Below are 144179 nucleotides of genomic sequence, written 5' to 3'. Positions count from 1 at the left end.
TCTCGGAAAGAGAGAGGTCATCGCTAACACTGCACCACAGTTAGCCCCCTCACTTGTATGGAGTACCCAAAATCCACAAGAAGGATGTTCCGCTCAAACCGATCATTAGCTCCAGAGATTCGGCGACTCAGAACTTGTCCAGATTTTTACTACCAATTATTGAACCACTGCAAAAAAACATAATCTTTTGTGAAAAATTCGAGGCATTTTGTTGAACTACTAGGGATAATCGAAGTCAAAGAGCGAAGATCAGTTTCAGATCAGTGGAGAGCCTCTACACTAACGTTCCTGTCGAAGAAACACTTTAAATCATACAGAGAAAGCTATATGAAGATGTAAACCTGAAAGATAGAACAAACTTATCGATATAAGTAATCATGGAATTACTAAGATGCTGTGTACGAAACTGCTACGTCCAACTGAAGGACGAATTCTTTACCCAAGATGAGGGACTGTCAATGGAATCGTCACTTTCACCGGTTATAGCCAACATATATATAGAGTGGTTTGGAACTCTGGCTCTAGCCATTGAAGAAGCCCACAAAAAGCCCCGAGTCTGGTTGACATATCTGGACAACACCTTCATAATATGGAACCATGGGAATGCAGAACTAGACACTTTTCCTGAAGCACATCAACAACGTAAGTCCTTCCATCACTTTCACAATGGAAACGGAAGTCCACAGCGAATGGTGAAGAGGACCGACACTAAATGGGAAACATCTGTATACCGAAAACATACTCACACGGGACAGTATCCGAACCAGGAATTCAACCACCATCTATCAACCAAGAGAGGAATCATCAAGACTCTAGTAGACCGTGCTTTGGGGCTCTGTAATACAAAGGAAGGTTTCGAAAAGGAACTAGGCATCATCAAAAATTATCTTCAACGGATGGTTAATCGAAAGTGATGATGGAACAGACTTTAGCTAGAAGACAGTGAGAGCCTCACAAGGAATAGAAGCCGTCACAACCAGTACTTGTACTTCCCTACATCAGAGGAGTATCGAAAATGATAAGAAGAATTGGGCCCAAGTATAATATCAGAACCTGCTTCAGATCTGGGAACACTATCTGTAGCAGCCTCACGAAAACCAGGCCACTAAACGCGGACTGTGATTCCAAGAATTGCATTTACCGGATACCCTGCGAGTGCGGAGAATCATACATCGGTGAAACTAAGCGGCCATTGAAACACAGCGAGGAAAGAAACCAGCAAATCAGGAATAGCAGAGCATGTTTAAACTATTCAAATAACATCAAGTGGGCTAAACCTGAATTCATCCATAAGGAGAAACACTGGTTTAGGAGAAAATTCAAAGAAGCCGCATTTATGTTGACCAACAACGCATTCAACTAAGGTAGCTTAGAGATACGCAACATATGGAAACCTTTAATTAAGCGGAACACGATCAACTCCCGCCAAACAGTCAGCAACCGCTAAAACCGATGAAGCGGAAAGAGGAAAGAAGGAATAGGTGAAAGCACTTGAATGAGCTACAAATAAGTCAGATCTCGGAGGAATGAGTTCAGAAGACAATTGTGAATACTAACAATCGAAACGTCGTGAAGTAACTTGGTATGAATATTTTAATTGATAATTCTCATTTCTTGTTGATAATTTTTAAGTATCATCTCGTGTTAACATTTCAACTTTTTGATTTCTTGTTTGTTGCTTGTATTTTATTTCATTCTAATTTATATCATATCAGACAATGGAAGTCCGAACTAATGAGATTATATAATTTGATTTTGATGTTGAACCCAAAAAAGTACCTCGTTTACAGCTCAAAATACACATATACTCAAAACAGTCTTTCATTTTTGCTGACAAATGTTTTCATGTTCATGTATACTAAACATTATTAATATTTTGAATGAAACTTCAAATCAAAACATCAAGACTGAATTGTTTCTTGAAATTATTACTGCAAATTTTCTCTTTACTTCGAAACAAATTTTACAACTGTACGCCCTCTGTTGGATACTTACTGCATCTCAGTATTACTATAGAATTTAAGACCTCAATCTTTATCATGTTGTTTGAGAGGAATTTAACATTCGTGCGCCGTCTGTTGAAGATTTATAATACAAGTGACTAGAACTTAAAAAAAAATATTTCTGACAATAAATCGGACTAAAAAGTGAAAAATAAATATAGTTAAAAAAACTAAAAAACACGCTTTTATAATATATGAAACTGAAAGGTAAAACATAAATATAGTTTTCAAAAACTGAAAAACGCGCTTTTAAAGAATATCAAACTAAAAAGTTAAAAATTTTTAAGTAAGCTTAAAAAAATAACGAAAGAAAAATATTAGTATTATTGTGAAAATAGCGTGGACGCTTTGTGCTATATTTTTTGTATATCAAGCAACCGTTGCTTTTTTCACAACGATACAAGTATTTTTCGTTCGTTATTGTTTTAAGCTTAATAAAAAAATAACTTTTTAGTTCGATGTTCTTTGAAAGCATGTTTTTTAGATTTTCAAAACTATATTTATTATAATAATTTTTCTTTGCTAACTTTATAATCTTTCGATATACTGAACTGTACTTATTGTAGTAATTATGGAAAAAATCTGCATTTGTATATTTTCTGATATAATGCAGATATCTCATATTTCTCGCAGAATTTCTCGATCCTTTTGTAAGCAAACGAAAGAAGCAATGCTTCTTTCGTTTGTTTTTGATCTTTCGAATGGGAAAAATGTCATTGAAAATTTCAAGGAGTTTATCGTGGAAGACTTGAAATCTTTCTTTTACTGTTGTAGTTGATTCCCAATTTGTTTGCTGACATTCAAATAGAACCTATTATAGTTGGAAGCAGTGAATAGCCTACCATATCTGAATTTCTCATTTTTACATTTTGAATCGATTATACCTAGTGTGACTAGTGTGACTTTTACATGTGACTTGCTCTTTATCTAAGTTACTGCATATATAATCTATAGCAGTACCACTGTTTCGTGATATTGTGGTATCCAATTTTACATGCACTGTCGAATCAAAAGCAGTCAAGAGATTAATTAGTGACTGTGTGATAATTTCTCTTTATCATTGAAATTGATATTAAAATCACCTGTTAATATTATTTTCCACAATATAATATTTATTCATATTCTAATTATAAATTAATAATTTCTTTAGTAATTGAAAAATTGATTTTTATGTCTCTTTATAATATATTTCAAATTAGGCCTATCAACACACATTTTTTGGACAGACAAATCCAAAATACTCATGGTATTCAGAAGATAGTAGATCATTAGATTCATTGGGTGTATTATTAGTTACTCTTATGAAAATAAAAATATTGTTTAGATGATACTCAATGATTTTTATATGATTTGTGTAGAACTTCACAGCTATAATTTTTGTCATTTGGATTGTTTGTTTTTTCTATACGTAAATACTGTATTACTACATTTTTTTGATATTGAATTTTCTATTTTTCAAATGTGCGATTTTTGATACAGACAGTCATGACTTATTATTATTGTAGCAGGGGACCCACGATGCAAAATGGGGATTTACTCGAGCGTCATTGAGACATATTAGGTTGCAAAGCTCAGATGATAAGAAGAAAAAAATGTTATATAATATATACATTTTTATCGGTGGTGGAAGCGGCTATGGAATTTTAAATATGTAAAGAAATACTGTTGCATGGACATACTCGAGCGCGTCAGATATTGATAGCATCGATGTCCTACGTATTTTCAATAATGTTGGTATGTTAATCTGATCGTTTGCATGATGTGGGTGGTTGTACGTAAGGGTTGAAAGTGAAAAGAAAAAAAATTAATCGAGCGCGTCAGATTTTCTATGGGGGTGTTAGGTGCAACAAAAAAAGCTTTCATTCAATAATTTGACGATTTCGATCTGACGCAATCTCGCGGCCATTATAATGTGCAAAAAAAATTCGCCATTTTGAAATAATCAAGCGCGTCAGATTAAGATATATATGGTTCATATTTATGTTTTAGACGTGCTGTCTCATAATCTGACGATTATCTAGAGGGATTTGCTTAATCTGACGAAAGCAATATTTTCGTTTCAATTCATTGAACTTAATTAATTGAAAAGCTCAGGAAATGACATGCAAATAAATAAGTGAATGTTTTTCAAGTAGAATACTTGTATATATAAGAAAATAATTTTTGAAAAATGCTCAAAAAAAAAATTTTTTATAATCAACTGATTAATTAAAGAAGAGAACTGAAACTTTCTATGTTTTTACCACTTTTATTTGTAACTAACGTTACTTCAGTTTCGTCCTATACATATAAGGACATTTTCAAACTTATATATTGTATAAGTTTGAAAATGTCCACATACGACGAAAGTGCAGTAACGTTAGTTACAAATGAAAGTGGTAAAAACATTGAAAGTTCAATTTCTCTTTTCTTCATTACGATTTTTTACCACGTAGTAACGGCTACATCCATCAATTAATTGAATAATCAATCATCATCTTCATCTTGAACGAGTTTCTGTGATTAGCTGTAACGGCGTCATGGCAACAGAATTCAGAGTGGGGACGGAGTGAGAGAGTAATAGATAGAGAAAAAGTGAATAGAGAATAGAGGAATAGAAACTCGGTGAGGGAAATAAAGGTATCACACAGCGGCACGCATTAAACTTTATCGACGAATTTTTGTTATTTCGTCTTGGGGAAATTGTCAGATTATATATTTTTCGTTATCCTTGAATTTTTTCCTTCAAAATAAAAAAAAAAATTAGCTACGCTCGAGAATGTTGAAATGACGTTATTTTTTTACAACTTTGCTGCCCTATCCTTTCTTTACGTCACTCTTAAATTGTCAGATTACTGGAATATACACTTTTTAGAAGGTGATTAACTCACCCTATCTTAATCTGACGCACTCGAAAATTTCTGATGATCAATTTTTTTTACTATTCTGATCCTATATCCCTCACAGGCGGCCTTATATATGGGGCTCATATTTGGTGGAGGTACTTAACCGGGTACAAGGTATCCCTCTTTATATTGATCTGCCACGCTTTAGTAAATCCCGAAATCTCCGCTTGAGCTCCCCTATCATTGGAAACCTTGGAAGACGTTGGAATAACAGGACTGGCAATCGAATTATTCATCAGCTTTTTCAGTGATAGAAAATAATGTGTGAGAATTAAAGAAAGGGACCAGTACCGAAGCTAAAATCACATATAGTATGCCACATGGTACCGTTTTGGGACAGCGGTTTCGCAGATGATACAGATGTGTTTCATGGGGAAGACAGTTGGACAGGAGTCGAACAAAAAAGATCGAGGCCTTTGTGGGAAATATCCTGAGATCGTTTCTGTTAGGGTATGATTTATAAAATTCTTGATAATTCTTGAAGTTATGTAACAGAAGGTTCAATTTCGAAATAACCTCTCCACTGTTCAGAAAATCGTCTAATTTATCACATACAAAAATACCAATTATTTTTTATGATACGGGGTCATCAATGAAGTCACGACCAATTGATTTGAGATAAGAATGTTACATTTATATAGTATATTTTTTAGACTCGAAAACTTGATGAAGCTACTGTGATAGATAAACATGTGATATATTATATATATTTTGTGAAAATGAAGTTTGTGAAAAATTGAATCGTAAGGTGTAGTTTATGAAATTACTATGGATCTTCATCAAGTCATGGCCAAATCAATAAAAAATGTGAATTATTATATTTCTACTGCATTGAATGAATAATAAATAAAATTTAAGGCGATATCCAGAAAATAAAGTTTATTATTGAACGGTCAGTAGAGTTTTCAAACATTTTGAATAGGCGGAATCATAATTACAATCAAGAGTGTACAAAAACTGTATACATAGAAGAAATCTATACTGTATACTAGAAGTGAGTTATAAAAAATCCTAAAAGAGCTACACATCAGCTGTGACAAAAACTTCTTTGGAGCGCATTTGTCCGTTTCAAGCCAGAGACAATGATTCAAAATACGATTTTTCTATGTAAATTTAAAGTGGAATGGAAGAAACGCACGATTTCAATCGACATATACTGTTTTTATGATAAATCCACTTTCACAGAAAATTATGCAGTATTTTTTTTTAGACAAAACAAAAGCAACTACAGGAAAATCCTTAGGAGCTCTCAGAGCGGTGCCTGTGCGGAAGTAGCGATTCACATTGGATTTGAATCACTGGAGATTAAATCCATTTGGAAAAACATTCTCCGGAAGTTTATTCCACATAAACGCAGTTCTCCAGATGAAAGCGTTCTCAAACACTGAAGTTCGAGGTGTACTGAGTTGAACCTCAAAACGATGAGCAGCCACAGTCCGTCGCGTATTTCTGATATGAACCGCTCTTGGTGGAATCAAATAGGCCAAGTCACTTGAACACTTCCCGTGAAAGTATCTAACCTTTCTTTGATGTTCCAGGCTATCAAGGTTGCACGTGATGTTCGCATCTCCAGTCAGGCGGATGGCTTTTTTCTGGATGGAATCCAGCAACTTCAGGGTATGTTTGGGGCAGAGCTCCATTCATGAAAACAATACTCCAATGAATGTCTGATCTGAGCTTTATAAAGCTTCAAAAGTTGCTAAGGTGTGTACAGTTTTCTGATTCGGAACAGTATTCCAAGCCTTTGAGAAGCAGCCTTTGCAATTCCAGCGACATGATTGTGCCAAGACATATTGGTGTCTAATTTAACTCCCAACAAACTTATCGAAGCAGAAAGCGGAATGGTCTGACCTGACATTATATCCGATTCGTAGCCATTTATCTTCTTGGAGAAAACCGATGCTTGGGTTTTTGTCGCATTTAATTGAACCTGGTTAGTTTCAGTCCAATTCAAAATCTATCGATACTAATATAATATGATAATAATAATAACGATACAAATACAAATACAATAAAAATATATGCATGAATAATGAAATGCTATGAAGTGCTAGTGCCTCTGCCTAAACTATAATGGCTTGTGCCGCAGTATTACCAACACTCTCATCCCATTAATAATAGTGTGAACATAGATATGTAATTTTTTGTTGTTGTTGATGAATTTGTGCGGGGGAGAAATAGAATCATACAGTGTTAGTTAAAAAAAAGTACTTTGAAGATGGCTATGTTGAAGAATATATGCTTTTGAGTCTGCTTTACATTTTTGAAGATTTTTACATTCTTTCAGTTAGTTTGGGAGGCTGTCGTATATTTTTGGGCCAAAATAAAGGATATTTCTTTGAGCGCGAGTTTTGCTGAATATAGGAACTTTAAGTATGAGACCAGTGGTATATCTTGTGGCTCTAGATTGGTGAGCATATTGTTGAGGTTTTTGTTTAAATGTCCAGATCAAGGTTTGTAGGATATATAAATTTAAAAGGTTTGTTAGTTGATACAATTCTGATGTGGAGAGTCGTCTATCTTTCTTGTATATGATTTTGAGAATGGTGTTTTGAATAATCTGAGTTTTGTTTATAACGCTACTAAATGCACCCCTCCATGCTGTGATGCAGTATTGCAATACTGATTCTATCAATGAATTGTAAACTACAAGCATAACTTTTCTACTTAAAATGTCTCTGAGAGTGTAGAATTTGTGAATAAGTTTTCTCACTCTGCTGACAAGGTAGTTAATGTGATCATTCCACCTCATGTGCTGGTCCAGTATTACTCCTAGATATTTGATTTTTGAGAAGTTCGCTATTTTTGGACATTCCTTTCTGAGCAGCGTCGATGGTCATCGTCGTTTTAATCAGGCTGGAGCCTTGCTCCCTTATCCTTTGGGCTGGTTTTTGTCAGAGGGACAAATGGGTCATAACTGATTTTTGATGGTGGCATGGAAGTCCTCAGACATCCATACCGCCCTTTGCGGTGTACCCCTACCTGGCTGGGGTGAGATGGATGAAGATATTATTCATCTGTTACCGGAGGACATAGATGCCTCATTCGACAGAGTGTCGGTGCCTTCTATATCGAGAGGGGTCGTCTACAGCGTAATCTATAGCTTCCCTGACTAACGGATTGTCGTGAGTTTCAGCGTAATCTAAAACTCGTCGATTCCTCGACTGGATGGACTGCTGAATGGAAGGCAGCTTCAAATCTCTGCGGATGGCTTCATTCCGCACGAACCACGGAGCATTCCCAATCATCCGTAGAATTTTATTTTGTAAGGTCTCCAAGATGGAGATGTTAGTCGGAGCGCTTGTTCCCAAACGCCTGAAGCGTACATGATGACAGACTTGAACATCGTGTTATAGATCGTGATTTTATTCTTTAGGCTTAACTTGGATTTTCTATTGATCAAAGGGTACAGGCTTGCCACCCGACCCTGGATCTTTGCCTTCACGCTTAACAGGTGCGGGTTCCAGGTGAGCCTACGGTCTATAAGAAGACCTAGGTACTCGACCCGCGTTTGCCAGTTAATCTCTCTTCCAGAGATTCTTACTTTCATGGCCGGAGAAGCTATCGTTCTTCCCATGGTTATTGCCTGAGTTTTTTCCGGGTTCACTCGGATCTTCCACTCGAGGTACCAGCGCTCGAGGTCGCCCAATGCACGTTGCATATAGACGATCCCGAGCTCCCGACCCATGGGAGATGAGAGGAGAGCCGTGTTGTCGGCGTAGAGAGATACCTTCACATGCTCGGACCTCGGAAGGTCGCTGGTGTAAAGGGAGTAGAGCGTGGGAGAGAGCACGGCCCCCTGTGGCACTCCAGCAAGGATCTCTCTGTTGTCAGACAGAGAGCCCTCTACTCTAACCGAAATGTTCTGTCTTTCAGGAAAGACCCAATCCACCGGATCAGGCCCCGAGGCAGGTCGAACGCGATTAATTTGTGTAGAAGGCCTTTATGCCAAACGCGGTCGAAGGCCTTCGAAATGTCTAATAAGACTTAGTGAACTTTTTTGTTCCTGTTTAGTTCCGCGATGGTATTTTCGACCAGTCTCAGAGCCTGCAACTCAGAGAATTTCTGAGCAGCATTCATTATGCAAGAATAAATAATCAAGTCTGGGTTGATCCGGTTCTGTAAGTGAAAAAGTAACAAATTTAGTTTCATCAATATTTAATATCAGTAAGTTCGTGTTTAGCCATTTTTGTATTTTAATGAATTCATATGCAGCAGTGCGATACAACTCTGACCACTCATCGTGTGTGAAGATAATGGCGGTGTCATCTGCGTATGATATTATTTTCTATTGGAGATTTTTTATTTTGCAAATGTCGTTATTATAAATGAGAAAAAGTAATGGACCCAGTACTGTACCCTGAGGAACACCTGTGGTAACTATTGAGGGTTTGCTTAATACATTTTCTATTTTTACTCTTTGAGTCCTTCCATTCAGGTAACTGGTAAATGAATCTAGCACTGGAACTCTTATTCCGTTGTCTGATAACTTGTTAAGCAGTATATGGTGCGAAACAGTGCCGGAAGCTTTGGCTAAATACCTCACTTCTAGATCCTCATTAAGATATGCAAGTTCCTGCTGCTGGTGAAGATGTGCCTCCGTAGCCGATGTCCTGGAATCTAAATGAAATAACGCGACAAGTGTGCTATCGTCAGCAAAGCAATATATTGGATTCTTGGTTCATTCTAATAAGTCACTGATATACAATAAAAAGAGGGTTGGCGACAATATGGATCTCTGTGGAACACCAGCGTTGATGGCTTAAGTATTCGGGAGATATCCATCGACGGCCACTTGCAGAGAACGTTTTTTCAGGAAGCTGAAAAGCCATACACAAAAATGATCCGATAAGCCATAGTATCGAAGTGTAGCCAGCAAAACCTTCATGCCACACACGGTCAAAGACCTTAGAGATATCAGCGCAACAGCTCTTATTTCTCCATGTTACGTTATTCCAAATATGGGTGACATACGATAGAAGGTCTCCTGTTGATCTTCGTTTCTGAAAGCCATATTGATAATCGCTCAAGATGTTGAAGCCTTCTGAATATTTGAGGATGTTGTGGTTTACGACTTCCTCCATGCTTTTTGATTTCATTGAAAGCAAAGCAACTGGTGTATAGTTATTTGGAAGATTTTTCTTGCCATTTTAGTAATAGGCTAAACGCGAGAAATCTTCCAACAAGAAGGAAAAACCCTTTTCTTGAAGACAAGTTGAAAAGTATGCAAAATACTGGTGCGAGTTTATTTGCGCACTTTTTAAGTACGACGACGGGCACTTCATCAAGGCCAGACGCCTTGTTGAGAGAGAGAATATACTTTATTGTCATAAGATTGATCTTGTGGACAAAGTTTCACTTAATCTATAATGCAATTATACACTGTGTCCGTAAAGTATGGAACAAATTCATTTTTAGCTAAACAGGTCATTTTAAGAAATAATCCTGAAACACGTCAATTTTTAATGTTAATTTACCGTATTTTAAAATAATAATCTAATATACAGGGTGAATTACGTTCGAGTAATTTCGTCACCGTCATTTTTTTCAAATGGAACACCACCATTTTGTCTCAATTTTCAAATTACTCTAGCTGAGCTGATTCCAAAAATGTATCACATGTTGATTCCAATTGGTACAGGGTGGCCAAAAATACTGTAGTTGTGTGTGTGCTAATAAAGTAACGCGTAACATTCTTACTTAGGTAAATTAACAATATTATCAAAAATACTTATTGTCTAGCGGCAATTGGTTTGAATGTAACACCCCGTAGTTTGCTACATGTTTAGAGTAATAAAAATGAGCTGTTTCCAAATATGTTTGGTACTTGTGGTCTAGCAGACAGAATATGAAAGAAATGATTTCTTATCTACATTTATAAAAAACATAGTCGTCTAGTTTTTTGTGAAATATCATTATTTGTTTAGTAATTTATTGATGTTCAGTGACAGTTTAGTACTACAATATTTTTGGTATTCGTGAATATTCGAATGATTGCTTAGATTTAATTGGAAGTAGAAATGGAGTTGAGTGTAAAACAAAGAATCGAAATACTTATGATGATTTGGTATGGAGACAGATCGCGAACTCAGATGGAAGTGTGCAATTTGTTCAATGATAAATATCCAGAAAGACCTATAACGCGTTCAACAGTCAGTAAGCTGGAAACGAAATTTCGAGAAACTGGTACGGTTGCAAATGTACGCAAATCAGGTCGTCCCCCTGCAAATGCTGATACAGCATTAGATGTTTTACTGAGTTTTGAAGAAGATGAGCACACTTCTGTTCGTAAAGTTAGTCGCGAAATCGGTGTTGGCAAAACAACGGAACACAAACTATTGAAGCTTGAAAAATGGCATCCTTATAAAATCAAACTTGTGCGAGAATTAAACGAAGATGATCCCGATAGACGACTCCAATTTTGCGAAGAAATGATGGATAAATGTCACCAAGACCCTCTCTTGATACAAAACATTATTTTTTCTGATGAGTCCACTTTCACATTAAATGGTGAGGTTAACCGTCAGAATTGTAGATACTGGGCAAAAGAAAACCCCCACTGGATGCGTGAGCATCATACACAATATCCTCAAAAGGTAAATGTATGGGCTGGAATTGTACGAAATCGAATCATTGGACCCTACTTTATCGAAGGTAATTTAAACGGGGCAAAGTACCTTGAGTTTTTAAGAGGGTATCTCGTACCTACTTTACGTAATTTATTTCCCAGCAGACGTAATCCTGGAGGTTTTGATGAAAGTTTATGGTTTCAACAGGATGGTGCACCTCCACATTATGCTGTAGATGTTAGAAGGTACGTAGCTGAAATTTTTCCGAACAGGTGGATTGGTAGACGTGGACCTACTGAATGGCCAGCGAGGTCACCAGATTTAAATCCTTTGGAGTATTTTCTGTGAGGCCATCTGAAGAATGTTATTTATAACACGAAACCAGCAAATATTGAAAATGTACAAGGGAAAATTCGAACAGAAATGGACAATACTACGCAAGAAACCATACACAAGGTTCAACAAGAATTTGTACATCGTTTGGGTTACTGTCAAATACAGCAAGGGCTGCAGTTCGAACATTTAATATAAAGTCATGTATTCCAGCATATTCTGTCCGCTAGACAATAAGTATTTTTGATAATATTGTTAATTTACCTAATAAAGAATGTTACGCGTTACTTTATTAGCACACACACAACTACTGTATTTTTGTCCACCCTGTACCAATTGGAATCAACATGTGATACATTTTTGGAATCAGCTCAGCTAGAGTAATTTGAAAGTTGAGACAAAATGGGGGTGTTCTATTTAAAAAAAATGACGGTGACGTCATTACTCGAACGTAATTCACCCTGTATATTAGATTATTATTTTAAAATACGGTAAATTAACATAAAAAATCGACGTGTTTCAGGATTATTTCTTAAAATGACCTGTTTAGCTAAAAATTAATTTGTTCCATACTTTACGGACACAGTGTGTGAAACAACAAAGTGCATTTATTTTCACTCATACATAAAATCAGTTTGTATATATATACCTATATATATATATATATATATATATATATATATATATATATATATATATATATATATATATATATAAAATATTTTTTTTTTAATTATCATTATAAAATTCTTGTACATTATAGTATGGTCTGTCACTTAAAAAAATTTTCACAGCTTTCCTGAAGCATTGTAAAGATTTTATTTCTGTTATATTCTTTGGCAAATGGTTGAATATTTTGCAACCATTATAGATAATGGAATCTCTTATGAGTGATGTACTAGGTATTGGCAACTTGATGTTGTTGGATTGCCTTGTCACATAATGGGTTGGTGAAGATTGAAATGTGTTCGAATATTTTTTAATTAAACAAACTGTTTCCATTATAAAGATAGAAATCACTGTTGGAATTCCATGAGTGTTGAAGAGTAATCTACAAGAGTCTGTACGTTTTGATTTGCACATATATCTCAGAGCTCGTTTTTGCAAAACTAAAATATTTTGAAGTAGATAACCACTACATACTCCCCAAAATGGAATTCCATATCTCAAGTGAGATTCCACCAAAGAAAAATAAACAGTCTCAGCTGCTGTTAAACCAAGTTCATTTGCGACTACTCTGACTGCATAACATCCAGAGGACATTTTGTTACACAAGGCATAAATATGTTCTTCAAATTTTAGTTTACTATCGATATGCACTCCTAAAAATTTTAGGCTACTTTTGTTCTCAATGATGTTACTCCCAGTGGGTATATTGTCAAGTTCGCATCTAAAAGTTACTATATTAGTTTTCGAAATATTTAGAGAAAGACGATTTGAATCACACCAATTTTTCACTGTCATCATATCGTTGAATATGATTTTAGTTAAATCGTTTGCATTGTCCGATTGTCAAAAAATTGTAGTATCGTCTGCAAATAGTGTGAATTTTCCTGAAATATATATACTTGTCAAATCGTTGACGTAGATGAGGAACAATGTTGGCCCTAGTATTGAACCCTGAGGTACACCCTTATGTATTTTTCCAATTTCTGAGCGGTGGTTTGTATCCACCATCTGGCTACGATCTGACAAATATGAGCTGAACCAGCTCAGTATCACTCCTCTGAAACCGTAATAAGGAAGTTTCCTCCGTAGTATTTCGTGATCCACACAGTCGAAAGCCTTCGAGAAATCGCAAAATACTGCAGCAGCAACCTCGCCACTATTGATTCCAGTATAAACTTTTTCCATGAGTGAGAAAATTGCATCATTATTGCCTTTACCACTTTGAAAGCCAAACTGTTCTTCATTGATGATTTTATGTTTTGACAGAAACACAGTTATCATCACCTTGACTAGTTTTTCTATAAGTTTTCCTAATGTGGGAATTAGGGAAATAGGCCGATAATGCGAGGTGTCGTCCTGATTTCCTCCTTTATATAGTGGTAATACCAATGATACCTTCAGGAAGTCAGGAAATTTTCCTGATTGAAATGATGCAATAATAATATTGGTCAAGAGTTGTAATGTGTTATCTGGAAGATTTTTCAAAATGTTTGCTGTAATGTCGTCGTAACCAGATGACGACTTTTTTCCAATGGAAACAATCACCTGCTTCAGCTCATGAATATCACTGTTATAGAGAATGCACGTTTCAGAAATGAAGGGGTTTTTGAATTGTTCCATTGGGTCGTTCTGAGTAGTCAATCTTTCAGTCAGTTTTTCTGCAATAGAGCAGTAATATTCATTGAGAACGTTTGGTGAAAGTAAAACTTCATGTAGGGGAAGGGTGGGCATAGTGGCCACTTGAAGTTTTCTTCCCTGTATAGTGCTGCAGCCTCGCGGCAATAGTTTCAACTACTCGCCCGGCAGCCGTTGTTATTGTGTTGTAGTTTAGTGGCGCTCAGACGTAAGCTCACCGAGATATCGCAAATTTTCCACTTTTTCGACCCTCTGATGTTAGGTAAGTGCATCACATGTTTCGCTTTAGTTTATTATAGGCCTAGGTGAAGTAAATTGTACATCAATCGTGCAAAACAACATGTTTCTAGCTTTGAATTCATATGTCTCAACAGTAGATACTACAACGGGTTGTACGTGAAATATTGTATTTAAAAAATGGCGTGATAGAGGGCAAAGTGGCCACAGCTGTGCCCGCAATGTATGTTGCATAAAACTTGATTTTTGAAACTGCATTCATCACAAACAAAACTAAGTAGGCCTATAATATCAAGAGCAAGATTACGGCAAACTTCAGTTATTCTAATTCCGTTTTTTTTTTGCAGAAGACGAACAGCATGGTGTCCAAGTATAGAAGGAAACCCGCTCAGCAGTCCTGGAACTCTGAAGCTATGCAAAAGGCCATTGATGCAGTGAAGAAAAATGGGTTGCCTTGGCAAACCGCAGCTAGAAAGTTCTAGGTACCTCGAAATAGGTATTTTAAAACGGCGTGCACTCGACAAAAATGTTCATGCAGTAAACACAAAGAAGGTTCTTGCTCACTTTCGGCCCATATTTACTGAGGAGCAGGAAAATGAAATAGTTAACCATCTTTTGGACATGGAAGTCCGTTTCTTTGGTGTAACAGTCGCTGATCTACAGGCTCTTGCCCACAAACTCGCTGTTAAAAATTGCATACCTCATAACTTTACTCATGAAAAAAAAGCTGCTGGAACAGATTGGGTACAGGTATTTAGAAAACGCCACCCTATGATTCCATTACGGAAGCCTGAGGCGACTTCAGCTGCACGGGCTCAAGCGTTCAACAAAACTATTGTATCAAAGTTTTTTGACATTTTGGAAGGCATTCAGAAAGATCACGTATTCCCACCTCGTAGCGGAAGAAAGGAACATCAACAGTTCTAACATCCAGTCCATGTAAGGCCACTCTCATGGCAATTAAGAAAGAAAAAGAGAATGCGAAACAACGTAGACTAGAAGCAAAAAGAGAAAGGGAAGTCGAAAAGAAACAGCAGGCTCCTAAGAAAAGGGTGGTTTAAATTGAAAATAAAGGAAAACGCGCATTGTTTAAGAAAAAGAATGACGATCTCTATAATGATGATGATGAAGGCAACGTCAGCGACGTTGATTGTTTATTCTGTGGTGATTGTTACTCGAAATTCAAGGACAACGAAGGCTGGATTTAGATGTTCTGGTTGCCTCAAATGGGCTCACGATGCCTGCACAGGAGCCGAAGAGGAGGATGATGAGTTAATTTGTGATTTATGTAAATACCAGTGATTTCATAGTTTCACATACTTTCAGTAATGCCTATTTTTGTTTAAAACCCTAATAGAATCGTTTTGAGTTCTGAAACTAAATGCGTTTTATTTTTTCCATACTATCTAAATCAATTTAGGCAGTGGCCACTTTGCCCTACCTAATGGCCTGAAGTGGCCACTTTGGCAACTTTTGGTAAAGTCAAAATCTTGTACAAATAAGTTTAAAAATCTAGTTGTTTTTGGATCAGGCCTAAGTAACCATACTAAATGTTGAAGGGATTTATAAAATGTTTCAAAAAAGTTTAGGGGTGGAAAAAAATAGATGTTCTCTACTTTATTAGATTTACCTCTTAGGTCATTAATTACTTGCCAAGTTTCTTTCGATTTGTTATCAGCTTGTTCGAATCTATTTTTATAGTAACTTTCTTTTGCTTGTCTGACAACCTGCCTATAGATGCTGCGGTATCTACTGAAATATCTTTCAAATAAAATATTATCACTGAACTTCCGAATATAGTGCAGCGATCGCATATTTTTTGCTGAAATTTTTATGCCACGAGTAATCCAACGTTTTCTGTTCTTGATTTTCAATTTCTGAATCGGAAATGAACTATTGAAAATATTCACCAAATGATTGTGAATGAGAATGAATCCTGGTCATTGTTCATAATATCCCAATTGATATTCAGGCATGTATTATAAAATCTTTTTTAGTTTTTTTTACTATATAATCTGCTAAATCTGTATTTATTCCGGTTCATTATAAAACTCACTTTACAGCAGCATAATTGGGCTGTGTCGAAATTCGCCTGACTAGACTCTGTCGAAAAGTGTATTCCAGCATTGTGGATCCTAGTGTGGGAACAGTGGGTGGTGCCTCTCCCAGAAAATCCACTGTGGCGTGGTACGCAAATTGTTCAGCTAGTTTCTCAACAATGATCTCATCCAGTATCTTGTTTTTTCAGCTTGGCTCCTTTCGCTCAAAAAATTTGAATATGGAAAAACCTCTGATCATTATAAAAACTTCGTCTAGAAAAGTTACGATGAAAATTGTTCGTGTAGTGGAAACGATAGAAAGCATATCACAACTGAAACAAGTTTTTTGTTTCTGTTTTCGAAAACAAAACTAGCCGCAAGCGTTTGGTGGAAATCCGCCTTTATTCATTTTCAACTCGAATGCTATCTGTATCTGTAGAGTAGGGAGGGTGAGTGTAAGCTCACGCACTTAAGCCACATGTGACCCATTGTACATCCTCCCGAGGAGTTGTCCTCCTAGGTCGTCGTCCATCTTGTCCTTTCCAGGAAGGTGGACAGGTCGCTGGGAGACATCTCCTTGGCCTACACCTGCTGGGAGGCAGGTGTAGGCCAAGACTCGCCGAACACACACTCTCTTATTGACGATAACTCCGGGCACTCGCACAGGACATGCCTGACAGTCTCATCTTCCTGTTCACACATCCTGCATAGAGGTGTGTCCACTAGCCCCATATTATGTAGGTGTTTCCTTAGCTGACAGTAGCCAGTCAGAAATCCTACTGTAAGGCGTAGATTTTTCCTGGTCATCGCCAGATATTTCTTCGGCGCCAGCTTCCCAGGGTCGCCCAAGGTGATCCTGGCAAGATTACATCCTTTGATTTCATCCCATCTCTTTAAAGATTGAGCATGGGCGTAACATTTGACTAGTTCCGCAATTGTCGAAGTCATCAGGGCGTGGGTGCCACTTGGTCCTAAAATTCTTAGTCCAGCCGCTTCCTTGGCTAAAGAGTCGGCAATGCGATTACCTTCACTCCTGTCGTGCCCTCTAACCCACCTCAGGATAATGTTATTATCTACCGAGGCTTTGGCTAAATCTTGGTGGCACTCTAGTGCTAGCCCTGAAGTAACACGGTGTCTGTTCAAGGTTAATAGTGCTTGTCTGCTATCAATGCAGATTGTTATGTTTTTGCCAGAAATTCTTTTCTTGGTTATTTCTTTTGTGGCGATTGAGATACCAGCCAGTTCTGTTTGGACCACGCTGGTATTTCTTCCCATTCCCCACTTAATCCTTAGGCTTAGTGATCTGGAGTACACTCCACATCCTGAGCCTTCTTTGGTTTTTGAGCCATCTGTATGAATCCGTATTGCATTTGTAGCATCTGACTCTGTGTTCTGCTTAATTTGTATTTTGTAGGGTTTATTAAACACAAACCTGGGTTCAATTGCATCACTTATTGCCTGCAGCAGAGGTTGCGCAGTAAGCGCTTCCCGCCGTAGGCCCAGCCTCAATCGACCCATTCCTACTTCTAGGTTTACACCAGCCGTGTGCAATCGTACCATGGCCATTAACGCAACCTCCTTAACGTACAGATCCAGAGGGGTCAGACACGTGAGTAATTCCATTGCCGCGGTTGGTGTTGTTCTCATGGCTCCTGTGATGTTTAAACAAGCCAGTCGCTGTATTTGATATAATTTTTGGATGGCCGTTGCTTGTAGAACTTTCGGTCCCCATGTAATGGCTCCAAACGTTAACATAGGTCTTATTATTGCAGTGTAGATCCAGGCGACTACACGGGGTGAAAGACCCCATGCGCGTCCCACTGTCCTCCGACATTGCTCATGAGCCACGTATGCTCTTTTTGGTCTACTCTGTAGATGAGAGTTCCACGTTAGCTTCTTGTCGAGGATAATATCAAGGTATTTCACCTCTTCAGAGAAGTTTAGTAACTCGAATGCTAATTTCTCGTGGTAAACTTTTCAGTTTGCCTATCTGTGCACTCAAGCTGATTAATTTATTTTTCAGATTGTCGAAGATTGAAAATCAAAAGAAATCAGTGTATATCAACTTCTACTCAATAAACATTTTTCAAAGAATAGCGACCTTGGGATTGGAATGTTTCAAATATTTTATACATCCTTGTAACTTCGAAAAATTATTATATTCAATCTAAAATTTGCTATGAACATGAATTTTTGATGTCATTTATGCTTGTTGAAAACAAAATGAACGATGGTCACTGACATTTGGTAACTTTTTATGTATTTGAGGTTTATTTATCGGTCATTAACTTTATTGATGATAACTCACTTGAAAACAGATATTTATAATCTCAGAATGTTACAGTTAGACTTTGGAATATTTCAAATAAACATGGAATAACGTGAACTGTACTCAACTGAATCCTATTATTTTTGATTTGTGCCTTTTATAGTAACTTAAGCATACAGACAAGGTTAAAATGATCTGAGAAAATGTAAAACTAAATAAACTGAAAACCAGTATGAAAAAACATACATTCTGGTAGTGAACCAATATCTAAAAATTGTGAGTAATATACTAAATGAGAAACACCAACAATCGTTATTTTATCTGATTTTTCTGAACTGAAGAGAAAACCAAAACTATTTATACCATACCAACTGGATCTTATTCATAATATAACAGGTACTCATTTTGTATCACTCATTTAATACCACGATAGTGGTATTAAATGATCAACAAATTATATTTCACACTGTTAGTTTTGTTCATCAGTATGGAAATACTCTAGAATGAGAAAGAGCAAAAACGAAAGGTTGAACAATGAAATAAAAACCTTTCTTGCCAAACCTGGCAGAGAATAATTATTTATCTGAGGGTAAACCAGTACTATTTGCTGGAAAATAGCAAATGGTTTATTCATATCTATATCTATACTAATATCATAAATGTGAAAGTTTGTGAGGATGGATAAATGCATGTATGTATGTACCAAGTTTTTAAACACAACAGGTGTGAAGTCAACTGGGAAAGATATAAAAGTCTAAGAAACTATGTAGTTAATTTACTGAAAACTAAAAAGCAAGAATATTATTTGAATAAAATTGATTCAAGCTCTAAGAACCATTAAATCTCTAATTAATACTAAGTCTAATACAGTTGACACAAACAATATTGAATTTGAAGGAGAAGGACAAGTAAAAATCCTTAGAGATGAAGCTGAGAATAGCAGAAACTTTCAACAAATATTTTGAATCCAGCTTAGAAGAAATTGTTAAATCAATTAAGACTACTACTTCATGGAAAGGTGAAATTACAGCGGTCTCTAGTTTCGAAAGTTTTAATCAACTTGAATTGAAAGATCTTACAGGAATTAGTAATAGATTGAAAAATAAATCTGGAACAGAAATCTTAGATATCAAGTTTATTAAAGCTACTTTTGGAGTCATTGGTCATGTTTTGTTACATTTTATAAATATCTCTCTACAATATGGGCAATTTTATGAGCAACTGAAAACTAGCATAATAGTACCTGTTCTCAAAGTCAAAAATACTAATAAAGCTGGAGAATTCCGTCCAGTAAACACCTTACCAGGAATGGAGAAACTACTAGAAATGGCTGTATACGATCTTAAGTTATGTTGGGGCCAATAATATTCTCATAAGTAATCAATCTGGTTTTAGGAAAACTCATTCTTGAGAAACGGCTTTACAACTCACGATTAGTAAATGGACTCAATCTATTGACAAGGGAGATTATGTTGTAACAGTATTCTTAGACTTAAGAAGAGCTTTTGAGACAATTGACCGTAATATATTAATGAAAAAATTGGAAGCTATAGGTCTTAAAGGAACAGTGCTAGGATTGTTTAAGGATTACTTAAGCGATCGAAGACAAATCACTAAAGTGGGTAATGTTCACTCATCTCCTATTAACGCAAAATTTGGGGTACTTCAAGGAAGTGTCTTGGGCCCTTTACAATTTCTTATATATATTAATGACATCAGTTTATGTCAAAATTGTGACTTTATGAATTTATTTGCTGATGATACAATGTTAACAACATCTCATAAAGATTTAGAGATAGCTTTGACAAAAATGAATATCTGCTTGAAGGAGATTCATAAATACTTGAACGTCAACAAATTAAAACTAAACGTGTCTAAAAAAAAAGCCATGATTCTGACCACAGCATATAAATATAAATATATAAACATAAATTACTATTCTTTGGAAATTAATGAAGAAAAAATAGAATTTGTAACCGAAATTAAATACATATCAAATAAACTTTACTTTTTTACTCGAATCTCTTATCATTTGTCAGTTTCTTTCAAGGTCACTATATATAACACGATCATTCAGCCTCATTTCGAATATTGTACTACATTACTATATGGGTGTGATCAAAATAAAATTTCGACTTTACAAAAACTACAAAATCGTGGAATGAGAGTCATATTAAAATGTAATCATTATACAAGCATAAAGTTTATGCTCGACGCATTACAATGGTTATCAATACAAGAAAGGTTCTATAGATCAGCAGTGATATTTATTTTTAAGACTGTCAATAATATGTTACCATCTTATTTTGATGAATTCATTACTTATCGCGATAGTACTCATAACTACGAGACAAGACAAAGTTATCTTTTTCACTTGCCAAGATGCAGATTAACCAGCTCAATGAAAATATTGTTTTATGAAGGTTTAAATCATTTTAATAAGCTGCTATGAGACATAAAACAAAGCGGAAGTATTTATATATTTAAATCTAAACTAAACAACTATATTAAAACAAACACAATTTTGTAGGAAAAGACTCAATGTTTGAAGGTGATTGACAATGTTTCGTGATGAATTTCACTAGTTCGGACTTCCATTGTCATCACCAGAAGACGATTGTAGATACCAACAATCGAAACGTCGTGAACTAACGTGACTTGGAATCTCTACACTTTTTTATTTTTTTATTTTTTATTATTTTCTTTTTGCATTCCTTTAATTTTTATTTATTCAATTATTATATTTTTACTTGTAGGTTATTTCACTATCATTTCATTTCAGGTTTATTGTTGCTTAATATAATTGTTATTTTCAACTATTCTCTTTTTAATTATTCTTTTTTACTTGTTTCAGGGATTTCAAATCATTTTATATAATAGACAATGGAAGTCCGAACTAGTGAAAAGACTCAATGATGCAGAACATCAGTAGTCTTAAACCTTAACATTTATTATCATGTATCAGTATGTTTTAAATTGTTACTATAGTCTTATCTAAGTTAGTTAACTTTGAATTTTATTTCCTTTTCTATTTTATTTCTCAACATTGTTAAGTTACAGTCATATGTATGACTCTAGTTATTAGTTATTATTATTGTTGTTTAAGGACATATTATTATTGTTTACAGAGTTATTATTATTGTATATTATTATTATTATTATTATTGTATGTATATTAGGATTTCCTGAATAAACGTATTCATTCAAATTCATTCAACACAGACTTTTTTCTGTGTAGTGATTTCAATAGCGATGGTGAACAATGCCAAAAAGAGATACCAGTGAATAAGATTTGGATGCATAAGAATATTGAAGCACAGAGAGTATGTTTCAATGTATATAAGAATCTACATATCAAGTTTGGTTTCGAGGGTAACAAACTATTGCAAGCAACATCAGATTTGACCGAAATTCCTTTCTTAACTGTATCTAAAATAGTCAAAAACAAACCTTATGAACGCAAGACGCGATGTGATACAGGATTATCAAAACCTGTAGATGTTCATTTAATAAAATAATTGAAAAAAAACAACACAGGACTGTTACAAAAAGCAATGAGATTCCTACAACTGAAATCATAAGGAAGAAATTGAATACTTCCGGTCATAAAGTGAGCTGCTGTGACAAAACTCTTCAGAATTGGATAAAGAAACTAGGAATTAGAATATTAAACAAACGTCAAGCAGTTATGGAAAGCAGAAGAATAGTGGAATTGCGTAACAAATACTTAGAACAAATTTTTTATCTGGACGAAACTTGGTATGACACTCACGATACAGTCAATTTCAATTCTTTATTTATCCATTCGAGCAAATACAGCTATAGGACAAGTCAAAAAACATATAGACATACAACAAAGTACAGTGAGTAAAATGATAAAATAAAGTAAATTATGTACATGCATAACAAGGATTGCAGACAAAATACAATTAACATAGGATAGTGAAATAATACATGTTTACAGGTTGTTCTTTAAAAAATTAATTCATAATAATCTTCTAGGGAGTAGGGACACAGATCAATTAGTATCTTTTTCACTTCAATAAGAAATTTCCGGTTTGAAAAGGATCTTTGTGGAAGTCGATTATAGAGTCTTAAGCCAAGTACAGTAGGTGAATTTAAGCTAATATTTAAGCGACTGAAGGGAACGCAATATTCGCCTTTCTGTCTAGTATCATAATTGTGTAGTTCATCTACACGCATATGGTCGTCACGAGCTTTGTGTATATTCTTCAAAAGTTCTAAAATGAAAATACCACTAACTGTTAAAATCCTCATGTTTTTGAAAAGGTCACGACAACTATGGTTAAATGAGACTCTAGCAATACATCTAATAATGCGCTTTTGAGCCAGAAAAACATTTTGTGCATATGCTGATCCACCCCAGACTGCAATACCATAGTTAATTCTTGATTGAACTTCTGCAAAATAGAATGAACGGAGATGATTCAAATTCAATGTATATCTAAGATTTCTGATTTGGTAACATTTTGAGTTTAGTGTCTTAGAAAGCTGTAGACAGTGAGTTCGAAATGATAAGTCTTCGTCCAAAAAAATTCCAAGAAATTTAACACTTTCAGTACTATAAATGCATGTGTTATTAATGTTGATATTCAATGGCGGTACGTTTTTGTTTTGATGAGTATGAAAAGTTACACAATTTTTTGGGAAAGAAAGTTTTTGGCTTTCTACTACTCCATCTGATACAAAAAAAAGGGATGAGAGAATCTTCCAAAGAAAGGAAGGAAGTAATCAATTTGAAACTCTATACATGAATGTGTAGATCATGCAAAGAAGTAACTTTCAGACACAAACTGAAAGAAAGTCCTCCTGAAACAGCTACTTTCATATAAACATTGAATTACACGAAAGAAAATAATTCTTTCGAAACAAATACTTCTATATGAACACTGAATTATACAGAAGATACATTTCTCTACTCAGTTTGTATTTCAAACATTTGTTGTGGAATAAGAATCAGATATCATTCATATGAGTTCTACTTTGAATGAATGGTAATAAATTGTACTCACATAGAACACTGTCACCCTCACTGGTATACACCGATGTTTCGCCTTAAGACACTTGCCCTAAGGCTCTTCAGTACCAAATTGGATAACATTATAGAAAATACACACAATTTGTTTTGTTTGTCTTAAAAAGAAGAGACATATCAGAAGACCAGACTGAAAAGTTGAGCATTGTGGTGTTAATTTTTGTTTTCAGAATTTCAGAGTTTTCTCCTGTAAAAAGTAGCGTTGAGTCATCTGCATACAATGTAGTGAATGCATCAGTTAAGATCAGAGGTAGCTCATTAATATATAAGACGAATAGTATTGGCCCCAGAATGGAGCCTTGAGGTACCCCAATGTCATTTCTTTGAGGAGATGACCGAGATGTTTTACCACAATGAGAGATTTTTACAATTTGTTCCCGTCCTTTCAGATACGAGCTAAACCAGTCATGAATTTTACCTCTCATACCAAATTTATATAACTTATCAAGCAGAGTTTCGTGTTGAACAGTTACGAAAGGGTGGATTGATGGTTCGAGAATGTGTACGCTTAACATGCCTACAAACAAAGGATTGCGACTAATCATTGTGTATTGCGGAGGAAGTAAAGAATGGGTTTCGAATTCTGTGAAATAATGTGGAAAAAAATTTGAGGACTGCAATGTTGTCTATCATATGAACATGGATGCTAATATTTTTGAGGAATGGTTTGAAAACACATTGATCCCAAATTTGGAAGCGAATAGTGTAATAGTTCTTGACAACGCTTCCTATCATTCGCGACAGCTCATCAAAGTATCGAATAAAAATTCGAGGAAAGATGAAATACAAGGTTTTTAATGGATAACAAGTTGTATTTCGAAGATAACTGTATCAAAAACCAACTACCTGAAGTTTTACAGACAAAAACATTTGAAAAATTGTATGCCCTTGAGAGTATCACTGAAAAGTATGGACTCATCATACTGAGACTTCCCCCCTATTTTTGTTTTGTGTTTTCAATCCCATCGAGTTGATTTGGGGAAAATTTAAACAAAGCATCAGGCGTAAAAATAATTTTCCAAAATTTGATAAGAAGGTAATAGAGCTAGTTAAAGAAGAAGTATCTAATATTACCGAAGAAGACTGGCAGAAAAGGATTAAAAAAGTAATTGTAGTTGAGAAAGACTATATGAAGATTGGACACTTCCATATTAATGGTGGAAATATATTCATTATTGATTTAAATGACGACAGTAATAGTGAAACAGATAATATGGAAGAGGAATTATCAGAAGCTTTCGAACAATATTAGTGAAGTGTTTTTGAAGGGATCGATTGTATATATATGTGAGTAAGTAGTATTCAGAAGTATTTTCAATTATCACTCTGTTATTTGAATCCTCACTCTCCCACGCATCTATATTAGTTAGCTCCCTAACTATATTATTAAAGGGGAACTGTTGGAAGATAGGTTGTACTATATCTTTTACTTGAACTATACATGAATATAAATGTATAATATTTATCTGAAATCTGGAGAAACACAAAGTGGCAAACAGTTTTTTACACGAGAATTTTATTTTCGAGTTTAAATTCAAGTGATATTGAAATTATTCAGTTTTCAGATATTCAACCGGTATATGTATCGCATATTCCACTCAAACTCTACTCCACAGAAATTTGACTAAAATTAGGGTACCTAGTGATAATTCACAGAAAAATGTCAGTATTTTACTTCATTCTCCTGCACATACGGTTTGGTATTTCAATAAAAAAAGTAATTTACCAGCAGTTATAAATCCTTTCGCCATAGCTTGTGCCATTTTTCCACCGCCTATGAATCCAATCTTCAACAGTTTTCCGGCCATTGCTGATCAAATGAAGACTACGTAACTTCTGCACCCTGCAGCATCAAAATATCGCAACACCGCACTGCACTTTGAATTATCAATTTTGATGACCCCAGAAAGGACTTGCTGGTCAGTGTTTCAATCTATGAAAACAGATGATGTGTTATGTTTTCGATGATAATATATTTGTCGAACTATGGCTTACTTATCTCAGTAGTTTACATGAACGTTTATCCCGTATTGTATAGAGTGAGCCAAATTAGACACTTCTGAAGGAAAACTCCTGTTTTAAAACTAGATGGATGAAAACTGATGATTGTGTCCGGGGGTCAAATTTTATAACAAACTTAATGGTGAAAACCGCATGTCGATGTCTATCATCGTTTCTGTAACAGCATCTTTTTTGAAAATGTGCATTTTCGAAAAATTGCTGTAACTTTTTTCCTGTCCAAAACTTATTGTTTCCATAAAAACATTTCCAGATACTTTTTTACGTAAGATTCAATGGTGTAAAAACACTTTTTTTTAAAAATGAGTTATCAATAGTTATTGATTGAAAACCTTTTTTTAATGAGACCCTTATATTCCTGCATATTTCAATGGCACCTGAAATCACTTTTCCAAAAATGTAGCACACTTGATGTTTTGCTAGAGTCATCTTTGGAATATAGAGCTTTTAGGTTTTTTTAAAAACTACATCTCATGATTTGATCTCCACAAACTTTATCTGAAAAATATATCACATGTTTCGCTATCACAGTAGCTTTTTCAAGTGGTTTATACACACATCGGAAAAGTCTAGGGATATTTTTGAAAATGGCAATAATTTTTTTTTAGATCACTTTAGGGGAAAAAAAGTTGACGGGTGATTATTAAACGAATGTAACTTACAACAAAATTTATTAAATGGTCAAAAATACTGAGTGCGCATATAAGCAAAACTAAAAAAAATATGGCTCTTCTTTGTCACCCCGAAAAAAATCATAATACAAAAAAAATTGGAATCAGTACAAAGTATGGCCTCCACGCTGGTTTATTACGGCCCTACATCTATCGTGCATCGACAAAATGAGATTGTCAATGTCTTGTTGAGGTACATTTGCCCATTCAGCGATTAAAAGCTCTCTCAATTGAAACGTTGTGTGAATGTTCCCCGTGTACGGAGTAATTCTTCGTTGAAGCATGTCCCACACATGCTCGATGGGATTCAGGTCCGGTGATTGTGCTGGCCATGGCAATACATCAACTCCTTCGTTGGTGAGCCAGTCAGTCACTAGACGAGCGGCATGTGGACGAGCATTATCGTGCATTAGGTGGAAGTTTTCACCAACAGCACCAGCAAACGGACGGACGATAGGTAGAAGAATGGTGTCGGGGTACTGTCGAGCTGTGAGGGAGCGATTTGGAAAAACGAGATCGGTTCTGCCGCCGATCATGATTCCGCCCCATAGCATTACTGTACCACCTCTGTATGTGTGGACTTCCTGGACGTGTCTCAAACGTTCATTATTTCCAGGTCGTCTCCACAGTCTTACTCGACGAGAATCTGGATGAAATCCAAATCTGGATTCGTCTGTAAACAAAACTGTGGCCCAATCATTTATATTCATATGCCAAATTTTATGCAACTAGGATAAAGTTAACGTTTTGCTTATTTTTGACAGATTTACTGACAGATTTTAACAAACAAGTTCGGTTAATTGTCATCAATTCATGTATACATAACAAACATCATGAAGTTTAACTTTTCTGATAAATTTTTACTTATACGGACATTTTTAGAAAGAAATTAAAAATGTGCTATAAAAATTTTAACATGACTGGTGCAAAGTTCCAACCAATCACTTGGCTATTTTCTTAAACAAACGTCAGTACCATCAATTTTGAAAAAGCAGACACAACTCAAAAACTGCAATAAGTATTAATGTAATTACTTGAGTTGAAATTACATTAAAATTTCAATATTCAGTATTTACAGATTATTTATAAACACTAACTAGGGCGGTAAGGATGCTTAATCACGTTGAATAAAATTTTTAAGTTAGGTCTTGACAAACCAAATGCATGCTATGGTAGTGTCAAGTTGTTGATTTACTTGTCAAATTTTTAAGTTATTGTTGCAATAATGTTGTCTCTTCAGGAAAGAATAGAAATAGTTTTAATATGTGGTGAGAATACACCATACCGGCAAGTAGCTAACATTTTTAATGAACGGCATCCAAGAAAAAATGTTCAACATACTATGTGTCAAGGATAATGTCGAAATTCAGAGAAACAGGATCCGTAGCAAATCAATTCAAGAAAAAGCACACTCCAAGTAAATATGATGAGGAGGCTCAACTTAACATTTGTTTGAAAGTTATTGAACACGGGCAAACGAGCATAACCGATATTATAAAAAATACCGATTACAAGAGAGAAAGTGTTTGAAAAATTTTATTAAAGAATAAATTTTGGCCTTACAAGCCAAAATTTATTAACACATTGAAAGAACGAGATTTTGATGTCCGTTTAGGGTTTTCATTTTGGTTTCAAGAAGAGAGAGAAGAAAATGTATAAAATTTTATGGACAGATGAGGCAACGTTCTCTTCAAATGGAACGGTAAGTTCTCAAAATTGCCGATGGTGGGCTCAAGAAAATCCCAATTTCACAGTTGAATGTGGTGATCAGTGTATTCCTTTAAAACTAATGTATGGTGTGGGATACTTAACGACCAAATAATTGGGTCATTTTTCTTTAGGGAAAATTTATCATCCGTCGGTTATCTCGACCATTTAAATAATGAGATTAGTGAAGTTTTAGATAATATGCCTTCACATATTAAATACGACCTATGGTATCAGCTTGATGGCGCACCAATACATCACACGGTTGCTGTAAAACAGTATTTCCAACAAATGTTCAGAGGAAAAGTTATTGGACGTAACTGGAAACATTATTGGCCACCTAGATCACCCGACTTGACGCCTTTAGACTTTTTGTTGTGGGGTTACCTGAAACAAAAAGTGTACCGAAGTAGACCATTTACTGACATACAACATCTGGAAAATACCATTCGCGAGTGCTGGGCAAATATAAATCCCCGATTTATTAAAAATGCAGTTACAGATGTCAGTAGAAGGACCATAATTTGTATTGAACGTGGAGGACGACGTACTGAAATGTAGGCTATAAGTGTTTGACATCCTCATTTAGATTAATAAGTAATTTTTTGTACCCATTTGTATTTTCTATAATATTATTGTTGTTTAAAATTTATAATAATAATGATAGTTCTATGGAAATTATTTGCATTTTTTTAGTTGCCTCTGCTTTTTCGAAATCAAAGGTTTGTTTAAGAAAATAGCCAAGTGATTGAAACTTTGCACCAGTCATGTTAAAATTTTTATAGCAAATTTTTAATGTTTCTCTAAAAATGTCCGTATAACTAAAAATTTATCAGAAAAGTTGAACTACATGATGAGTCTGTTATGTATACATGAATTGATAACAATTAACCGAACTTGTTTTTTAAAATAAAGGGGATATCTGTCAAAAAAAGCAATACGTTAACTTTATCCTAGTTGCATAAAATTAGGCATATGGATATAAAATTGCCGTAGACACAACTTTTTCAAGTAATTTTTTGTTAAATTCGATCTAGAAATGCACTTTTTAATTTTTTTCAAAAAAAAGTTGAATTTGACAAACACTGAACGTCAGTGGGTCGCAGTTGGCCGCATCATTTTAAGTTAAATTTAAAGAACAAATAAGTGCCGAAGTCAAACTCCATTGAAACTTTTCGAAAAAAAAGTTTCCCATATGGTGCGCACTTTAATGGTGACACTGTATATTGTTTCCAACCCTCTTTTTATTGTATATCAACGACTTATTGCTTCGCTGACGACAGTACAGTTGTTTCGTCGTTCCATTTGGATTCCAGGACACTGGCGGCGGATGCACAATTTCACCGGCAGCAGGAGGATCTAGAAGTAATTTAGAATTGGGCTCTAGAGATTCAGCCACTCAGAACTTTTCCAGATTTTTACTACCAATAATCAAAACACTGCAAGGAAAAACATCATCTTTTGTGGAAAATTCGAGGCATTTTGTTGAACTACTAGAAGAAATCGAAGTCAAAGATCAGGATCAACTGATCAGTTTCGACGTGGAAAGCCTCTACACCAACGTTCCTGTCGAAGAAGCACTTCAAATTATACAGAAGAAGCTATCCACAGATGGGGACCTGAAAGATAGAACAAACTTACCAATACAAGTAATCATGGAATTACTAGGATGCTGTGCACGAAACTGCTACTTCCAACTGAAGAACGAATTCTTTACGCAAGATGAGGGCCTACCAATGAGATCGCCACTTTCCCCTGTTATAGCCAATATATTGTATATGGAGTGGTTTGAAACTCTGGCCATTGAAGAAGCCCACAAGAAGCACCCAGTCTGATTGAGATACGTGGACGACACTTTCATAATATGGAACCATGGGAATGCAGAACTAGACACCTTCCTGAAGCACATCAACAACGTGAGTCCTTCCATCACTTTCATAATTGAGAAGGAAGTCCACAACGAATTGCCTTTCTTAGACGTATTGGTGAAGAGGACCGACACTAAATGGAAAACATCTGTATATCAAAAACCCACTCACACGGGACAGTATCTGAACCAGGAATCCAGCCACCATCAATCAACTAAGAGAGAAGTCATCAAGATTCTACTAGACCGTGCTTTCGGGCTCTGTAATACAAAGGAAGATCTCGAAAAGAAACCAGGCATGATGAAAAATGACCTTCAATGGAATGGTTACTCCAGAGGATGGTAGAACAGGCGTTAGCTAGAAGACAGTAAGAGCCTCACAAGGAATAGAAGCCGCAACAACCAGTACCTGTACTTTCCTATATCAGATGATTGTCGGAAAGGATAAGAAGGATTGGACCTTTTCCAGATCTGGGAACACTAATCTGTAGCAGCCTCACGAAAACCAGGCCACCAAACGCGGACTGCGATTCCAAGAATTGCATTTTATTTTTATTTCATTTATTAAGTAATCTACAAAGCAGTTTCAATAATCGATTACAATATCAAAAACTAATCAAACAACCATTCTCAATATAATACAATGACTAAAACTAAAGTTACTCCAAATTACCTGAATCAAAGTCAAATTCAAAGACATGTTCAGTTGAAAATGACAAATGAACTTTTTTCATTCAAATTGACTCTCAGTTACAATTAGTAAAAATTTCTAAGAATGATATCTCAATTTCAACATTTTTTAAAAAGTTTTTACATAACATTCGACAAAGAAATCTATATTCCTCAAACAATTTGCTAGAGAACACATATTGTAGCGTGGGGAATTTAAACCTAGATTGTTTCGAGGTTTAGGCAAAACAAATATATCTTTCCTTCTATTATTGAACTATGTACTGCAGTTCAGATGAATTTTTGATAACAAGTGTGGATTATTTACTTTATTATGCAATAGCTTATTGAAAAATAATAGAAAAGCAAGTTTTCCTCTAAATTCTAAGGTTGTGAATTTAAATTCATTCAAGGAAGTATGATAACGAAGATTGAAAATATGTTCACCATGTTTTTTGTAATGTAGAAATCTTAGTAATTTTTTCTGTACCTCTTCAATTTCATTTTTATGACCTGAATAATAAGGAGACCATATTATTGCACCATATTCCAGTATACTACGGACAAATGCATTATAAAGTGTTAGTAAGGTGGATATTTTTGTGAATTTGAATGAATTCCTAATAATGAAGCCAAGCATTCTATATGCTCTGTTTATAATGTCGGTCATTATATTATATTATATTAAGTGAGTTTTTCATCCAGCGTAACTCCCAAATCTCTACATTCTGTCTTCTTGGCTGAATATACATTGTTTATCTTATACTGAAAATCATTCCGTAGTTTTTTCCTAGCAATTGATATACTAAAGCATTTGTCAATATTAAATGTGAGGCGGTATACCCTGCGATTGCGGAGAATCATACATCGGTGAAATTCATTCAAAGTGCGCATTGCCGAGCACAAAAAACACACACAGCGAGGAGAAACCAGCAAATCCGGAAAAGCAGAGCATGTTTGGACTCATCAACATAACATCAAGAGGGCTCAAGCTGAAATCATCCACAAGGAGAAACACTGGTTCAGGAGAAAATTCAAAGAAGCCGGGTATATGTTGTCCAGCCAAGATAGCGTAGAGATATGCAACATATGGAAACCTCTGATCAAGCGGAACACAACTAACTCCCGCCAAACGGTCAGCTCCCGCTAAAAGAGAGGATAGGTGAAAGCACTCGAATGACCTATAAATAGTCAGATCTCGGAGGAATAAGTCCAGTTATCACCCGAAGACGATTGTGGATACTAACAATCGAAACGTCGTGAAGTAACTTGGTTTGGAATCTTTAAATTTTTAATTTTCATTTCTTGTTAATAATAATTTTTTAATTTTCAGCTCGTATTAATAGTTCAATTTTTTTGTTTTTTGGATGCTGCTCGTATGTTATTTCTTTGCAATTTCAGTTTTTTTCAATGAAATTGTTATTTTTCAGCTGATCTTTTTGATTTTTTACAGATTCTTTTAGGGATTTCAAATCAATTTATATTATGTTAGATAATGGAAGTCTGAACTATTGAAATGCACCGCGAAACATTGTCAACCACATTCAAACAAACGTGGAATAAACTTCCTAGAAACGTTTTTCCAAATGAATTTAATCTCCAGTGATTCAAATCCAATGTGAATCACTACTTTCACACTTACTCACTTTCTTAGAGTACCGCTCTAAGAACGCCTTAAGGATTTTCCTGTATTGCTTGTGTTTTATCATTGGAAAAATAACCTCTTATGCTGGAGTCTCAGCTCACCACAAAGTGACAGTGAAAAATTTTTCACGTCGAACTTTTCCGAATAATTTAATACGCAGAAGTAGATCTGACTCTCAGGCATGCAGCTACAGCTAGCTACGTGTACATATTAGTTGATTTCTAAAAAAGTTAGATTTCTGACTGAATACACAAATATGTGACTGGCTCCTGTTCGTGACTTTGTGATATTTTCTTTTTTCGGTAACCAGATCCAAAGTGAAATGAATGCAAAAAGAAAACGATGAAAGAATATAATTTATTTCCAGAAATTTGTTTTAGTATGTACTATATGGTGGTGTACCAAAATCTTTATATATCTTATCATAAAATTCCATCTTGTCAGAGAATGGATTCAATGACACTTGCAGAATTTTATCAATATTGAGATAAGTAACATTATTGCCATGGGTTGCACTCCAGGTTATATTTTGAAGGAGAGGATCTTGAAATGGAGTGGGATTTCTGAAAAAATAAAATTTGTTAAATGGAATGTGTTCAATTCAGAAGCTTTGAAATAATGAAAATTGTTTTTCCTCACTCAAACATGTACAATAGAGCAGCTTTGAAATTTTCAATGCAACATATGATTATTCAAATTGAGGAATTGATTGATATATGCAAAAAATTCGGCAGACATTTCGTCAGAGAAATCAATGTTGAAACGTGAGTAAAAAATATTCATTTATTGTAATGAAAATATCAGAATATCATTAATTTGACTGTACGATAGTTCAAAGAAAGCATTTATTTTCAGTCGTTGCAGTAGTGTAAACATAACATTTATGAGTGGGAATAAATATACCTCTTGAGAACAATTTGTTTCATTAGTTCGGACTTCCATTATCTAATATGATATAAATTGATTTAAAATCCCTGAAAGAATCTGTAAAATAATTAAAAATATTATCTGAAAGAATAACAATTATATTAAGCAAGAAGAAAAACTTAAATCACAATGAAATAAAATACAAGCAACAACCATAAAATAAAAAAAAATTGAACTATTAACATGAGATGAAAATAAAAAAAATATTAACAAGAAATGAAAATTACAAATTAAAATATTCCAAACCAAGTTAATTCACGACGTTTCGATTGTTAATATCCACAATCGTCTTCGGGTGATAACTGGACTTGTTCCTTCGAAATCTGACTATTTATAGGTCATTCGAGTGCTTTCACCTATCCCCTCTTCCCTCTCTCCGCTTCATCGGTTTTAGCGGAAGCTGGCCTTTTGGCGGGAGTTGGTCGCGTTCCGCTTAATTAGAGGTTTCCATATGTTGCGTATCTCTATGCTACCAGATTCGGGTCTTCTTGTGGGTCTCTTCAATATATTGGCTATAACTGGTGAAAGTGGCGATACCATTGACTGTCCCTCATCTTGCATAAAGAATTCGTCCTTCAGTTGGAAGTAGCAGTTTCATACACAGCATCCTAGTAATTCCATGATTACTTGTATCAGTAAGTTTGTTCTATCTTTTAGGTCCCCATCTTCGGATAGCTTCCTCTGTATTATTTTGAGTGCTTCTCTAACATGGACGTTCGTATAGAGCAGGGGTCTCCAAACTTTCAAGCCTTCGGGCCATAACGATTTTTTCAGTTTGTTCCAAGGGCCAATTTTTGCCCTTAACTATATTTCTAGACTAGAATAGTCGCAAAGTGCGTGACCTAAGCAAACTTACGCTTTTTTTGCATTTCAATTATTATTGTATATTGTGACACTTAACGACATCTAGTGGCGAGTAGTGGTACTATGTACTATCTTTTTCAGCTACCCGCTAGGTGGAATTAGGCGTAATTAAATATTTGGAATTACCGCGTTGGTTCGAGAAAATTCTGGTTCTAGCTAGTGTATTCCGATCACCTCGAGATGGCAGTAATAATTACATATAAAAAGGCTAGCGGCGCAACTGCGAGTTAGTCTGCGTAGGAAAGGCGAAGGAAGCGACACTGTCTATTGTGAAATAAAGTAACACCCGTCAATAAAAGTATTTTGATTTGACTTATTGTTATTATGTGTGATTTGTTAGTATGGAAAAGAAGCAAAAAATCAACAGTGAATGCAGAACGTTCCAAGAAAAATGGAACTTTCAGTATTTTGTGATTGAGTCCAGTAATGAGGCGCTATGTTTAATTTGTAATGAAACCATAGCTGTTCTCAAAGACTATAACATTAAACGACACTATGAATCGAAACATCTTCAAAGTTACTCCAAGTATACAGGAAGTTTGCGGAAGGAAAAATTTGAAACTTTGAAACGCGGACTCAAATCGCAGCAATCTTTGTTTACCAAAGCGAATACTGAACAAGAGTCTGCAACTCGCGCCAGCTTTCGTGTGGCTCTTGAAATCGGAAAACGTGGCAAACCATTCATCGATGGAGCAATGATAAAAGAATGCTTGAATGCTGTAGCCGAAGAAATATGCCCCGAAAAGGTAAATTTATTTAAAAGTGTCAGTTTGTCAGCAAACACCGTGGCTCGGAGAGTGCAAGACATCGCAGAAAATATATCATCTCAACTGTATGACAAAAATGGACATCATGAGTGGTTTTCTCTAGCATTGGATGAGTCAACGGATGTGTCAGATACTGCTCAGGTGTTGATTTTTACTCGCGGAGTAGATAAAAGATATGAAGTGTATGAAGAACTTCTTGATATTGATAGTATTCACGGCACGACAACTGGGGCAAATATTTTTGAGGGAGTTGAAAATGCCATTAATAAAAAGAACCTTCGATGGAGAAATTTGAAATCTATAACAACTAATGGAGGCAAAAATATGTATGGTAAAAATAAAGGAGTGGTTGCACTTGTGTCAAAGGCTGTAGAAAATGATGGTGGTTCAAAACCATTAGTCTTACATTGTATCATTCATCAACAGTCCTTGTGTGAAAATGTTTGGATATGTCTGAAGTTCTAAAACCAGTCATATCAGTTGTTCTTCATCAGATCCACTGGGCTGAATCACCGACAATTCCGCGAGTTTATTCAACAGATTGGAGAAAATGATTCACCATACCATCATACTGCCGTACGCTGGCTTAGTTGCGGAAATGTCCTCAAGCGCTTTTTTCAACTTCGAGCAGAGATCGAAATTTTTTTTAAATGAGAAGCAGCGCCCTTTTGCCGATTTAGAAAATAGTGAATGGATGTTGAAGTTAGCCTTCTATGTCGATTTGACAAATCATATGAACGAACTGAATTTGAGATTGCAAGGAGAAAATCAGCTTCTCCCTGATTTATACACCAATATCAGATCCTTTAGGCAGAAAATAATACTATTTCAATCGCAATTACGTAAAAAATGTTTCACACATTTTGAAACATGTGAAATATTCAGCCACACTACAGAGACTGAATTTCCCGTCAATTTTGCGATCGAAACTTTGAGTGCTTTGAAGATAAATTTTGATACTCGTTTTTTAGATTTTGATGTCATTGCGAATGAAATTGAGCCTTTTCAAAATCCTTTTGAATCTGACATTGAAACCCTGGCTCCGGAAGTCCAAATGGAAATTATTGATTTACGGTGCAGTGATATGCTTAAGAACAAATATCAAAATTTATCTTTGTTGTAATTTCATAAGAGTTTTCCAGTGGAACAATTCGATAATTTGCATAAATTTGCTCGTGGGTTGTTTTCTGTTTTTGGTACTATTTACTTGTGTGAGAAAACATTTTCCAAGATGAAGTACACAAAGAATGTTTACAGATCTCAATCAACCGATGAGCATCTTAAATCTCTTTTGATAATTGGTACAAGTAAAATTGATCCACAACTACAAAGTATTGTCGGTGGAAAATCACAATTACATAAATCTCATTAGTATTTTTGTTTTACTGTGATTCATTTCAATTATTCGTTAGTTATTAATATGCTTAAACATAGATACTCAAGTTAAGTTTTCTTTGTCATCATTTCTGTCGTTAAGTTTTACCTTGCAAGTAAATAAAACCGAGTGATTATCGTTCTGTGTTTTTTTTCTTCAACTTATCACAGCAATAGTAACAACAATTAGGTAATCATTAGCTGTCGCGGGCCAGATTGATGACAGTAAATCATTGGCTGTCGCGGGCCGGATTGATGACATTGGCGGGCCGGATTTGGCCCTTGGGCCGTAGTTTGGAGACCCCTGGTATAGAGGCTTTCCACGTCGGAACTGATCTGTTCGTCCTGCTATTTGACTTCGATTGCCCCTAGTAGTTCAACAAAATATCTTGAATTTTCCACAAAAGATGATGTTTTTCCTTGTCGTGGTTCAATTATTGGTAGTAAAAGTTTGGACAAGTTCTGAGTGGCTACTGGAGCTAATGATTGGTTTGATTCTTGTAGATTTTTGGTAGTCCATACGAGTGAGGGGGCTTAGTGTGGTGCGGTGTTAGCGATGATCTTTTTTTTCCAAAAAATAGACTTGGTGTTTTTTCAACGCTAGATCTGGAAAACCAGGCCACCAAACGCCGACTGAGATACCAAGAATTGCATTTACCGGATACCCTGCGAGTGCAGAGAATCATACATAGAAATTAAAAGGCCATTGAAAGTTCGCATTGCTGAGCACAAGAAACACACACAGCGAGGAGGAACCAGCGAATCGGGAATTGCAGAGAATGTATGGACTCATCAACATAACATCAAGTGGGCTCAAGCTGAAATCATCCACGAGGAGGAATACTGGTTTGTAACGGTTTAAATTTCTGAATTCAGAAGAATTAGTAGAGCCGCCCTGTAGGTTCGTTATTTTATCAGCATATTGCTGGGATGGTGGGTTTTCTAGTGAGCAGGAGTGAATAAAACCATAGAGATTTTCACGGTCAGGATTTAAAAACGATTCAGACTAGTATATATCGTAAAGCCAACACAAAAGCAAGGTTCTAGCAAGGGACTCTCCGAAACCTAAAAACATCTGAGGTCAGTCAAATGAATCAATTCGAAATTTTCATTTCCTATTCTTGAAACATCGGCAGAGAATTCTATAACACGTTTTCAGGTTTTTTGGACAAGAATAATAAGATCACCTATGAAAGATTCACGTCGAGCACTGTCAGACCTTTTATTCATTTTTTTTGGTGGTAAAAAAAAGGTTTCTAGGCATATTTATCTGGTGATGGGAGAAATTCTTCGGAAAAGCTATAGTTGCATCATACATATCATTCTTTGAGATAAGAGGAGACACTCTAGAAAGTACCAACGGAGAGCCGTAGCAAGTACCTATATAAGAAAAAATATCAAAAATGATGATACCCCGTGAGTAGAAGCCCTGATATTGTTGATAAATTTTGGAGCGGTCTGAGTACTGAAATCTACAGTTCAATCCTAAAATTAGAGGATAGTTTTAAACATTTTCCTTTTCTCTGTGCACCTAAGACAGCTGTTGACGGGGGTAATAATTATAGAGTTTGATTGAAGTTAATCGAAAAGTAGATTCTGGATAAATTAAGATTCAGGCAGTTACTTATAACTGCTCATTTGTTCCTCATTTTCAATTTATGTAAAGGTCTACCTCTGTCAGTTCAATACTCGAATCTTTTGATTCGATATTGTTCCGAAGTAAGAGTTCTCCAGTAGTAATATCGTGATTAAAACGGCGTATAGCGGCGTATTAATATCTTTACTGTGAACGTTTTTTTGTATTAAGTATTGGTTCTTTAAACTTGATGTATATGTATTTGTCTGTTTTTTTACATTAGTTCGTAGCAAATAACATATGAAAATCAATTTTTGAGTTATTACACAGTTGGTAGTGAATTTTGTAAATATTTCTTTCTATATATCAATTTAATATAAATTTCAAGCTTGGAGCTTCGTTGTTGACTTTTTGGTTGTTTCTCCAACCCCTTTCCTGTTGAATCCGTTCAACTCGCGCCCCAGTGCTTACTTTTTTCCATCTATTTCGAATGTAAAAAAAAAACATATTTTCCTCACCCACGTCCAGCCCCGACAATAATTGACTAGCCTGGGCCAAACTACTTTTAGGTAATTACATAAATACCAAGGTAGGTTATAGGTTTAGGAGAACATTCAAAGAAGCCGCATATATAATGTCCAACAACGCATTTAAGCCAAGCTAGCGTAGAGATACGCAATATATGGAAAGCTTCAATCAAGCGGAACACGACCAATTCCTGCCAAACGGTCAGCTTTCGCTAAAACCGAAGAAGCGGAGAGAGGGAAGAGGGGATAGGTGAAAGCACTCGAATGACCTATAAATAGTCGAATCTCGGAGAAATAAGTCCAGTTATCACCCGAAGACGTTTGTGGATACTAACAATCGAAACGTCGTGAAGTAACTTGGTTTGGAATCTTTTAATTTTCATTTCTTGTCAATAATTTTTTAATTTTCATCTCGTGTTAATAGTTCAATATTTTTTGATTTTTTGGTTGTTGCTTGTACTTTATTTCATTGTAATTTGAGGTTTTTTTGTTGCTTAATATAATTGTTATTTTTTCAGATGATCTTTTTAATTTTTTACAGACTCTTTCAGAGATTTGAAATCAATTTATATCATATTAGACAATGGAAGTCCGAACTGATGAAATACACCACGAAACATTGTCAACCCCCTTTGAACAAACATAGAACAATTTTAATTAAAACTCACCCATATTTTGCGAAATTAGACCACATCCTAACCATCCTTCTTCTCATCAAAGTGTCGTCTTCTGAGATATTTGAAAGATTCGATTTGAACAAATAGGCAAGCTCCTCAGTATGGCCCACTCCTGAATAGTAAAAATTACGGAAATTTAACTCAAGACTTAGAACTTCATGTTCAACAGAAACTTATTTGAATATATTCTTTGAAAATGATTTTTTGTGGACAATCCAATGTTTATTACCGGTTGTTTTAACAATTTTAACACACTTTCATTAGCTTCACATGTATGTATCTATGTTTGTTTGTAACTAACTCTCAAGCTCAGGATTTTTATTTGACATAATTTTTGACATTATTGCTTGATCTATTCGCGGGCAGATGGCGCTGTACGTAACCTCCTTGATATTCCTTCATTTGAAAAAGTTTTTATCAACACGCGCACCTGCTGCCTTATTTGTAACCCTCCTTTGCGTGCCTGCTGCCTTGGTAGATGTTTTTCAGGCTCCCTCTCCGGAATCGGAAAATATCAGTGGTCATTATTCTAAACAATATACGGCTGATTCATCCCAAAGTTTAGATAAAATAAATATAGTTTGAAAAACGAAAAAACACGCTTTTGAAGAACATCGAACTGAAAAGTGATTTTTTTCAAATAAGCTTAAAACAATAACGAACGAAAAATACTATTATTATTGTGAAAAAAGCGTGGGCGCTTTGTGCCATATTTTTTGCATATCAAGCGTCCGTCACTTTTTTCACAATAATAATAGTATTTTTTCCTCGTTATTGTTTTAGGTCTAATAAAAAAAATATTTTCAACTTTTTAGTTTGATGTCCTTTGAAAGGATGTTTTCAATTTTTTAAACTGTATTTTGTATACAGTGTGACCCATTTGTAATGGAAACACCCCCCTAAAAGTTGTCACAACCAATTTCAATAATTTTTTTTGAAATGTCAAGTACTAAAAGGTCTACCTTGGGACAAAATTTGAAATGTTTATTAAAGTTTCAGGGCATACTGAGATATTTTTTTTTAGTCGAAAATCGGGATTTTTCATTAGCGATTTTTGTATTGAAAAAATCACTACGCCACTGGATTTAGAGTGCCTCTAAACAGTTGTGACCAAAATTTCATGAAAAAATATCCATTATTAAAAAAGTTATGACAACTCAAAAATTCGAAAACTCACACAGCTAACAGTCACAAAAACACCCTATATCAACAGATATAGCCATGAGAATTTTTTTTGTATGATTTCAACAATAAAGTTCCGCTGGATGAAAAAATAACAAATAGCGTAAATATTTTTAATGAAAAAAACGGAATTACATTCAAGTTTTCACGCAAATTAACTAAAACTAAATATTTCAATTTGAAACTTAGTTGCCATGAAAATGATATTACACTTTGAAACTTGTGAAAGATTCAAGTGTACTATTGTCAATAATATTCACCTTACAGTTCTTCGAATTATTTTGTGTCATGGCTGCAAGATTGAGCGTAAGAGAGAAAATAGAAATTGTACGCCTTTCAAGAGATGACGTAAGAAGTGCTAGAGAGGTTGGTAGAGTATTTAATGAGAGACATCAAGATCATCCTCGTATTAGCTGTGGTACGGTAAATAAAATAAATAAAATATTCAATGAAACTGGTGCAGTATCAAAAATGATGTTAAAAAGTTATCCTGTACAAAGACGAAACAGGAATGATCAAATCATTTTAGATTATTTCAGAAATAATCCTAATGCCAGTATAAGGAATGCCACTTTAGATTTGAATATTCCACGAGAAACTATTCGGAGATGTCTCAAGACGAAGAATATTAAACCTTTCAAGCCAAAATTTTTACACACACTTCAAGAAGGCGACGAAGCAAGACGCCTGGAATATTGTTTATGGGGGAATATTTAAACAATAGAAATTTCCTAAAAATATTTTATATACCGATGAAGCCACTTTCACTACAAATGGAGTAGTGTCATCACAGAATTGTCGCTATTAGGCAGCGGATAATTCTAACTGGGTAATAAACTGTAAAAGCCAGTATTCCCAAAAATTCAACGTCTGGTGTGTGATATTGAACAAACAAATTATTGGTCCTTTCTTTTTTGAGGAAAACATTAATGCGCAGAGGTTTCTAGAATTTTTAAATACAGAGTTTTGGGATGCTATTCACGAGCTGCCAATCAATGAACGATCAAATTCAATTGTTCAGTTAGATGGGTGTTCAGTTCATTATGCCAGAGCTGTGAGGCAATGGCTTAACGAACATTTTCTAAAACGATGGGATGGCCGTGGTAGTCCGTTTATAGAGTTGCCACCCAGATCTCCAGACCTCACAGTTTTGGACTTTTTTCTCTTGGGACTTCTCACAGAAAAGGTTTACAAAAACCGCTCGAGAGATAGAAATGAATGTTGTGCAAGAATTCGACAGATATGTGCAAATATTAGCCCTCAAGAACTAGGGAATGTAATCAGAAACATTTGTAAGCGCTACGACACATGTATCGAAATACGTAATGGATTAGTAGAGGCTACTAGAATATGAGTAAGAATTGATTGTTGTACTGAATCGATACATTTCAATAATTAGTTATAAGTTACGTTTATTAAAATTGTTTGTTTCATTGTTAGTTGAATTGTGTGAATGTAATTCCGTTATTTTTATTAAAGATATTTACGCTATTTGTTTTTTTTTTCATCTGGCGGCACTTTATTGTTGAAATCATAAAAAAATGATATATTGTGACTGTTAGCTGTGTGAGTTTTTGAATTTTTGAGTTGTCATAACTTTGTTAATAATGAATATTTTTTCATGAAATTTTGGTCACACCTATTTAGATGCACTCTGAACCCAGTGGCGTAGTGATTTTTTCAATAAAAAAATCACTAATAAAAAATCCCGATTTTCGACTAAGAAAAAATATTGTAGTATGCCCTGAAACTTTAATGAACATTTCAAATTTTGTCCCAAAGTAGACCTTTTAGTACTTGACATTTAAAGAAAAATATTGAAATCGATTCACAACTTCAAACTTTAGAGGGGTGTTTCCATTAAAAATGGGTCACACTGTATATAAATGGATCTTTTGGGTTTCCAGAAGGAGAAAATTAGTTTTCTGGAACGTTGAAAACATTTTGATTACTTACTGAAATCAATCAATCAGTCAATCAATTCATTAGTTGAAGAATTCTTCAATTACAATACAAGAGCCTACATATACTAACTTTGGTAACACGCCAGATGTGCTCAACAAATACAGATACCAATCAACTCAACATTGAAATTAAAAGTCAAAAAGGAGTATCAGTAAACAAAAGAATAGTGAATGTAACTACACCTCACGATTTGATCTTCACAAACTTTATTCGAAAAAAAATATATCACAGCATGTTTCGCTAGCACAGTAGTTTTATCACGGGATTTGAAAACTTCAAGTTGTTTCTTACACTAATATTTATATACTGTAGGTAACCATAGTTGAGACTACCTCCAAAAAATTACCTAAACCTCTACCTAAGGTACCTGTTCGATTATGATCACCTGAAGCATATTACCTCAAATCTATATCAATAACAATTCTTTCTCGGGTTTTCTAAGAAAACAAGTTCAATAATGGTGACCTATTCAAATCCAGTTGGTCATTCATTAGAATTTTTGAATCTTTCAGTTTATTAATTTCCGTTGCTTCCAAATGATTCACTTTCAAACCATTATTTTCTATGTGCGAAATTTCGAACTCTTCGATAAACATATGATTTTCTTCTAGAAGATGATTTGAATATTTTAAATTTGTTTTAAATAGCTCGTATGATGTTCCTGGATTCGATTCCTAAATGTTCTGCCAGTTTGGCCAATATATACCTTAGGACACGTTCCACACTTTGATTTATATACTCCTTTATATACTCTCAAATTTCATTTCTGTAAAATTTCGTCAACGGAGTAATGGGCTTTCAGCATAAGATCATTTTTCAGCTTAGCTTTAAAGGAATGTAAGCTAGGGGCAGATTTGATATTGTCATTGAAAGCATTATAGAGCCTGACACCCATCGATCCCGGATGACACACTGATAACACAACACAACAAAGTTTTTGTTTCGGGGTTGAAATTAGATGATTTTAATGTATTTTCACGTGTTAAAACCGAAAGTGACCATAAAAATTATATATTAGCTCTTGTTTTCAAGATATAGTATCATTATATTATATATATGTATATTGAGTTTTCAACAAATGAAATATTTCATCACCAACAGTTGGTACACATGTTTGTTTACATAACACCTCTCTCATCAGCTGTTCTTAAGTAGTAAACATAACCTATGTGAGTTTGTCAATTGTACGCACGTGGTTGCTATTGAAATTATCGTGTGAAGTTGATTTTTAAATTAATTTAAGTGCTGATCTGAAATGCCTCGAAAGTGTGTGAATTCTGTCGATAGCTTTTGCTATATATGTGGTGAAATAACATTTAAGGCTCAGAAACGTAAAATGACACCTATCGTTAAGACAGCCTATGAACATTATTTTGGTGTGAAAGTTGGGGACCAAGATAAATCATGGGCTCCTCATATATGTTGTAATTCTTGTTCCGTCATATTGCGAGAGTGGCTGAAAAATAAAAACCGGGCAATGGCTTTTGCAGTACCTATGGTTTGGCGTGAGCCTACCAATCATACAGACGACTGTTATTTCTGCTTAACTCCTCCCATTAAGCAAGGTTTATCTATGAAGAAAAGAGGAACGGTTAAATACCCTAATCTCCCATCTGCTCTTCGGCCTGTACCACACTCAGACAATTTGGGATAGAAAATCTCACTATAAAAAATTGAACTGGCCTACACGAGACCTAAACCCTAATGAGAAAAATGTAGTTTACGAGCCTCTTGTAGATCCTAAGGATGTTCTCCTTCCCCCATTACATATTAAGTTGGGACTAATGAAAAACTTTGTGAAGGCCATGGACCAGGAAGGACAAGCTTTTAAGTACTTGAGAGCAAAGTTTCCCAGGTTGAGTGATGCTAAAGTCAAGGAAGGCATCTTTATTGGGCCTCAAATCCGTGAAATCGTAAATGATCCTGCTTTTGACATGATTTTAACAGGAAATGAAAAAATAGCCTGGGAAGCCTTTAAGGGGGTTGTACATGGGTTTTTAGGTAACAAAAGAGATGATAACTTCACAGCATTGGTTAAAGAGCTTCTTCAGGTTTACCACCAACTTGGATGCAACATGTCCTTAAAAATTCATTTTCTTCACTCTCATCTTAATTTCTTCCCACAAAACTGTGGAGCTGTGAGTGACGAACATGGAGAAAGATTCCATCAAGACATTGCCTTAATGGAACAGAGATATCAGGGCCGTTGGAATGAAGCAATGCTTGCAGACTACTGCTGGTCTGTGTGTAGGGATGCTCCAGAAGTGTTTTATAAAAGACAAGCTAAACGACAGCGATCTTACAATGAATCGGATGGACTTAATTGAAATTTGGTGGTACAAACTTCTTTTATTTGTCAAAACACTAAGAATAATGTTTTTTTTTTATTCATTTTGTACTTAAAATATTCTAAAAGAAACATAACAATATTGTTTTATGTACTTTCACTTTTCACGTATAGTATAACTACTCTTTAAGATTAAGTACTGTGTATCTCAAAAACCAGAACTAATAAAAATTTTTCATTGTTATTTTCGTTTTTATCACCCCAAAATTAGTAGAAATTGACTAATTTAGTGTAGGAAACATTCAAAAAATATTTTGTTGTTGTGTTGTGTAATGCGACACTGATAATCTAGTGAATGGTTGTTGTAGTTTATATTTATTTATAGTACGATAGTCATGAGAGTGTCCACAAGTAGGAATATTAGTAACATTTTTCCTCACATAGACAATGCAGTGGTATATAAATAAACAAACACGGTAGAGTCATTATACCAATTTTAACAAAGAGTGGTTTGCAATGTCCTATCAGGCGTACCACCATCATTAACCTTACTGCTTTTTTTTGAATGGCGAATATTTCTGCCTTATATATTTATGCCTTGGATGTAGCACCCCAATGAACTATTTCATAGCAGGTGACTGACTAAATAAGAATAAAATATACCAGTTTTGAGACTTCAAGAGAGAGTGTGTTTTTCAGTTGATGGAGTATAAATATGTGTTTACTAAACTTGCATTTTATATACTCAATATGATTTCTCCAGGTGAGTTTAGAATCAATATTGATTCCTAGGTATCTTAGGTCAGGGACTTGTCAAATTGACGTGTCGTTCAGTTTCACTAAGTAGCTGCAATCTTTGAAGAATTTTTTGTAACAAAAATAGTCATTAAGTTTTGGTTGTATTAGGAACTAGTCCATTCAAATCACACCACTCGGAGAGTTGATTTGTAGCATTCTGCGCACTACTAAGCATAGTGGAAATAGTATCAGCTGATATAACAATATTGGTATCATCCTCATACACAGTCGGTAAAGAAGCAGCAGAACAGTAGGTCAAAAGCTCATTGATGAAACAAATAAACAGCAGAGGCCCGAGTACTGATCTCTGAGGTATGCCTGTTGAGATGCATTGAATATCCGAGAAGGTGTCGTTCTGATATACTCTTTGGCTACGACCATTGAAGTGAGTTACAATCCAATTCAATGCTGGCCTGTCACACACAAAAGTTTCAATTTATACAGGGTGTAACTAAATGAGGAAGTGAAAAAAAGATAGGATCTTTCATATAAAGACATTTCATTGGAGCATACCTTGTGAAGATACAGCCCCTTAAAGGGGGTACATAAAATTTTTATAACAATTTTTTTCACAAGCATTAAAAAAGTTACAATAATGAAATTTACCTGACGTTTTGTACTACCAAAAAGACATTTAGCCAGAAATTTATTTGTTTTACCCCATGGTTGTAAGGGGTGGAAAACGCAACCCCTGAAATTTATTTCCAATGTAAGTTTTTGTCTTATTATTTGTTTACCATTTGAAAATTTATTTCCGATAGCCTGTTTCATTCTGAACAAAAAATGTCTCTTGGGTTTTTTGTCCAAAATAAACCAGTTCGCAGCAAAAAATTATTTTAGGAACAACTACAGAGATACATCGTCATAAATGCGAAAATACGAAACTAATCTATCTAGTAGGTTGCTCTTACCGATAGTTACAATTAAATTGGTATGACGCTGTCAGGTTGTGAATTTTCGAAATTGAATTAATACTAATTGTGTGTTGTTGTCCTGTTCTTAATTTGTTACTTTGATAATTCACTTGTTATTAAAATGGCATAAAAAAATGAGGAAATGGCTAATATGCATTACGTTCACGGTCTGTCGCAGGGGAATGGGTTAGAAGCTTCTAGAAGATATCCTGAAATGTATCCTCAATGGCAGCATCCTCCACATAGAATATTTGGTCGACTTCATCAACGATTACGAGAATATGGTTCATTCGACAAAAGAACGCAGGATTGTGGTCGCCATCGAGAAGTACAAACACCACAGCTTGAGGAAGCAGTACTTAATTTGATTGAAGAACAACCTACTACCAGTACTAGAAAGATTGCTTTCCAGCTGAATGTTGATCATATGACGGTATTTCGAATTTTAAAGGAACAACTCTTATACCCTTACCATCTGTAACTAGTACAGACACTGTTACCCAAGACCCTCCGAACCGTCTTGAATTTTGCAATTGGATGCTGGAAATGATTAGAAGAAATTGTGACTTTCTGAAGACGATAGAATTCACAGACGAATGTAATTTTTCTCGGGACAAGATTATTAATTTTCATGATTACCACATATGGGCTGATGAAAACCCTCACGCTATTGTCGAAACTAACCATCAAGAACAGTTTTCTTTTAATATGTGGCTCGGAGTTATTGGGGATGATTCAACTGGGCCTCATTTTCTACCTCCTCGATTAAATGGTGAGGCACACGTTCAATTTTTAAGAGAAGTGCATCCAGTACTGCTGGAGAAAGTTCCTTTGGGTGTCAGAAGGGATATGTTTTTTATGCATGATGGGGCTCGCGCCCATTTTAGTCAAGTAGCAGGTCAACATTTAACTGAAACATATGCAAATCAGTGGATAGGTCGAGGAGGACCACAAAGCTGGCTCAATCCTCTCGATTTCTCTATTTGGGGCCATTCACAGCATTTTGTTTATCGTACTGTTCGCGATGTAGAGGACTTAAGAAACCGCATCATCGATACGTGCAGGGTAATCATAGAGACTCCAGGAATATTTGAGCGAATACGTGGCTCAATGCGCCGACGTCTAGACGCATGCGTAATGTCTGAAGGTAGACATATTGAACGTTTACTATGATTTCTACATGGTGTGTGTTTTGTAATTATCAAATTAGTTTTGTTCATTACCCTTAAATCGTTCAATACAGGAACTAACTACAAAATAACAATAAATCCAGTTCGCATTTATGACGACGTATCTCTGTATCCCAAGAAACATTTTTTGTTTAGAATGAAACAGGCTATTGGAAATAACTTTTTGAATGGTAAACAAATAATAAGACAAAGAGTTACATTGGGGATAAATTTTAGGGGTTGCGTTTTCCACTCGTTACAACCATGGGAAAAACCAAATAAATTACTGGCTAAGTGTCTTTTTGGTAGTACAAAATGTCAGGTTGATTTCAATATTGTAACTTTTTCACTGCTTGTGAAAAAAATTGTTATACAAATTTTATGTACCCCCTTTAAGGGGCTGTATCTTAACAAGGGATGATAACAGTAAATGCCCTGGGACCGCACCTGCACCTGCAGATCTTTTTCTAGTGACTTTTTTATTTCCTATGTTTTTGTTGGAGAGAGGTATATGCTGTTAGCATCGGATTCATATGTTTGATGTTGCTTGCTGAGGGTTTGATGTGATCAGAACTAATACTGAACTGAAGTGCGTTTTGGATATATTTTTTATACTAGACAATGTTTTTTCATACTGGACAACCATACATCTTTGTTTTCGTGGCATACAGAAAGAGTTTTCAGACATATTTATGTGTGTCGTTATTATTACCAGTTTTATATTATCCCGTGTTAGGAATCACACGTTAAAAGGTAAGAGCTCGTTAGTCCTTAGCTCCCACAAGTTTCTCAACTTCTGAGACTTGTCGTTCGTATGGGGGCGACAGCTGATTAACGGAAAAACAGATAATAAACAGATAGATCCTATGACCGTTATTTAGTAGTGATTGATTGAATAGTGATGATTCTCTTTATTGTTGTGAGTAGACATATAGTATTGGAGCACTTATATTGAAAATTTCACTATCTAGGCTATTTACGTTTAGTGGTAGGTTATGATATTTGTTTAACCAATATGCCATTTTAGTGTTTTCCTCTAGTTACTCCTGATTCCAAATATATGAAATGTGATTAATGTGAATAACAGAAATATTCATCAGTCATGGATATATATCTACAGAGAATGTGCAAGTCTTACCTTTGAGAGTTCTGTTTAAGGATCCTCCAAGAGCTCCAACATAGGAAAACACATACATATATGTTGTGGAATATTGGGAGATGTCCATAGCTGTTTTTCTAACGGGTCTATCGAATTGGTCGTTACTAATGAACTGAAATAAAAGTGAATTTTCTATGAGAAGTCCTAACCAAATATGGAAAATGAATTTGATCTGAATTATTGAGGTCAAAAACATTGTTTTTGATGAGTATGGACAATTAAAAAATTATATTTTCCAGTAGACGATTTTTGTCAGTATAATAAGTCGAATAATATTTTTCTAATATGTCATGGAAAATGTGATTTTCTCAGGAGTTTCACCAAGTGTATTCAATTCGAGAGATAGGTAGAATTAAAAACTATAGTGTAGAATACCCTTTCCATTACACCGAATATTCCAATAATAATGTCTACCGTGTTAATATTTTGGGCAGTATTAAAAGTTACTCCTTTCGTTTTGGTGACATTCAAAAATAATGAATTTTCACTGAACCAATTTTGCAAGTTATCAAGATCAAAATTTATATTTTGTTGTAATTCAGACAAATCTTTTGTTTTAGGGGGGAAGAATCATCAGCATAAACTGAGTGACTTTTGCAAAACAGATGGCAACTCATTGATATAGGGAATAAAAAAGATTTGCCCCAAAAGTGATCCTTGGGAAACACCTGTCATCATTCAACTGATCGGAAAAGAAAGTTTCGTTATAATTCTCATTCCAATATTGTGTCTCGACAGCCTGGATGCGATTTGGAAGATTTGATACGAACTAGTCATGCTGAATAACTCTAATACCCGTTTTATATCGTCTGTCTGGGAAATTTTCTGTTGTATGTAGTCAAAAGCAAGACAGATGTCACAAAAAATCCCAGTGGGATTTTTGCCTGCTTCAACAGACTGTAGAAGATTCGAATAAAAAGAAATAATTACCATTGTAGTGGAATGATTCGATCTGAATCCATGATGACTCGGAGTTAGAATATCATTTAAAGTCAGAAAATTATGTAGAGTTATGTATTATAATAATAATGATGTCGTTCATTATGCATAAAAATACATTCATAATTTTCACTAGTTCGGACTTCCATTATCTACTACATAAAATGATTTGAAATCCCTGAAACAACTAAAAAAGGAAAATTGAAAATGAATAGCTGAAAATAACAATTGTATTAACCGAAATAAACCTGAAATGAAATGCTACCGCATTTGCCGGTTGATTGGTCAAACCACCAACACTGACATAAAAACTTGGCAAGTTGACTTGGGTGTCACACCAATAGGTGGTTTCACTTATGTTTCGCTTTCGTTTACGCAGTTACTTTTATCAAGTACTTTTCTTGGTTTTTCACATTTTGTCTTCAATCGAGGACCGCCTGCCCGGTACTGACGATGCCCAATAGGCTGAAACAGCTGTCTACCGGTGGCTCTTGAATTGAAATCAATATGGGAATGATCAAAAAAGTACTTATCTATTCATCTTTTGATTTTCATGGAATCATTTTCCAGCAGCTTGACCGCATTAATCTTTCTCATTTATATATATATATATATATATATATATATATATATATATATATATATATATATATATATATATATATATTTCAATATTAAATTCTACAAAAAGGATTTGAAGCTTTATATCTTCTATTAATTATCTGCGAGCGCTTTCGACAGTTGGTAGTACTGTCATCTTCTGGCACTCCTCAAACTGAACTGGTCATCCTGTTGTCTGTCTCTTTATACGGTCAGAGCGTCTTAACTCAGGTATTTCATGTACTTTAGGTAAATTTGCCTGTATTTGTTCTGCATCAGGTACTCTTCTTCGTGTTAGATCTTCTCTAGGAATGTGTATGGTTTTGTTTAATATACACATTCCTAGAGAAGATCTAACACGATATATATATATATATATATATATATATATATATATATATAAATATATATATATATATATATATATATATATATATATATATATATATTTTATATATATATATATATATATATATATATATATATATATATATATATATATATATATATATATATATATATATATATATATATATATATATATATATATATATGTGTATGAATAATATATAGAGCTAATTGCCTCTGATGATGAAAATTCTTTGCTATTACGCATAACAAATCGTAGCATTTTCATTGCCCGGGATGTTATTTTTTCGATATGTGACGAGAACGTTAGTTTTTCATCAAAGATAATACCCAGATCTCTCGATTCGTTACTTCTCACCAATATATTATCCAATTTGTATTTATATATCTGTTGTTCATTTCTTTATAATAATTTTTATTTTTCATCTCGTGTTGATACTTCAATTTTTTATTTTTTGGTTGTTGCTTGTATTTTATTTCATTGTAATTTCAGCTTCTTTGCTTAATATAATTGTTATTTTCAGCTATTTTTTGTTAATTCGTTTTTTTTACACGCTTCATATTAGCTTCACCTGTATGTATGTATGTTTGTTTGTTTGTAACTTTCAAGCTCGGGATCTATTTTGAGAGAGTTATTGGCATTATTGCTTGATCTATTCGAGGGCAGATGGCGCAGAACGTAACCTCCTGTATATTTCTTGATCTATTCGCGGGAAGATGGTGCTGTATGTAACCTCCTTGATAGGTTGTTCAAAAGAAAATCAAAATAAATAAATACAATTTAAAAAAAAACTTAAAAACACGCTTTTAAAGAACATTGAACTAAAATGATAATTTTTTTTTAATAAGCTTAAAACAATGACGAATGAAAAATACTAGTAGTATCGTGTGCCATATATGTGCCATATTTTTTGTATATCTAGCGCCCACGTTTTTTCACAAAAGTACTAGTATTTTTCGATCGTTGTTGTTTTAAGCTCATTTAAAAAAAATATTTTTAACTTTTCAATTCATTAGTTCTCTCAGGGATTTCAGATCATTTTATATAATATTAGACAATGGAAGTTCGAACTAATGAAATGACCATGATACGTTGTCAACAACCTTCAAACAAACAATGAATTTTATTTGTTTATGATTATTGATTCAGAAATGAAAATCATGAATTATTTCGAATATTTTCAATTCCATAATTACTAAAACTAATAATTCATCAGTTCATCAATATTATTGTTTCACATTTTTTTATTATATTATTAAACCATGGAGCATTTTGTATGTAACTCTTCTCTATCATTGTATACTCACCTCACTTATTTTATCTTCTGGAGCCAAACTGATTGAGAGACAATTGAAATATTCACATTTGATTCTTGCATTTGCCCCGACTCTTTTGGGTTGGAATATGCCTCTTTCGTTATTCAAGTTCGCTGGAGACAAAATAGTCGGACTTACGTCCAACTGAGCAAGGAACAACCTTATGATACCTATGAAAAAAACAATCATTGAAAGATGTCCTCCTCGAATCGGATTTTGAGATTGGTGACTTCAAGTTTATTTGAAATTGGGAAAACCTGTACTCGTACATGATAGAATAGTGATATTGTTTTCAAATTTGAAATGAAGATGTACATTTTTCAAAGATATTCAAAAGTTGTACATTTTTCATGAATCAAACTTTTACTTTATATTCCAAATTTCTATTCCAAATGATAATACTGTTTGAAGATACTTTATATTCATGATAAGAACTTTATGGAGACTTTTTATAATTTTATTTCTAGTAAAAATATAACAACTGAACTTGACAATATACAGGGCTTTTCATGATGAGCGTTAATTAGCCGTTTCTGGCAAACTATCCAACGGATCAACCTGAAAATTCCACAGTATGCATAAGTCAATATGACCTACACGCCTAAAATATTTTAGACGAAGCGGCGTTGTCGCTTCTACTATAAAGTAGCGGCTTCCTTGATTTTTCAAATGGAACACCCCGTATATAATATCATATTATGATTCATTATCATTTTGTCAACAAATTCATATAATATTTCCCTATACCTATCTATTACCGTTTAGAAGATATAAATTAATTTCAATATTTTTTTTACCAAACATGAACTTTCATAAATGCTGATAATCTTGAACTCTCTTGCACTAAAACGATCAAATTTGAAATGGAGTGGAGTGATACTATGAGGATCTTCACTCCGAGTCATATTTTCATTTGCCTCATACAGGGTCTTCAAAAAATGCAGATACTTTGATCTCATGAAAAAATGAGTGGAACTCAATTTTTTCAAATGGAACACCCTGTATATTTCAACATTTTTGAGCTCTACATCCAATTTTAGATCAACTTTGTTCAGATAATACTATTTCTATTTTGAACCGTTTCCGAGAAAAACTGTTTCAAACGGAAATTGACATGGTTTCCTTGTTCATCACTCATTTTTGTGAAACAGATTTTGTTTGATGTTTCTCAATTAGTCACAAATAATACAAGAAAAGATAGTTATCAAAATACTCCTCAACCATCGAATGAAACTTCTCTTCAAACAATATTTTTATTTACGCTGAAACACGAACTGAAAAGAATAAACCCATAAATTAATGAGTTGATTTAATCGTCAGTGTATTTCAGAATATGTTGAAACACATCTCCACCTCTACTTAAACAAACATGTGATCTCTTCAAAAGATTGTCATGTGTAGCGCTTCTGATCAAGTCTGGAGTCAAACTATTGAAAGCGGTTGTAACTCTCGATTTCATATCTTCCATTGTTGTTATTGGAGTAGAGTAAACCATATTTTTAATGAAACCCCACACGAAATAAACTAATGCCATCTAATGCCATCTGGTGTTCTAGGAGGCCAACGAAAAGGTCCATTAATACCAATCCATCTGTCTTCGAAGATTTCGGTTAAAGCTTCGCTGACTGAATGAGAATTATGGGGTGGAGCACCATCCATTTGGTACCATACACGTTCTCTTCCTGGTCTATTATTTAAAATCATTTGAATTCCTTTCGTCAGTAAATCTTCATATTTTGATGCATTCAAAGCATCATCATAAAACTCGATATAAAAAATTGACTCATCCTTAATGGCACAAAATACATTGAATTGCCATTTTTCTTGAAAACCCCTTTGGCGGACAACATGGGAATTTTCTGGCGCCCAATAATGACTGTTGTGTCTATTGGAAACTTCATTTTTTGTGAACTTGGCCTCATCTGTCCATATAATATTGTCAAGGAAATGTTCATCCTCTTGAGTCTTGACAAGTAACTATTCAAAAAATTCCACTCTACGAGGTAAATCAGTCTCTTTCATATGTTGGACACAGTAGAACTTATAGGAATGCCATTTATGCTTATTAAGAATTCGACAAATTGTCACGTAGGGTATACCTATCTGACTTTCAGCCTCGTGCAGAGAAGCATTTGGAAATGCATGAAAGTATCCCAAAACTGTTATACCATTGTCATCATCATCCACTTTAGTCTTCTTACGAATGATTTTTGGACGGAAGGTTCCATTCAACCTACAGTTTTTCAGTAGTCGATTTATCACATTATTATTCGGCTTCGGAAGTTGTGGATATCTTTCATGAAATACTCGGCATGTTCTACTTGCAATTCTATTGCACTCACCATAAATTATTGATAAATTCAAGAAATCTTCATTACTCTAACCTAATCTTGACATTATTCTATTATAATTGGTAGCTATCACAATCAGTCAAAACCACCAACGAAAGTCTGACGTTAAATAATTGGTTTATTTATTTTTCCAAAGCACACTATTGAAAAATATTAATGTGTACTGTTATACGTTAGAGACCAATACCTCAATGTATACAAATTGTAACTTTTTCTAAGGTAGGTACATACCAATTTCGAATTGACTGATCTGAGACAGTTGAAAAATTGGACCAAAAAAAATATTACTAAGTATAAAAAAAAGTTGAATATCCAAAATAAGTGATGAATTCAAAAAAACGAGCAAGAAAAACACGTAAGTTTCCGTTTGAAACAGTTTATCTCGAAAACGGTTCAAAATAGAAATTGTATTATCTGAACAGGGTTAATCTTAAATTGGATGTAGAACTCAAAAATGTTGAAATATACAGGATGTTCCATGTGAAAAAATTGAGTTCCACTCATTTTTTCATGAGATCACAATAGCTGCATTTTTTGAAGACCCTGTATGAGACAGATGAAAATATGACTCGGAGTGAAGATCCAGCATTTATGAAAGTTCATGCTTGGTAAAAAAATATCGAAATTAATTTATATCTTCCAAACGGTAATAGATAGGTATAGAGAAATAGTATATGAATTTGTTGACAAAGTGATAATGAATCATAATATGATATTATATACGGGGTGTTCCATTTGAAAAATCAAAGAAGCCGCTACTTTATAGTAGAAGCGACAACGCCGCTCCGTCTGAAATATTTTAGGCGTGTAGGTCATATTGATTTATGCATACTGTGAAATTTTCAGGTTGATCCGTTAAATAGTTTGTCAGAAACGGCTAATTAACGCTCATCATGAAAAGCCATGTATATCAACATGCAACCATAGAAACATCGAATCAAAAATATATAAATATGTGGCTCAAATTCATTTTTGTTGTTAATCTCCAACACCCCTTCTCAACAATAAAGAATTTTCTGTCTTCAATCCAATCAAACTTCCTAATGTTGACAACTTTCAGGCCCAAGTGGTTTTGTCAGAAAATCAGCCAACATCGAACTGGTCGGACAATACTTAAAATTAATTTTGTTTTTCTGCTTCAGATCTTTGATAAAATTGTATTTCGTTTCTATATGTTTTGTCCTGTCACTCATTTTGCCACTGTCAATCATTTTAAAACATGATTGATTGTCTTCGAAAATAATCGTCTCTGAGATCTCGATTTGAAAATCTTGAAAAAGTCCTGCCAAATATATGGTCTGTTGACAAGCTTCTGACAGGGAGATGAATTCTGCCTCGGTAGATGTAAGTGCCACACAAGTTTGCTTCTTACATAACCTATCGAACATCGCTCCCATGTATTTGAATAAATATCCACTATTTGACTTTCTGTCAGTTTTATCTCCAGCCCAGTCAGCGTCGGAAAAACCGTATAAAATATTATTTCCTTCTGAAAGATTTCCCAACTGAATTTCTATATTCAGAGTTTCTTCAAGATATTTCATGATCCGTTTTACTTCTGTCCAGTCGTATTTATGAGGATTACTAACATTTCTTCCAAGAATTGACGTAGCAATACATATATCTGGCCTTGTATTCACAGAAAGATACAATAGTGCTCCTATTGCGCTTCAATAAACATCTTCATTATGAAATTTTTCATCAGTGGAAAATCTATTTTGTAGTATCCTGTATCCAAAAGGATGCTAGCTGGTTTGGCAGATTCCATATTGAAATTTTTTAATAGTTTTGAAATGTATTTCTGTTGATGAATATAATATAAATATAAAGTCCATCACTATTTCTTCGTACTTGTATTCCAAGATAATTTTCATTGTTTCCCAAACTTGTCATTTTGAAAGTTTTTTGTATCAATTCGGCTGTTTTCTCGATAATGGTGATGTTTTCACAAGCTATTAGAATATCATCGACATATATCCTCTTTATTAGTATAGAGACATTGATCATAATCACCCCTTCTAAAACCGATATCAGTAAGAACTTTGTTTATTGTTGAATTCCATATTCGAGCTGATTTTTTTAATCCATATATAGTTTTATTCAATTTGCAGACCAAATCTGTTTAAAAATCTGTTTTTCCGTTAACCAGCTGTCGCACCCCTACGAACGACAACCCTCAGAAGTCGAAACTTGTGCGAGCTAAGGATTAACGAGGTCTTACCTTTTAACTTCTGATTCCTTCAATATAGCCTTGGGGCTGTTTCAGGTATATTACTTCATTCAAATCCGCATTTAGGAAAGCCGTTTTGAAGTCATAATGATGAACGTGCATTTTTTTCCTCCCAGCAATGGTTAAAAGAAGACGAAATGTTGTTTGTTTGACAACTGGAGCAAAAACTTCGTCATAATCAAGACCATATTTTTGAAAAAAAACCCTGAGCAACAATCCTTGCTTTATATCTGGATATATTGCCTTGATTATCGGTTTTTAATTTGAAAAATCCATTTGCTTCCACAATTGCCGTTTTATCTGGTGGTAATTCAGTCAATGTCACCATCAATTAACATGCTCCTGACCATCTCTGTTAAATATCTATTCTTTCTTTCAGCTACACCATTCTGCTGACTTGAATATGGCGCCGTGAGTTGCATTTCTATACCTTCATTTTTCAGGAAATTCCTAACTTCTGTGTTCATATACTCGCCTCCTCTGTCAGATCTGATGATTTTTGGTTTTCTGCCGAATTTATTTTCGACCATTCTGACGTAATCTTGAAGTTTCTCTGATACTTCGGATTTCTGATTGAAAAGATAAATAATGGAATATCTACTATAATCGTCTATGAAGGTGAGTATATACTTCTTTCTTCCAGGAGTTATAGTACGCATGGGACCACAAACATCAGTATGCACCAAATCCAATACTTTGGTAGATTTTGTCAAAGATTTCTTTGGGAATGATTTTCTTGACAGTTTACCTTTAATGCAAGTTTCACATTTCAATAAACGTCCACAATTCTTGATTTTCATTCCATTCACCATGTTTTTATTTGTAATTTCTCGTATAATGGTAGAATCACGGTGGTCAAACCTTTTGTGCCATAAATGAATGCAGTCGTCATTACAGCCTTCCCATACAGTCATTGCTGAATTGTACTGATTCAGTTCATATAAATTACCAACCAGTGCGAGCGTTCTTTGAACAACAACTGTATTATTTGATTTGATGAAACAATGCTGCTTATCAAATTCGACTTTGAATCCAAGAAGTGTTAATTTCTTGACCAAAAGTAACTTTTAGCGAGCTCGGGTACATAAAGGTTGTCCTTCACTGTGATTTCTGTTTTCTTATTGTCATCCAGAATACAAGTTAACTGTCCAGTTCCTACACCATGAGAACGAACTTTTCTACAGTCGGCTAATTCAACTTCACTCAGCGAATCCTTGAAATGCTTATTGTTTGTCACATGACTACTTGCTCCAGAGTCTATATACCATTCATGAGCTTGAGCTTTATCACTAACGTTAAAGCAAACATGAGTGTTTTCGTCAGTTTCTTCATTATCTGTAGAAACTACATTGGCTGTATTTGATTGTCTTTCCGATTTCTTATGATAAAAACAATCTTTCTTCATATGTCCTATTTTCTTACAGAAATGACATCACATTTTTCGAGTTACAGTGCTCGAATGCCTTTTTAACAGACCCTTTCTTGTAAACTTTTAGAGCCATTTCACTAGTTGATGTGGAATTCTCCTTCCGCCTATGATACTCCTGTACCAATTTGCCTTTTACCATTTCTAGAGTCAGATCACACTCTGCCCTTCCTTCTAATGCTGTTACCAGATTTTCATAGCTTTCCGGGAGACTGCATAAAAGTAGTGCTACTTGTAGATTCTCTGCTAGATTTTCTCCCAATGTGACTAACTGATCGATAATGCTCATCATATTAGCTATGTGCTTTTCCATGTCACCATTTTCAGGTAATGTTGTTTTACGTAACCGCTTCAGCAGAAAAACTTTATTGATAAGAGTTGGTTTTATTGTTTCTTTAAATTCTCCCAAGCTTCTTTGGCTGTTTTACAATTCTTAACATGTATCACTTGTGAATCTTTGATTAGTAAACCAATTGTAGCTCTCGCTTTACCATCTTTTGCATCCCAATCACTGTTCCTTTGTTCAGGTGGGGATTGAGTGACTATGCTCCATAGTTCTTCTTTCAGTAGAATCATTTCAACCTTTTATTTCCGTATTTGGTAATTATTGCTATTCAGCCTGACTATGTTGAATTTTGTCACATCCATATCAACAACAGTTTTACTTATACAGGGTGTTCCTTTAACACATGCTAATATTTAAGGAGGTAATCCTTAGACCCATTTTAAGGAAAAAACGTCCTATGGACGTATGTCCTAAACGCCTTAACTTTTGAGATACAGGGTGGCAAAGTTTTCAAAAATAATCAGTTTTTTAATAATAACTGAGATAATTTTGTAGACATCTGCGGCATATTTGGTACATATGTTCCATGCCTTAAGGCGCATTTTCTGATGCACAATTTTCTTAATTTTCTCTGCCAGTGGCGTACGTACGAGTTTTGAAATGTATATTTTTGGCGAAAAAAATACTACGCCACTGCTTTATCTTGAATTAAAAATTATTTTTGAAATCTCCATACATTTTTGAGCACATTTGATCTGCTGGGTTTTCTTTGTTCGACGCATGGTTTTCGCTCAAAAATCGCTTTACTAAGGATAAATTCCTCAAAAATCTGATGCGGTATCGTGCATCGACTGAAAGCAAACTAAGAGATCAGATTTGTTGCAAAATAATTGAGGATCTAAAAGGTATTTGTTTGTTGTCAGATGCACTGTTCTCAATTAAAATTACGTCATAACGCAGCACCGCTTAATAATTTTTGAAAACATAAATTTAGTTATCCTGGAATAAATGACGTGTAGCAGAATTTATTTACTGCACCTCTTGGAAATATGGAGCCGAACGTTTTCAAATATTCATCGTCGACTTGGGGAAACTGGTAGTTTCAAGAAAGGGACTCCGGAAGGTAGACCTCGTGTAGTAAGAACTCCTGAAATTGAGGAAGCGGTGCTGCAAAAAATTGAGGAACATCCTGAGACGAGTACGAGGAAGATCGCTAGAACTTTGGATATTTGTCATCAAATTGTTTGGCGTATTTTGGTTGATTTTTTGTTATACCCATACCATATTTCAAGAGTGCAGGCATCACTCCCCAGAGATTTTCCACAGCGTGTGAACTTCAGTCAGTGGTATCTACAAAGTATTGCACTAAATCCGCAGTTTGAGACACAAATTTTGTTCACAGACGAAGCAAATTTTTCTCGGAATGCCATTCAAAATTTCCATAACAATCATGTGTGGGCTGAAAAAATCCCCATGCAATAACCGAAACCCATTTCCAACACCAATTTTCGGTTAATGTATGGGCAGGAATTATAGGTGATCATCTAATAGGCCCATTTTTTCTGCCAGGACGCCTTGATGGTCGTTCTCATTTACACTTTCTCGAAGAAGTCTTACCTGGGTTATTGGAAGATGTGCCACTTGCGTTAAGGAATCGAATATGGTACATGCACGATGGCGCCCCTGCTCATTTCAGTGTAATTGTCCGAAATCATTTAAATACAGTTTATCCTAATCGTTGGATAGGTCGCGGAGGACCACAGCAATGGCCAGCAAGATCCCCCGATCTCGACAGTTCAGATTTTTTTTATGGGGTCACCTTAAAACTCTTGTGTATAAAACTCCCGTTAATACTTTAGAAGATTTAAGAGAGCGAATAGTTGCCTCGTGTGAAACTATACGAAATACGCCGGGAATATTTGAACGGGTGCGTAATTCCATGCGTAGAAGGGCGGAAGCATGCATACTAAGTGCAGGTGGCCACTTCCAACAATTTTTATAATTAGTTTTGGTATTATTACTAATTAACAAATTTGTGCTATTCGTTAAGACTTACTGTCACAAAATAAAATAAAACTCGTTTTTGTGAAAAATTTATTTTTTTGCAGAATATGTTTTCAAATATTATTAGGGAATTGGTAATGCGTTATGAAGCAATTTTCAGATTCTCATTCATTTTAGAATTGATCTAATTTCTTAATTTGCTTTCTGTCGATTTTTATTTTTTTAAGTGAAAATCATGCGTCGTACAAAGAAATACCAGGAGATCAAATTTTCTCAAAAATAAATGAGGATTTTAAAAATGATTTCATTTTGAAAAAAAAGCATTGGCGTAGTACTTTTTCCCCAAAAATATTCAATACGAAACCCGTAGGGGTGCCACTGTTTGAAAAAATACAAATTTGTGTACATCAGAAAATGCGCCTTGAGGCATGGAACATATGTACCAAATATGCCAAAGATGTCTACAAAATTATCTCAGTTATTATTAAAAAACTGATTATTTTTGAAAACTTTGCCACCCTGTATCTCAAAAGTTAAGGCTAAACGCCTTAACTTGGACATACGTCCATAGGAAGTTTTTTTCTTAAAATGGGTCTGAGAATTGCCTCCTTGAATATTAGCATGTGTTTAAGGAACACCCTGTATATGCCAGTTTTATTGAAACGTTACTGGGTCCATAACCTGTTTGAAGATACTTTATATTTATGAAAAGTGTGTGTATTTTCTATAATGTTATCCAATTCAGTACTGAAGAGCCTTAGGGCAGGTGTCTTAATGCGAAACATCGGTGTATTCGAGTGAGGATGGCAGTGTTCTATGTAAGTGCAATTTGTTACCATTCATTTGAAGTAGAACTCATGTGAATGATATCTGATTTTTATTCCACAACGAATGTTTGAAATACAAACTGAGTAGAGAAAAGTATCTTCTGTATGATTCAGTGTTCATATAAAAGTATTTGTTTCGAAAGAATTTTTTCTTTCGTATAATTCAATGTTTATATGAAAGTAGCTGTTTCAGGAAGACTTTCGTTCAGTTTGTGTCTGAAAGTTACTTCTTTGCATGATCTACACATCCATGTATAGAGTTACTTCCTTCCTTTCTTTGGAAGACTTCCTCATCCTTCTTTTTCTGTATCAAGATGGAGTAGTAGAAAGCCAAAAATTTTCTTTCCCAAAAATCATATCTGAATCTTCAGATCACTTAATAATGTGATATGTCCGAATTAATTCAAAGATCTTTTTGAACCCGTATTCAGATGTGACGGAAAAGGATATGAATAATGATAGGTTTATCACTTCAATATACAATTTAGCAAGTCCAAAAAATTTTTTTGAGTGAGTAGTTGAGAAAATTTAAATTATATTTGTATAATTGATTTGGAACGGTATCTCACTCGATCTTTATACCAATAAATAATTTTGAAGTAATTGTTACTCTGTCACAAAAAATTATTAGGTGTCTTCTAAAAAAACAGTCTCACCGGATACAGATTTTGCTGAAGCGGCTTCATTAGAGTTCACTCCTAGAAGACTTGGAACCTTCGTATAGTTTCCTGTTCGCAACATTTCCTCACTTTTACCAGTGAAAAATGCTCCATCATGAACTACTTCTTGTACTGGTCCAAATGCGAAACCGTCAAGAACATTGTTTAAGGTGACCTGAAAAATCAATGAAAACTGAAAAATCAGTGTACATACCTATATGTATCTATTTTGTTTGAAGGTGATTGACAATGTTTCATGATGAATTTCACTAGTTCGGACTTACATTGTCTACTATATAAAATGATTTGAAATCCCTGAAACAACTAAAAAAAGAAGAATTGAAAATGAGTAGCTGAAAATAACAATTATATTAACCAAAATAAACCTGAAATGAAATAATAGTGAAATAAAATACAAGTAAAAATAAAACAATTGAATAAATAAAATAAAGAAATGAAAATGAAAAAGTGGAGAGATTCCAAGTCACGTTAGTTCACTACGTTTCGATTGTTAGTATCTACAATCGTCTTCGGGTGATGACTGGACTGATTCCTTCGAGAGATGACTATTTATAGGTCGTTCGAGTACTTTCACTTATCCCCGCTTTCCATTTTCCGCTTCACTGGTTCCGTGGGAGATGACCGTTTTGGCGGGAGTTGGCCAGTATCTGAACCACAGTATCTGAACCACGAATCCAACCACCATCAATCGACTAAAAGAGGAATCATCAAGACTCTATTAGACCGTGCTTTTGGGCTCTGTAATACGAAGGAAGGTCTCGAGAAGGAACTGGACATCATCAAAAATGATCTTCAACGAAATGGCTACTCCAAAGCGATGGTACAAAAGACTTTGGCTAGAAGACAGCAGGAGCCTCGCAAGGAAGAGAAGCCGTCACAATCAGTGCTTGCACTTCCCTACATCAGATGATTATCGGAGAGGATAAGAAGGATTGGGTCCAAGTATAACATCAGAACCTGCTTCAGATCCGGTAACACTATCCGTAGCAGCCTCACGAAAACCAGGGCACCAAACGCGGACTGCGATTCCAAGAATTGCATTTACTGGATACCCTGTGAGTGCGGAAAATCCTATATTGGTAAAACTAAGAAGCCATTGAATGTTCGCATTGCCGAGCACAAGAAACACACACAGCGAGGGAAAACCAGCAAATCAGGAATAGCAGATCATGTTTGGACCCATCAACACAACATCGAGTGGTCCCAAGCTGAGATCTTGCACAGAGAGGAACATTGGTTTAGGAGAAAATTCAAGGAAGCCGCATACATGTTGTCCAACAACATATTCAGCCAAGCCAGCGTAGAAATACGCAACGTATGGAAACCCATCATCAATCGAAAAATGGCCAACTCCCACCGGTCATCTCCCACGGAACCAGCGGGGATAAGTGAAAGTACTCCTATAATTTACGACCTATAAATAGTCATCTCTCAGAGGAATCAGTCCAGTCATCACTCGAAGACGATTGTAGATACTAACAATCGAAACGTCGTGAACTAACGTGACTTGGAATCTCTTCACTTTTTTTTATTTTTATTTTCTTTCTTTTTTCATTTCTTTATTTTATTTATTCAATTGTTCTATTTTTACTTGTATTTTATTTCACTATTATTTCATTTCAGGTTTATTTTGGTTAATATAATTGTTATTTCCAGCTACTCATTTTCTTATTAGTCAGTGGGCTATGCTTGAAGACAGGCAGTAAACAAATCTGAAGAAATGAACTTCAAATGTTCAAGCCAGTCTCTATATATCTACACAGTAGGTTTAATGGACTGACGCCTATCAGAAAACAACTACTCCCCTGGCTAATACTACGAAGGGCGTTGGATTATATCCGACAGGCATCAGTGCAGGACTAATAAGAAAGTTTCTCTTGTTTATTCAGAGGAATCGGGCAAATTACGAATATGCAGTTGGTTAGTACCTCGTCCACTAGATGGAGAGACATTTTGTGATGTTCACTCCAACTTTGGAAGAGAAATGAAATACTCTGAAAGAATTCCGATTTTTAATTGTGGAATATCATTGACTTTAGGTCGATGATGGTCACTATCTTGCACTGATGAATGGCTAATAAGCCCGAAACCGGTCTGCAAGTGTGCCCGTTCCATAATCGAAAGTCGACTCTTTCAGTTGTATTGCCAATTGCATATGCAGGAAATTTTCTGTGAAGATTCCTGCACTGACTCCTGTCGGGTATAATTCAACGCCCTTCGTGGTATTAGCCAGGGGAGTAGTTGTTTTCTGATAGGCGTCAGTCCATTAAACCTACTGTATAGGTATATCGAGACTGGCTTGAACGTTTGAAGTTCTTTTGCTTTAGATTACTCATTTTCAGTTCTTCTTTTTTAGTTGTTTCAGGGATTTCAAATCATTTTATATAGTAGACAATGGAAGTCCGAACTAGTGAAATTCATGTATCTATTTTATCTACGAATATAATCATTTGAAGAAATATGTAAGAAGCACTTTCGTAATATACAACATCGAACACCTAAACTTCATATCAAACAACGAACTGCTCAAAAAGGTAAATAAAATGTAGTTTATGTTACTTTGGCGGCTTGGCTGTCCTTGTTCATCTTTCACTGCCTGAATCACTGTGCATGCTGTTTTTGGCAAGTGTATTGGCTTGGGATGTGGGGGTTGAGCAAACCGGCAATCGGATGCCTGTTTTCACGTAGCTCCGCTGGATAAAGGAATAACAGAATCACTTGTGGTTCTGTTATTCCCTAACTCAATGGCATCCCAAGGATAGCTTGATCCTAAGGTGTGACACTGGGCCTATCAGCTGTCTCTACGGAGCCTCTGAGATTTCGGGGGCCCTCTCGTCGTATCATCGCCTTGTTACGGTAATGCGGGGTTCCGCCGTGATTGGCCTTCTTTCCCTAGCTACTTTTATGGACAGACGCTGAGTCTACAGAGGAGATAGATGTCGAACTTACGACTCCAACTGACTTCCCTGTAAATTTAGATCAGGGGCGAGAGCTTCTCAACTTTCCAACTCCTGATTCAAATAACTGAACCTAAAATAAGTTTTGGTGGTGTAGCCTGGAAAAGACTGAGTCGTCTTCTGAAGAGCAGGGTACCTTATGAAACCGCCTTGCACCAAATTATTGAGCGGCGCACGCAGAATTTGTCTCAGAATGTGGAACAAACCCCCCATGAACAGGTTAGCAAACGTTTGCGCTCAAGTGATGATTCACCAAAACCAGAGGCAAAAAAGCCTTGTACGGTTGAAACTAATCAGGCGTCAGGTGTAGCTGACGTGCAAATGGGAAGGTTGTCGCGGATATCAAGGTGGGAATCCTTGTGGGTTGCGGTGGAGGGTCCAAACCTAACCTACTTTAGAATCATAAAAATCATAGAAATATTGAAGAGAAAGTATTCCGATCATCTGTATCTTAATTCACAATGAACAAAACTGGACAGAAACTACGTCAAACTGAGCATACTAAAGTGGGGAAGAAATGTTTTAGCTTTCTACTTCTGCATCTTTATACAGAAAATATGGGAATCTTCCAAATGAAGCAAGTAAGCAATCAATTCCAAAAAGGTAATTCTATACAAGGATGTGTAGTAGAGTATGCAATGAAGTAACTTTTCAGTAACTGGAAAAAACCCAACACGAAATAGCTTCTTTCATATAAACATTGAATTACATGAAAGAAAAATACTATCGAAACAAACACATTCGAACATTTATGTACATTTTGTGAATACTATAGGGGAGCATCGTTTTGTTAAAATATCATTCTCTGTGATATCAGTTAGAGTTGGGTCGATAGCATTCTGCAGTGAATTTAGAAACATCACCTGTTGAATTTCCTGAAGGAAACAAGAACCCGGTTGAGAAATTACAGAAAATGCCATTCGGCACGTTCAAATGTTTAGAGCTTTCGGTTATACCGGTTGAGGGATCACACCGTTCAAGAAGAAAGTACATTGGTCAGAAAAACACACATTGAATAGTAGATCACCATCCATATTGCTCGTAGAATCGAGATTTCGGTGAAATTACAAGCGCTGATCGATGTCTTTATTAACATATCTTCATTGTTCTCTCCATTTATGTATTGATTCATTTCTTGCACTATTTTATCAACAAAAGTTTATTGCAACCAATTTTCTTGTATTAAGTAGGATTTCATTCTTTTTTTTAATATGCACCGCTCTTGGTGGAATCAAATGTGCCAAGCCACTTGAACAATTCCCGTGAAAGTATCTATAGAAGCGAGACAAATCTCCAACCTTTCTTTAATGTTCCAGGCTATCAAGGTTGCACGTAATGTTATCGTCTCCAATCAGGCGGATGCCTCTTTTCTGGATGGAATCCAGCAACTTCAGGTTATGTTTGGGGGCAGAACTCCATACATGAGAAGAATACTCTAAAGAAGGTCTGATCTGAGCTTTATAAAGCATCAAAAGTTGCTGAGGTGTGTACAGTTTTCTGGTTCGGATCAGTGTTCCGAGCTTTTGAGTAGCAGCCTTTGTAATTCCAGCGACATGATTGTGCCAAGGCATATTGGTGTTAACAGTTTAACCCCAACAAACTTATCGAAGCAGAAAGCGGAATTGTGTGATGACAAATAAACTATCATCAACATATAGTAGCCAGCAGGTGTGTTCTAGAGCTCGTCGTTCGAATTGTACCATATGGACTTCTGGACTCAGTGGACTTTCCATTGTATTTCCTCATTTTTAGTTGATATATGGTACTATTATTATCTGAATATTGCTTAACATCAACATACTTCTAGTGAAATAGAAAGAAGGAGTTGCAATGAGAAGCCCGCTAAGTGCAGTAGTTGCCAACTTCTATATGGAACAATTCGAACGACGAGCTCTAGAACATTCGCTGGTCCGACACTCCTGCTGGTTACGATATATTGCTGGTGGCTTCGTGGTTGGGAGTCACGGGAAAAAGGAATTGACATGTTCTGGGATATTTGAATTCCTGGAACCTAAAAATCTAGTTCATAATGGAGAGAAAAAGGAAGGTAGAAACGTTTTTTGGATGTGTTAGTGAAGAGACGGGAGAGTGGCAGACTGAGGGATGAAATATATAGGAAACCAACCCATACGGATCGATTTTCGAACAAGCACTCCAATCATCATCCATGACTCGCATAGGACATGCCTGACAGTTTTATCTTCCTGTTCACACATCTTGCATAGAGGTGTGTCTACTAGCCCTTTATTATGGAGGTGTTTCCTTAGTTGACAGTGGTCAGTCAGAAATCCTACAGTCCAGCGTATATTCTTCCTGATCATCGCCAGATATTTCTTCAGCGCCAGCTTCCCAGGGTCGCCCAAGGTGATCCTGGCAAGATTGCATGCTTTGATTCCATCCATTTCATCTCTTTAGGGATTGATCATGGGTGTAACGTTTGGCTAGTTCCGAAATTGTTCAAGTCATCAGGCCGTAGGTGCCACTGGATCTTAAAATTCTCAGCCCAGCCACTTCTTTGGCTAAAGAGTCAGCAATGCGAATACTTTTATTCCTGTCGTGCCCTTGAATTCACCTCATGATAATCTTATCTACCGAGGCTTCGGCTAAATCTTGGTGGCACCCTAATACTAGTCCTGAGATAACACGTTGTCTGTTCAAGGCTAATAGGGCTTGTCTGCCCTATCAGTGCAGATTGTTATGTCTTTGCCAGAAATTCATTTCCTGGTTATTTCTTTTGTGGCAATTGAGATACCAGCCAGTTCTGTTTGAACCACGCTGATATTTTTTTCCCATTCCCCACTTAATCCTCAGGCTTAGTGATCTGGAGTACAGTCCACATCCTGAGCCTTCTTTGGTTTTTGAGCTGTCTGTATATATGCGTATTGCATTTGTAGCGTCTGACTCTGTGTTCTGTTTTATTTGTATTTCGTAGGGTTTATTAAACACAAACCTGGGTTTAATTGCATCACTTGTTGCCTGCAGCAGAGGTTGTGCAGTGAGCGCTTCTCGCCATAGGCTCAGCCTCAATTGACTCATTCCTACTTCGAGGTTTACACTAGCCGTGTGCAATCGTAACATGGCCATTAACGCAACCTCCTTTACGTACAGGTCCAGAGGGATCAGACCAGTAATTAATTCCATTGCCGCGGTTTGTGTTGTTCTCATGGCTCCTGTGATGTTTAAACAAGCAAATCGCTGTATTTGATATAATTTTCAGATGGTCGTTGCTTGTAGAACTTTCGGTCCCCATGAAATGGCTCCGTACGTTAACGTATGTCTCATTATTGCAGTGTAGATCGAGGTGACCACACGGGGTGAAAGACCCCATGCGCGTCCCACTGCCCTCCGACATGTATCTGCTTCTCTGGGTAACGAATGTAACGGGCGAAAATTCACTGAGGCTTACGATCCATACAGAAATACTTCATGTTGACACTGGAACTAACGTCCAACGGAAGAACTCTTCTGCCTCACTTAAGCGGTGTGACGACTGAATTGGGAGGATCCTCGGAAAACAAGGAGTTAGGGCTATTTTTAAGCTCATAATAACGATAGAAGATAGTCTTAGGTCAGTTGAAGACCCCAGAGATCTGTAAGTACCCTAGGAGTATATCGAATACCGTATAGTTTTGCAAAGGGCAGTCATGACATTGCTTTCGAACACACGAGTTCTTGATAAAACCAGAGGGTTAATATCCGAGGCCATTCACAGAGGCCTTAGAAACACATAAACACAAGAATCATCTCAAGCGTAAGGAAGGGAGCCTAAATATCAACAAGACATCGACACCGGTACTCAATAATACAAAGATTCTACCAATAGTTGAAAAAGGGTGGGACTAATAAGGTCCAAGAGCAATCGGCCGTCTGACCCTTAGACCCATTATAAATACAATTTTTGCGAAAGGTTCATTTTCTTGTAGTTCTGACTTACGGTACGTTTTTTATGACCAACCTATGAACCGCTCTGTATGAAGTTTTTTTTTATAATGTTTACCCAACGATGATTGACGATTTGTGATGATTTGTTAACGGTGAATTGAAATATTATGTCCAAAAGAATAGATTCATATTTTACCTGTGTATAAATTCTTGAACTGGCCTCTTGAAGCGCTTCGTAACTGATATTCTTCAATCCTGTTATCAATTTAGTGGAATTGTTGGTTACTATTCCTAACGTGCTGCCAATTTTGAATGCTGTTGATCTGGAATCCCTGGCAAGAGACCATAAACATAAAGATGTGCCGCTGTCCATAATAGTTCTTTGGAATAATCCTGTGAGAAAAAATAACACACTTGGGAGAACGATGATTCAACAGTCGCTGTAGTAAATGAAATATGTTACAGTTATCAATTCTGTTGGCCAGCAAGTGGTGAAATTTGTTGAAAAAAAATTAAAAGATTCCTCAATGATCAGTATGATGTTATCCGTATTTGATAAATAATAATAATAATAATAAAAATAATAATAATAATTGATAATAATGGAATGGTACTGGATACAGCCTGTAAAGTCGTCAGGAGTTCGGATCCCCTTCTCTGCATGGTCCGTGTCCATGAGAGAGCAGGAATTGGAGCTTTTCTCTTTAGGGCAGCTGCCTGAGCAGCTGATGAACTCGACACTGAACGAGGTGACCACAACTCTGTCACCGAGTTGGAACCTGTTCAGCAAAAAGCTCAGATGGGGTCTTCTTCAATAACATTGGAGACCTTGGCTTATTAAAGCGCCTGACCTTTGCTTTTTTCAGGTCGAGTGGGCTGAAGTCGGAAACGGAGGGGTTCATCATGGCTTGCCAGGATGGTGTCTTTGACACCTTAGTTTACCGCAGTCGCTTGATAGGTATAGAGGTTCCTGACACAAGGTGCAGTGCCTGCTGCGAGGCGCTTGAGACCCTAATGCACTTGCTATCAGTATGTCCAGCATATGCGGTCTCGGACTATATCCATCGACATAACGCGTCCCTAAGAGTGCTATATTACCATCTACGGCACTTTTAAGGTATTGACAAGACACCGGTGTTGCCCTACGCTCCGGGGATATTGGATCCATTATGGAGAACAAGAAGTGCCGAATGTATTGGAACTATTCGTTCCCCACCCTCAGGCTCATACAAGCTAATAAGCCTGATGTGGTCCTTCTCAACCACCAGAGCAAAACGATATTTGTCGTGGAGTTTTCAGCTCCTGGCGAACAAATATCGAGAGGAGGAAAAACATAAAATATCGATATTTTCTCTTCGAACTCCGCAGACTCTATCCAGATCACTCTGTCAAGATGGTTGTTCTGATTATTGGAGTCCTTGGTGGAATGATGTCCTCACTACTCTCGAATTTTAAAATCATATCGGCTTGCCGCACTAAGGCAGAAATCTTAGCCGCACAGATTCAGAAGGCTGTCATTCTTGGCGCACTACGCTTGCTCAGGACACATGATTCTCGGACCCAATGATCACTTACCCCAAGGTGTGGAGAGTGGTCATTAGTTGATAATGCTGGCGCGCCCTACCGAATGTATCGGGGCTTCGGGGGATAGGGCTCGACCAGCGCAGACTACGGTGAAAAAAAATAATGGGCTTTATTCATTGACATACGTTGTTTTAGAAGAAGAAGTAGATACAAAAATCAATGAAAGGGCGAAGTTCAGCCGAGGCTGTTTTACAACTTAACCTTGGGGATAGCATATTTAAATTATATAGAAATATAAAAATAATTGTAAATGAGGAATTTATGTGTATTGACGAGTAGGTGGAACAGCCAGGTTTTGGCAATCGGTAATCAACCAACCACCTCAAGAAAGACGAATGCAATTGTTTTGTATTTTTTTTAAGCGATTTACGTCAATTTGTATCAAAGCAGGCCCGTAGCTTATATCGCAATATCCTAATCTAGACAATATGAGGGTTTCGCAAAGTTTCAACTTCATTTTGGAAGTCATAATATCTCTACTTTGATAGAGTTGACGTAAGATACTGTACGAGCTACGACAAAGTGAATTTATTGGTTTGTGAAATCTCAGATCACCATCTAGCCACAAGCCCAAGTTCTTGCTTTCAGGAATTATTTGTAGTACCTAAGTCTTGTCCAAGTTTGATTTCAATTCTTCCTTCAATTTTCCACCTTTTGTGTTTCGGGCCAAAAAGTATCAGCTGATATTTTTTAGAATTCAATTTCAGGTTATGGACTTTAGATAGATCCAGTAACTTTTGTGGATCCATTGCCACCTGCCAGTTACTTGGAGGAAATCGATAATATAACTGAGTGTCATCTGCATAATGATGAACTGTGAAATGATCAATTATTTGGTACTGAAAAGCCAATAAGAAAAGTGTCTTACGGAGAAACATCCGGGTGTCTACCAGTGAGGATGACAGTGTTCCATGTAAGTAAAATTTCACTTTTTTCATTAATTATATTGTGTAGAAATCCTGTGAATGATATCTGATTCGATTCCATACGAATATTTGGAATACAAACGGAATCGAAACAATGTTTTCCGTATAATTCAGATTTCATATAAAAGTATTTGTTTCAAAAGTATTTTTCTTTCGTGTAATTCAATGTTTATATCAAAATAGCTGTTACTGAAAGTTACTTCTTTGCATGATCTACACATCTTTGTAAAGAGTTAACTTTTGAAATTGATTCCTGCCTTTCTTCCTTTGGAGATATACCAAATTTTTTGTATCTAGATGGAGAAATTGGAAGCCAACAACTTTCTTTCCCAACAATATTTGAGATTTTCAATGACCTCGAAATATTAACAATTCCTATCGTTAGTTGGCTAATTGAACATTCTTTGGAAATCAATATTCATTTGAACCATAATATGGTTGACGGAAAAAGTAGCGCAGCTGCAGCCGTAGTAGACATAATGATAGATAGATAGATGAACTAGAAAAATAATATGAATGTATGTTCATTTCACTGGACCATTCAATAGAGTAAACTGAGCTATCCCGAAAAGCTACCCTCATAGATAATTCAGAAAAGATAGACATGAGAGGACTGCTTTTAGCAAGCTCACTCTGAATATGGAGAAATCTGATTACTTTGAATTTCAATGAATCATTGCAAAATTTGAAGATATGTATAAATAACACTTATAAAATACTTCGGATGAAGATGAATTGCCAAGGAATAACTTGTAATCAATATTTGTAGAACCAGTCTTTCTGTGATGGGTGTTTTTGAGAGATTAGTAAAATTTATTTGAAATACTTAATTGAAATGAACTTATATTTCCAGATGTAATGGATTTTTGGAAATAATTGGAAAACTTTGAACGAGAGGAAAAAAATATCAATATATCAACAATACTTTTCAGAAATGTGTAGATTAATTTCACTAGTTCGGATTTCCATTGTCTACTATATAAAATGATTTGAAATCCCTGAAACAACTAAAAAAGAAGAATTGAAAATGAATAGCTGAAAATAACAATTATATTAACCAAAATAAACCTGAAATGAAATAATAGTGAAATAAAATACAAGAAAAAATAGAACAATTGAATAAATAAAAATAAATAAATGAAAAAACAAAATACCGGATACCTTGTGAGTGCGGAAAATCCTATATTGGTGAAACTAAGAGGCCATTGAATGTTCGCATTGCCGAGCACAGGAAACACACAGCGAGGGGAAACCAGCAAATCAGGAATAGCAGACCATGTTTGGACCAATAAACACAACATCGAGTGGTCCCAAGCTGAGATCTTGCACAGAGAGGAACATTGGTTTAGGAGAAAATTCAAGGAAGCCGCATACATGTTGTCCAACAACGTATTCAGCCAAGCCAGCGTAGGAATACGCAACATATTGAAACCCATCATCAAGCGAAAAATGGCCAACTCCCGCCAAAACGGTCTTCTCCCACGGAACCAGTGAAGCGAAAAATGGAAAGCGGGGATAAGTGAAAGTACTCGAACGACCTATAAATAGTCATCTCTCGGAGGAATCAGTCCAGTCATCACCCGAAGACGATTGTAGATACTAACAATCAAAACGTCGTGAACTAACGTGACTTGGAATCTCTCCACTTTTTATTTTTATTTTCTTTTTTCATTTCTTCATTTTTATTTATTCAATTGTTCTATTTTTACTTGTATTTTATTTCACTATCATTTCATTTCAGGTTTATTTTGGTTAATACAGGCTGATTCACGGTGGATGGCACATTAGACGTTTCTGGTGAACCAGACAACGGATCACTTTGAAAATTTAATGGAGAGCATATTCGGACATTCTCTAGCCAACTAAAATATTTTCGTCAATGCGATGTTGCCGCTTCTATTAGAAAGCAGTAGCAACTTTGATTTTTCAAATGGAACACTCTGTATATAATATTATTTTTGGAATCTCCAACAATTGCCCGACAACTTTTCTTGATATCTCTCTATACCTATCTGTTACCGTTTTCGAAATAAAAATTAATTTAAATTTTTTTCTTCGAGAATCATGACTTCTAAAAATGCCGATATCTTTTAGTTAAGAAGTACTATGATATCAAAATTTGGTTTGGAGTTAGGTGATACTTGGACACTTCCCACACGTCAGCCTAATCTCCGTTACTTCAATACAGGGTGGTAAAAAAATACAGTTTTTTCGTTTGCTTGAAAAAGTTGCTGAAATTTGATTATTTTAAATGAAACACCCTGTATATTATTGAAAATTCGGAAAGCTGCTGAAATTTGCTTTCTTTCTATGTATATCATACCTATACCTAACTAGTCAAGTTTCGGACTTATGAACATTTATTTGTGAAAATGTCCCTTCAGAATGGTATTTCCATTCGGTATTTGGTAAGCAGGCCATGATTACTATTTGACAGTAGCGTTGTGACATTCTCCTAATAATATCGACATTTTCGTCACTTCAGAAGTTGCAAATACCTTCAAAACGATGGAACAAAACTATTCAAACGAAGTTCTTATGAATTTGTTTATTATTTTTGGACAGTGTGTCAAAATTATCAGCAGAACATGTAGAAAGTTCAATGAAATGTATCCGAATCTACCGTCAATGAACCTCAAGAAATTTATACGAATTCAGAACAATTTCAATGCATTTGGATCAACTTTAAAAGCACCAAGAAACTTGCCTCGACCCGTAACTTTCGAAGACAACCAGATTAATGTCTTAGCATATTTTCACGCATTTCCCGAGTCATCGATAAGAAGTGCTGAAGAAGATTTGGGTATAAAATATTCATCGGTTCAAAGAATCTTGCGAAGATATAAAATGCATGATTATAAATTCACCAAAATTCAAGCAATGAAGCCTCAAGATCCTCAACAGAGAGTAGAATTTTGTGAAATGTTGTTGACACGCATTCAAGAAGATCCACTTTTTTTAAATAAAATTATTTGGACTGATGAATCGAAATTTTCGAGAGAAGGGATTTTCAATAGAAAAAATCGTCATTATTGGTCCAGTGAAAATCCTCACGTCACAAAAGAAGCCGGATTTCAAGAAAAATTTAGTTTTAATGTCTTCTGCATGTTGATGGACAACAAATTGAGGTACGTGATATACGAGGAGTCATCAACATCCAGAAGCTACCTGAATATTTTGGAGAATACTGTAGACAGTTTCGTGGATAATCTACCACTCGAAGATTATCGAAACTGTTGGTACCAACTAGACGGAGCTCCTGCACATTGCACAAGAGAAGTGAGCGCAGAACTGGATAGACTATTTGACGATCGGTGGATGAGGCGCTTGGGACCATGGAATTGGCCAGCGAGATCACCCGATCTTAATCCATTAGATTTTTATTTGTGGGGAATGTTTGAAGAAAAAGTTTACAAAATACCCGTGCGTTCGAGAGATGAATTGTTAGAAAGGATTGCCCAAACATTTGAAGATTTGGATCCCAATGAAATCAGATCTGCCACCACGAAAGCAGTCAACACCCGCATTTTAAAGTGCTTGGAAGTGAACGGCCAGCGATTCGAACATATTTTGAAATATTCAACATGATTGTTTTACTTTTTTATAATTATTCATATCAATATTTCCAATTTCAAGTTTCTTGGTGCTTTTTTAAAGTTTATCCAAACATATTGAAATTGTTCTGAATTCGTATAAATTTCTTGAGGTTCATTGGCGGTAGATTCGGATACATTTCATTGAACTTTCTACATGTTCTGCTGATAATATAATTTTGTCACACTGTCCAAAAATAATAAACAAATTCATAAGAACTTCGTTTGAATAGTTTTGTTCCATCGTTTTGAAGGTATTTGCAACTTCTGAAGTGACGAAAATGTCGATATTATTAGGAGAATGTCACAACGCTACTGTCAAATAGTAATCATGGCCTGCTTACCAAATACCGAATGGAAATACCATTCTGAAGGGACATTTTCACAAATAAATGTTCATAAGTCCGAAACTTGACTAGTTAGGTATAGGTATAATATACATAGAAAGAAATCAAATTTCAGCAGCTTTCCGAATTTCCAATAATATATAGGGTGTTCCATTTAAAATAATCAAATTTCAGCAACTTTTTCAAGCAAACGAAAAAACTGTATTTTTTTACCACCCTGTATTGAAGTAACGGAGATTAGGCTGACGTGTGGGAAGTGTCCAAGTATCATCTAACTCCAAACCAAATTTCGATATCATAGTACTTCTTAACTAAAAGATATCGGCGTTTTTAGAAGTCATGATTTTCGAAGAAAAAAATTGAAATTAATTTTTATTTCGAAAACGGTAACAGATAGGTATAGGGAAATATCAAGAAAAGTTGTCGGGCAATTGTTGGAGATTCCAAAAATAATATTATATACAGAGTGTTCCATTTGAAAAATCAAAGTTGCTACTGCTTTCTAATAGAAGCGGCAACACCGCATTGTCGAAAATATTTTAGTTGGCTAGAGAATGTCCGAATATGCCCTCCATTAAATTTTCAAAGTGATCCGTTGTCTGGTTCACCAGAAACGTCTAATGTGCCATCCACCGTGAATCAGCCTGTATAATTGTTATTTTCAGCTATTCATTTTCAATTCTTCTTTTTTAGTTGTTTCAGGGATTTCAAATAATTTCGTATAGTAGACAATGGAAGTCCGAACTAGTGAAATTCATCATGGAACATTGTCAATCACCTTCAAACAAACGGTGTGTAGATTAAGCCCAGAAAATTATAGCCTAGTTCACAGTAGTAGCGCGCTGGATCGAGAAAATTCATGAATGTAACTTCGAAATAGAACATCGAGCTGGGACTAGCCATATAAACGGAGATGCCCTGTCACGGAGACCATGTCCCGATGACTGCTCACATTGCCGACGAGCAGAAGAGAAGGAAGCAGTTATTTGTAGAACTACAGCTGTAGACAACAATCGGAAGGACGATAAGATTAAGGAAGACCAAGAGTAAGACCTAGATCTTGGTTTAATCATCGGATGGAAAAAAAATAATCAAAGATCATCGTGACAGGAGGTAGTGGGTTATTCGCCAGCGGTTGAGTCTTACTTGGCCCAATGGAACTCCTTTACCTTGGAAAATGAGGTTCTGAAGTAGGCGTGGAATTTGGAGACGGTGGAGAAAAAAGGCGCCAGACAGCGGTATTCAGGAACAGACGATGGGAGGTGCTCAAAGAAATCCATGATGGAGTAACTGGAGGACATCTGGGAGTAACGAAGACCCTCCAGAAAGTGAGACAACGGTTTTACTGGGCTGATTGTCAAGCCAACGTCAAGGACTGTTGTAGAAAGTGTCAGCTGTCAGTAACGGACTTTGGGTACGATCGAAAGCTCCAATGCGCCAGAATAACGCATTTGAGATAATCGACATCGCCGGCCCGTTTCCAGAGTCCGACCACGAGAACAAATACATCCTGGTAGCCATGGACTTACCTCAGTAAGTGGGCAGAAGCCTATGCCCTGCCCAACCAGGAAGCCTTTAACGTCACTGACGTACTGGTAAAGGAATTGATATGTCGATCCGGTGTCCCATTTGAGCTGTATTCGGACCAGGGCAGAAATTTCGAGTCCAACCTGTTCCTAGAAATTTGTAAACTGGTGGACATTCGAAAGACCCGAAACACAGCCTTACATCGACAGTCCGATGGAATGGTGAAACGAATGAATAAGACCATAAACCGCCACTTGTCCAAGGTAGTCTCTGACCATCAAAGAGACTGGGACCAGTACCTCCATTTATGCCGGTAGTGCACGAGTCAACATCAAGGCGAATGCTGGAGGATTCGAAACCGGTGACCTAGTTTGGCTGTACAACTCTGAGTGACGCCGTGGTTTATCACCGAAGTTGCGGAACTCGTGAGAAGGTCCGCTGATTACGCACTAGCTCACTGCGTGGCCGAGGATCTCCAAATGTCCAGGGGTATCACTGTGGTATTCAACAAGAAATTTGGTTAGCTCCAAACATTACGAGAACATAATCCTGGAGTCGAAGGAGTGCTACAGTTGAAGAAGGGTCAGAGAAACATTTTCTACTTGGTGACTAAAAAGCATTCTCAATACAAACCATCCTATATAGATGTCTGAAGGAGTCTTACCAAATTGAGGGACACGATGATCGATCAAAATCTTGTGGACTTGGCTATCTCGAAATTAGCCTCTGGGCTCGACAGGCTGGATTGGAGAATTTGGAGTATCGAAAAAAAGAAATGAAGCTTTCTATGTTTTTACCACTTTCATTTTGTAACTAACGTTACTGCAGTTTCGTCCTATACGGACATTTTCAAACTTATACAATAAACTGGAATTTGGTGTGCGGTAACCATCTTCCACGACCGAGCATGAAGACTGTGGAGTGTTACTTTCATCGAATTTCATAATGCAGATATGGAGAGTCCTGCAGGTATCGACATACGACAAGGATGGCATTTCGGGGCAAAGCGTCTTTAAGAAGGGGGCAATTTAACGAATCTGAAGCCGTCCCTGACCGATAGGCCAGCCAAATCATCGAACAAACACATGACCTTACCTCAAAAGAATGCAGTCGGGAATCGCCGTTAAATTTCTAGTACCGAATCGACTACAGAATTCTAAAATGGATCTTTACCGATATACGCCCGTCTTCCCGACCTAAGAAGGCAGTTCAGAAAGTGAGTCGAGCGGCTAAACAAGAAATTCAAATAGTGGAAATGAATTAAGCATTAGTTGCTAAGTGTGGTAATGAACAATTTAGTTTGTGATTAGTGAAATATTGTTGGAAATAAATTTGTTCAAGACAGTTAGTTCATTAATTTTCTACAATATGAAGCTGATGAAAAATAAAAACGTTCCAAAAGATTGCAGAAGAGTATTCAAAAATAATTGAAAACATTTTTCAACTGTACATAATATGAATAAATAAATTTAAAAATGATATTCATTTAATTTTCCATTTTCTTAGTAAAAGTCCTTATTATAATTTTATAAGATTTATTTGCCTGTACTTCTAAAAAAACGTCATTACAAAACCTATTTCGTTTCAGCCAATAATGAAAGTTGAAAATGAAATAAAAATAGTTGTGCATTGAAAAGAAATGGAAAAACATTTTTTATGAACAATAGTCAATAATTGAATCAATAATAGAGCTAGAACTTGAATAAGAAGGTGAAATTGTTAATAAACAAAAAACTTGGAGCATTATTGTCATATCTGCAATAGTTTAGTAGTTATTTAGATTTATAAAATGAGAGAGCGGATGAAAAAGAAGTTTCAAGGCATAATAATATTGAAAGCTATACAAAAAATAAAAAAAATAGAAAACAATGAATGCCTATATTTATTACATAATCAAGTAATGAAAAAATACATGGAAAAAATTAATTCATTCATAACAAATTGTTTTTTGAATAAACAAATAAAAAACGAAATAATTTTTTTTCAATTTTTGATCTTCAAGAAAAAAAATTGTTTCACAATTTTAATATTAGGTCGCAAAAAACAGATTTTTTAGCAGCAAATAAATTTCTTAGGGAACAGTTTTTTTTTCTGAAAATCATAATTTTTATCAATGAGTATATTACGAAAAAAAATGTCAGATTTACTCATAAACGATATTTGTTTATAACGATTTTTCAGTCAATAACAGTAGAAAATGAAAAAAATTGAGTTAGACATCAAAACGATCAAGATTAAAAAAAATATTTACTTTTTCAAATTTTTTATTTTTTTCAAGGATACATTATAAAAACTATACAAACACACTTTTGTCTATTTTCCACACTAGTGTGGAAAATAGACAAAAGTGTGTTTTCATAGTTTTAATAGAGTATCTTCAGTGAACATGAATTTACACAAAATGAACAAGTCGACAATCGAATACATGTAATTTTCAATTGTTAATAAAAAAGTGGAATAACAAATTTTTTTAATTTTTGCAACAGCGATCTCTTCATTAGTCTATTGAGAATAACTCCAGTGAAAAAAAATCCAGGGTATTAGTTTGTTAATTATCAGGGTTTTTATGTTTACTCTCAAATTTCAAAAAATTATTATGTAACAAATGCATAATTAATGGAGAATTGGAATTTCAAACCGCGGATTATTGTTCATTGATGTATTCCAAAACTACATTCTCAATTTTTATATTTAATATGTTCAAATAATTTTTTTTGTTGCTGTGTCTTGACGCACCGCGCGTGAATGTCAGACTACCCGTTTTTGGCTCTAATTTGATGATTTTTTTGGATCTTTTTTAAAATACTGAAATTTTTAATATTATTTGAGACATTCAAAAAACAACAAATCATAATTTTTTCCACTGATTTTTTTATAACTTTTGGAATTTTTTTCAGCGCCTTTTCGAACTTTTCCTCAAACTTTCTACGTGACAATACGAATCAAATGACATCTTGATCGTAATTTTCGGAGACTATATAAAAATTTTAGAAGAAAATGGTACATGTGAACTAGACTTCTCTATTCAGTCCAAGTCTCCAGAAAACACTGCAGCCTCTTGGGCTTATTGCGTTTATTCTCCCATTTTCTCGTGATACCCATTCCATCAGTCTCTATTCCTGTACTAGTTTGTACAAGTTCCGTGTTGGATGTTCGTCATATTCTTCTGGACGTAATTTCGTACGTCCATATATTGCCTGCCTCCTGTGATTCAGTGCCTCACATTGGCATGAAATGTGTAGAGCTGTTTCTATCCCTTCGTTGCATAATCTGCAGCTGAGGTCTCCGTTATACAGCCCCATTTTATTCAGGTGTCCTCTAAGCGGACAATGACCGCTTAGTAACCCTGTTATCATCCTCTATGCTGATGACACAACCCTATTAACTTCCTCCAAAACTATGACCAATGTTGTGAATAGATCGAGTGAAGCACAGACAAAAGCAGAAAAATGGTTCCATGCAGATAAACTTTTTATTAAGAAAAGTAAAACACAAAATATGATCTTTACATTAAAAAACACTAATGATTACGAAAACTCATTGAAAAGTGCGAAATTCCTAGGTGTGTATCTTGATCCAAAATTGAAATGGGATGAACATCAATATGTGTATCTAATGTGACACTACGAGCTGCATATTTTGCTTCATGTCATTCACTCATAACTTATGCCATTATTGCATGGGGGCACGCTGCGGAAAGGCATAGAATTTTCAGGTTACAAAGAAAGGCAATTAGAATTATAGATGGAGTTTATTATAAAGATGATTGTAGAACATCTTTTATAACACTGAGTATTTTAACATTCCCATCATTATACATATTAGAAAATTTACTCTATATAAAATCGCATATACCTCAATATGAATCATTTGAAAATAGACACGAATACGACACTAGAAATAAAAAAGATATTATCTTCAATACATGTCGCCTTAAAAAAGGCCCAAATGGACTGAAGTACTGGGATGTGAAATTTTATAATAAACTTCACGAGGAAACAAAAAAATTAACTACTAGCGAATTCAAACGTAAAATAAAAGAGTTTTTAGTATCTAAAGCTTACTACAGTATAGATGAATTTTTACAGGATGACCTTGATATATAAATACACAAGATGAATCATGATAATATTTTTATATTGTATTCTCCTTTAAATGTAGTTTCGTGAAATTATTTAAGATTGTTTTAGTGTGTAATTTTAATATAATGTTAATAAGCTTATTTTATGTTGTATCTTTGTTTGACTTGTGTGAATACTGTAAGTATATTAACACCAATAAAGTATCTATCTATATCTATTATTCTGAGTCTACTATATTGAAGTAGTTCTTCGGTTCTTAGTGTAAAGGAGGTAGACTCAGGCGTGTCTCCAATGCAGCTGTTGGGGTAGTTCTCATTGCTCCCGTCATTCCCAAACAAGCAAGTCTTTGCACCTTGCCTAGTTTGTTGATGACGGTCGCCTGCTTCATCTTCGGCCACCAGACCAGAGATGCGTATGTTATCATGGGTTTAACCACCATCGTATGTAGCCAATATACCATGTCTGGTTTCAGCCCCCATGTTTTTCCATACGTGCGTCTGGCGAGCATCAGTGTTACCTCCACTTTCCTCTTTATCCTGTCCAAGTGTTGGTTCCAGGTCAGTTTGAAATCTAGAATTACTCCCAGATATTTAACCTTCCCCGACACTTGTATTTCTTCACCCCGAAGTTTTAGAGGTATGAGACCTCTTGGTGAATGCTACGATGGTCTATTCGGATGATCTTATGGTAAGCCCTCCTTCGGTTCATCTTGTTGTAATATTTAGGGCCTGCTGCATGTATCCCTTCACTACATTATTGTATTTACCCTGGACTAAGATGACTCAGTCGTCTGCATAACCAGTGCTTTATACCCATTGTGGTCCAGGATTCATAATAGCTCGTCCATTACAAGGTTCCATAAAAGAGGGGATAGAAACCCCCCTGAGGACAGTACCTTGCTACCCGGGCCACTACTGTTTCCCCCATAATGGTTGTATATACCTACCAATCTTTCCGTAAGCATGCAGTCTATCCACCTACAGCTTGTCTTGTCGATCCCTCTTATCCTCGACGCCTGGATGATTGATTCTAACGACGTATTGTCAAATGCGCCCTCAATGTCCAAGAAAGCAACTAAAAGTACTTCCTTGTTTTTGTAAGTATGTTCTACTTTAACTGTTACCCGACAAAGAGCCGTTTCTGACCTGTATGCATATTGGTCTCGATGTTATAGAACTGGACTATTACATCAGATATAAACTGAAAAAAAATCACCGGAAACAAGATTCTATCTTCAATAATTTCTTTCAAAATTTTGCCATTTATCGTGTGTATATTTGTCATGTATATTGCCCAAATAGCTTTCAGATTATCCATTATTAAACTCGAATAATCACTCACCTTTTGATAATTCAGATTGCATATGGTATGAAATAGATGAAGATCCTGCACTTTGTCCAAAAAGGGTAACATTCTTGGGATCACCTCCAAAAAATGCAATATTTTTCTGTATCCATTTCAAAGCAACAACTTGATCCTTCAGACCCAAATTTCCAGGAACTACCAAATCTTCTGTACTTATAAATCCAAAAAATCCCAATCGATAGTTGAATTGGACAAACACCAGGCCTTCGTTCAGAAAATGGTCTGGTCCTTGAAGTGTTTCCGAAGAATTTCCTGTTATGAACGTTCCACCATGGATGAAAACCAATACCCCAGATTTTCCAGTCAGCTGAAAGGCGAAATTATTAGTCTAGTTCACATGTACTTTTCTGTGTGACATTTTTCAGCCGTGTCCAAAAATTACGACCAAGGTGTCATTCGATTCGTATTTTTGCCTAGAAAGTTTAAGCAGAGGTCCGAAAACGCGCCGATGAAAATCACAAAAGTTATAAACAATTAGGTGAAAAAAATGGGGCTTTAGTTTTTTCTTAATATCTCGGAAAATTTTCAAAATTTTGGAAATTTGAAAAAATATTTGAAAAGATCAATGAATTTGCGTAAAAAAAGTCCCGACTCCCGAAACTGTATCTCGATTATTTATAATTTTTACAGAGCCCTGAAAATAGAGCCAAAAGCGGGTAGTCTGGCTTCCGCGCGCCTTTCGTCACTCTGACATAAAAACAAAAAAAATTATTGAAACATATTAAATGTGAATATTGAGGAATGAAAAAATTCATGTAATGTTGGGATACATCAATAAACAATAATCCGCAGTCAAAAAATTTTTATCCCAATTTCAACGTTAATTATAAATTTGTTAATTAATAACTTTTTCTGAATTGAAAATTAATATAAAAATCCTTATAATTATTTTTTAGCAACGAAGACATTTTTTAAGAAACCATTTTTTTTCTAAAAATCATGATTTTTTTCCATTAACATAATGCAAAAAAAAAATTCGAATTGCTTGTAAACACTGTATTTGTTTATAATAAATTTATTAACAATAGCTGTAAAAAATTAAAAAAAATTATTGATTAGTTTTTAGCCATGAGACATAGAAACAATAGAAATTAGAAAAAAAATTGTAATGTATTTTTATAAAATTATAATTTTCAATTGTCAATAAAAAAATAGAAAATAACAATTTTTTTATTTTGGCAACGGTAATCTATTTTTTTGCCTATCAAGGATAACTTCACCAAAGGAAAAAAATGCTAGGGTTTTAGTTTAATAATTATAGGGAATTTTATATTAACTTTCAATTCAGAAAAAGTTATTTATTGAAAAATTTATAATTAACGTTAAAATTGGGATAAAAATTTTTTGACTGCGGATTATTGTTTATTGATGTATCCCAACATCACATGAATTTTTTCATTCCTTAATATTTACATTAAATATGTTTAAATAATTTTTTTTTGTTTTTATGTCAGAGTGACGAAAGGCGCGAGGAAGCCAGACTACCCGCTTTTGGCTCTATTTTTAGGGCTCTGTAAAAATTATAAAAAATCGAGATACAGTTTCGGGAGTCGAGACTTTTTTTACGCAAATTCATTGATCTTTTCAAATCTTTTTTCAAATTTCCAAAATTTTGAAAATTTTCCGAAATATTAAGAAAAAACTAAAACCCAATTTTTTTTTCAATTAATTGTTTATAACTTTTGTAATTTTTATCGGCGCGTTTTCGGACCTTTCCTTAAACTTTCTAGGCAAAAATACGAATCGAATGACACCTTGGTCGTAATTTTTGGACAGGGCTGAAAAATGTTACAGAAAAAGTACATGTGAACTAGACTAACAGTACACTTCTTAATCGAATATTCATATTCATAACGTAGTCGACGTATATAATTTGGAAAAACTATAAGAAAAGTGTGTATTTGGATCTATACGTGTATCGAAAATATCAATAGCGGTGAATTGATGCAATGATAGTGCACTTCAACCACGAGTCAAAGGTCATGAGTTCGATCCCAAGAGCGACCAGATATTTTTATCGTTGAAAATAAGGGCGAAAATGGATGGTCCAGTTCGGTCACGCGACGCCTAATTCGGTCATCTCAAGGAAATTTTCTCAACCCATTATACAGGGTGTTTCAAATTCGATCCTCACCAGTAGGATCTCGGAAACTATGAGAGATACGAAGATGGTTGAATTGCAGCAAAGTTGCGCATTCAACTGACTAATAATATGCCGTTGAGGAAGTTTTGAAATTCCAAGTATATCCGGAGATATCTGGAAAAAACAGATATTTTGGAAAATGGTTTTTATTTTTTCTGGCTTCATTTTTCGAACGATTCGAAAATGAGTTGCACTTCCACATTGTCACTTTTTCCCTGCTTCATAATGATGTGTTAGATTTGCTATCCGACGTTTCGTCTTCCGGCCAACACCATCAACTACATTTTTCCTCATAGGCGCTACATTGGATCCTTTCTGTCTCAAATAGAACCAGATTTTACCTTTTCAATGATGTATCATAAGTTATCATTCTTTTTTGAAAAATTGGAGATATTGAAAAATGTTAATTCTTATTATAATAGGCTTTGACTTTGATCTTTCTGAATTTGACTTTCAATTTGTTACACTCGATGACATTTCGTTATTGTACAAGTCATTAAAAGAAATATGATGCAAATTTATCAAAAATACGATAGAAACACTGTCAGGACATCGGAAATGTATTTAAACTTGTATCCCGAATAACGACAACCACATCGAACTATGTTCAAGTTATTGAATCAAAATCTCACCGAGTTTGGTTCGTTTGAAAAGCCAATGAAAAAATATGGAGACAGAATCAACAATCAAAATTTGATTAATGAGTTGTGTATTATGTAAATCAGTTATTGTGCCCTTTTCAGTGAAAATAGAACTTTGAACAAATAACAATAATTAACTGAAATGTAAAGACAAAAGTAAATTACAGCAAATGCGCAAAATGCTGGCCTTGTTCATGATAACACAACTGTGCCCTTTTTCGAATATTATTCATTGAACGATTAATTTCCCTCCTCCTCAATTTTCCAAACTCTCTAACAATGCTGTGTTGAAGGTCCTCAATATTTTGATATTTCCTCTGACCATAAACTCTACTTTTCAGTGTACCCCATAAGAATGCAATGTAATAAATTTGTATCATCTTTTTTTTTATTGATTCGTGAAAGCCATTTTTCGAAAAAAATTCAATGACGTAGAATAACAAAATGTCATTGAGTGTAAAAATTCGAAAGTTTAGCAGAAATCCTTGCTGGAAAAATGGAGAAAATTCAACTTTCCATTTATTTATCAACAATCAAATATATTGAAAAATCGAAAAGAATAATGAAACATTTTTATAATTTTCCTCATTTTTCAATATGATTGTTTTTCATTGATTGAAGCTACATTATTATGATTTTTTTCTATTTTTCATTTTTATTGTTCAAAAAAGTGTTATGAAAAAATAAATTGGATTTCATTTATTTTTGAAATCTGATAATGAAGTGAGTATTTCGAAAAAATCATTGAAAATTAATTGCATTGAAACGCATTTATTAATTTTTGTACAATCAATATTGAGAAACCAGTTTTCAGAAACATTATTTTCCCATCTAGCCGAAAGTTCGAAGTGTGCTGGAACTGCAGCATTGACTGGCGAAAAATTGAAACGAAAAAATACCAAAATCTTGGTTACATCCAGTAGCGGTTGAAACTTCTGGTGTTTATGGCCCGGAGTCTGTGTTATTCGTTCATGAACTCGGAATAAGAATAGACCAAGCAAGATTACCGTTCTACTCCTTCTTTGATAGAAATAATTAGTATTGCTATTCAACGTGGTAATGCTGCTTCGGTCCTTGGAACTATTCCTCCTTCACATAACTAAACTTTCTTCGAAACAAGCCGAAATTCATCCCAAGAACAATGAGCAATCAGTCTCGCGAACAAAGTCGGATATTTTGAGCGCTATCAATCCGGCAGAAGAAAACTTGGAGATCGCCAGAGTAAAACCTGTACAAGATGGCGGTGTGCTCATTGGATGCAAGAACCCATCGGACAATTAAAGACTTCAGCAAGTGGTACAAGACAAAATGGCTGCCTCTTATAAAGTCAAGAACGTTAATGGATTTCTGCCCAGTATGCGAGTAGTTGGACTGACGGGAGAACTTTTCATCAGAAGAAATTCGGAATTGTCTTCTGAAATGTGATCGTGACATATTTCTAGACGACTCGATTTGTAAAATACTAAAAATATCCCAAACAAAGAAAAAAGTAGGAATCTGGCAAGTACTTGTAGAAGTAGACAAATTTACTTACGATCGCGCTCTGAAAGCAGGTAATGTTTTTGTTGCCTATGATAGTTGCGTGATTTACGATGCTACTGATATAAATCGCTGCTTCAATTGCAACGAATACAATCATTCATCTCAAAACTGCAAAAAACCAAAAAACCTATTTCTTGCCCAATTTGCGGTGGAAATCATGACTTCAAACAATGTAAATCCCAAGCGAAAAAATGTTCTAACTGTTGTAGTTTAATGAATAATACTTCCGCTGTTGATCATGCGGTCTGGGAGGAAGATAAATGTACGGCTTACACTGATAGCTTACGAAAATTCAAAAATAACTTATTTCTCTCAAAGTAGCTATCAGAAACAAGTTCTCCCTCACCCCCGTAAGTGAAACTGATTCACAATCGAAAACTTCAGTATTGAAGATGTTTATCATACCCTAAATTTACTGCGGGATCTGATCATATTCCAGCATTCATCATTGAAGATTGTACCTCAGCTCTGGCTGAACCTCTAACAAATTCAATTAATATACAGGCTGATTCACGGTGGATGGCACATTAGACGTTTCTGGTGAACCAGACAACGGATCACTTTGAAAATTTAATGGAGGGCAAATTCGGACATTCTCTAGCCAACTAAAATATTTTCGACAATGCGGTGTTGCCGCTTCTATTAGAAAGCAGTAGCAACTTTGATTTTTCAAATGGAACACTCTGTATATAATATTATTTTTGGAATCTCCAACAATTGCCCGACAACTTTTCTTGATATTTCCCTATACCTATCTGTTACCGTTTTCGAAATAAAAATTAATTTTAATTTTTTTCTTCGAAAATCATGACTTCTAAAAATGCCGATATCTTTTAGTTAAGAAGTACTATGATATCGAAATTTGGTTTGGAGTTAGGTGATACTTGGACACTTCCCACACGTCAGCCTAATCTCCGTTACTTCAATACAGGGTGGTAAAAAAATACAGTTTTTTCGTTTGCTTGAAAAAGTTGCTGAAATTTGATTATTTTAAATGGAACACCCTGTATATTATTGAAAATTCGGAAAGCTGCTGAAATTTGCTTCCTTTCTATGTATATCATACCTATACCTAACTAGTCAAGTTTCGGACTTATGAACATTTATTTGTGAAAATGTCCCTTCAGAATGGTATTTCCATTCGGTATTTGGTAAGCAGGCCATGATTACTATTTGACAGTAGCGTTGTGACATTCTCCTAATAATATCGACATTTTCGTCACTTCAGAAGTTGCAAATACCTTCAAAACGATGGAACAAAACTATTCAAACGAAGTTCTTATGAATTTGTTTATTATTTTTGGATTGACGCATTGACGCCGTACAACTCACTTCAACATAGACCAACACATCTACTTCTTTCTCTCCACTGACGATGAAGTTATTGGCATTTTTTTCTGGTTCATTTCGCTTTTTTCTTTCCAGTTTTGAGAAATAATGCCGAGTGGGATGGAGACGATTAGGGAACCTCTGAGTATAAATTCGAGCTGCATCAGTTGCATTCTTTTTTGTTTCTACGTGAATTAGCCATATCTAATCATGAACTACACAACAAATACATTTTTAAAAGTGACAGCATATTCATTATCCTATTTGTTTAGGTAGTCCTAGCAACAGCTTCAATTGTTTGTCACGGATAACTAAAAAAACAGGACTTGGTGCATGAGTATACCGAATACATATTATTTGTTATTAGGTATGATCGTTCCTTACAATTATTCAAAAATAGAGAAAATAAAGTGAAAGTGTGTGGCATCAAATTATTCGTAAGAAAATTATTTTTCACAATAAAAAGCCGACGAGCCACCCAATTTTCATTTGAAAAAATCAAGTTAACTGGAAAAATTCATATTTGCGACTGTGAATTAATTCTTAAAACGACTGTGAAGTCATAAGCCTCAAGTCGTAGTTTTCTCATGTTATTTGATCAAGAATGAGCGATTTACACGATCCATGGCATTCTAGATCGAAAAATTAAAAATTGGAATAAAAATGATTTTATTCGGCAAAGTGAAGTATTGTTGGATTCAGAATGTCATTCTCGATCGAAATAAGTAAAAAATGTCCCATTCTAAAAATCGAAAGTCGGATTCATTTCCGGTCAAACTGGAAGCACGGCAAAGCAAGTGAATATGTCAAAAAATGTAAATTCAACTACAATATACAACCTCCAAATTTCGTTCTTCTATCTCCAATAATAAAAACGTTATAGGGTTGAGCCACCTTAGAGAATCACCCGGTGTAATGGAATGGAGAAATTCCAGAAAATGTATTGATTTGGTTTACTGGGGCTGTGCCCCACACTGTATATCTTTAAAATGTGGTCATGCATAATAATTAACATTTGGTCACTATTTATTTGGTGTCAGTTATACTCACCGATCTTGTGTAAACATTGATGAAAAGGCAATCTTCTGACCCCGCTACAGGATTGCTTCCTTGAATGCATTGACTTTTGTCGTAGGTGCAGTTCAATGTACCGTTCCATGGCTTTTTCGCTACAGGAGGCTGAAAATGGAGTTAATGTTGATTCAAATTGAGTCCTACATAAAATCTGCTCCTGTATACCAGAAGTACAACACTCATGAATAACATTCACGTCAGCAGAAAATAAACTTTATCACGTACTCAACTGTATTTTTTTAAAATCTATATCTAACATGGTAAATCTCTAATCTCACTTTCATCATGTATCGTATGCATTGCACATTTAGAAACTAGCAGGACTCCTACTCCTGTTTCATGAAAGAATAAACAACGGGACTTCTGTCACTGTTCACAGTTCTCTTGTTATACTATTCTACTATAGTTCTGCTATTGCTAAATTTTCCTAAGTGAACGACCATAGAATAAATGGGACATACTTGAAATTCTTCAACTGGTACATGACAGCAAATTAATTCGAAAGTTGGAATCATAAAGAGTAGAATGATAGCTATGATTACAAACAGTCTGCTGTTTGCTCATAAGTGGATCACACGAGTGATTAACAGGTACAGATTAGGTAGTGGAGTCAGATACTTATTGAAATATTGATTTAACAGTTAAATTCAGTCTTAATCATGTCCTGATGAGTTGATTGAGTTGATCAGCTTGGTTAGCGAAATACCCGTCGGGGGACAGTATTTTTGTACTGGTGGGAAAAGTTGGAATCTTTCCGCAAGACTCTACTAACAAAAAAATGATTTCGAAAATTATAAGTTTTTTGAAACCTTCAAACCGTATAAATGTAAGATTTTCTCAGATTTCTCTCTTTCTATCTCTCTCTCTCTCTCACAGGTAGCTATAGCTGCCTACGTGGTGATGTTAGATGATGCCTGGGAATGCTGGGTCTTTTAATTGAAACCACAAATGTGCGGTTGGCTCCTGTTGGTGACACCGTGCATATGTGATGTTTTTTTTTTTCATTTTTGGGAACCAGTTGTTGTCCATCTTTGCAATTGGCTGCACCGCGCTGATGAGGCCAATAGCCAGAAACACGTGTCCGCGGTTTGCCTCCATATTTCTTGAGTGTCATGTCCACGAATTTCCTCCTTTTGATTTATATCATACACACTCAATAATATCTATATCTTTGTATCTATATCCTGGACCCGGAAGTCACGCAGGTAGCTATAGCTACCTACGTGGTGATGTTAGATGATGCCTGGAAATGCTGGGTCTTTTAATTGAAACCACAAATGTGCGGTTGGCTCCTGTTGGTGACACCGTGCATATGTGATGTTTTTTTTTCATTTTTGGTAACCAGTTGTTGTCCACCTTTGCAATTGGCTGCACCGCGCTGCTGAGGCCAATAGCCAGAAACACGTGTCCGTGGTTTGCCTCCATATTTCTTGAGTGTCATGTCCACGAATTTCCTCCTTTTGATATATATATACAGGGTGTCCCTGGACTTCCTCTTTTCCTCTCGGGAATGTATAGATGGGGTCAAAATATCACCAGTACTTCATATAACTTTTTTTCCTAAAAGTCTTCGTAACCAAGTTACGGGCCCTCGAAGTTACAAAATGAAAAATGTTTTTCTTTGATAACTTTTCAAGTGAATATTCAAAATCATCCAAATTTTGGTAATTGACTAAACAAATGAATTCCGTCGATGAGCTTTCATACAGGAGTCAGTTGTTTTGCTACAAAGTCAGGAACGGACTACCCCCGATGGTCCACACCCCAAAACTTTGAAATGACAGATATTTTTCAATATTTTTCAACAAAATAAGGTTACTTGGACAATTTTATGAATAAAAGTACTCGTGTGGAAAGTCGATCGGAGCAACGAGTCTTGATAAAAATGTAGTTCTACTCGACGACATCAAACCCGCTCGTCCACCATTATTTGAAATGAATAATTATCAAAGCAGAAATAATAATGATAACGTTAATTCAACAACATTTATAACAGAAATAATACAAAGTATGCTAAAATGAAGTCGTAAACAAAAAGTACAGTACCTATATGGAAGTTTAAGTCACAATTGTGATAGCAGATATTTTTTCAAAAGAAATATCAAGTTCTGTAGATTCGTGGTGTTTTTAAACTAACAAGCTACTCTACTATGAAATATCGAATTCATTCCATATTTTGTATGTACATAATACGTGTGGAATAATCACGTTTCGTGTTGATCAGTTATCTGAATCTCATGAAACTCAACATTCGAATGTTTCAAATTCTTCTTCACAGCTAAACTGTTGAGGAGTTTCACTGATAATTATAATTTTATAGGAGAAATTCTTTAACACGAATCTAAATTTAGCTGAAAAAACGCACATCGGAAAAAATATTTACTATACTAATAAAAAGCAAACGAATGAACTACAAAAACGGCTGCACATGATCAGGTGAAAAATATCCAGGGAATAATTATGTTCCATTTTTTTCACAGATGTTGACAAAAAAACCTTTTAGAAAGTTATGATAAAAAATTAGAAACTGGAATGCGATTTTGTTTTGTTGAGTGGTGCGTTGTCATATGACTATCATTGTATTGTCAATATTCTATAGGATATTTTGAATTTTTTTGATATGGCCGAACAGTTTACATTCAATGAATATGCAGATATGCATGTATTTTATGGACGAGCATTTTGTAATGCTGCAGAAGCTCGTCGTCTGTATTCCGAGCATTTTCCCAATCGAACGGTACCGTCAAGAGAAACATTCGAGCGTGTCGATCGCAGCTTGAGGGAGACAGGTATGTAATCATTGATAATTAATTTGAGCACGTTGTTTTATTTCGATATTATTGTAGGTACAGTTTTGCCAAAACGAGGTGGTGAGGGCGCTCCTAGGACTGTACGTACCGTTGTATTGGAGGAAAATATTTTGGAAGCCGTCGCTGATGATCCTTCAATGAGCATCAGAAATCTATCAGAACAGTTCCATACATCCAAGTCCACTATTCATAGAATAATTAGGGAACAACTGCTCCACCCATTTCACATCCAGAAGGTACATGCCATGACACCTCAAGATTTTCCAGCACGACTGGAATATGCCAATTGGTTCATGGATAGGCAAAGAGAGGATATGACTTTTATTAATCGAGTTTTATTCACTGATGAAGCAGGTTTCAGTAGAGATGGAGTTATCAACTCTCATAATCTCCATATATGGGCCGAAGAAAATTCCCATGGGATATTGCAAACCAAACACCAACGGAAATTCAACGTGAATGTTTGGGCTGGTATCATAGGAAACCATCTTATAGGACAATTCGTTCTACAGGACCGATTGAATGGAGAACGTTATTTGGAGTTCATTCAGAACGATTTGAATGGACTTTTGGAACATGTTCCATTGCAAACCCGAAGAGATATGTGGTTTATGCATGATGGCACTCCTCCTCATTTTAGTTTAATTGTGCGTGACCATCTGAACCATATTTTCCACAATAGATGGATTGGTAGAGGTGGGCCATATTCATGGCCATCGCGGTCTCCGGATTTAAATCCATTGGATTTCTTCCTGTGGGGGCATCTAAAAAGCCTTGTTTACGCTACACCTATTCACACAAGAGATGCATTGTTGAATAGAATAACATTACATTGTGAAGCCATACGAAACGACCCTGGAATGCTATTTCAAGTACAGAGAGGGTGTCTTCGCAGACTAAGAAAATGTATAGAGAGAGAAGGTGGTCATATCGAGCAGTTTCTGTAGCGGATTTTTCATTTCTGTTTGCTCTTGAGGTTCTTGAGTTTCGTTAGTTAAACGTGTTTGCATTATAAAAATTCGTTATGAACATTTTACCTATCATTTCCATTTTCCTTAAAAACTAATATTTTCGAATAATGGTAGACATCTCAGGATAAATGTTGTTGAATTAACGTTATCATTATTATTTCTGCTTTGATAATTATTCATTTCAAATAATGGTGGACGAGCGGGTTTGATGTCGTCGAGTGAAACTACATTTTTATCAAGACTCGTTGCTCCGATCCACTTTCCACACGAGTACTTTTATTCATAAAATTGTCCAAGTAACCTTAATTTGTTGAAAAATATTGAAAAATATCTGTCATTTCAAAGTTTTGGGGTGTGGACCATCGGGGGTAGTCCGTTCCTGACTTTGTAGCAAAACAACTGACTCCTGTATGAAAGCTCATCGAAGGAATTCATTTGTTTAGTCAATTACCAAAATTTGGATGATTTTGAATATTCACTTGAAAAGTTATCAAAGAAAAACATTTTTCATTTTGTAACTTCGAGGGCACGTTACTTGATAACGAAGGATTTTAGGAAAAAAAGTTATATGAAGTACTGGTGATATTTTGACCCCATCTATACATTCCCGAGAGGAAAAGAGGAAGTCCAGGGACACCCTGTATATATATATATATATATATATATATATATATATGTAGTTCAAGGACAGTCTTTGCTGACTAGTTTTTGGAAATGAAACTATGCCTTTTTATTAGATATTTGATGTTTTCCAAACCAATAATGATTCTGGTTTTTCATCTATTAAATTCATAACATTTTAAATATTTTCTGTTTTAACAAACTTACAACCTTCCTATGGCAGGGCTTTACCTTCATTTAACAACACCGTTTCACTTGTTTTCTTCAAGACTAATGAGGGTGTTGTCAATTCTGTTCTGTTCAAAATCTGTCAATTAGGTAATCAAAATTTTGATTTTTGGGTTTTCTCATTGAGTAACTTACAGAACAGCAGATGCCTCTGATCACACTTGCACCATAATAGTTCTCTTTTGTTCCATAATCGACAAACAAACATACTTTTCCAAACTGAATTACATGACAAATGTCATTTTCAATTGTTTTTTGTCTCTCTCTCTTTGTTCTTCAACCACCGGTAAACCATAATTTTAAAACAAACAATGTTCTCCTTTATATCCAGTGAGGAGTCAACCTCTTTTAATGTAGTGACTTGTTTATTGTATGTTTCAATTGTTTGAATGTAACATTCTTTTCGACACGGTGATACAAACAAACCATTTTTCGAACTGAATCACATGACAGCTGTCAGTGTCAACTGTTTAATTATCTCTCTCTGTGATCTGATGTGGCTACATGGCTTTTTCAAGTATTTTATTATTCCAAACCATATAGCGATTTAATTATGTAAATTAAAATAATCTTTCTAATATCAGTGAGGACTCAAACCTTTTTTTATTTTTTGTTTTATTTTATTGACATGACACGGCCATCCTCACTAACAGTAAGTTAAGCCTTTTTGTAACAAATTTATATTATTGTATTACTTTTTGTATCTCTATATAATACATTTTCATAAAATCTACATAGAGAATTATGAAAATAATTGAAAACGAATCACATGTTCCTTACCTCGAACCGAAGGTTTTTCACAGGTGGTTCAGCATATGGTATACCTTTGAAAGCAATGTATGGTTTATTTTCTTCCGCTGTCACACCTGTTATTCCTGTAATACGCCCATCCGTTATATTCAGATCAATATTAGTCTTCTCCTGAAAAAATAAATTATAGATTTGAAAAATATTAGAGAGAAATAGATTTCATTAGTTCGGACTTAGTTCGAAAAATAACAATCATATTTCTTTTCTTGATATAATTGTTCATTTTCAGCTAATCTTTAAAAAAATTTATAAATTCTTTCTGGGATTTCCAATCAATTTATACCATACTAGACAATGGAAGTCCGAACTAATGAAATACGCCACGAAACATTGTCAACCACCTTCAAACAAAGTGAGAAATACATTTCAAATTATAGATCAATCCCTGTTTCACCAGTATTATCTAAAATTATTGAGAAACCAGCACATTCTAGATTGTTTGAATATTTCGAAAAGTAAAATTATTATATGATGGACAATATGGATTTCGATAGTGACACGGAGTCCGCACGGATGCGAACAAAAAATGTGGCGTTCTTTCATTAGACTTAGACTAGAGTTACCCCATCAAATCAAAGACGTAATTCACAAAAACCCAAGACTCCTAATCCTCATTTTAAAAAAACATAATATCCCATAAATACTCAACCTTTGCAACGAATTGTCAAAGATTTCCTTTTCAAAAACCTTTTTTCCCACAATTCACACATTTGAATTGGAAACCAAATAACAATTTCCCCACAAAAAATACCCCTTTTTCATAAATTAATAAACTCAAAGAATTAAATATCCTCAACAAAATAAACCAAACTATAAACCAGAACCTTCAAATACATCTTCAGGTAATACAAAAATCAATCCACAAAATAAATTTCACGCAACAGAGCTATTCAATCAAGACTTTTGTAATTTTGACGAATATGCCCCACAAAATTATTATTTTGAAAACCAACAAGAATACGAAAACTTTTACTGCCAACAAGAAAACGAAAATTATCCATACGCCTACAGTAATGAAAATTCACCATTATCTCATACTGTTTAGAAAAATCTGTTTTTCCGTTAACCAGCTGTCGCACCTCTACGACAATCCTCAGAAGTCAAAACTTTTGCAAGCTAAGGATTAACGAGGTCTTACCTTTTAACTTGTGACTCCTTAGAATCCTAAAAATCCAGATTTTGATAATCAACGTGATGAAAATATAATCCCAAATTTCCAACAGGAAGACACTTCACTGAATCAAAAATATAATAACTTGTATAGTCAAAGCTGAACTACCTTATATATTCATTCCTTAGTTGAATGGAAACTTTTTGATAGATATTGGAAGCACTAGAAGCCTCAATAAACCTTAGTTAGCATACACATTTTATAAAAATCACATTGTAAAAGGAGATTTCAATATTCAAACAGCACATAATGTAAGTTATCATGATGAGGTATATAATATCCCTATTTCCAAACAATTTAAAGTAAACCAATAACACACATTATTTTTATTACATTTCAGTAATAAATATGACGGACTTGTAGGTATAAATTTCTTTGAACAAATTGAAGCTTCTGTAAATCTTGAGAAAAAACAAATTATAACACCACTTGCTAAAATACTCATTGTTAACGAAACGGGAGAATTTTCAAACTCACCTCAAAATGAAAAACCATATGATTATTGTTCCACCCAGAACAACTAAGATAGTAAAATTGCTCGTGATTAAAGAGAAAGGTATAGGATTTTTAAAATATCAAAAATATCAAAACTTAGTCGAATCACCTCAAGCGCTCGTTATTATCGAAAATTATTTTGCATATACTACTGCTATTAATGCAAACACATTTGCAATCGAAATACATATCAAGAAACCATTCGAAATTGAATTATTCAATACAATAGAAACACATTTCACTGAAAAATGGAAACCGACGAAAAATTAAACATTTTTAAAGATAATATTCAAGGAGCCAATTTGAAAAATTTACGCCTTGAAAATTGTAACATGAAAGGCAAAAAAATATGTTTAAAATATCGAGATATTTTCTATAATAATAAATTACCTTAATAAGATATTTGACACAAAATAAACTCAACAGACGGAATCCCTATTTACACAAAAACCTATATATACCCTGGAATCCATAAAGAAGAAGTATAATCCAACTATCAACGTCACCCTTATCAAGCCCTATTTGGATAGTTTCAAAAAATCAGAAGCCTACTTACAAAAAAATGAAGACTAGTAATTGACTACTGCCAACAAATGAACGCACTGTAGGTAACAAATACCCTTTACCAAATATTAACGTTATTTTAGACAAATTAGGAAAAAGCCAATATTTTTACGACACTAGACTTAGCAAACGGTTTTCACCAATTTGAAATGCACCCTGATGACATACAAAAACGAACCGTTTCAACTGAAAACGGATATTACGAGTACAAACGAATGCCCTTTGGAGTGAAAAATGCTCCAGGCAGATTTCAACGAGTAATGGATAATATTTTACGAGGTTTACAAAATGGAACATGTTTAGTATACTTAGATGAAATAGTAATTTTCATCACTTCCTTGCAAGAACATTTAGAATCCATACAAAACGTATTTGAACGATTGAGACAGGCTATTTTCAAAGTATAACTAGATAAATCAGAATGTTTGAGAAAATAAGCTAACTATTTAGGACATTGATACGCGAAGGAGTAAAACCGAACCCTGATAAAATTGAAGCAATAAAAAAATTTTCAATTCCAAAAACACTCAAAGAAATTAAAAGTTTTTCAGGATTTGTAGGATACTACAGAAAATTTATAAAAGATTATTGTCATATATTGGTTTGCTCATTTATCTTTACATATAAAAACAGTATCCTTTTTTGTACCTTTTCGGTCGACCTGCGATAAGCAGGACACATGGGCAGTTGACAATTGGAGTGCGACATTAAACAGTTAAAATAACGTAGCGGTGTTATAATTTCCACACCTTGGTCTGATCCTGACAACTTTCAGGATACAACAAGTGGCGACGAGGATATTTCTTCAAAACCTACGAGCCGTGTGGTTCAAATATTTTTTTTTTTTTTTCTCGATCAAGTTATCGAAATAAGTGACTGTATTTCCAATAAAATGGCATCCAGTTCTGGATTGCTGGGAACATTAAACACCTTCGATCCAAAATCATCGGATTTCTCAGTGTTCAGTGAAAGGTTGGCACAGTTTTTCATAGCAAATGCAGTAGACGATGAAGGACGTAAAAAAGCTATTCTTCTCAATACTTTATCAGAATCGTGTTACATTTTATTGAGAAATTTGTGTGTTCCTGACTTGCCGGAAAAAAAAAGTTATAGTGAGCTACTTAAATTGCTTAAAAATCATTTTTCCACGGTCAAGTCCTATTTTGCAGAACGTCTAAAATTTTATTCAGCGCAGCGGAATTTGAACGAAAGTGTTTCCGAATGGGAAGCTAGAGTAAAAAACTTGGCTTCAACTTGTGGGTTTGGTTCCGAATTAAAAGTAGTTATGCGTGACGTGTTTGTGGTTGGCATCAACAACGAAAAAATTATGGAAAGATTATTTGAAGAAGATGCGTCGTTAACAACAGTTACATTACAATCTCTGGTAACAATGGGATTATCCAAAGAGTCCGCGCTGAAAGAAAGAGCAGCTCGGGAAAGTTTTGGTGTAAAATCGGAGGTGATGAAAGTGAAAGAAGAATCAGAAGTAAATTTCGGTCATTATAGTTATCATTCCCAAAAACCGGTGAGTGCAAAGTCTCCATCACAACTCAGGGGGCAAGAAAATTCCATTGGCGGAGCGTCCGCAGGCCCATCCAGGGAGTACAGAAACAATCGACAGGGGGTAAGCCACAAAACGAAAACAAGTAAGTGCACAGTTTGTGGCAGGTTAAATCACTCTGCTAAAGTGTGTTCATACAAAGATTGCATATGTCACAAATGTGGGATAAAAGGTCATTTGGCACCACAGTGTCGACGATTTGAGCATAATTTTTTAGTAGATGATTGTATTTCTGATGAACTCAAAAATGACTCTATGTTTTGTTTACGGGAAAAACAAGAGTATTCAGTTGATGAAAATACTGAGGATAATGATGACTTTTTAAATTTCAAATTTGATCATAATGATACTCTGGGAAATGTCAAGCCTGCTTTCGTAAAATTATTGGTGGAAGATATTCCCATTAATTTTGAAATAGATTCAGGTTTTGCTCATTCAGCTATCTCGGAAAAATTGTTAAAAAAACACTTTACGAATAAAATTCTTCATGACAATGATTTAACACTGAGGGATTATATTGGCTTAAGTTTCAAACCGTTGGGGTTTTTGAAGTTGAACGTACTCTTTGAAAATAGTAAATTTCATATTAAACTGTACGTCATTCGAAATGGGGGACCCCCGTTGCTCGGCAGGAACGAAATGAAAATGTTCAATATAGGAATATGTAAAATTAATTTTAACGAACAGGTAGTTTCAGTTCAAGAAAGTTTTTCTGACAAAATGAGTTTTTTGCTAAACTCCTATAAAGAAATTTTTGATAACAATTTGGGAACTTTCAATAAATTTAAAGTATCTTTAAAATTGAAACCGACCGCTAGTCCAAAATTTTTTAAGGCTAGACCGGTCCCTTTCGCAATTAAACCAAAAATTGAAGCGGAATTAAATAGGATGGTACAAAATGGAGTTTTAATTCCGGTGGAGTTTTCGGAATGGGCAACACCTGTTGTTCCAATATTAAAGCCAAATGGAGGCATTAGACTATGTGGCGATTTTAAAGTCACCCTTAATCCACAACTAGAAAATCAACATTTTCCTCTACCTAGAATTGAATATATTTTCAGCCAAATACAGGGTGGACAAAAATTTTCGAAAATTGACTTATCAGAAGCGTATCAACAAATTGTTTTAACGCCTGAATCACAAAAGTTAGTTACTATTACAACCCATAAAGGTTTATTTTCCTATACTCGCTTACCATATGGAATTACATGTGCTCCTGCTATTTTCCAAAATATAATGGAACAAATGTTTAATAAGCCTGGCATAGTATGCTTTCTTGATGACATTTTAATCACTGGCAAAAATGACCAAGAGCATTTAGAGCGTTTATCATCTGTATTCAGAATTTTACAAAATTCCGGTCTTAAAGTAAAAAAGGAAAAATGTTCATTTTTTAAAAATTCTGTCAACTATTTAGGACACGTTATTGATAGGGATGGGTTACACACCTCCAAAGACCGGGTTCGGGCAATAACAGAGGCAGCTGTACCATCCACGGTAACTGAACTGAAATCATTTTTGGGTGCGATTAATTTTTACTGTAAATTCTTACCAAATATCTCGCAAATCTTGGAGCCTCTGTATAGGTTACTAAAAAAAGATACTAAATGGCTATGGTCTGATGAATGCCAGGTAAGTTTTGAAAAAGCAAAAAAATTGCTACTCTCAAATTCTGTTCTCACGCATTTTGACCCCAACAAAAAAATTCAACTGAGCGTCGATGCCTCTCAGTTTGCATTAGGGGCTACCATTTCACATATTTTTGAAAACAATACTGAAAGACCAATAGCTTTCGCTTCCAGACTACTAAATTCATCTGAAATTAAATACTCACAAATCGAAAAGGAGGCGGCAGCTATCATCTTTGGAATTAAAAAATTTTATCAATATTTATTTTGCCAAAGATTCATATTAGTAACCGATCATAAGCCATTGTTGGCTATTTTTGGAAATAAACGGGGTTTACCCATGTTTGCTGCAAATCGGCTCCAACGGTGGGCCTACACTTTGTCAGCATTTGATTTCGATATCAAATTTGTAAATTCGGATAAAAATTATTCCGATTTTTTATCTCGCTTACCAATATCAGATTCAGAATCGAATACAATGGATTTCAAATTGAAAACGGAATTTTCGTATATAAATTATGTAGAAGAATCTAATTTACCGATAGATGTTAAACGGATTAGAAAAGAAGTCGCAGTAGACCCCATTCTCAGTAAAATATTTTTTTATGTGCAATATGGATGGCCTAAGAAATGTCCATCTGATATTTTCAGACCATTTTTCACACGAAAAAATGAAATCACAATTGAACAAGATTGTCTCATGTGGGGTTATAGAATAATAATACCAAAAAAATTCTGGAATTCTATCTTGGATGAATTGCATATCGCCCACATGGGTATGGTAAAAATGAAACAGTTTGCACGAGCTTATGTATGGTGGCCTTCAATAAATAGTCAAATCGAAAGTATAGCAAGCTCTTGCAGAGTTTGCTGTGCAATTTCTTCGAACTCAACAAGGTCATCTTTGTCAGTCTGGAAATGGCCTAGCTCTCCATGGACTCGATTGCATGCTGATTTCTTTGGACCGTGCTACAATAAATGGTTTTGGTCATTGAAGATGCCTCATCCAAATGGATAGAATGTTCCGAAATGTCTAATATTACAGCTTCAGCCACAATAAAAATTTTCAGAGAGTTATTTTCGAGATTTGGTTTACCTTTAGAGATATGTACGGATAATGCAAAAACATTTACAAGTGGCGAATTTCAGAATTTTTTGAAGCAAAGCGGCATTAAACATCTCACGGGGGCACCGTATTATCCACGTACAAACGGGCAGGCCGAAAATGCAGTTAAATTACTGAAAAATACCATTATAAAGAGTAAAATTGAAAATCCATCTTTAGATACACATCTCATAATTCATAGATTTTTATTTCAATACAGAAACACACCACATTCAACTACTGGTGAAAAACCATGTAAATTACTTTTAGGACGAAATTTGAGAACCACTAACCTTATGTTCAAAAACACACGCGAAAATCATACATTCCTGACAGCATTTAATACTTGTAAATGCTCTCATATTACAATACCCTAATTTTCAAAACAAATTTATTCTTACAACTGATGCCTCGACTGTAGCATTAGGAGCATTTTTACCTCAAGGAACAATCTGTTCAGATAAATCAATAGCATTTGCCTCAAGAACTTTGAACGAGACAAAACAAAAATATAGCACAATAGAGAAAGAATTATGAGCCATTGTATGGACCTGTAAATATTTTCTACCTTATCTTTTTGGTAGAAAATTCACTATTTATACCGATCATCGCTCACTTGTTTGGCTCTTTGAATTAAAAGAACCTAATTCAAAATTAATACGTTGGAGACTGGAACTGGAAGAATTTGATTACCAAATAGTGTTCAAAATAGGTAAATTAAACACAAACGCAGACGCATTATCCCGAATTCAAATAAACACAGTATAAAATTAATCTGTAATTATTAACCCAGGTGATATTTTCGAAGAACCCATGTCACTATTGATAAATTTATCAGAATACCCTATACAAAATACAAGTGAACCCCATACTCAACAAAATACAGGAATTTCATCGGATATCCGCACCAAATCACCAACATATACTAAAGAACTAACACCTTCAATCGAAGAAGACTGACAATACTACACAGTAATGTAAATGAAACGGCAAATGGAGGAATAACAATTCATGACGAAATAATTGATGATAAAAGCAACCGAAAAACTAACAAACTTTTATCTAGCACCTGTGACAAATAATAAAACGAAGATACAGAAGAATGAAGGAAACAAATGAATTATTATCACACCAAGTCAAAAAATCGCTAAACAAATTTGTGAAAATAGCAAAGAATCAATTCCTCCCCAAGAAACTTCAATTTCAGAACTTGATTCATAATGTGAAGTCAAGATAGACAATATTGTCATGAGAAATTTTCAAAATCCAACAATTGAACTCAAACCATTTGAATTCACAGAATTAAATTTTGAAACAATTATTCATATTTGAATCCCCAATTCCAAAACATCAATCCAAATAATAAAATGGAAGCTATCAACCTAAATGAAATTGAAGATATTCAAAAAACATTACAAATCAAGAAGAAACAAAGGAGATCCAAGATGCACCAATCAATCGGAAATATTTTGACATTTGTACAATAATTTTATATGTCATATATTCCATAGCCATCCTCTATGTAGTCTGCCGATTCTATACAATTAGATGCCTAGCCACAACGGATGCCCCAACAGCAGAAAAACCTAAGGAAACTTTCCGAAATTCCGAAATTTATCCTGGAGTTTCACTCTGAGGATGGACGAGTTATGGGACTCGTGTGGCCTGAATGACCTTTAGTACGCCTCCCTGGACGGACGCTTTATCAGCCCGATAGTTGATAAGCGTTTATATAAAACTAATTTCAATGACGCCTCTCCTCACTCTTCATTTGTTCTTTGTGTTATACCGAATAGAGTAATTTGTCAATTTCCACTTTCAAAGTTTATCATTGTTTTTAAAAATTGTTTTCGGAAGGCCACGACGAACATTCGTCAGTGTTCAGACGCAATATGAGTAAACATACAGTATTTTTTGCTTGGGTATTCAATGATCGACGCATGCATCTGGTGAAAGCCTTTCAAAGTGTCCGGAAACGCAATAGTGTAATTGACATCGACTACTTCGAAAATGGAAAACACATCAAGAGTAACTATTATAGGTGCCTCCCCTCTCCATACTCTTCAGCTACAGCCCCCGCGACTACTGGATTTCAGTGATCTCGACGTTAAACCATATTGTTTCGATCTTTCAATACCGTCTTCTGGATGCATGTTAGGTTCAGAAAAAGGAGAAAATATTCTGGTAGTCGTTGAGTTATACATTATCGATGTGGATGAACCAAATGATATTATTTGAAGAATGAGAGTTCTTTACAGTGATAATATCAGGTTAATGAGTTATTTCATTCATTCACATTGTTTCGTGCACTGAGAAGTATTATTTGATTAGAAGATTTTGATAATAAAATTGTTGTAATGATCAAACTGACTTTTTAAACCCATTGTAGAAATGGAACTAGATGAAGTGCGTGCATAAAAATCGAACAAGTCTTATGGAATCTCGGGTAGATTAATATAATGATAATAGTTATCTTGTCACCCTTACACATTTCCGGGAAAAAATGTTGAAACAATCAGACTCACTTTTTAAAACACCTTGTAGAATTGGAACCAGATTATGTTCGTTCATGGAAATCACACAACTCTTATAGAATCTCGGGTAGATCAACATAGTGAAAACCGTTTTCTTGTCACACATACAGATTTCCAGGAAAAACTGTTGTTACAATCAGACTCACTTTTTAAAACACCTTGTAGAATTGGAACCAGGAGATGTGCGTTCATGAAAATCATATAACTCTTATAGAATATTGGGTAGATCAACATAGTGAAAACAGTTTTCTTGTCACCCAAACAAATTTCCATAAAAAATTGTTGCAACAATCAGACTAACTTTTTAAAACCCCTTGTAGAATTGGAACCAGATGATGTGCTGCGTGCATGAAAATCGAAAAAGTCTCATGGAATCTCGGGTAGATCGATATAGTAATAACAATGTTCTTGCCACCCAAACAGATTTCGAAAAAAAAATTGTTGATACAATCAGATTCATTTTTTGAGATTCCTTGTAGAGTTGGAACCAGATGATGTGCGTTCATGAAAATCACACAACTCTTATTGAATCTTGGGTAGTAATGCGAACTGTTATCTTGTCATCGATACGAGTTCCGGGAAAAAATTATTGAAAATGTCAGATTTATTCGCTTTCAAAATATCTAAGGTGACCCCTTTACATAAAAAGGGTGATATTAACCTTCCTGATAATTATCGACCAATTTCTATCATTCCGCTAATTGGTAAAATATTTGAACTAATTCTTAAGGAAAGGTTACTCCAATTTTTTGAGTCAAATAGGCTACTGTGTAATGCGCAATTTGGCTATAGACCTAACCGGTCTACTGTATTGGCTCTATGTGCTTTACAGACCCTTGTTCAGAACAGAATGCTTAAATGGAAGTAAAACGCAGCATCTCAGTTTAAACCATGCGGAAAAATCTGAGGATAGAGTTAAACTCTTGGGCCTTCATATAGACTCTCACCTAAATTTTTCATTTCACATTCAGGATCTAGCAATACGTCTGGCCAAAGCTTCTTATGCGTTGCGTCAATTGAAATATCAGCTGTCCTTTGATTATTTAAAAATAGCGTACTTTGCTATGTTCCACGGTATAATGACTTATGGTTTGATTATTCGGGGAAGTGCGACTCATGCCAATCAAATATTCATAGCACAAAAAAAGTCATTAGAATAATTTCTTCTAGCGAGTATGACGCTCATTGTAAGCCCCTTTTTAAAAAATTTAACATCATGCCGCTGCCTTGTTGTTATATATTGGAATGCCTTCTTCAAGTTGGGAGCAAAATTTTAGCGAATGAGGTAACCTTAAACTGCCATGTACATAGGTACAGTACCAGAGGTGGTAGTGATCTGCGTCTTCAGACTAACCAAATCTCATAATTCTCATTTGTATTCAGGTTATAAAATGTTTAACGCCCTTCCACAAAAACATAAAAATTTCATTACTTTAAAAACATTTAAAAATCAAATGCGCAAATATTTAGTTTATCATTGTTTCTATTCCGTGGAAGAATGTTTGCTTCATGGAAGTGCATGTGTGTGTGAGTATTGATTTTTTATTTATTTATATACCGGGTGTCCCACATTTTATGTGACAGGCAATATCTGGTTTGTTAAAGGAGATACACAAAAATGTTTCATACAACAGTTTTAGGAGTTCATGAGAGCTATATTTTGATATAATTTTTAAATATACAGGGTGTTTGGTGTAGGTGCTACAGACCAAAATTCCATTTTTTAAAATAGAACGCCCTGTATATCATTACATATTCAGATGCTACGTTAAATTCTGATATCATTTCATGTTTGGTTTTTGAAATTCGGTTACGGCTTTGTTGAGTTATTGCACTTTTCCTTAAATATAAAGTTTCAAAAAAACTTATTTACTCGTACACGAATCCAGTCTATATCTTTTATTAAATTGAACTAGACAACTACTGAATACAAACCATTACTCTCACCTCTACGATACAATATCGATATCAGTTGAATATAATATTGAAAATTTTGAGAATGTGACTAACTTGAGGGTGAATTGCTTTATATTGCACAATTTCATCAAGTAGCTTATGCTTGTTGATGCCATAGTAACAAATGTTGTTGAATTGTATCTACTTGTCAGTTCGATTCAGTGATTCTTTGCAAAACAGTAACTGTGTTCTTTGTGCGAAAACTCCAGTATGCCTTTCGCGTTTAGTCCAAGTGATATGTTATTAATTTTTGGGAAATGTCAGAAAAACTGCCGTCAAGCACAACGTCTATACCAAGAACGTTTTCCAGACAGACCCATTCCGTCACGAATGACTTTTTCGAGAGTTGTAGAAAAATTGCGAATTGGGTCATTTCCTCCTAATATAAAGCATCGTCATCATACGAGATCTGTTAGAACTGAAGATTTAGAGATCAATGTGTTGGCTTATATTATTATTCATTCACATGTTTCTATCCCTAATCTTGCAGAAGAAGTCGGTGTGAGTAAATCTAATGTACAGAGAATTCTGAAAGAAAATAAATACCACCCATTCAAAATTCAGTTGGTACAAGGTTTGAAACCCACGGACTTTGAACGACGACTTGAATTCATTGCTTGAATTCAGGTAATATTACATGAAAGTCCTAACATATTCAGTCAAATTTTGTGGAGCGATGAATCGCGATTCCACAATAATGGAGTTGTGAATCGACATAACAGTCACTATTGGTCTCAAGAAAATTCCCACTGGGTCCGCGAAAGTAATTTTCAAACTACTTGGGGTATTAATGTATGGTGTGGATTGTTCAATGGCCGCATCATAGGACCTTACTTTTTCAATGAAAATCTCAATGGATTGCGATATTTACATTTTCTAGAAAATGATTTGATCCAGTTGATGGAAGATATTCCCATAGCAGAACGACAAGGAATTTGGTGGCAACAAGATGGTGCTCCTCCTCACAATTCACAGGTTGTTACTGAATATCTGGATAGAACGTACCCAAATAGATGGATTGGTAATAAGGGTCCAATCCGGTGGCCGGCTCGTTCCCCAGATTTATCACCGCTTGATTTTTTCCTATGGGGTTATTTAAAAGATATTGTTTTCACTACTCCCCCTTTCAATGTGGATGATCTGAAAATGAAAATTCGACTAGCGTGCAGTGATATTACGCCTGATATTATAAGAGCGACTTGTACGAGAGAAGTGATTCGACATTTCGAAGCCTGTATAATATCTAATGGTCATCATTTGAACAATTTTTATGACTTATTTCTAGGTACCTACCATTCTTATGAAATGATTTATCAAGTTATATTATTTACATTGTTATTAATTAAAGATTTGTTTTCGAATACACCTCTTTCAATTTCGCAATTGTTTCATATTCAAAATGATTCCTGACTGAATTCCACAACTCAAAATTGAAACCATTACTTCGAACACCCAAAATTTTGACTAATTTTCATGTGATCTGATGCAGAGAGAATAATTGTATGAGATATTTTTAAAAATAATAGTCGTTCTCAAGACTTTACATTTTAAGCAATAACTCAACAACGCCGTGACTGAATTTCAAAAACCAAACATGAAATGATATCAGAATCTAACGTAGCATCTGAATATGTAATTATATATAGGGCGTTCTATTTTAAAAAATGGAATTTTGGTCTGTAGCACCTACACCAAACACCCTGTATATTTAAAAATTATATCAAAATATAGCTCTCATGAACTCCTAAAACTTTTGTATGAAACATTTTTGTGTATCTCCTTCAACAAACCAGATATTGCCTGTCACATAAAATGTGGGACACCCGGTATATATATATATATATATATATATATATATATATATATATATATATATATATTGTTTTTTTATAGCATTTGTTTTGTTTTGTGTTTAATGACAAATGTAGACATGTTTTTATTGTATACACGAATAAATATATCTATCTATCGATCTATCTATACTTTCCAATACCCCTCGTAGAATTCAAACCCGATGATTTGCGTTCATCAGAATCTCACAACTTCTCAAGTAGATCAATGTTGTTGAATTCGTTTTCATTCTTTCATCCTTACAGATTTCGAAAAAATGATTTTTTTAAATGTAATAAGAATGAGTAAGAATATTGCTTCCCTTCCAGTTTGAAGATATTGTGGCAAATTGAAGAATTAACTGTCTTAAACAAATTCATTTCTAACAGTATTTCACTGATGACAAACTAATTTATTTACAACACTTAGCAACTAACGCTTAATTCATTTCCACTATTTAAATTTTTTGTTTAGCCGCACCATTCACTTGGGTGAAGCCCGATTTCCCGACCCCCTTGGGTCGGGAAATCGGGCTTATATAATATAACAGTTTGATGTCATGTATTTGTTACATGATTCACCCGGCATACTGGTCAGGGGCGGCTTCAGATTCGTTACAGTATTCTCGAAATCTGTTATTTGTATATTGAAAATTTCATAAAGTAACTTGGGGTTAGGAATCATCCGGTTTCAATTCTACAAGAAATCGCAAAAAATGAGTCTGATTGTTTCAACATGTTTTTTTTCGAAATCTGTCTGGGTGGTAAGAAAACTGTTATCACTATATCAATCTACTGAATATTCCATAAGACCTTTTCGATTTTTAATGCACACACATCATCTGGTTCCAATTATACAAGGGATTTCAAAAAGTTAGTCTGATTGTTGCAACAATTTTTTATGGAAATCTGTATGGGTGACATACACCCGCCCTGTTATCACTACGTTAATCTACCCGAGATTCCATAAGACTTGTTCGATTTTTATGCACGCACATCATCTAGTTCCAATTCCACAAGGGGTTTAAAAAGTTAGTCTGATCGTTTCAACAATTTTATTCTCGAAATCTGTATGGGTGACAAGAAAACAGTTTCCACTATGTTGATCCACCCAAGATTCTATATAAGAGTTGTGTGATTTCCATGAACGCACATCATCTGGTTCCAGTTCTACAAGGAATCTCAATAAATGAATCTGATTGTTTCAATAATTTTCTTTTTTTGAAATATGTTTAGATGACAAGAAAAGTGTTATCGCCAAGTTAATTTACTCAAGAAACTAAGGAAGTTGTGTGATTCTCATGAACGCACATCATCGATTGTAATTTCTACATTGAGTATTGGAAAGGAAGTCTGATATTTCCAATATTATTCTTTCCTAAATCTGTATTGTTGATGAGAAAACGGTGATCAACGCGTCAATCTACTCAAGATTCTATAAAAAGTTATACACCAAATAGTCTCAATAATTTCACGTTCAACCTATAGTGAATAGGTATTTCCAGTCACAGATATTAGTACGGGTGCTTATAATTTCATATCCCAACCACAGATTTTTATTTTCCTCTACGTCAGCATGTGTGGCCAGAAATCTGTGGATAACGCCAATAAACTAGTATTCTATAGAAACTGACATTTATTTCGAAAACAAAAGTGAATGGAGTTCTGATATTCTTTGACATCATTGGCAGGTACAAAATTATTGTTGTTGTTAGGGCAAGATGGTAGAAGTCATATTTATTGTAAGCGCTCTTAAAGTTTCTGAACAAAAAACTTTTCTTAATAGTACGCGACTTGTGTCAAAACTAGATAGTTACACCCATATACATTATATTGTAAGATAATCAGGAAGATCTATGTTGACAAGAAATCAAACTTAGCCATCTGCCGAACAACCAATATACAGAGTGGTCCAACGAAAAGTATGAACTTTGCTTTTCTCCTTTTTTTTGTAACTTCACGCGAAAATGCTCGAACAGGTCAAGTTTGCTTTTGAGAGGGACACATTTTAGATGTATTTTTCTACCTGTGCCTTCAACCCCCTAGCGAGGGTGAGTAACAACCCTAAAATTATAAATGGAAAGTGGGGTCGAGTGATATATCATTTGAAAGGGCACAAAATTCTCTTTCCAATGATACCTAATTTGTTGTATTCCACTGAAACATGTTGGTATTATGAAGAAAAACAACTACAACCCAGTACTTTGAAATGTGTAATTGACTTAGTAGAATCCCACTTCAGCAAGTGCTGAAAATGTGATCCATTTGCTTCCATACAATAATAAAGATTTTGTTCAAATCTTTTCCTAACATTCTGAAGCATATCAAGTGTTATACTTCTGCACTCTGCTGTAATTCGTTGGAGAAGATCTTCTATGGACTCGGGCTGCGTAGCGAAACATTTATTTTTCAAGTATCCCCAAAGGAAAAAGTCTAAAGGCGATAAATCAGGTGACCTGACAGGCCTCTCCTTCCAATCCACCGTCCAGGAAACCGGTCATCTAAAAACTCTCTTACCGAAGCAACATAGTGAGGAGGTGCTCCATCTTGCTGGATTATGATTTTGGTCATTTTCAATTATTTCTGTTATGAGAGGATCAATTGTATCTTCAAGCATGTTCAGGTAGACCTCACCAGTTAAATTCCCAGGAATAAAAAGTGGCCCTACGATATGACTACCTAACATGCCACACCAGACATTGATTTTTTGAGGGTACTGGGTATGAACCTCTCGGAATAAGTGTGGGTTACTGTCATCCCAGTAACGGCAATTATGCCTATTCACAGCTCCATTAAAAAAAATGTACTCTCATCGGAAAAGCACGTGTTGAATGATAGGTAGGTACGGATCATCAATTAGTAGCTGGCTAAGTTGTTCACAAAATTGCAGTCTTCTATCAGGATCATCTTCATTGAGTTCCTATACTAATTTAATTTTGTACGGATGAAATTTATAGGCTCTTAATATCCGTTTTATGGACGAACGGGAGACACCTGAGGCTGCAGCAAGCTGACGGGTACTTTGAGTATGATCCAATTCAACATGTCCCAAAACAGCGATTTCCGCTGCTTCATTTCTGATCGGTTTCCGTGGCTGGTGTTTCACATTACAGACAGATCCGGTATGGACACACTTTTGGACTAACTTGGCAACGTACAAATCATTCACATTTTTCCCAGGATGACTATTATTGAAGAGGCGAGCAGTAAGTCTAGCACATATATTATGTTGATGATGAAGTTTAACAATTTCAACTCGTTCAGGAATGGAATGAACCATTTTTACAGTAAAGTTGAAATAATTCCAAAAGCAACCAAACTGAATCAATGAACGTTTGCCTAAATTCTTTTTGTACACTTATCTGCTTGAGAGAAATTGAGGAATGTAGTAGTGATAAAAATGCCGTTTTTTCCGCATTTTCATCGACACCAAAAATATCGAGTAAATGTTCTTGCTTTTTTTATAACTATTCAAGTAAATACAACAAATTAGGTATCATTGGAAAGAGAATTTTGTGCCCTTTCAAATGATATATCACTCGACCCCACTTTCCATTTAAAATTTTAGGGTTGTTACTCACCCTCGCTAGGGGGTTGAAGGCACAGGTAGAAAAATACATCTAAAATGTGTCCCCGTCAAAAGCAAAATTGACCTGTCCGAGCATTTTGTGTTAAGTTACAAAAAAAGGAGAAAAGCAAGGTGCATACTTTTCATTGGACCACTCGATATGATATCGAGTCAATTAGAAACTGCATGTGGAACTGTTGATGAAAGTAATGAATATAATATGTCTCCACTGATGGTATAATATGGTCCTTAGGCATGAAACACAAATGATATTGGAAATATTTTTGTTTTTTTATTATTCATTCTCCATTCGGCCCTTTCATGGAAAAATATGACTTACCGGAGACCTTGTGCACTGTCCACTCTTTAGACTTTCTCCCAAATTGAAGAATGGAAGCAAAAAAATTAATACGTAACGTACCATGTCTGCTAGTTCAGAACAATATTTCGTACTGTTAGATGGAGAGCAGCGATGTCTGTCCATTTTATACAGACTGATAAGGCGATAATGATATGAGTAGGAGATTTGAGCCGGTTCTAAGCCTCCCCCCACCACTATGACGTATTAATTGCTTTTTTATTGGTTGTTGTTTGGTGAAGTCACTGTGATGTGACCTTGAAGGGTGTGGTGTATGGATTGTTCAGAAATTTTTTCCCGGTTCTAATCCTCCCCCCACCAATATGACGTGTTATTTGCTTTTTTTTGTTGTGCAGTGAAGTCAAGGCGTTGTGACCTTGAAGTGTCTGGTGCATGGATCGTTCAGATTTTTTTTTTCATATGAGATTTTGTGTGTGTATGTGTGTGTGTGTGTGTGTAAGAGAATGCACGGTACAGGGTTTCATCATGTGCTTGTTTGTCTATGTACAAACATACGTCTGCATACTTCGAAGATCCTCCAAGTAATGAATGCTCCATCGGTGTGAGGGCACCAAGTTAGTAGTGGAGTGACGTCACAGCAATAACCGTTCAACGGCTAGAGAGCGACATGTTCACTCCACGACGTGTGGCAGAGTAATGCGTATTCATCGGTCTGCTCTCACCTCCCTCGATGTAGTGAAGGATGTGACGTAACGCCCCAGACTCGCCATCAATGGTGACACGCAGGCGGGCGAGGACTGTGCTAACGTCTGTCTTCTCCGAGAGCGCAACGACAATTGCTTGTTCGGCTATCGCTCTCGAAGCAGTGAATGATGTGACGTAACGCATCACCCTACCCTCGCTATTGATGGTGACACGCAGGCGGGCGAGGACTGTGCAAACGTCTGCCCTCTCCGAGAGCGCAACGATCACTGCTTGCTCGTGCCGGCAACTCGCATCAAATTGGGAGATGGGCTTGGCTGTGACATCAGGCATTTCTAGCGGATGCATCGATGTGTCCTTACCTACCCTCACTCTCTACGGTGATGCGCAGGCGACGTGGATTATGGTATTTAAGAAGCGGGCGAGTGTTGGTTATGTCAGTTTCCATCGAGTGAGTTAGTGAGAACATATCATAGAAAATGTATTCTTGTGAATGTGGTAAATCTTTTACCCGTAGTGACAACCTTCGTCGTCATCAGCTCCAGAGTTGCCAAGGAGGGCCATCAGTGAAACGAGTGAGATTAGATGACGCTGCAGCACCTATGTACACATGTAATTGTTGTAATGTGATGATTCCATTGACTCAAGTGAATTCTCACAATAGAACTCTACAACATAAGAATAATACATGTGTTCAATTCAGTGATGGTGTTCAAATTATAAAGAGCGCCTTCAAACGTCGGATTGCGACATACAGGGTGCAGAGTTCCATTGTTTCCACCGATTACATGTTATTCTTTAATGAAATCAGGCAGAAAGTTATAGAATTATTGGAATCGGCCATCAGGGTTCACAAAATCATCAAAGTGAATATGGAAGTATTTGGGAGTTATATTCTACAAACACAAGACCTGAAGGAAACCAAATCATTTAATTCACAGAATAGAACAGTTGATCAATCTACTGATTTGAATTCCTTATTTGATGGATTTCGAAATGGGATTATCGCTCAAACTACAGAATTCCAGGAACGTGATTCAGGTAAACATTTCTACCAAGTTTTAATTGGATGGGTTAGTAATATTGTTCTGTATTTAAGGTTGGACTTGTGAAAAAATCATGTTTCTGGAGTTGAACATTAATAAATACAGCCCGCTCAGTGGATGTTCATATGTGAAGCTGCCTGAATGTATTGAGCGTAGGAAGGCCGTGGTTAATGTCCGTAATGAAGATCAGCATTGTTTTGCATGGGCTATCACTTCAGCACTACATCCTGCAATCGATAGAACATCAGAAGTTTCATCGTATCCACATTTCAGTACAGTCATAGATGTAACAGGTATGAATTTTCCGGTAAAGTTGAAAGATATTGTGAAATTTGAAGACAAGAATGATATTTCAGTTAATGTGTACGGTTTAGAAAGTAAATTCGAGAAGGGTAAAATAATGTATGAAATAATTGGACCATTACGTTACTCTCAGAGAAGACTTAGAAGACATGTCAATTTGTTACTTATCACAGATGATTTCGGTAATAATCATTATTGTTGGATCAAAGATCTTTCAAGATTAGTTTCAAGCCAATTATCGGCTCATGAACATAAGAAATATTTTTGTGATGGCTGTTTATTATATTTTTCTAATGAACAATTACTATTACGTCATAAGATAAATGATTGTAATCACTTGAGTACTACAACACCATCAACCAATTTCAAAGTCAATAAATATGGGAAAACGGTACCTGAAAATATACTAACTTTTGAAAACTTTGAGAAACAAATGAAGGTACCATTTGTAGTGTATGCAGATTTTGAATCAGTACTGAAGCCGATTCAAACCACTAAACCAAATCCTGAATACTCGTATTCGATCAAGACATTCAAACATGAGCCTTATTCATTTGCTTATTTGATTAAATGTTCATACAATGATGATTTATCAAAATTTGTTTCGTATAGGGGTGTGGATGCAGCCCAGAAATTCGTTAGCAAAATCGAAGATGATTTGAAAAATATTTATGAAAATCATCTCAGGTTTCCTATTCCTATGGATGTACAAACTCCTGAGGAAGAGGAACAGTTTGCTTCTGCCACAAATTGTGGCATTTGTTCCAAACAATTTAATGATGGCGAAGTCAAAGTGAGGGATCATTGTCACCTCACAGGAAAAAAAAGGTCCCCTGCTGCTCATTCATCTTGTAATTTGAATTTTAAATTGCCAAATTTCATTCCTATAATTTTTCACAATCTCAGTGGATATGATTGTCATTTATTCATAAAGGAATTGTATAAAAACAAAGATAAAGTGGATGTCATCCCACAAACTAATGAGAAATATATATCTTTCACAAAACATCTCTTTACACACTCCTATACGGATAAAGATGGTAGGGTGAAGAAGAATTATTTGAAAATGAGATTCATTGATAGTTTCAGATTCATGCCTAGTTCTTTGGAGAATTTAGGTGCAAATTTAACATCTGATCAGTGTATCGAGATGCGCAAACATTTCCCACAAATTGAAAATTTCAATTTGATGAGAAAGAAAGGTGTATTTCCCTATAGTTTTGTTGATGACATCGAAAAACTGAATCATCCAAGACTTCCAACCAAAAATCAATTTTATGATAAACTCAATTGTGAACATATATCAGATAATGATTATGGGAGAGCTCAACTTGTTTGGAATTTATTCGAATGTCAGGATTTGGGTGAATACTCTGATTTATATTTAAAGTCAGATGTGTTACTATTATGTGACATTTTTGAAAACTTTAGAAATATATCTGTTGATAAATATAAATTGGATCCGGCACAATACTTCACTGCACCCGGATTATCGTGGGATGCCATGTTGAAATATACTAATATTGAATTGGAATTACTAACTGATATTGATATGGTTCACTTCTTTCAAAAAGGTATTCGTGGTGGAATAAGTCAATGTAGTGAAAGGAAACATAAAGCAAACAATACATTTTTACCGGATTATAATCCAAATGAACCATCTTCATTCATTTCATATTTGGATGCAACAAATCTATATGGTCACAGCATGTCGCAACCATTACCAACAGGTGAATTTTCATGGTTAGCACCTCATGAAATTCTCAATCTTGATATAATGAATGTGGATATCGATAGTCCTTATGGATATGTATTGGAAGTGGATATACATTATCCCCAAGAACTTCATGATAAACATTCCGATTTACCATTCTTAGTTGAACGTTTGATACCTCCATATGCAAAATCGAAAGTTCCCAAATTAATTCCAAATTTAAACGACAAAAGAAAATATATTGTTCACTATAGAAACTTACAGCAAGCTGTCAATCATGGTTTGATAGTGATGAACACACATAGAGTATTGAGGTTTAAGCAATCATGTTGGATGAAGCCTTATATAGATTTGAATACTGAAATGCGTAATAGGTCTAATAACAAATCTGAAAAAGATTTCTACAAACTAATGAATAATGCAGTCTATGGAAAAACAATGGAAAACGTAGACAATAGAATTGATGTTAGACTCATTACACATTGGGAAAATATAAAAAGAACTATAGGTGCTAGTTGTCTCATATCTCGACCAAATTTTAAAAAATGCTCTATTTTTACAGAAAATTTTGTTGCCATTCAATTGGCTAGAGTAAAAGTTCATTATGATAAACCACTATATTTAGGATTTTCCATTCTAGAATTATCTAAAACAGTTATGTATGATTTTTTCTATGGATGTATCAAACAAGAGTTTGGAGAAGATGCGTCCTTACTCTACACTGATACCGACTCCCTTATTCTCAAAGTAAATACAGACAATTTCTATGAATTTATCAAAAATAATATAAATAAGTTCGATACATCTAATTATAAAATAGGAAACCAATTCAATATTCCAGTGACAAAGTCAGTTCTGGGTAATTTCAAAGATGAATTCCCAAATGATCCAATAATCAGCTTTTACGGTACAGGTGCTAAAGCGTATTACGTGAAATCTGTTGATGGTGAACTGAAGAAGGCCAAAGGTGTGAAACGATCTGTTATAAAGAATGAATTGACATGTGAAGACTATGAAAAAATCATTGAAGAGGGAGGTATGATATTCAGGAAGATGAACTCGTTCAGAAGCGTATTGCATGATATTTACACTGAATTGAAAAATAAAGTCGCTTTATCGTATCATGACGACAAGAGATTCATCATTCCGAATACCACTCGAACTCTTCCATGGGGTCATAGCGATATAGAATTTTATCGAAATGATCCTAATGATAACATTCGTTGGGTGTCTGAAATCGTTCATTCTTTTTCTCAAGAGAGCGCCTTAGACCAACTAATCAATTTGTTGACTGTAGAGATGAATAATTGAATTATAATTCGAAGTATTATTGCTTATTCCTTCAAACCGGAACATTCTTATTTGTGATTATTTGTGATTATTGTATTATGTATTGTATATGTATCACTTTTACCAAGTTACTTAGATGAATAAAAAATGATAAAAATATTATTTGTTTCATTTCTATTTTCCTAACCAATTACTGTAAAGTATATAGCATAATGTAAATGAAAGAAATATCAGTTTGAAAAGAATCATCGTAGAGTGCACAATGTCTAAAACAATCGATAAGTTTGGTAGAAAAAGAAAATTGGGTGGTAATGTCATTCGAGGTCCTCCCGGGATTGGTTTTAAATTAACAAAAGATGGTCATTATGACATGCAAAGAAAAATATTGAAAAATATAAGCGAACCAATTGACAAGAGTGATTGTGTAACTGTATCATATCTTGAGGGGGAAATTAACGGAACAAAGGAGGTTATACTTCTAGCCCTACAAGCTGCAATACAATCCACAATAGGTAATATTGCTCGCGATGCCCGTCAAGCATTTGACGATAAAATTGCAGAGGCTCGGATAACTTTCACTCGTAAATTTGACAAACTTACAAATGATGTGGACATAAAAATGTCTGACATAACAGCGTCTACAAATAAAAAATTTGATGCTATGTCAAACATAACAGGGACTACAATGAAAAAGTATGATGTACTAGAAGAGAGAGTTGAAGTTTTGGAGAAAAGCCATAAAGTCAGGCCATCAGGTGGACTGGGATATCCAGGACTGGACATTGATCCAAATGTTAGAATAATAGAACCAAAACCAAAACCAACAGATGACGTATTAATTGAACCAACATGGTGAATTTACTCCCGCGTTAGGTTAGATTAGATTAATACATACAGTAGGTTAGGGTCATAGGTGTTAGGTTAGGTTAGGTTTCACGGCGCGCGAAGCGCGCGGGTGGGGGTGGGGGGCGGCGGGGCCGCGCGTAGCGCGGCCCCGCCGCCCCCCCCCCCCCCCCCCCCCTCCTCCCCCCGGGGTGGTGGGTGGGGGGCCACCGCGCCGGCGCGCGAAGCGCGCCGGCGCGGTGGCCCCATTACGCTCGCGCCGGCGCGCGAAGCGCGCCGGCGCGAGCGTAGCGAATTGGGGCGTAAGCCGCGCGGAGCGCGGCCCGCTTTCTTCCCACCATTGCTCACCCCGCCCACTTCCTACCATTTCTCGCCCCACCATATTCCAACCATTGCGCATGCACGCCCCCACCTCATTCCCTCCACTCCCAATGATGTTGATACCCCGAGGAGCACGTTCTTCTACATTCAGTACGACAACTCCAGTCATCCAGAGCAGTCCAGCCATACTCAACCAGAAGCAGTGTACTATACGACGAGGAGCTAAGTTTGAGTAAGTTAACAATGTACTTTAATTTTTTACATCTACTAACTTTGTATTATTTTACATTTTTAGAATGGCATCCAACACTCAGGAATTAAATAACGCTGTGGCATCCATCATGCCTATGACAGAGCAGGAGAAGGCATCCACTTCGCGAGTTAGGTGCAGATCCACCAGCCCTGACTTATTCGAGGAGGAGGAGGAAGTCAGGCCTGTAAAGAAGGTTTGCCAACGACCTGCAGCGAAGGTTGGTCCTATTTCTAAGTACCGAGCTACTTGCAATAGGACTAATCCTTATGCAGGTAGTTGGTCGACCGCTCCAAACAGCTTAAGGCCCTCCACACCACCCGCAGCAGTAGTGGAACAACCTAGGGCGCCTTCTCCGGAGGAGCCACCAGTTGTATTGTCCCCATCGGAGGAGGCTCCCATCGTATTCACTCCGTCGGTGGTGCCGCTTTCGCCGATGCTGGCAACACCGGTGACGAATCCTGAAGTGTTAGTGCCACAAGTGCGACAGCCTATCGGAGAGGTTAGTGAAATGTTGGACAGTTTTCTACAGAGATGTAAGGAAGCAGAACATGCTTCTCGAGCTAGTGAGGCCGCGTTGGTTAAAAGGAAGCGCGAAATGGCTGAAATTGTTAACCGACGGAGGGAAGCAGAAAAAGTAATAGCCGAACTAGATCGGAAGTATGCATCTCTGGAGAAAAAGTGTGAAGCAGATACCTCTTCGATAGAGACTTATAAAAAGTTAGTGACTTTTATAAAAACTTTCCCATAGATTAAGTGTAAGTGTAGTAAGATTAGTTTTAGGTTAGTTAGGAATATTTAATTAAGATAGTTTTAAGTTTATGTTTGTAATTTTAGGAAATAAAAATAAAATAAAAAAAAAGAAGTGAAATTAAGGGTGTACATTGTTTTGGTTTGGTACACATTGAACAATGCGATGGTTGGAGCATTTTTCTTCACTTCGTCTCATTATTATTTCCTTTTTTTATTTCAATTACAAGTTCTTCTATGCAAATACCTCACATCAATTTTTGTGTTCTCTAATCTATTGTAAATAATCTCTTGGGAAGAAAATATGTTTCATAATGAAATCAATAAGTATATTTCATATAATTCATATAGTATTTTCAATTTTCTCTTTCATGGAATATAGCTCATGTCATTTTTGAAATTCATTCCCACTTAATCCCCTCTCCTCCCCACTCCTCCCCCACTCCCTTTCAAAAGTATAAAAGTAGGAATTATCTGTTGGAATATTCAGTTGATCAGCCACCTTCAACATGGAACCTGATTCAACTACTGAGCCGTACAGTGACCCAGCGCATCAACATCCTTACTGGGCTTCTATCCATGAAGGTTTCGTTACCTCCACGACGGCACCTCACTCGATGGATTATGATGACATAATTTATGATGATCGGATACAAGTGCTTCACGTTACTGGAACCGATCAAGCGGACCTGTCTGATGGGGATTATCCAGATCCCTATGATTGGCGGAATGATTACGAATGGGATACACAGTCCGGAAACACAGACGACGACGACAGCGATGACGATGATGACGGTGACGCTGACAATGAGTCCGATGATAGTCCTCCACCATCCCCTATCCTGATTGATGAAGTCCTGAATTCAGACGATGATATGTAATCGTTTCCTCATTTCTCCCATCCTTTCTATTCCTTTCCTTTCCTTCCACGGAGTACACACTTTTTGGTTGGTGTACACGAGGCACTGCGAGGTTGGGGCAGTGTCTTTTTCCCTCTCCCTTATTAGTTTTTTTTATAATAATCACTCAGAGTTTCTCATAAAAATAATCACTTAGAATTTCAAGAAAATTGTCATTCTTATTGCTTTCGAATTTCAAACACTGAATTGTTCTACATTTACACTTCACCCCCTCCTTTTTTTTCCAATATAAATAAAGCATCAATCCCAGTTCTATATCATTCTTCCACAATGTCGAGTGCTGATTCCACCACCGAACCGATGAGTGTACCAGAGTGTTCTATGACGAGTACAGGCCCCATCCAGGTACATGGAATAGATTCAACGTTCGATCATTTCAGTACAAATTTTGCACAAATGCTGCAACGTATCTATGATCTACCTGATGATTTCCCGGCACGTATGGAAGAAGGTATGCAAGAGGAAGTAGAGGCAGAGTTAGAGATGGATGTCAATGAGTTAGACGATCTAGAGGATAACGAGCTAGATAATTATGCTAATGATGATTCCATTAGTATATCGTCTGATTCAGATGATTATGAGGATGACATCATCAGTATATCATCAGATACAGATGATGATACAATCATCATTGTTTCTGATGATGATGAGGAGCGTTAGTCCATACCATTGCATGGATTAATAAAAAAAACAGCCCTTTTCAGGGCTACAATTGAAGACTGAAACAATAAAAAAAAATAGCTCTTTTCAGAGCTATCATTATACTTTCAAACAGAAACAGGTTCATACCATTGTTAACATTATAGTCTCAAACAAAATGTATGTATGTAAAAGTATTCATCATTATATGCATACAATGATTGACAAAATGCCAACTTCAACTTTCATTTAAAGTAGTACTCATCATATGCATAGATATTCAATGACTATCAAATTCCAAATATCGACTTTTCAGTCAAAGTAGTAATTTATTTGTCATATAATGTATAGATATTCAAAGACTAACAAATTACTTAGACTTTTATTAGTCAAAGTATTCATTTGTCATATAATCTATGAATACTAATACAACTAACTACTGTTTGTGTGAATAATGTAGCCCTGAAAAGGGCTGTTGTTTTTTTTTGACCAGTAGGTCCACGGTTATTGTGCCACAGGTTGGACATTATTACATATAATACATGTAGATACTCGGGTGAAGTTTGTTAGTGGCCTCTCGCAAGCTTCACACCAATTCTGTCCCATTTCCATAATTGAGACAGTGTTGTGGGTGTTGACATGGGCATACCACCCTCCATTATTGTTTCTATGCGAATAAAACCGAAAGCAGCACCAACATAGTTTTTTGTTCTCTCCATCTATTGTGCTGATCAATACGTATGCATCCATTGCACAATACAAATCCAAGGGATCTTCCAGTGTCTCACTGACATTGAGCGTTCGCATACCGATCCTCAAAGCACCATCGCCTTCAGTTGTGTCAGCTTCTATCCCTTCATCATCTCCTTCTTCATCCATGACCCTCTCAAACTCCATCACGTCATCATCTTCGTCGCTTTGGTTGGCCTCGTTTTCAACTTCGTCTATCTCATCTTCATCGACTCCAACATCTTCTGCTTCAACTATCACTTCCTCTAGCGGAACATTGACATCCTCATCATCTGATTCGTCTATCCAATTGTTTTCATCAACAGCAGATATTCTATTTAATGCAGCATTTATTTTTGCAGAATTCATCTTGTTGTTGTTTGCTCACAGTTGTAGAGAGTGAATGAATGAACTCTAGGTTTGCAAGTCGACTTATATAGGAGGTGATGCGACTCCCACTTGACTCGTTTAGAGTGGAATAGTAGGAGAAGTTATCCCACTATACTTTCACATGATGTTGATTTGTATAAATAGAGATCGTAGGTGTAGGAGAGAGCATTCAGAGTTTCTGTAAGTCATCTCTTAATATTTCTAATCGAATTAGTAAAATGCCGTTTCCAAAAGAGTGGAATGAAAAACCAAAAGTGTGTGTCTACCCAATGATGATTGCAGGGGCTATTGTGTGCTACTTTTGTCAAATAAGTAGACCTAAGGATTCAATCAATCCATGTACTGGTATGTGTAGTGATTGCGTGTTGCGGATTCAACTATCGCCTCCTTCTCATCCACCGAAGCGAACAAAATCGGATTATCGTCAACAACAGTTACAGTGTCTGAAGTGTTCCGAACCTATAATATTTAACAATATAGGTATCTGTAGAAATATTTGCGGTACCTGTGCTGCCGTTCCAACTCCACTGCAACGTTGTTTGCGTTGTGATACATATTCCATGAATTGTTGGAATCATGTATGCAATGCATGTAGAAGTACTTGGGATCTGTGTGAGAAGGTTGGTCAACTCTACCCCAATAGGAGAATCCATTTTTTTCAATGTTGGTGTTTGACGCACGAGCAACAACTATTGAGGAATAGAGTCAAAGAACGTTCCACATCCACAGAGACATATTAACATTTTTCATTTTATATTTTTTATTATCGTTATTGTCCTCTATTATTAATAAATATATATATATATATATTTTGAATTTATTTGTATTATTTTCTAACATTTAAAAATACATGCATGCAACACAAAGTTTTCCTCTTAAATGACAAAGATTGTTACATGCGTGAATAGTTTAGTGAGAGAGCGCATGTGCCAGTTGATGAAAGAGCGCATGCGCTAGTTTATTTTCTTCTATAAATGGTGAGGTCTCAGTAACATCATCACCTTTCCTATCCACATTCTATTGCTATCACATATCATTCCTCAGACCTTAATAATCATGAGCTCTATGCCGCTATTGATTGCTGAAGATGGTTCACCACTTATTGATATCGATCAGACTGATTTTGAAAATATTCCAGTATTACATTTATCCAGTCAAGATTCGATAAATGATTTTGATATTAACGACTTCGTTAACTTTGCAGATGTGCCAGAACCAAATGAGCAAATTATTATTGAAAATCCGATCGTTTCGCAATTATCATCACTCAAACACTCTTCATCTACCCTTCCTCTTGGTGTTGATAAGAAATCTAGAACAATCAAGAGGAAGGTTACTAAGGCATCTTCATCGATTGTCACTGACTTTAAAGAAAAGAAAGAATCCAAAAGTGTTGTGCGACAGAAAAAACCCGCAACGAAAAGTGACAGATCGAAGAGGAAGCCAAAAGGTACTCCTAAAGAAATGAAGAGTGATTTGAAAGCTGAACCGCTATCTTCTTTCAGTCCCCTCCATCGGTTTGGGGAAATGAAAAGGAAAGCAAAATACCGTCTTGTAAAGGCACAGATGACTATTGCTGAACTTGAAAAGAGTGAGCGAGCTATTAATGCTAATAATGAAACTCTTGAAGCATTAGATGCCAAGATTGCATTAGCGAAGGTTGAATTGGCTAGAATGTCTAAAGATGCTGATGAACTCCGTTCAAAAATAGGTAAAGATAAGCAATTCCATCAACGTTCGAGAATGCAAGCTCAGGCTGAGCTTGAGCAGTCGACTAAGCTTTATGAGACGGCATTATCAGTGAGAGATAATTGGCAAAAGGAGTTGGATACTGCATTTCAAAGTGACGGCGATTAGTTTTGGGAATGATAATGTGTTTTCAATATCGTGAGTTGAAAAATATAAGCGGGAATGGAGTATACAATTAATTTGGTTTGGTATACACAGAACATTGCGAATGGCTGGGGCAATGTTTACCGCTGCAATATTTTTCAATTCACATACTTATAATTGAAATGAAAACAATAATGAACTTTAATATTACTTTATTCATAAAAGTCACTATTAGATACATTTAAACCATATTTGATTCATCAATCCAAGAATTTTGTTCGCTAGGAAGACCTAACCACTTTACATATACTTTATTTTTTCTTCTCTTCAACACCTTCTCAATCAGATATACGTCAGGATTCTCGGTTCGTAATAACTCTTCTTCGTAAAAACATCCTCTAATCGGCTGTTCATTCATATCTTCAAGATTATAAGTCGTTGGGATGGTTTTATTAATTTTAACAATCTTGAATAGCTCCGTGGTAAAATTCGCAGTGTAAGACTTTTCAAAAATATTTTTGTATTTACTTATACGTACAATATCATTCAATTGGAATTTGGGTTTACTTTGTCTTCCTCCAATTCCATTGATACCCTTGAATTTCAATTTTGTTGTTGAATCAACATTGATGGGTGCCATACCTATTGTACGATGAACTTTATTATTATATCTACTAGTTATAATTGGAAGAATATCAAGCCATTTGTGGTGACCTCTCATCGAAAATTCCTTGTAGAGCCATGCCTTTATTGTACGAATCACTCTTTCTGCTATAGCTGCCTTCTTTGTGCTGAATGTTGAATAATGATTGATATTATATTCTCGCATGAGAGATGAGAAGCTTCTATTAAAAAATTCTTTCCCTTGATCGCTTTGTATATGTTTAGGGGAAAATTTGGCTTTCTTCAGTACATATTTCATTGCATTAGTTATTGTACTACCTGTTTTATCTTTAACTGGCACAGTCCATAGATATTTTGAGTAACAATCAATTACTACAAGTATATATCGGTATCCTTCATTACTTTTTGCATAAGGTTGTAGTTCAGCTAGATCTATTTGCCATAGATCTGCAAAACCTTTGATGGTAGTTATTCTTCTACGAAAATTACGTCTTGCAGGTCTATGTAATTCATTAACAACTTGTCGTTTGATATCACTTACTTCATTAGTCATTCTATTTCAATATGATTAAAGAGAAAAAAGTGATAATGTTACTGCATTGAATGATGATGTGACAGTGATCATTACTTATGGATATATATTAATATATTATACCTTCTTCACGTAATTCTTCAATTATTGAAATTATTTCATTATCATGTCCGGTATGTCCAGCTGACTTTGATGCTACCAATAGTCGTAGGCGAGCAACTAACTCTTTCGGTGAATTCCAGTACACATAATTCGCAGGTTTAGAATTATATGTTTTCTCCATTTTCACTCGTTTGAGTGCTCCACCAATTTTACTTCTACTCCTAATTGGATATTGTCGTGAGTCTAATAGTGGTTTGATGACTTCACGAAATTTTTTAGAATTTGTATTTTTAAAACCATTCTTCAGATGATATTGTTTATATGGAGCATTCGTTATTTTCAATATTTTGGAATATACTTGACGAGTTTCTTCATTATCAACATCTTGTGGATTCTTCAAAAAGATCATATCATATAATTCTGGACTACCTGCGCATTCATATTTTTTCACTTTATTAGCATCCCAAAATGAAATGTTTCCATCTTTGAAATGTACCACTAGACTTCCCATTTTCAGCTTTTGTGTAATTGGATCCATACGTACGCCAAATGTTCCATCATATGCTGGATTTCTAGATTTTACATTATTCAAATGTTTCATCAAAACATCTTCACCACTTTCATTCATAACAGGTGAGATGTCAGGATCCGAGGAATCGATGTGGGACGATGATGGTGTTTCGAATAGAGTTGTTCTCATATCGTCTTGAAGTGTGCTCGTGTCACTATTCACAGATGATACACCATCAAAAGATTGTTTTCTTCCTATTGGAGTACTCATGGGATAATTTGAAGTAGATTGAACAGATCCACGATTTGGTGATAACACTGCTGATTTAGAAGTAGCGTTTGATGATAAAACATTCAATGGTTTCATTATGGGCTCATACAATCTTTCAAGTGTCGAACGATTTTCAATATTATCATTCTTGATAGAGTTGAATTTCTGTCTGACAGCTTCTGTTGTCTCTACTAGTTGACGTTTCAAATTCATTTCATTGTTTTTATGTTCAGAATCGTTTTTTGTATTCATAATGCCCTTTTTAAATTATAGCTCAATTCGTTGATGAAGTGACCTCTACAATATTCAGTGATCGAATAAGTTTCAAAAACAAGATCATGGGTATATAAAACTATCGAATCCTTTGCGATATCTACCTTCATCTATTTTTCTATCCTTATCAATTACTAGAAATCCATATTGATCCTCCCAGCATTTAACACACATCAATTGGAATTGTTTGAATGTTACATCGGGTGAAACATGATCTGAATAAATGTGATGTAAATTCGTCTCATCTTGTTTGAACATTATAATGAAATTGGTATTGTCACGCACTAACTGTTTGGGTACCCGTGAATATGTCTGTGCTAGATAAAAACAATCAACATCCTTATGACGTCCCATACAGAAATATGATCTAATAATATCTTGCTTTTCACATATCACATCATCGAAAATGAAAACAGAATTAGGCTTAGCGTCGGAGGGTTCCACTATTTCTGCATTATTGCTGAATGTATAAAAACCTAATCCTTTTATAGGTTCCAAAACACTTCGCAAGTACTGATATTTAGGTTGATTGAGTGACTTCGAATAGAGATACACATTTCTAAATCTCAATCCTTGTGGATGTGTTAATAGTGATATCATTGCATTCGTCTTTCCACAATTTGAAGGTCCTATAATGAGTCCTCGAACTGATGATGGAAGTAGTGGACCATGTCTGAATACTCTTTGTCCATTCAATCCACACCCAAATTTCTCATCTAGATTATCTACAGCAAACTTTTCTTTCTGTTTTACAATGCGCATCGTGCCGTGGTTGGAGACTATATAAATGTTATTAGCTTATTCATTTCAATGTGTACCATCAAACGATACGGACGTATTGAAAGTGATCGTAAAATTAAAAGAGGTTGTGGTTTTGTTAATGATTTAATAAACAAACTTCCTTTCGAATTACATCTACCTGGAGGATATCAATACTGTGGACCGGGTACAAAATTGAAACAACGTTTAGCTCGTAACGATCCTGGAATCAATAAATTAGATATTGAATGCAAAAAACACGATATTCAATATTCTAAGCATCCATCTGATCTTGCAGCAAGACATTTAGCCGACAAAGAACTTGAATACAGCGCTTGGGATAGGGTTAAATCAAAGGACGCGAGTATTGGGGAAAGAGCACTGCATTACTTGTCACCAACATTATGAAAGCGAAAAGACATATGGGCATGGGTTGTAGTACCAATAAGAAAAAATGTAAGAGGAAACAATCGAAGAAAAATAATATTAAAAAAGTTGCATTTGGTGCTGGGATAGTCCATAAAGTGCGAAATGTATTGAAGAAAGCTGGTGGGAATCAATTTGTGACGAATAATAGCAAAAAAGCTATCACTGTGGCATTGCAGGCGGCACGTAAATACCTTAAAGCTGCCGGTGGAAAGAAGAAAATCCGCACACCACGCATAATTCCTGTTCCCAAGATCGGTGGACTTTTACCATTGATACCAATTTTTGCTGGACTATCCGCACTAGGAAGTTTGGCGGGAGCCGCTGCTGGTATTACCAAGGCCGTGAATTCGGCAAAAGCCAGCAGAGCGGCTTTAATGGAAGCCAATCGTCACAATAAAACCATGGAGGCTGTAGCATTAGGCAAACGCGGAAGTGGAATATATCTCAAACCATACCGTAAAGGTTTAGGACTATATTTAAAACCATACAAAGCCACAAACAAAACAAAAAACTGATTGAACCCCTACCTCAGAGGCCTCTTACTGATCTCGATCTCAGTTATTATGCACAAAAAATGAAAATTCCACATTTTCGTGGTGTTTTTATGCGTGATAGATTACCATCTTCAGGTCCAAAACAAAACGAGACAGCTATTGTTAATTTAGATGGAATAAGTGGACCAGGAACACATTGGGTGGCATATAAAAAATGTGGGAAAGAAGTCACATATTTCGATAGTTTTGGAGATCTACCCCCACCATTGGAATTGACTCGATTCTTTCGAAAATGTTCGAATGTAAAAATCAAATATAACTATGATCGACAACAGAAATTTAATACAGTTCTCTGTGGTCACTTGTGCTTGCAGTTTCTCTCTAAATAATTTTCCAAATAAAAATGGATTCAACACCAAAACTGGATCGGGAGGCTATCAAGGGAATGGGGTTTTCACTTAGAATGTTTTCAAAATATGGTACCTTGAAAAAAATGGATAAAGTGATGCTTGCAAATATGCCTAAGGAAGTGATACTTGCATGTGTTGCACATGAGATTGCATATGTTTGGGAAAAGTTGCCTAAGCATCTGCAAGATGACATCGATATAATGAAACATAGATATTGTTATGAGCACCACCACGATCAAAATTCAGATTCGGATGTTAATGATGGTCCTATACCTCGAAAATCTATGTGTTGTATTTGTAATATAGAGGATGTGAATATTGGTATCAATAAAAATGATACTTATTACAATACAACACCTTCCAAAAAGTGTAAATTGTCTCAAATGTGCTGTTGCTGTGTACAATAATAAATTGAAATGTGTTTCAAAATATTCATCAGTCATGTCACGAAAGTTCGAGCTACAAGCTGTCGGGACAAGTGTCTTGAGTGCGGATTTTTTTCCACCAATTGAATTGGATAGGAACAGTCGTTATGGATTAGGACTTTTGGGATTCTATGGATGCAATACAATCAATAATATAACTGAAGCTAATAACTTAGTTAGTTTTAGAATCAGTAATGACAACTCATCGATACCCCAAAAGTTGACAATTGAAATTCCATGTGGTGCTTACGAAATAGAAGAGATCAATGCCGTCATACAGAAACATATCATGTTCAGATTGTTTCATGATAAAAAACCAAATGATGTCGTTGCAGATGATATTTTCTATCTACACGCCAATAATAATACATTCAAATGTGAAATGCGATCCAAATATGAAATTGATCTGACACATCCAAATTCTATAGCAGAAATGATGGGGTTCGCTCATGGAATATTTCCACCAAATCAGATACATGAATCATCATTACCAATAAACATTACAACTGTGAGACTTATCCGCTTAGATTGCAATATAATATCAGGTTCATATATAAATGGTGAAGAATCTCACATTCTTTTCTCATTCGATATTGATGTTGAACCTGGCTACAATCTTACTAAAGAACCACACAGTATTATATATATGCCTGTCAGTCCAGAAGGTCGTCAATTGATTCACAACATTACAGTGCGTATTTTGGATGAAAAAAATAACCTTATCGATTTTGGAAGTGAAGAAGAGATTTTCATTATTTTGGAATTGAAGAAAATCGAATAACTGTTGTTATGGGTTTCATTTACAATAGACAAAATCGCATTGAACAATCCCAAACGAGTTGCACTATCAAAAAGAAAGGTGTGCATAAAAAGAAAAGTGTGCATAAAAAGAAGCTCATTCCACAAGTGTATGCTAAACAGTTAGCACATAACGCTCTGTCTGTGAGTGATCTTAAATTTTTGAAATCGATTGGATTGAAAGTGAGAAAATAACAATGGTGCTCGAAACAAACAGTGAAAAGTTGAATATATTCAATGAACCAGTGCTCGATCATTCTCTCATAAGTTTACATGAGCACACATATAAGCCCTATGGATCACCGCTATTCAGGAATTCGGATGAAATCAGAATTGCAATCAATAATCAAGATGTTATACTAGATATTGCCGACAGCTTCATTTACATAGAAGGTAAATTCACCCCCAAAGATGTAGCGAAAACATGCTATCTCTCGAATAATGCAATTGCATTTCTCTTTGACGAAATTCGTTATGAAATGGGTGGTGAACAAGTGGCTGTTGTTAGAAAACCTGGGATAACATCTACAATGAAAACCATGATATCATTTGGACAATCTCATGCTAACACATTATTGACATCTGGTTGGGGACTTTCACAATTGAAGCAAGATATCTTGGATACAAACAGTCATGTTTTTAGTGGAAAACTACCACTGAAATATTTGATGGGTTTTGCTGAAGATTACAACAAAAGTATCTTGAATGCCAAACAGGAATTGATTTTGATTATCGCTCGATCATTCAAAAACTCGTATATAGGTGAGGTTGATGCTGATTTGGAAATAAATAAAATCGAATGGAAAATAAGACATATTGTACCAGATGATAAACACAAGCTAAAACTTTTGAGTAGAATAAACAAAAGCGGTCTGAATGCCAAAATCAAGTTGGCGTATCGTATGTGGGACCTCTATGAACTACCATCATTACGTGGGACTTCTTCAGACATATGGGCCATCAAAACAACTAATGCATTGGAAACTCCTCGTTTTGTCATCATCGCATTCCAAAGTACTACCACATCTGAAGATAGAACACAGGATATTACAAAATTCACAACTGCTGATATCAATAGTATTCGAGTATACTTGAATTCTGAAGTTTATCCATATGAGCGTTGGAATTTGAATTTCGATAAAAAACTTGATGCTCCTGCTTATTATGCTTTTGAGAGTTTCCAGCGAAGTTATTATGATAAAGATATGAGTGAACCTCTGATGGACATTGGGCAATTTAGAGATAATCCACTATTCGTCATCGATTGTTCCCATCAACCGAATGCAACAAAATCATCAACTATTGATATAAAGATTGAGTTTGAGACGAGGAAGACCAAGTTTCCAGACAACACTAAAGTATATGCATTAATTTTGCATGATACAGTTTTAACATACAATGCATTGGATGGTTCAGTTCATAGCAGATATTGACACTTTTTTTCACTCTATCATATACTGTTTTATGATCTTTTTTTTATTTGTAACTGACTTATATCATGTATTGTATTTTATATCATATTTATTGTTTTGTAATCATTTTCTATTGTATTTCATGAGATTTAAATAAATAAAACATGAAAATAATTCAAAGTTTTTTATTTGACATTATTTATGATTTACAGGAACATACAGACTATCTAAAATAACTTCTTCCTCATAATCATCATTTTCGCGACCATCTTCAATTTCCTCTCGATTTTCATCATTCAATTCAAAGTGATGAATAATCCATTCTGGCAAGTATGGTTGAAGGCTATACAGGAATCTTCTTAGGTTCAGTTCAATCATAACCTCACAAAGTTGCCACAATTCCAATTCATTATCCAAAAATTTGTTACAAACTTCTGCACCACTCCAATACTTCTCAGCATCACGAAGGCATAATTCGATTTGTTTTTCATCATAGCATACACTCATATCATAATTGCTTGCATGTTCGGCTCCATCACCCAACACCTTCAATTTAGACGACAAATGTTGAACCGATGATTTGAGATCTACAACATCGACCCAATCTTGACTTGCGTACTGCATCCACATCTTTAAATGGTGGAACTGAAATCGAATAAAAAAAAACAATAAGCAACCTCCAATTTTTCAGTGATATAATACTCACATTCCCATTTTACTTGTAGTTACAAAGTGGGTGTATTCAACTAAGTTAGTAATGTTTATATTTCCATATAATTATCATCTAATATATGAATATTAATAAAACAATAAGAAATTCATTATAATTACTATTATTATTCAATCATATTGAATTTGACTAGAGTTAGCGTTTTCACACCAAAAAACTTTGTAAGCTATGACCTAAAGAAATTCGCTATAAATTATTACAATTATTATTCAATCATATTGAATTTAACTAGAGATCGCGTTTTCATGCCAGCAAAACTTTGTTGGCTCTGTCCTAAATACACCATCGTATATTTACCACCTGATGAGTTGATACAAGATATATCGTCATCACTGAATTGCAACGAAATACGTTTTGGTAGCCATGTTTTAAATAATTTATCATTGCTCACATCTTGCAAAGTTAATAAAATTGATTTACCAAATCGTGTAGAATAAGTTGACATATTTTTAATTATGTACACTTCATCAATTGGCAATGATGATAAGGCCTTTTGCTCTAGTATTTCAACCTCCTGTACAATCAAATTATTAATTTTATTCAAGTCTACTTTTGAAACGGACATGATGATAATATATATGAAAATATAAACAATTTCCAACAGACAAATACACTCACCGTCTTCCTTCTATTACGAACTGAATAACACTCTACCAATTGCTAACTGCTGCAGATATATTCGTCTACTGATTTCATAGTGTGCCAGGCATTTCTTTTATATTAAACAGTGCGAGTCACCCCCACCATGAAACCGTGAAAGGTTCACATTGCTAGTTGCTATCCACTAGACATGCCTGACGTCACAGCCAAGCCCATCTCCCAATTTGATGCGAGTTGCCGGCACGAGCAAGCAGTGATCGTTGCGCTCTCGGAGAGGGCAGACGTTTGCACAGTCCTCGCCCGCCTGCGTGTCACCATCAATAGCGAGGGTAGGGTGATGCGTTACGTCACATCATTCACTGCTTCGAGAGCGATAGCCGAACAAGCAATTGTCGTTGCGCTCTCGGAGAAGACAGACGTTAGCACAGTCCTCGCCCGCCTGCGTGTCACCATTGATGGCGAGTCTGGGGCGTTACGTCACATCCTTCACTACATCGAGGGAGGTGAGAGCAGACCGATGAATACGCATTACTCTGCCACACGTCGTGGAGTGAACATGTCGCTCTCTAGCCGTTGAACGGTTATTGCTGTGACGTCACTCCACTACTAACTTGGTGCCCTCACACCGATGGAGCATTCATTACTTGGAGGATCTTCGAAGTATGCAGACGTATGTTTGTACATAGACAAACAAGCACATGATGAAACCCTGTACCGTGCATTCTCTAACACACACACACACACATACACACACAAAATCTCATATGAAAAAAAAAATCTGAACGATCCATGCACCAGACACTTCAAGGTCACAACGCCTTGACTTCACTGCACAACAAAAAAAAGCAAATAACACGTCATATTGGTGGGGGGAGGATTAGAACCGGGAAAAAATTTCTGAACAATCCATACACCACACCCTTCAAGGTCACATCACCTTGACTTCACCAAACAACAACCAATAAAAAAGCAATTAATACGTCATAGTGGTGGGGGGAGGCTTAGAACCGGCTCAAATCTCCTACTGATATGCGACGAAAAATTATTCATATTGTTTTAATCTTGGAATTATTCTATTATTTATCGAAGAATTCGAAGAACGTACCACTATCACAATAATCTTGTTGAAATATAATATGCAGTACTCATCCTGAAGCATTTAAATCCTTAGATCCATTTGTTATCACGAAGATAAAAAATTATATTGTACGAGTACATCAAGACTTTGTATCACGTTATCAATAATTTATTTTCGTATGTTATCACTAGCGGAAAATATTTTTTTCAAATATTCTTTTTTCACTAACAAAACAGCAGAAAAGAAGTCTTGACGCTGCTCAATTGTCACTAAGTTGGTTGGTTGGATTCCAGCTTGTGCATTTTTTTTGTGTTCAGGAGTGATATTCCTTCATAATATCATCATATCAACCTTTGATTTCATTCCATCTCTTTAGGGATTGAGCATGGGTGTGACGTTTGGCTGGTTCCGCAATTGTCGAAGTCATCAGGCCGTAGGTGCCACTGGGTCCTAAAATTCATAGTCCAGCCGCTTCCTTAGCTAAAGAGTCGGCAATGCGATTACCTTTACTCCTGTCATGCCCTTCAACCCACCTCAGGATATTGTTATCTACCGAGGCTTTGGCTGAATCTTGGTTTCACTCTAGTACTAGCCCTGAGGTAACACGCTGTCTGTTCAAGGCTAATTCGGCTTGCCTGCTGTCAGTGCAGATTGTTATGTGTTTGCCAGAAATTCCTTTCCTGGTTACTTCTTTTGAGGCGATTGAGATACCAGCCAGTTCTGTTTGAACCACGCTGGCATTTTCCCATTCCCCACTTAATCCTTAGGCTTAGTGATTTGGCTCCCTGAAGAGATGGGATGAAATCAAAGGATGCAATCTTGTCAGGATCACCCTGGGCGACCCTGGGAAGCTGGTGCCGAAAAAATATCTGGCGATCACCAGGAAAAATCTGCGTTAAACAGTAGGATTTCTGACTGGCTACTGTCAACTAAGGAAACACCTCCAGTGGACATAGTGCTAGTGGACACACCTCTATGCAGGATGTGTGAACAGGAAGATGAAACTGTCAGGCATGTCCTATGCGTCCGGAGTTATCGTCAATAAGAGAGTGTGTGTTCGGCGAGTCTTGGCCTATACCTGCCGATATAAAGGAGATGTCTCCCAGAGACCTGTTCACCTTCCTGGAAAGGACTGGATGAACGATGACCTGGAAGGACAACTCCTCGGGAGGATGTACAATGGGTCACACGTGGCCTTAGTACTGTGGGCCTACACACACCCTCCCTACTTATTTAAATATTTTAAACAAATATACTGAATAGGTCAACGATAACGTACTGCAAGACATAACTGCCAGGCAAAGATCTATTAGAAAAAATACTTATATAAATCAAGTTTGTTTGTATACGTTCAAGGCAACTTTCGACCTGCAAAAGTGATCATTCTTCGACAAATGCTTTTGATAACTAAACCTCTGCTGATTTGCCTCCAGAAATTGGTCCAGTTATTTAAAAGGCATGTAGCTTTGGAATAACGTATCAACTGATGCTCGTTTCAGTTGATACGTCAAGAAGAATTCTTTGATCACGCCATGAAGATGACTGCCGCAGTTGCAGTTGAATCGTTTGGAGATTATAATAATAATGATAATGAAAATAATAATATGAGCTCATCTTGCATTTGCTCAGATGCTTTGCAGTACCCGACAAAATAGTGAGATGCATTGAACAACTGATACCACTTTGGCGAACTCACTTCACCATAACATCTGGTCAAGCAAGAGCCCAAACAGGGTGGGTCTCTTTCAGAAGGGGTTTATTCCAAGGCGATTTCCTCAGTCCCCTTATCTTCTGCATCTCACTATTACCATTATCTATTGCGCTCAGAAATACTCGAGGGTATAACTGTGGCACCCCCGGAAACCGGAGGCCCAAGGTCACCCATTTTTTTATGGGCTCTGGAGGAAGGATCTCCATCAGTCCTTGAGGGTTGTGGAAGAGTACACGCATGCTATCGGTATGAAATTCGGAATAGACTAATGTGCAATGGTCTATCTCAAAAGAGGCCGATGCGGGGACTACGGAGAGGATGTGCAGCTCGTAGATGGAAGCACCCTACACCATCTAGATGTCGGAAGACGTATACTTACCTCGGGGTGGAACAACGCCACTCACAAGAGGTAACAGCAGTGGAAAACTCTCTCCGCGGGAAGTATCAGTCCTAACTTCGACAGATCTGGTCATCGAAACTGTCGGGGAAGAACAAAGTTGCTGCAACAAATATGCTTGCGTTCCAATCTTACTCTACTCGTTTGGAGTAGTGAAGTGGACTCGGGAGGAGCTGTATCAACTCGACGTAAAGACCCGAAAAATGATGCATCTCTATAGGAGTTTGCATCCCAAATCGTCCGTTCCACGGTTGTACTTCCCCCGACAACAGGGAGGCCGTGGACGTTTGAGTGAGTGTCTACATGACAGAATGGTACTGAATACAGCCTGTAAAGTCGTCAGGAGTGCAGATCCCCTTCTCTGCTTGAATATTAAAATATATAAACCTAAAAATTAATAATACTAGAAGATCAAAATTCAAACCAAAAACTGAACAATTCAAAGTGGAATAAGATTGTAAAAGCTTTAGTCAACTCACATTTCAAAAATGTTAAATTAAGATCAAGGAAAAATTTTGGCACTAAAATCACATTAGAATAATTACATCAGAATAATTTCATCTGCAGATTATATTATGAGCAACACCTCATGCAAATCTAGAATATACTCTGCTTGCAGCTATAGAGCTTTTTAGTGTTTCTAACGGTATATTGAACAACAAAGTTCTGACCTTTTTCTTGAATATTCCGTATGACTTGATCGTTTTGAGTTCGGAGGGTAGCTCATTAAAAAGTTTGGGTCCCAAAACAATGTAAAATTTCTGTCCTTTCGTTTTTTTAGTTCTGGGTATCACAGCGTTGGTTTTATGCCTTGTGTTCTAATCGTGCTGAAGACGGTTTATGTCTATACTGTCTCAAGAGGATCGCAAAAACAAATATCTGACATTCATTATCGTCGTTTCTCGATACAGGCTACAGAACGGATATTCTCGCGGTTTTTTATATATCATTTTGAGAATGCACTTTTGAATTTCCTGTAGATTATTGATAAGTGTTTTTGCAATGACTCCATAGGAAAGATGGCTTTCGACCAAAGGATGGCAGAGTATTCTTAGATATTTTATATTAATGATGTTAGATATATTTTTGGATTTATAGTGGAATGAGTGGAACACATTTTTTTCAAATGGAACACCCCGTATATTTCAACATTTTTGAGCTCTACATCCATATTTTTATTTTGAACCGTTTTCAAGATAAACTGTTTCAAACGGGAACTGACGTGGTTTTCTTGCTCGTTTTTTTGAATTCATCATTTATTTTGGATATTCAACATTTTTTTTTATACTTAGTAATATTTCTTTTTGATCCAGTTTTTTAACTGTCTGAGATCAGTCAATTCGAAATTGGTAGGTACCTACCTTAGAAAAAGTTACAATTTGTATACATTGAGGTATTGGTCTCTAACGTACAACAGTACACATTAATATTTTTCAAAAGTGTTCTGGAAAAATAAATAAAGCAACTATTTAACGTCAGACTTTCGTTGGTGGTTTTGACTGATTGTGGTAGCTACCAACTATAATAGAATAATGTCAATATTAGGTTACAGTAATGAAGATTTCTTGAATTTATTAATAATTTATGGTGAGTGCAATAGAATTGCAAGTAGAACATGCCGAGTATTTCATGAAAGATATCCACAACTTCCGAAGCCGAAGTTGTGGATTCGTAAGAAGACTAAAGTGGATGATGATGACAATGATATAACAGTTTTGGGATACTTTCATGTATTTCCAAATGCTTCTCTGCACGAGGCTGAAAGACAGATAGGTATATCCTACGTGACAATTTGTCGAATTCTTAATAAGCATAAATGGCATCTTTATAAGTTCTACTGTGTCCAACATTTGAAAGAGACTGATTTACCTCGTAGAGTGGAATCAGAAAATCCCCATGTTGTCCGCCAAAGGGGTTTTCAAGAAAGATGGCAATGTATTTTGTGCCATAAAGAATGAGTCAATTTTTTATATTGAGTTTTATGATAATAATTTGAATGCATCAAAATATGAAGATTTACTGAGGAATGGAATTCAAATTATTTTAAATAATAGACCAGGAAGAGAACGTGTATGGTACCAAATGGATGGTGCTCCACCCCATAATTATCATGCAGTCAGTGAAGCTTTAACCGAAATCTTCGAAGACAGATGGATTGGTAATAATGGACCTTTTCGTTGGTCTCCTAGAACACCAGATGTCAATCCATTAGTTTATTTCGTGTGGGGTTTCATCAAAAATATGGTTTACTCTACTTCAATAACCACAATGGAAGATATTAAATCGAGAGTTACAACTGCTTTCAATAGTTTGACTCCAGACTTGATCAGAAGCGCTACACATGACAATCTTCTGAAGAGATTACATGTTTTTTTAAGTAGAGGTGGAGATGTGTTTGAACATATTCTGAAATACACTGACAATTAAATTAACTCATTAATTCATGGGTTTATTATTTTCAGTTCGTGTTTCAGCGTTAATAATACTATTGTTTGAAGAGAAGTTTCATTCGATGGTTGAGGAGTATTTTAATAATTATCTTTTCATTGTATTATCTGTGACTAATTGAGAAACATCAAACGAAATCTGTTTTACAAAAATGAGTGATGAACAAGGAAACCATGTCAATTTCCGTTTGAAACAGTTTATCTCGAAAACGGTTCATAATAGAAATAGTATTATCTGATTAAAGTTATTTAAAAATTGGATGTAGAGCTCAAACATGTTGAAATATACAGGGTGTTCCATTTGAAAAAATTGAGTTCCACTCATTTTTTCATGAGGCAAATGAAAATATGACTCGGAATGAAGATCCTCATAGTATCAGTCCACTCCATTTCAAATTTGATTGTTTTAGTGCAAGAGAGTTCAAGATTATCAGCATTTATAAAAGTTCATGTTTGGTAAAAGAAATATCGAAATTAATTTATATCTCCTAAACGATGATAGATAGGTATAGGGAAATAGTATATGAATTTATTGACAAAGTGATAGTGAATCATAATATGATATTATATACGGGGTGTTCTATTTGAAAAATCAAAGAAGCCGCTACTTTATAGTAGAAGCGACAACGCCGCTTCGTCTAAAATATTTTAGGCGTGTAGGTCATATTGACTTATGCATACTGTGGAATTTTCAGGTTGATCCGTTGAATAGTTTGCCAGAAACGGCTAATTAACGCTCATCATGAAAAGCCCTGTATAGCGTTCGATGACACAAAATTAAAATGGATTATAGACCATCCATAACCGCCATGTACATGTCCGGTAATCTGTATGAAAATTGGAAGTTTTTCATCCAAAAATTCCGAAACTATTTGCAAGTATGCTTAACTTCTACAATGAATTGGTGATGAAGGATTTAATATATTCAACACTTTCAAGTTCACTACAGACGAAAAAGACAAGCTGGAACCTTTGATAGAGAAATTCAAAACCCATTTCAAGCCTAAAAGTAATGTATCGAATGCCTGTTCACCAAAAAGCAAGAAGAAGGGGAAAGTGTAGATAAATTTATCACAGTTGTGAGCTGAAGGAATTGGAAGACAGTCTGATTATAACATACATAACGTGTGGGGTGGGAGGTGAATTACATAAATAAAAAGGAAATCGTGAAAAACTTTCCAAATAAATTCCAGAAGGAAGAGAGAAGAGGATCAAATTATCCAAGGGCGAGCAGCCAGTCACATAAGAACAATAGAAGCAGTTCAAAGTGCAGTAGATGCGGGATGGACATAGAGGCCAACTCTGCAAAGCATACAGAGCTAAATGCAATTTTGGTAATAAAATAGGGCATTATGCCAAAGTTTGTTTCAAGAAAAGAATTAAATACTTGAATGCAGATTCAGAATCAGATGAATTGTTTATAGGGCTTGTAAATGCTGAGAGTATTAATATTGACGATGATTTCATGATTTGTTTTGAGGTTAATAGCCACAGATTAAGCTGTAGGTTAGATACAGGGTCAATGGCGAATGTTATTTCAATAGATAAATTAAAATCACTAGAAATCACTAGTGTTCCTGAAAATTTTCAAAAGAATTAATACAATAGAAAAATGTGAAAATACTTTGAATTCCAGTAAATTTAAAAATGATTAATCTGATGTGAAACAAAAATTCAATAATGTTTTTTCAGATATTGCTTGCTTGGAAGAGCCATATAAAATTGTGCTAAATAAAAATGTACAACCAGTTATACATCCACCAAGAAAAATTCCACCACAGTTGAAAGAGAAACTTGAAGTCGAATTAGCAGAAATGGAGAAGAATAGAACCATTGAAAAGATTGATGAACCTACAGATTGGGTCAACTCCATAGTCTTAGTAAGAAAACCAAAAAGTAATTCTATAAGAGCTTGCATTGATCCTAGGGATCTGAACAAAGCTATCAAAAGAGAACACCTTCAACTTCCTACGATTGATGAAATCACTGCAAATTCAAAAGGTAATGTTTGCTTCAGCAAGCTTGACGCTTTAAAAGCATTTTGGAGCATACAGCTTGATGAAGAAAGCAGCAAATTATGCACTTTCAACACTTACTATGGAAGATATAAGTTTTTGAGGCTACCTTATGGTATTAGTTCAGCCAGTGAGGTATTTCATAATAATAGGGGAGCCCAAGCGGGAATTTCGGGATTTACTAAAGCGCGGCAGATTAATATACAGGGGGATACCTTGTACTCGGTTAAGTACCTCCACCAAATATGAGCCCCATAAATAAGGCCGCCTGTGAGGGATGAAGGATCAGAAAATGATCATCAGAAATTCTCGAGCGCGTCAGATTAAGGTAGGGTGAGTTAATTACCTGCTGAAAAGTGTATATTCCAGTAATCTGAAAATTTGAGAATGACGTAAAGAAAGGGAAGGGCAGCAAAGTTGTAAAAAAATAACGTCATTTCGACATTCTCGAGCGTAGTTAATTTTTTTAATTTTGAAGGAAATAATTCAAGGATAACGAAAAATATATAATCTGACAATTTCCGCAAGCCAGCATAACGAAAATTCGTCGATGAAGTTTAATGCGTGCAGCTGTGTGATACCTATATTTCCCTCTCCGAGTTTCTATTCCTCTATTCTAGTAGATGTATACAGCCGAATTCCGGCCTCCCCCCACCACTATGACGTATTAATTGCTTTTTTTTAGTGTTTACTAACATCAAGTTGAAGTGTCTGGTGCATGGACCATTCAGAATTTTTCGAGATTTTGTGTGTGAGGTAATGACGTAATTACATTTGGTTGGGGCGTGTGTTAGAATGCATGGTATAGGGTTTTTTATGTGTGTGTCTGTATACAAACATACGTCTGCATATTTCAAAGATCCTCCAAGTAATGAATGTTGCATCGGTGTGAGTCCACCAAGCGGTGTGACGTCACAGCAAGCAAGGTGAAGGATTTATCATGTGCATGTCTGTATACAAACATACGTCTGCATACTTCAAAGATCCTCCAAGTAATGAATGTTTCATCGGTGTGAGCCCACCAAGTTAGTGGTGTGACAGCTGCAACCATTCAGCGGTAGGAGAGCGAGATGTGCACTCCACGGCGTATGACTGAGTAATGCGTATTCATCGATGTGTCCCTACCTCTCTCGATGTAGAGATGGCTGTTAATCGCTCTACCCTCGCTGTCGATGTTGACACGCAGACGGTGAGGACTATGTCGACATCTGTCCTGTACGAGAGCGCAACGCTGTCTGTTCGTATCGGCATCTGTTAATGTGTCCAACTGAGAGATTGAGTTGGCGTATGTAACTGAGAGATGAGGATGGCTATGTCGTCTTGACGGATACGATCAGAGTGTATTTAAGAAGTGGACGAGTGTTGGTTGCATTAGTTTACATCAAGTGAGTTAGTGAGAACGTATCATAGAAAATGTATTCCTGTGACTGTGGTAAATCTTTCACTCGTAGTGATAATCTGCGTCGGCATCAGCTCCAGAGTTGCCAAGGAGGACCTGCAGTGAAACGGATGAGAGTGGATAATGCAACACCTATGTATACGTGCAATTGTTGCAATGTGGCAATTCCTATGACCCAAGTGAATTCTCACCGAAGAAGCATAAGTCATAAAAATAATGCATGTGCTCAAGTGTCTGATGGTGTTCAAATGATAACGAATGCATTCAATTGCCGCATTGCAACATACAGGGTGGAGAGTTCGGTTGAATCCACTGACTACATGTCATTTTTCAATGAGATTAGGCAGAAGGTCATTGAATTATTGGAATCGGCCATTAGGATCCATAAAAGCATCAAGGTGAATATGGAAGTTTTTGGGAATTATATTCTTCAGACTCAAGATTTGAGGGACATGAAATCATGCAATTCCCAAAATGAAATAGTGGACCTATCTTTCGATTTGAATGCCGTTTTTGATGGATTCCGTGATGTAATTGTGGCTCAAACGACTGAATTCCAGGAACGTGACTCAGGTATTTATTTTTTATAAATTTCAACGAGATTGAATAGTAATTTTTTTTTATAATTTAGGTTGGACTTGTGAAAAAATAATGTTTCTCGAGGTAAACATTAATAAATACAGTCCACTGGAAGGACGTTCATATGTGAAGCTGCCTGAATGCATTCAATGGAAGATATTTCAATTAATGTTTACGGTTTAGAGAGTAAATTTGAGAAGGGCAAAATGAAATATGAAGTGATTGGTCCATTGCGATACTCACAGAGAAGACTCTGGAGACATGTCAATTTGTTACTTATAACTGATGACACCGGTAATGGTCACTATTGTTGGATCAAAGATCTTTCAAGATTAGTTTCTATTTAACTATCAGCACATGTGACACAAAAAATATTTTTGTGATGGATGTTTGATATATTTTTCTAACGAGAGGTTGGTTTTACGTCATAAGATGGATGATTGTAATCACGTTAGTACCACAACACCAAGCACCAATTTTAAGGTCAATAAATATGGTAGGATGGTTGCGGAAAATAAATAAATGTTTGAAAACTTTGAGAGACAAATGAAGGTGCCATTTGTGGTGTATGCTGATTTTTAATCAGTACTTGAACCGATTCACATGAATGAGCCGAATCCCGAAAGTTCATACACGATTAAAACATTCAAATATAACCCATATTCATTTGCTTATTTGATAAAATGTTCATATAATGATGATTTGTCAAAATTTGTTACATATAGGGGTGTAGATGCTTCTCAGAAATTTGTGAGTAGCATTGAAGATGATTTGAAAAAGATACATGAAAATCATCTCAGATACCCTAAACCAATGGATGCACAAACTGTCGAAGAAGAAGAACAGTTTGTTGCAGCCAGAACTTGTGGTATATGTAATAAACCATTTATTGATGGTGAAGTCAAAGTTAGAGATCATTGTCATGTCACAGGGAAGAAAAGATCACATGTCGCTCATTCAAAATATAATTTGAATTTCAAAATGCCTAATTTTATACCTATTATTTTTCATAATTTGAGTGGTTATGATTGTCATTTATTCATAAAAGAATTGTATAGGAATAAAGAGAAAGTTGATGTTATCCCGCAATCTAAAGAGAAATACATATCTTTCACGAAGCATCTCTTTACACACACCTATACCGATAAAGATGGTATGATTAAGAAGAAATATCTCAAAATGAGATTTATCGATACTTATAAATTTATGACTAATTCTTTGGAGAAGTTGGGAGCTAACTTGACCTCTGATCAATGTTTGGAGATGCATAAACATTTCCCACAAATTGAGAAATTCAATTTGAGGAGACAGAAAGGTGTATTTCCATATAGTTTCGTTGATGACATCGACAAATTGAATTATCCATCACTTCCGACAAAAAATCAGTTTTACGACACACTCAATTGTGAACATATATCGGAAACTGATTATGATAGGGCTAAAAATGTGTGGAATTCATTCGAGTGTCAGAATTTGTGTGAATACTCTGATTTGTATTTGAATTTGGATGTATTGCTATTATGTGATATTTTTGAAAACTTTCGCACCACAAATAGATCAAAAAATAAGAGTTTCCACCAAGCTAAAATCAGTAAGATTGTTCAAGATATGATCAAAAATGGAATTTGAAAGTTCCTCATCTTTCTCCCCTTTATGGAATTTTTTTTATTCAAGGTCGAAGGTCAAAAAAATTAGTTTTTCACGATTTTCAGCAAAACGGTTAGTTTTATCATAAAAATATTCCAGACAAAAACTGTTGATCATAAAGTATTCTAAAGAAATTTATCGATACTTTTCTTTCTACGAGCCACCCTCTTTGAGATATAACGATTCAAAAAGTTGTACTATTTTTACACGCAATAATAGGCTGTGATACATCTGCATTTTACAGGAGGGGTAAAATAACAGTTTTCATTATGTTTGAAAAACAAAATTTGGTTCAATGTGCTGAAGTTTTGAAAAATAGTAATTCAACTCGACAATAAATTATCACTAACGGCATTCGCTTTCTTCTTTAATATGTACGGAGCTCCTAAAAAAACTACCTGCTTAGATAAGTATAGATATGCATGTTTCGTTAAAAATACCAAAAGTATAAAACAAGTACAATTACCTTGATGCTGCTGATGCTGCTCATCAACACCTTTTTCGGGTATATTACCAAGTTCAAGTGTGGCTTGGTTATCAGCTAGATCCTACAGACTGGGGTTGGAAGTTGGTCAACAATTCATTAGAACTAGTCCAAACTTTATTTCCACCTGCGCCGGAAAAAATGCTAAGCACAATTTTTTGCAACTGCATAAAGGGTCGCAATGAATAATGTGGTTGCAAAAAAGCCAGACTGTTTTGTTCTCTGGCATTTACACATTGTCAAGGCCGGTCGTGCTCTTATATTGAATCACCAACAGTGGAGGACTCGATTGATTCCAACAAGGCGATACATCGCTATTAACGCATTTTACATGTACTCAGGATGAAGATGAAGAAGAACAAGGAAAACAAGAACAGGAAGAAGGAGAACAAGAGCAAGAAGATTAATAAGAAGAACAAGAAGAAGACTTTGAAAGTTACGACTAGGACGATAAAACTCCACTCCTTTTTTTTAACTTAAATTGCTTTAATTTTTTCAAACTCTGCTAATATCCATTATTTGCAATAGTTTCAAATTGAACAGGATCACAACTGACTCGTGGAATAGGCCTGATGGGGAAACCACGTTAAAAAAAAGGCGCTAAGTACACTACCTCATAGGTGGCGTGGAAACGTGTGCATATTATGACGATTACAACTTTTTGAATCGTTATATCTCAAAAACGGTGGCTCATATTGAACAAGTATTGATACATTTTTTGTAGATAATTTTATGAACTACAATTTTTGTCTGAAGTATTTTCACAATAAATCTCACCGTTTTGCTGAAATTCGCAAAAAACTCATTTTTTTGACATTTGATCTCGAATAAAAATTTTTCCATACATGGGAAAGATAGGGAGCTTTCAAATTTCATTTGAAATCATATTTTAAAAAATTCTACTGATTTTCAGCTTGGTTATCTTGGGTAGCTTCGAATGTCTAAATTGACCGGACTACATAAGAATTGGCTTCTGAACGGTTCTTTCATATTCATACAAAACCCCTGGAAAACATGGGCGTTCACCTCCACTTGCGAATTTTCAAAAGATGAGTTACGAAATATTGGTTTCCACCTTTTTTGAGACTACACAAAAAAATATTGATGATGTTTTTTCAGACACGAATTTCGGGAAACACATGAATCGTAATACATAGCTGAATTTATTATTCCAGTGACTACAAAAATTCATGGATAAAACTAGAGGCCCTTATTGAAAAAATAAAGTTGCTTATAAAATCTAATGAACGAAATTCAATATTTCTAGTTTTTTGAAAAGAAAAACACTGATATTCTCATTCTCATTCTATTGATGAAATCTGATTTCGTCTCCACTATTAACGAAATTACTAGAGCACAAGGAAGCTCAGGTAGTTGCTTGGACCATATCTTTATTAGTAATATACATAACAACGTGTCTCCTTTTCTACTGAATACTCACATCACAGATCACTTCACGACTATGATTGAATTTAAAACCGATAAGAACCTGAACAAAGAGAAATTTGACACTAAGATAATAATTGACTATCACAAACTCGAAATATTAATGAAATGTGAAAAGTGGGACAACTTCTATGCAACCGAGGACGTAGAATCAGCAACTGATCTATTCATAAAAAAAAGGAGAAATATTGAATGCTAGTACAAAAGAAGTGACAAATAAAATACAA

The 144179-nt window shown here is 35.5% G+C and overlaps 2 protein-coding genes and 1 long non-coding RNA gene across 3 annotated transcripts in view; 1 reads left to right on the top strand and 2 right to left on the bottom strand.

Annotated features, from left to right (window-relative positions):
• P5cr-2 (Pyrroline-5-carboxylate reductase-like 2) overlaps positions 1-25655 on the bottom strand; it is a 57685-nt gene extending 32030 nt beyond the window's left edge. Inside the window, exon 1 of the mRNA XM_074186686.1 lies at positions 25422-25655. Coding sequence (XP_074042787.1) covers positions 25422-25503 — 82 coding nt within the window. The 5' untranslated portion in view covers positions 25504-25655. The remainder of the gene's footprint in view (positions 1-25421) is intronic.
• Positions 25656-32611: 6956 nt separating this feature from the next.
• Positions 32612-110826, bottom strand: LOC111513709 (juvenile hormone esterase). The gene is made up of 10 exons (XM_074186685.1): positions 110672-110826; positions 93891-94031; positions 88457-88585; positions 81728-82058; positions 68524-68720; positions 61465-61642; positions 51676-51854; positions 48439-48571; positions 38977-39097; positions 32612-32836 (listed from the first exon to the last, which is right to left on the bottom strand). Exons 1-10 carry the CDS (start codon positions 110813-110815, stop codon positions 32650-32652), a joined length of 1740 nt encoding a protein of 579 aa, XP_074042786.1. The 5' UTR covers positions 110816-110826; the 3' UTR covers positions 32612-32649.
• Positions 37214-38827, top strand: LOC141487564 (uncharacterized). Its single transcript, XR_012468445.1, has 3 exons — positions 37214-37285; positions 37365-37621; positions 38382-38827. It is a non-coding gene; the product is annotated as an uncharacterized lncRNA (long non-coding RNA).
• Positions 110827-144179: the final 33353 nt, after the last annotated feature.

This window comes from Leptinotarsa decemlineata, unplaced genomic scaffold, assembly GCF_025532065.1.
Source record: "Leptinotarsa decemlineata unplaced genomic scaffold, Ldec_3_MD MMD2_P_RNA_scaffold_4, whole genome shotgun sequence".
NCBI lineage: Eukaryota > Metazoa > Arthropoda > Insecta > Coleoptera > Chrysomelidae > Leptinotarsa > Leptinotarsa decemlineata.
Note: the sequence above shows the minus strand (reverse complement) of the source record. Positions and strands in the feature narration are given on the sequence as shown.

Coding starts and splice junctions, on each gene's coding strand:
- LOC111513709 (XM_074186685.1), bottom strand. CDS start 110,815: ATGGACAGACATCGCTGCTCTCCATCTAACAGTACGAAATATTGTTCT. Junction 94,032..110,671: donor GACAGTGCACAAGGTCTCCG/GTAAGTCATATT, acceptor TTATTTTTTCAG/GAGAAGACTAATATTGATCT. Junction 88,586..93,890: donor TGAAAAACCTTCGGTTCGAG/GTAAGGAACATG, acceptor CTCCATTTTCAG/CCTCCTGTAGCGAAAAAGCC.